Source organism: Urocitellus parryii, chromosome 8 (assembly GCF_045843805.1).
Source record: "Urocitellus parryii isolate mUroPar1 chromosome 8, mUroPar1.hap1, whole genome shotgun sequence".
Classification (NCBI taxonomy): Eukaryota; Metazoa; Chordata; class Mammalia; order Rodentia; family Sciuridae; genus Urocitellus; species Urocitellus parryii.
Window position 1 is genome coordinate 61,052,827 of NC_135538.1, and position 144,179 is coordinate 61,197,005.

The 144,179-nt window shown below is 36.0% G+C and overlaps 1 long non-coding RNA gene and 1 other non-coding gene across 4 annotated transcripts; one reads left to right on the plus strand and one right to left on the minus strand.

The window, feature by feature from the left end:
- Positions 1-38,618: 38,618 nt before the first annotated feature.
- On the minus strand, positions 38,619-98,050 carry LOC144256706 (uncharacterized). 3 transcript variants are annotated; one of them, XR_013344203.1, is made up of 4 exons: positions 97,941-98,050; positions 63,372-63,471; positions 43,085-43,253; positions 38,619-38,675 (listed from the first exon to the last, which is right to left on the minus strand). It is a non-coding gene; the product is annotated as an uncharacterized LOC144256706 (long non-coding RNA). The 3 variants fall into 3 exon arrangements; XR_013344204.1 differs by lacking the exon at positions 97,941-98,050 and adding an exon at positions 86,699-86,779; XR_013344202.1 differs by lacking the exon at positions 97,941-98,050 and adding an exon at positions 66,931-67,046.
- Positions 98,051-135,107: 37,057 nt separating this feature from the next.
- LOC113192393 (U6 spliceosomal RNA) lies at positions 135,108-135,214 on the plus strand. The gene has a single exon (XR_003302004.1). It is a non-coding gene; the product is annotated as a U6 spliceosomal RNA (small nuclear RNA).
- The last annotated feature ends 8,965 nt before the right edge of the window (positions 135,215-144,179 follow it).

The window sequence follows — 144,179 nt, forward strand, 5'->3', positions numbered from 1 at the left end:
AATAGAACTACCCATCTCCTCAGCCTAAGGCAAGACATTTCTGTGAGTAAAGAGTATGAGTCAGGACCAACCTGAGTACACTTATGGGGCAACTGACATATTTCTTGGGTATGATCCTCACCTCCTAGCAATTCTCCCTCATCCTTTTTTGCACTATCCAGTGACCTGGATATCAGCCTTCCTCTAAGACCATCTGTTTAAAAATATTAGTGTTTTAATCATCATCTTCTAGAGATTTTAAAAAACTGTTGAAATGAACATGCTGATCTTTTAAGTACTGCAGCATTTGGAGAAATGATAATTTGACCCAAGAACAGTTTCCATACATTCTTCAATTCAGATACTGTGAGCAACTATTTACTCCTATTTGTGTATATGCCTGACCAAAAAAAGGTGATAAAAATATTTAGAAGAACAGTTATAATATGAATACTACATATTTATTTAAAGACTATCTAACTTTGAAATGCCCAACAATGGTCATATTTTAAAATTAAAACCAGCTCTATCTTAGATTGTTATCCAATATGATAGCCCCTTACTTTTCTGAATTGTTGGAGATGAAATGGACAAATGAGGAAGTTATTTTCCAGGAATAAAATCAAGACAAACTTGGAAACTCCCTGGTTTCCACTTGCATGGTCCATTATGACAATTTATTTAGTAATAATTGCATGGAGGGGAGTATAGGCAGAAAATATATTATGCTTTGATTTCAGTCCAATGCAATTGAGTTTGTAGATTTCTAGTCTAGTCTGATTAAACACTAATTTTCCAGATTCTTTTTCTTCAAAATAAGTGAATTTTCAAGTGGAGAACACAGATATATGAGCAGATTTTTTTTTCATCCCTTTCTGTCTTCCCTCAACTCAATGAAGAAGAAAATAGGAGATTCCAAACCAAAGAGAAAAGGAATAGGAATAAGGTTGGCAGATTTAGAAAAGGAAAATATAGCACTCGCAGTTACACTTGAATTTCAGATGAGGAAATTGCACTAAAGAATTTTCTAAAGTGAAAGAAGATTCCATGAAATATTTGGGTGTCCTGGGTTTTATCCAGCTACTCTCCTTGGGAAGAATTCTCAGTTTGCTCCTGGTAGAAAAAGGAGTGTGGGCATTGTTCCAGCAACCTGTGGATCCTTGTGGAAATTGCCACCTCATTAGGGTAGTAGAACATCACTTCTGCCAATAGATCGTAGTATATGCAAGAGCAGTGGCACTGCTTCAGTGTGTTTCCTATTGTTTCAGGCTTCACTGGAGATATGGCCTTGGGTCTTCTCCATTTATGGGGCCAAATTAATGTCCAGAAAGTAAAGAAACATTCAGATGTGGGGTCTCTAAAGCAAATGTTATTCACTAATCCTTTTATACTACATTGATGGAAGTCACTCATATTTTAAGCATGCATTGATGACAATGTTCAAACTGCTGCATTGTAATTCAGTTGCATTAGTTGGATTATAATTAAAGTCTGCAGGTTTTATCTAATTTAGTGCATGGTTTGGTGACCTCAAAACTAAATTTTATTACAAAAAGACATTTGTTTTGGGAGTCTCCTGCACAGTCCCTAAAAGGAATTTATAATAATTTTAAATGTATGATGTGTGTGTGTGTATGTGTGTGTAGGGGGGGGACAACCCTCAAAGCATCACCCTTATTTGTTTTTTAAAACAAATCTGGTGAGTTATTATAGCCAAGTAAAAGAGATTAGTACAAATTGCGTTGAATACTCTAAAACCATAGAATGAAGAGACTGAAAAATCAATACAGTAAAATGCACATTAGGGCACTAAACAAAGGAGAACAGCTAAAGAACTATGTTGAAAGGAGTAGTTTTCAATGTAGCTGTTTTAAATTGCTAAGTGTTCATCGCTTGTAGCATATGAAGGGCACCTAGTGACCCCTAGCTGAGAAATCTATATAGCTCGGCACCCTCCCCCACCTAACAGAGAGCTGATGTCTTGGGCACCTCTGTCCTGAATGGTTCTCTATACAGCAAAGCACATTGCTGCATATTCTCTCTCTGTCAGTAGTCCATCTGCTTCTGTCTCTCTGTGTCCTCTCCCCTCCCTTCCCCTGCTTTCTCTCCAGTATTTATATCTACCTGAAAGTTGCCAAGAGTGATATTTAAAGAGGTTCACAGCCTCCAATGACGCAGTGATGTGGCAAGGAACATTCATCACTCCCTGGAAATCAACTGCATTGAGAGTTGAAGGCTGTAAGAATAGCCCAGGGTATAATAACTGTAGGTTTTCTCAGCAGTGGCTTTCCACTAGGCCACTTTTCTACTAAATCTATTTTGGAGATCATGGTGAGGTTCTTGCTTAGCATCTGGATGGCCATCTTAAGTGACAGCCACCATCTTAAGAAAAAGTTTCACTTTCCCACCCCAGGGCCTATTTGAGAAAGATTCCCCACTCCCTCCCACCAACACCACCTTCACTGCCCACATTAGGAACTGTCAGGCTCTAATCCCCGAGCCTGCCCCATAAAAGTCTCAGAACTCAATCCTGTGTTGCCTCTCTCTGTCTGTGGAAAAATGTGCCTTTATTTGTCCTTTCTGACAAATATACTCTTGTGTGTGTATCGCTGCCTGTTCTCTGTCTTTCTCAGTTGCCCGTCTCCCAGTTCCTCACTTTCCTTTCAGAAATTAAGAAAAATATAAATGAGAAAGGCTTTCTTTTAAATCTTGCAAGAAAATGCACCAATATGGATATAATTTGGGTGAAGATTATGGCTGATTTTAAAAAAAATGATGTTTGCTATAGTTTGAAAATGTCTAAAACATATATAACTTTGTAGGTAGAAAATTATCAGGTGAATGTATTAGTCAGATTTTTGTGACTATGACCAAAATACCTGACAAAAATAACTTAGAGGAGGCAAAGTTCATTTTGGCTCATGCCTTCAAAGATTTAGTCCACACAGTTGACTCCATTGCTTTGGACCCAAGGTGAGACAGAACATCACCACAGAAGGGCATGGCAGAGGGGTGCTGCTCCATTAATAATGAACAAGAAGTAGAGACATCAAGGGGAAGGAGCCCCAGAGAAGATGAACCCTTCCAGGGCATACCTGCAGTGAATTAGCTCTTCCAGCCACAACCGACCACCTAAGAGTTACAAGCCAGTTAATCCATTCAAGCTAGGACAGACTGATGGACAGTTCTCATAATCTAACCATTTTACCTCTGACTATTCCTGCATTAACACAGAATCCTTATGGGGACACCTCATATTCAAATGATAACATTCTTTCCTGGCCCTCAAACATTTATGTCTATTACACAATGCAGAATGCATTTGGTCAATTTCCAAGAATCCCTCATAGTCCTAACAGTTTTAGCATTGCTCAAAGGTCCAAGTCCGAAGTCTCATTTGAGATGCAGGGCAAACTCTTGACCATGAGCCCCAGCAAAACTCAAAAGCAAATTACATATATCCAATATACAATTGTACAGAGTAAACATTTCTATTCCAAATGGGAGGAACAGGGGCACACAAAGAAAAAATAGGACCAAAACAAGACAGACACCCAGCTGGGCCAACAGGACCCATAACTCTGAATACAGCATCTAGGTCACAAGGCAGTGAGATGCACATGCCAAAGGACCTAAGCAGTCCCTGTCCTTTGATTGCAGCCCACATGGCCTCTCTTTTAGCCTGGCTATCTCTGTAACCAGCAGATTTTCTTGGCAGGCAGTCCACATTACTAGAATCTCTTAATTCCTGGGGCCTCCTTTCTGGTTTTGGCTTCACTTTTATAGCTTTGTGTATCATCCTCTTCTCAGGGGCAATCTACAGAAATTCTGAACCTGCTACACTTTGCTTGGCCCAGAACTTCCTCTGAGATCTCAGTGGAAGTATCAGTGACCTCTTAACTCTAGCATCTTGCATTTCTGCAAAACCAGAACCATGTGGAAAACACCAAGTTCTGCTGCTGCTTACCCAGTAGCTGGGCCCCCTGAGATCATGGCTGCAGCAGACTCTGAGTGTTGTGTGGCTGAGCCTGGTGAAACCACTTTCTATTCCCCCGCCGCCTCCCGCCTCCGCCTGTGTGCAAACAGGGTGCCTTCTCAAAGGAGCGTTCCCTTCTACATCCTTGAACCTACTGCCTGAACACTGCCTTGAAATTTCATATGCCAGATTAATTAGTCCACCATCTTTAAATTCAGCCTCATACAGAATCAGGACATGAGGAAAATGTCGTCAACATGAGTGGCCTCCAGTTCAATTCCTAAAAGGATTCCTGTTCCCCTGAAACCTCGTGTGCATGGTCATTACAGTCTGTATTCTGGTCTTTGAGGTCCCATCAGGACCTCAAAGAACACTGCTTACAACATTCTAAAGTTTCTCTAGCCTGAATGTTTTAGTCGATTTTTTTCATTGCTGTAACCAAAAGACCTAACAAGAACAATTTTAGAGGAGGAAAAGTTTATTCGGTCCTCATAGTTTTCAGAAATCACTGCCTCAGTAAATTACAAGCACCTGAATTCTTACTTCAGATTTTGCTTCCAGAGACCTGACCTAAGGATACCCATCATTCAGAGATCACTTTCACATCTCTCCTGAGTTGGCTATCTTATTTTCTAGATTTGTGCTTTCTTCCTTCTTGGTCCATATTTTTAAATAAAAGATATTCTTTTGTAACTTGCTTAGAAAAGTTTCATGGGAGATAAATTTTTAGTTATTAATTTACTTAAATTTTTTTTTATTTTCACCTATGATCAGTACTTTGACTTGGTGTCAAATTTTATAAGGAAAATAATTTTCTACCAGCATTTTGGAGGCCAGAATCTATTACTTCTGGTTTCCAGTGCTGATGACTTTCTGATTCCAGACTTTCTTCTGTTACCTTTTTTCTTTCTTTTTTTTTTGTTCCCTCTCCTTGTGGATTCTTAGGACTTGTTCTTTTCTCTAGTATTCTACAGCTTCTCAGAGATATGAATTGTGTGGGTCTGTTTTGATATATTGTGTTGAACACATTATGGACTCTTTTAATACAGCAGCTTATATACTTCGCTTCTGAGAGATTTTCTTGACTTATTTTCTAGGAGGGTCGACACACACAGTTTTATCTATTCTTTCTGCAATCTTTATTATTTAGATGTTGGAATTCTCGGATCAAAAAAAAATTCTCTTAGTTATTATCTTTTTGCCTTTTATACTCTTCTTTCTGGGAGATATTTTTCAATTTTATCCTCCAACCCTCACTGGACTTTTTTTTTTTTTATTTCTGTGATTATATTTTTGATTTTTAATTTTTATTTTATTTTATAATATTTTTAATTTTTAAAGTCTATAATTATTTGTTTTATTTCTTAAGATATACTTCTCTTGTTCCAAGGATTCAGTAGTTTTATTTCATATATCTGAAGGTTTAATAAATTCTTGAATTTTTAAATAATTCAGAAACTTTTCAGTTTCTGTTTCTCCAAGTTGTTTTCTTGCTGTCATTATTGTTGCTGTTGACTTTATCTTTTTTGACCAAGTTGATCTCTCAACTTGACAAATGGTGCAGTACATGCTGTTTCATAAATTCATGTGCTTGGACAAGGTTCTTCAATTGTGTGCTTATCTGTGTGATTATCGGACAATACTGTTTTCCTTTGGGAAACATCTTAATTTTTATATTGATGAAAGTGTACATTTAGTTATATGTATTGGAATGTTGAAAGAAAAAGAGTTGAAACAAGGAAGATATTCATTTACATGAATGCAAATATGAGTTAGAATAGCGCTCTGGAGTTTTCCAGGACCTAGACACCATCTACCTTGCTATTCTAACATCTGTAGGATGTTGCACTTCCTGGCCTAAGAAGGCTCAGCACTGTGTCTACATTTTAGTCAATTAAAAAAGGGAAAAAGAAGAAAATATATATATATATATTTTAAAATTTTTTATTATTGTTTTTATTTATATATGACAGTAGAATGCGTTACAATTAATATTATACCTATAGAGCACAAATTTTCCATAGCTCTGGTTGTGTACAAAGTATATTCATACCAATTCATGTCTTCATATATGTACTTTGGATAATGATGTTCATCACATTCCAAACCATCATTTCTAACCCCATGCCCCCTCCCTTCCCCTCTCACCCCTCTGCCCTATCTAGACTTTGTCTATTCCTAAAATGCTCCCCCGCCCCACCCCACTATGAGTCAGACTCCTTATATCAGAGAAAACATTTGGCATTTGGTTTTTGGGGATTGGCTAACTTCACTTAGCATTATCTTCTCTAACTCCATCCATTTACCTGCAAATGCCATGATTTTATTCTCTTTTATTGCTGAGTAATATTCCATTGTGTATATATGCCACATTTTTTTTTATCCATTCATCTACTGAAGGGCATTTTGGTTGGTTCCACAGTTTAGCTATTGTGAATTGTGTTGCTATAAACATTAATGTGTCCCTGTAGTATGCTGTTTTTAAGTTCTTTGGGTATAGATCGAGAAGGGGGATAGCTGGGTGAAATGGAGGTTCCATTCCCAATTTTCCAAGGAATCTCCATACTGCTTTCCATATTGGCTGCAAAGATATATATTTGACAAAAACATTTGGCTCTATCCCATTGGCTGAGAATATCAGCCATATCTCATGGCAAGGGAAGTTGTGAAGAGTGAGTGAGAGAGAAAAAAAGAGAGTGCCAGAGAGAAAGTGTGTGTGTGTGTGTGTGTGTGTGTGTGTGTGTGTGTATTGTGTTCACCATACACATGTAGCAATCTGTTAGTAAAATATTATATTGCTGTGGGAGAAGAGAAGAGTGGGTATTGGGAGACACCTAGAAAACTCTGCAACAGTCAGTAACTATATACTAGTTCTCTTAGGCTGATCAGATATATCAAATCCCCCATTAAAAATTCTTACAAAATACTGGGCAGAATGCTATAAACCTGGTTCCTGAGCTCTGGAAATTGAATGGGGCAGAAAACCTGGGTAAGTGGTAGTGGTTGTAGTAGGAACTGGACTTCATGTTTTAGTTGGACACTTTTACTTTATTATGCCATGTTTTCACTAATCCAAAGACCCGCTCTCCAGAAATAAGCTTCCAGTCTTCTGTTAGGGGTTGAAGTTTAGGAATTGAGTTTCCTGTTGTGGGTGAAATGATTGGAATATTGAATAGTCAGTCACCTTTCTGGAGTGGAGAATAGGTCTGGGAAACTAATTTTCAACAAGTCTTCTTAATTTGGTCCCTTCTTCACTCTTAGTTCCCAAGGTATTTACTCCTAACTCCTGAGTACAGCAGAAATTGGATTGCTTTTCAAATTTCTCTGCTCTGGACTCAGAATTCAGCTTTCTCAAGTCTCTTAAGCCATTACCCATTCAGCTATCTGCCTTAGTGCTTCCAAGACTTTATTTTTGTTGGCTCTCCAACGATTCTAAATCCTCTTATTTTTGATTTAGTGAGAGGTAATGGAGATTGATGCTTAGGTTCTACCATCATCTTTAACTTAAACCCTGAATTGTTTTCTTTAAAGCCATTTGACTAAGTACCTCACTTCTTTTATTTTTGGAACACTTGTAAGCATTTCCCATGGAAAATACAACAGTGTACATGATGTGATGACCCTGATGACAATAATAATAAGAGCCAATGTATATTGAGTTCTTAATGAATTGTTATTTGTAGAACTGACATGAAAACCAGTTATACATGTGTTACTTCCCTTAGATGAAGGTTTCTGCACAGGGCCTCAAACTCAAGGATTCTTGCATTTTAGGAATTCCTTCTTTGACAATTTCTGTGACAATTACTTTTATGAGTTGTTATGGTTTGGATTTGAGCTGTCCCCTGAAAAGCTCATGTGGCAATGTAGAAATATGCAGAAGTAAAATGATTAGATTATGAGAACTGTAACCTAATTAATGGATTAATCCAAATTTGATGGGTTAATAATGGGAATAGATTATTGGGAGGTAACTGCAGGCAAGTGGGGCATGGTCAGAGGAAGTAGGTCACTGGGGGAGGAGTGTGCACTTGAGGATTATGTGTGTCTTGCTCTTACTCTCTACTTCTCAGCTGCCATGAGGTGTAAAACATTATTTTTAGGTATATTTGTGAGAGCATTTTGGAAGAGATTTGTTTGAATCACTAGACTGAATAGTGATTCAAATAAAGAAGATCAACTCTCATCAATGTGGACTGGCATCATCTAAGTCATTGAGAAGTCAGATTAAGAAAGGTGAAGGAAAGGCAGATTCATTTTCTCTTTTAGAGCTGGAGTATCTATCTTCACTTGCCTTCAGATATCAGAGCTCTCCTGGTTATTAAGTCTTTAGGTAAAGAATGAATTACACTTTCCTGGATATCCAGTTTGCATATGACACATTGTATATATATATAATCACATGAGCTGATTTCCATGATAAATCACTTTATCTATCTATCTATCTGTCTATCTATCTATCACATATTTTATTTCTCTGGAAAACCCTAATAAAATTCATTCATTCATTCATTCATTCATTCATTCATTCATTCCTACTGGGGACTTAACTCAGGGGCTCTTTACCACTGAACTACATCCCCAGCTCCTTTTTATTTATTTATTTATTTATTTATCCTTTTGAGATAACATCTCCATAAGTTGCTCAGGGGCCTTGATAAGTTGTTGAGGCTGGTCTCTGATTTTCAACCCTCCTGTTGAAATACAGGATACAGTGTACCTCTGCACCCAGCTATGACTAATACAATGTCTAAGGCCTCCTCTGAAGCTAGGCACCAATCAGGACTGACAATGCCAACTGAGTAGGGTATCCCAATCCCTCATTATGACCCCTATGAGCCCTGGTTCTTGTTTCTTCCATTCAGACCACTATCCAATCTGTGATATTGACCAGATGCCTTTAGGAGCTCTAGCACTCACATGGATCCTGTGCTTCATCCTGTGTGTAAGAGCCATCCCAAATGTCTTACCCAGAATACATGAGAAAATGTGATAATTCACTTAGTTGTTGTTCATACTACTCCGAGTTGTATAGTTTAAAAGCAGAATAACACATCTTTCCCATTGTCTCCTCTTTAACTCTTTAGGTTATTATCACTGCTTTGCTAGAATGTGATCCATCTATCTATCTCAGTATCAACAGTCCAGCTAATTCACACACTGCTACCACCTGAGAAGATAAGCAAAAGTTTCTATACACATACTGGGTCATACTGTGGTTTCAGCTGGTTCTGATCATTGGGTGCCCTGTTCTGTACCAGTCATTATATATTTTGGTATCAACCCATTACTTCATTTATTTTTTCTCTTGTATTAGTTTCACTGATAAAAGTGAAAGTAAAATAGATGTAGTGCTTTGTCTAAATTTGCATGCTAAAAAGTAAATGGCAGAGCAGGTGTTACCCCACAGCTGTCTGACACTAGAGCCTGTTTCCCAGGCTGTACTCTACCACCTCTAAGAATGTGAAAAACTGATGCAGGGGTTAGGCATTCTCTCACACCCAAGAATCCATTACATTTTTTGGTATTCTCCATCCTGATTAATTAGTAAGCTTATTTTATTATATTTGTATTATAAGTATCCTGATAATTTCATGTAACTCCAATCTCTGAAAGAGGGAATGAACTGGATGCATATGAAATGGTAAAAGTGTCAAAGTGTGGGTCAGTGAAAAAGTGCTTGGGCTTTTTTTTTGTGTGTGCAAACTTTTAAAATTTTTTTCTAATTAGTTATATATGATAGTAGATTGTGTTTTGACATATTATACATATATAGAGTATAACTTCCTATTCTTCTAGTTGTAATCATGTAGAATTACATTGGTCATGTAATCATATATGCCCATAGGATAGTAATGTCTGATTCATTAGTAGAATGATGTGTACTTGGGCTTTGATTCTAACTACTGAGCACAAATTCCAGAAAGCTACCTTCACTTTCCAATTGTCAGTTTCGTCATTTGTAAAAGGAGAATACTAATATCTGCCTCAGTAATTATGAGTCTTAAAAAAAGTGACTGTATTTAGTAGGCACTAAATGAATATATCTTATCTTTGCCAGCTCCCAACACTCACTGTTTTTGTTGTTGTTATTGTTGTTTTTGTTTGTTTGTTTGTTTGTACCAAGGATTGAACTGAGCTGCATCCCCAGTCCTATTTTGTATTTTATTTAGAGATAGGGCCTCATTGGTTTCCTTAGTGCCTTGCTGTTGCTGAAGCTGGCTTTGAACTCTTGATCCTTCTGCCTCAGTCTCCTGAGCCATTGGGATTACAGGCTGTGCCCCTGAGCCCAGCCCAACACTCACATTTGAGGTATGGATAATTTTGTTGTACAGATCTCATTAGAACAACCTGACAACACACTCTTAAATTCTACCAAAAAGATATAAAGAAAGAACTAGGGACACAATAAATGTATGTCGCAAATTCTCATCTTTGATGACTTAATTTTAAAAAATGATTAATCCCCAAATCTCAATGTTATAGGAAAACAAGTTAAGTAAAACCTGTGCTTAAGTCACTGTGTTTCGATCCTCAGGGCTTGGAACAAGCAAGAGAAATATCCCACAAAGTTTTTGTTAAAGGTAATCTCAAGACTTGAAGAAATAAAGAAAAAAAAGATGAGTTCTAAAAACACGTATAACGTTTTAGATACGCTTTGGGAGATATTTTGAACATGAAACACACAGAGGAGCAAAAGTTATTTTTATGGTAATTTAGCTTTTTGTGAGTTTACAAAAGCAAAGTTGGAGAGTTTTTTTTTTCCTGAAATTCAAGTGCCAAGATTTGTAGACAGCAGCTGGCTGGCATTATCCTCATATTTCCAAGCACCACAGACATATAGAAGGGAGCTGCCTTCTGAACACTGTTTGGGAGAAAAACCAATGAGAAACGCTCATGGCACTGGCATTGTCCTCCTTCCTTCCTGCCACAGTTCCTCCTTTGTAGGACTCACTATGTTGTACCCTTAGGGTAGGCTGGACAATGTCATGTCCCACTGCTTTCCACATTCTATGTGAGGGTCCTTCACAGGGTGTTCCGCCACCTGTGGGGAGAGGGACAGAGTGATGACGGTGTGACCCCAACTGGAAAAACACTTTTGTTTAATGTTTGCTTTATGAAAAATAGTGTCTTAGCGCTGATGGACAAAACTAGGGAAAGACCATTTTTTTGCTATTGTAAGAACAAAATTACATGAATCCTCAGCACAATTTTCTATGGAAAATTACCTGAATTTTTGCATTTGTTCTCATTTTTTTTTGTGTGTGTATGTGTATTGTGCTGGGGATTCAACTCAGAGACTCAAGCATGCTAAGCAAGTTGTACACACACCCAGCCCTGTGAGTTAACATCCTTAAAATGGAACCCTTTAGAGCAGTTGTGGCCACCCTATTACACCTCCAGAGGCAAAAGCATTTCCATATTTATATTCACAATGATTAAATTCAGGCTTAAATTCAACAAACCAAAAGATACCCTGAAGACAAAAACATAGCATTTTATAATGCCTCTGATGTAAGAGTTGCCAAAATAGAATTTTGTGTGACTTTGTGACTAACACGTGCTTTTCCTGTAGAGCAAACAAATCCGGCAGAGGCAGCTCAGTGACCTAAAAGTAGTACCATGTCTTTGATGTAAGTAGAATATTAGTAGACTAATGGGATTATATAAAAATGAAAAGTATCTGGGTGGAAAAGGAAACAATCAACAAAGTGAAGAGACAATTGTTGAATGGGAGAAAATATTTGTGAATTATCCATCTGATAAAGGATTAATATCCAAAGTCTATAAGGAACTAAAATAATCCAATATCAATAAACCAAAGAAATCTCATTTAGAAATGTGTGAGTGATCCAAGTAGACATTTCTTAAAAGATGTATAGTTGACCAACAGGTATATGCTAAAAATACTCAATGTCATCAATGATCATAGAAATGTAAAACAAAACCCAGAGATAATATCCCAGATTGGCTATCATTAAACAAGCAAAAAATAACATGCTCATAAGGACACAGAGAAAGGGGGAAATGTTTACACTGTTGCTGGGAATGTAAATTAGTATTATGTCATTATGGAAAACAGTATGGAGTTTCCTTAAAAAACTAAGCAGTATATGATCCAGAAATCTCACTATTCAGCATATATCCAAAGGAAATGAAATCAGTATGTTGAAGAGACATAAAACTTTGTGTTTATTGAAGCACTTATTCGCAATAGTCAAGATATAGAGTTAACCTAAATGTCCATCAATGAATCAACTAATGAATACAGAAAATGTCACACACACACACACACACACACACACGTATTAGAATATTATTCAGCCATAAAAATATTCTATCATTTGCAGCAACTGATGAACCTGAAAAATTAATTAAGTGAAATAACTCAGGAACAGAAAGACAAGCACTGCACAATTCTACTCATTTTTTAACAGAAGTTAAAAAAATTGATCTCACAAAAGTAGAGAACACCATAATAGTTACCAGAGGCTGGGAAAGGTAGGGGGAAGGAGAATAGAGAGAGGTTGGTTAATGGGTGAAAAATTAAAGTTAGATAGGTGCAATGAGTTCTAGTTTTCTATAGCACAGTACAATAATTATAGTGAACAGAAATTTATTGTACATTTCAAAATAGAAGAGAGGATTTGGGATGTTTTCATCACAAAGAAGTGATAAATGCTTGATGTGATAGATATGCTAATTACCCTGAGTTGAAGATTGCATATTATACACATGTATTAAAATATCACACTGTATCCCAAGAACACATACAAATATTAGATATCAATTTAAAATAACATAAAAAGATTATTAGTACCCAAAGATTAAAATATAATAATGTGGGAGGCTGAGGCAGGAGGATTGTGAGTTCAAAGCTAGCCTCAGCAAAAATGAGGCTCTAAGCAACACAGTGAGACCTGTCTCCAAATTTAAAAATATAAAAATAGGGCTGGAGATGTGGCTCAGTAGTCAAGTGCCCCTGAGTTCAATCCCCGGTAGCCCTCCCTCAAAATACATATGTATATATAATGGTTCTACATTTTCTCATTTATCTTTTCATAAGGGAAATATAGAATTGAATATTAGAATCTTACTAACAAGGTGTTGATTATTGATGTGTATCTTTTGAAAAAATAATATAAAAAATAAAATCAATTTTGAAAATTACACTGGAATTATGCTTGGATGAAATGTATGCACTGGTTTAATAAACTGCCAAAATCCTTATCTAGCAAAGACAAGAATCAAAGAAAAAACTGAAAATTGTTTACTGTGTGGAGTCACTGAACATGTATGTACTTCAAAACAGGACAAACAGATGTGGAACAACTACTCATTACCCATGTCAGAAAAAAGAGTCTGTCTTTGAAATTATAAATAACTTGCCTCGGGCTGGGGATGTGGCCCAGCGGTAGCGCGCTCGCCTGGCATGCGTGCGGCCCGGGTTCGATCCTCAGCACCACATACCAACAAAGATGTTGTGTCCGCCGAGAACTAAAAAATAAATATTAAAAATTCTCTCTCCTCTCTCTCTCTCTCTCCCCTCTCACTCTCTCTTTAAAAAATAAATAAATAAATAAATAAATAAATAACTTGCCTCATGATTAGTTCTAATATTTTTCTTTTGGGTAAACAAAACTAAGCATTCATGAATCTAATTATAAAATAAATGTTGATCTGCAACAACACACACATACACACACATATATATATATAATTGTCAAAATGCCTCACACTTCAATGCAAATTCATAGTGATATTCATGAATGTCATGTTCCCTGTACTAAACACCTACCCAATGCTTACTACAACCCAGGCATCCCTCTAAGTGTTTTAACTCATTTTATTTTTACAAATTCTTTAAGAAATGAGAAATAAATAAAGCATGCACAAGTTATTAACTTGCCTAATATCACACAGCTAGTAAGTGGTGTTACCAGGATTCAAACACCAGCCTTCTGACTCCAGGCTCCATACTTGAAAAAACCATCACATCATATACTATTGTTCATAAAATGAAATACAGACTTTTTCAGGTGTGTGCTGAAATTGTTACCTAGAAGAGAAACTTCCTGAGCAATGGTATTATTATTCAGGATAGACTTTACTAAACTGTGGAAATAAAATGGCACAAATAACATTACATGTCCAAGGTGGGTCAGCAGGGAGCACTGCTCTCTACAATTACTTAGGGACCTAGACTTCATTTTTCTCTGGCAGATGAAGAAAGGATGTGGAAGTGGCGCACCAGCCCTTAAAAAATGCCTCAGCACAGAACTCTCACATTTCACTTATATTCCATTTCATTGGGTGGAAATAGTTATTGGCCTCACCTAACCACAAGGCTGCTCAGAAATGTAAGCAAAGGGAAAAATATTAGGAAAAAAATAATGAAGAATGAAAATATTGCGAGGAAGCATACAGCTACTCCAAATGTATATGTGTATGTCACAAACTCTTAGATTATAGAAATTTGGTAGACAGAGTATGTTTAAACTTTAACAAAACATTTGATAGTAGTGTTGGGTGGACTTCACAGGGAGACAATGATTGGAAAGTAGTGATTGAAGAAAAAGATGACCATAGGTGATCAGCTAGATACTTGAAATCCCCTTCTAGGGATATCAGCCTGATCCTTAGTTCCTACATCCAGACACAATGGACACACATTTGAAAGTTCAGGTCTCTTAGAGAAAAACTAAATACAAACACATGGAGTGGTGTTTAGATGAGGTTGCCAAGTTATTAATTTATAATGAGAATGATAAAGGTAAAATACTCCTTCTCTGGCTCATATAGACATTCTGTTTTTGTAGGGGAAATCTATGGGACATCCAAGTATATGTTATAAGATTAAAACAACATGAGTTAGATGAGTTTAAGTACCAGGGGCTTGAAGCTAGGAGAGTTCTGAGCTTTACTGGGTTTGAGGTGTGGGAACTGGGGAGAATGACATGAACTCTGTCAAGTCTATTTGCGCATAACCTGCTATCACTACAGTTAGCAAGTAGAGCAAAGGACACACCAGAACAATGACTCATGTAGAGACAAGTAGATGTGGCTCTCCAGCAGAGGCACAGCAGATGTTCTCCTCAGTTAAGGAGTAAGAGAGAATGCTCCCAGGCTGGAGAAAGCCAGAGTTTGAGCTCTCTATCTTCATGTTGCTTGGGGCTGGAGAAAAGAGGTGGCAGACATGGGGGCAAGTCAACTGTGTCATCAGGACTTAGTATTAGTTCTCCAGGCTCACAATCCCCCTTTGCTTATAGTGGTGAAATATAAATTGAATAAACTTTATCATTTTAACTATAAATGGATCATTCTGAAGCATAGATACATTCACATTATTGTGCAACCATCAGTACTATCCATCTCTAAAGCTTTTCTATCATCCCAAACTGACGAGATCATAATTTGTTTTTTAAATTTAAATTTAAATGTTTAACTGATACATAAATTCATAAATTATGTAAATTTATGGGTTATCATGTGATGTTTTGATACATGTACACATTGCACAATGTTAAATGAAGGTAAATGTATCTATGTCTTCAAAAGTTTAACATTTCTTTACTATAAAAACATTCAAAAATCCTTTATTTTAGTTTTAAAATTATACAGTACATTAATTATACAGAACATTATTGTTTTCTTTAGTTGCCCTATGGTGCAATAACACCCCATAACATCTGTCTTTCTCCTACTTAACACCCATTAATCCACCTTTTCCCATCCTCCACCCCCGCTTCTACTCTCCCCAGCCTCTGGTAACCACCATTTTACATTCAATGCTATGAGATCAACTGTTCGTTTTTCAATATTCTGCATGAGTAAGATTTTGTGGAGACAATAATGTCTTGATGCATCATAGCTATAAAGACTCAGGAACCTCTGTGTTTTATTTATGGTCTGTCTGCTGTCTGCCATGGGGCTATACTCATTTGTATCAGGATAAGCCCAGAGAACTGAATGCTCAGGTCTACTGGTGAGGGCTGGAGACACACAGAACAAATTTCTATGTTCCTCTTCCTTTTTTCTACTCTATATGAATACCTTCTCCTCCTGTGTCCACAATGGTTCTTTTGGTGAAGTAATAACAAAAAATTTAGAAAGTAATTGCATTCATTCTTTATAGAGTCATACACCCTGATTATAGTAATTATAATTAAAGTTTTCCTCATGATACTTCAAGCATTTATTTTTAGGTTACTAGTACCGCAGAACAATCTTAATTCTTATATGTATATTATAATTCTTATAATTTTTTATAATTTTATTCTGAGAGAAATCTTAACTTGGATTTAGGGAACTACTCTATTTTTCCTTCCACTTACTATCTACAGATACTAGTTCAGTTAGGTGCTCTGTCACTTTTTGAACAGCACCAGAAGATGTTAGGCAGGTTGAAACCAGCATGGAGAACAACCTCAGAAGGACTGCTCCAGGTTTCTATTCTTGGCTTTGTTCACTGTAAAGGTTTTATCCTTTATTCAGATAGAGCTAGAAAATGAATGATCATCTCAATGAAAAACTTCAAGTTAGGAAGCAAGCCACAAGTTTCAGAATCAGGGTTAAAAAGGTCTTATGGGTTGAAATAATGGTTTTCCTCTAATGCTGTGAGTTCTAAGTTCAAGATCCTGTATGTGGGCTCTAAATTTCCCCTACCTAAAGGCAGGACAGGGTTATGTAAAGATTGTAAATGCTCATGAGTATGCCTTTGTTGGTTTTCATTTCCCAGCCTGTTTTGTGGTTGAGTTTTCCATTGATGGCTTCTGACAATGAGACATGAATGGAAGTGACATGCCACTCTGGGACAAGGTGTTCAAAAATCAAGTGTAACTTTCCCCCACATTCTCTTCCTCCTTTTTGACAATAGGAGGATGCCAGGGAAACTGAAATGACAAGATGGGGGGCTGGGGCTGCAGGATTAAATCAGTGTGGTTTTCAGTTGCCTCTTAGAAGTGAGCAGCCCAAATCTCATCAGACTGGAATACAAGCAAGAATAAACCTTGACTCTATTAATCAATCAAGATGTTGGAATTGTTTGTTTATGTATAAAAAACATTTAGGGATTTTAGTTGGTATTTGATCTCCAGCCAATAGAAGCTCTAACTGATAGAAGCTCATTTTCTTTGGCTTCTGTGGCCCAATATCCTCTAAGTTTTCCTCCCATCTTGCTAGTTCTTTCTTTGCGTCTTCTTTCCAAGGGCTACTAATTGTTGAGTTTCTCTGCATTTAGTCCTCTAGTCTTTCCTCTTTTCTTCTGATATTTTTCTACATTGTTTCAATCATTATATATATGTAGAAGACACAAATTTATATCACTACCTTTAAAATTTCCTCTGTGATCCAGACACATAATCAAACTTCCAATTTGATATACCTCATGGAATTTCAATGCCTCTTCATACAAAACTGCACTCATCATCTTTCCTCCCAAATCTGGCCCTCTTCTCAAGTTTTCTATGTCCGTAAAAGGTACACCATCCCTCCAGTTCCAGGCTCCTGCAATAGTCTTTTAAAATAATTTTCATCTGTTCTTTTTAGTCATACATGACAGGAGAATCCATTTTGCTATATTTGTACAAGCTTGGAATATATATTATTCTCATTAGGATCCTAGTCTTTTGGATATACATGATGCCTTCTCTTTCTTCCATTTATATTGGACTTCTTTCCATTCCTCCTACTTTCACTGGGTTTTCTCCTACCATCCTTGCTACACGGCTGTTCCCCATTCTTTAGACACTTCTCTTTCCTCTCTTTATCCTAATAACCCTACATCTCCTTGAGCCTTCTGCTGAAGAAAAGAGAAACATTTTTGATTTTCCTGATCAGTTCAAATCCTGCTATTACAAGTTCTCCTAAATCTCCCTGCCTGATATTAGGTCTTGACCCAGATGTAATTTTACATTTATTTGTGTGATTACTTGAATCCTTTTGGGGTCCTTCACTAGACTAGAAGTTCTGCGAAGTCAGTGCATCCTTGCTTCTGCTCACTTTTAACTCCAGCACCTAATACAGTGGCAGGCATAGCTAGACTCAATAACTCCCAATTAGTATCATTGACTAGAACAAAATAGAATATATATATATATATATCCCTTGATTTGTCAAGAATAAGTTATAACTGACTTTATCATTTTCTTTTGCATTATTTCAAGCCTTTCTCCTCTTAGGCTTCAGAATTCCATGAGGCTCACTATATACTTTTACCAGTTATGGGCCTTTGAACTGCATCAGAGTATTTCTGCTTGTTTGTTGAAGCAACAATAAAAATAGATAATTAGTAAAATTACTTGATTCTAAATGAGGGAAGGATACCATCAGATTCAAAGGAAGTAATTGTACTCTGCACCATTTAGCTCACTGCAGAACAATGTAAAACTGAATCTGCCCTGATAGGCAACCACAGGCTCAGTCAGTGGCCATGAACAAGAGCCAAGTTCCAGAGTAGGGGCTATTGGAGTCTTGCAGCTGTTGCTTTGGCAGGGGAGGAAAGATGCACTCAGTTTGGAAAGGAAGCCTGGATCAGGGCATGAGGACATGGTTGAGGAGTAATTCTAAGAAATTATATTGGATTGAGCTTCAGCTCCAGACTCCCAAATCCATAAAGGCCAAGGATAAGGCAAGTGGAAAAAAATTCACTGTTTTAGTGAGCGATTTTGCTGCTGTGACCAAAAGATCTCACAAGATCAATTTTAGAGAAGGACAAGTTTTTTTTTTTTTTCAGGGTTTCAGAAGTCTCAGTCCATAGAGAGCCAGCTCCATTACTCTGGGACCCAGATGAGGCAGAAGATTATGGTGGAAGAGTGTAGTAGAGAAAAGGGGCTTAGAACATGGCCACCAGGAAACAGAGTAAGACTTCTCTCACTAAGGACAAAATATATACCCCCAAACATGCCCTCAGATATGCACCTCCTCCAGTCACCCCCTGCCTGCTTATAGTTATCACTCAGTTAATCCTTATCAGGGGATTAATGTACTGATTAAGTTAAAACTCTCATAACTCAATCATTTCACATTTAAACTTTCTTGTATTGTCTCACACATGAGGTTTTGGGAGATACTTCATATCAAAACCATAATATAATCCTCAGTTGCTGTTGAAATCTCATGGAATTTTCATGGAACAGAGTCTAGACATGCTGCACTACAAAGGTGCTGAAAGAGAAGGAACTCACACCACAGAGTCAAGAACAAAATTATTCCACTGAGTAAATGGAAGGAATTCACAGAGTCTTTAGTTAGTGGACAGAGAAGAATCTAAGAAATTAAAACATCTGCAGTGATACCATGGAAGTCATATATGTATTCAGAAAATTAATAATGTTTTAAAAATGTTTTCACCTCAGTTGCACTAATGCATCTTATGAAAGTATTATGAAAAATGAATTTTGCAATAGAAAATTGTATAGCTAAATGTCTCAGGTTTTCTCTTCACTATTCTTGCATATATCTGATCACTGGCAGCATCTGTGCAGAACAAGGAATGAAGATCTCAGGTTGCCAAAATATACTTCTGAAATCCCTTGTGAGAAATATTTTTTAAATGCACTTGGCCATCTTATCTAAATAAATACATGTATAAATATTGTTACCAGGTAGCCAGAGGTGATCCTGTCCAGTGTTTGCAGAGATTTTACGGTTGGCAAATACAGTGTGAGCTTTGCAAAGATATTGGGCCATGAGTGTGTTTACACTGGGTAAGTGAACACACCAAGCTTACTCTGAGCTTCATTAATGTCAACAGTCAATTTTAATAATATAGGCCCCCAAATTTGCTCTTTCATATCAAAATTTGGGGGCCAAATCTATTGGGAAAATATGTCTTTTCACACCTCTCTTGGTTTTTCATGGAAGAGAGATCAAATTTATAAGACATTGACTATTTCTTACTTAACAAGATTAAGAGAAACTCCATTTGAAAATACTGACTGGCAATATACTTTATGATTTTTAAAGAATCTACAAATAAGTCTTTTTTTTAAAATAACCTTGAACCTTGCAGACTTAATGGTAACATTGTATTTGCAATAACTCTTAGGAAGTAGCAAATATAATTAAACACTGAATCTAAGTTTCCAATCACTTAGTTTTGACTTTTGTTTAGTGTGTTCTGCCAACAACATATTAATTAAATGTGATCCAGTGGTTCCAGGTCATTGCAAGAAAGCAAACAAACCTCCAGGCACTACATACTAAAACTCAACTATCTTCTTGGCCGTCTTTTAAAGCTAAAAAATAGGTGGATATACAACTATGAATATAGCCTGCTAAATAATAGAAATCAGTATAAAAAACATTGTGCACCACATGAGGAAAAGTCTTCCACCTAATGAGGAAATATCATGTCACCTTTCCCAATCATATCAGCATTTAGTTGAGAATGACTGATCCCCTAAAAGGTTGATAATAAAATAATCTTTCCCATCTTTATTATTACAATATGACAATAAAGTTTACTGGAGGAAAATCAGTACTCATCTACAACATTAATCTGAATCATTGAATTAAACTTATTATTACAATTTAAATTTTTTTTTGCATACACCAAAAATAAGTCTTACCAACAGATTGTATATAACTTTGATGCTAATGATTAAAAATTATCAGTGAAAAATTAATCATTATATCTCACTTTTGTTTTTTATTCTATAATTTGGGAGGAAAAGGGTTTGTGAATTTTCAACATTCCTGACAGAAACACTAATATCCTTCTATAATCAAGGCAGAGCAGGGATGTGGATGCTTTTGCTATTTCCTAGCATGTGGTACTGCCTTTGGAGTAAAACTTAAATGGATCCCAGATGTTTTTGCCCCTAGTCCTCCAGATTCTACCTCCAGGTCTGCAGTCTCTGGGTTTTCCTGGAGCTAACCGTGATTTATAATTCACTATCTTTTGGAGTTTCTCAAAAACAATCTTCCCTTTGAAAATCATTATTGAAATATATAGACATTATTGAGAATTTTGAGAGAAGAGAAAGGAAATTTGCTTTGCATACTTCACAGAAATCAATTTTAAAATTATATTTTATGTAAAATATTCCACAAAGAGGAAATGAAAAACAACAATGAAAATCAGCAAAGGGAGGAACTACACTAAAGGAAAAGCCAATCAAAGCAAAAACCAAGTCAAGTTTAAAAACAAAAATAAAACAAAATAACTGGGAATACAAATCATGTCTCAATAATAACCCTGAAAGTTAATGGCCTAAACTCATCAATCAAAACACATACACTGGCAGTTTGGATTAACAATGACAACAAAAAAGATCCAACAATATGCTGCTTTCAAGAGATTCATTTCATATAAGAAAATACATCCAAAAAGTAAAAAGTTTGGAAAAAACATGTCACTCACATGGACTGTGTAAACAGGCAGGGATTTCCATCCTCATATTAGATAAAGTGAGTTTCAAGCCAAATGTAGTCAGAAGGGATAAAGAAGGATATTTCATACTGTTTAAGGGAATCATATATCAACAAGACATAACAATTATAAATATATATGCCCCAAACAATGGAGCATCTATGTACATCAAACAAATTCTTCTCAGTTTCAAGAATCAAATAGACCACAACACAATAATACTGGGTGACTTAAACACACCTCTCTCACCACTGGATAGATCTTCCAAATAACTTAATAAAGAAACTATAGAACTCAATAATGCAATCAATAATTTAGACTTAATAGACATATATAGACTATTTCATCCATCAACGAGTAAATATACTTTATTTTCAGCAGCACATGAATCATTCTCTAAAATAGACCACATGTTATGCCACAAAGCAACCCTTAGCAAATATAAAATGTAGATATACTACCCTGCATTCTATCAGATCATAATGGAGCAAAATTAGAAATCAGTGATAAAAAGAAAATAGAAGCTATTTTAATACTTGGAGACTAAATAATATGTTATTAAATGAAAAATGGATAGCAGAAGACATCAGGGAGGAAATAAAAAATATTCTTAGAAGTAAATGAGAATACTGATACAACATATCAAAATCTCTGGGAACTATAAAGATAGTACTAAGAGGAAAGCTCATTGCATCAAGCTCATTCATAAAAGAAGAAAAAGCCAACAAATAAACAACCTGACATTACATTTCAAAGCCCTAGAAAAAGAACAAATCAACACCAAAAGTAGTAGAAGATAGGAAATAATTAAAATCAGAGCTAAAATCAATGAAAACTGAAACAAAAGAATTCAAAAAATTAACAAGATAAAAGTTGATTCTTTGAAAAAAATAAATAATATTGATAAACTCTTAGCCATGCTAATAAAGAGAAGAAGAGAGAAAACTCAAATTACTAAAATTCATGATGGAAAAGGAAATATCAAATACAGAATAAAATTAGAAACCATTTTGAAAATTTATACTCCAATAAAATAGAAAATCTTCAAGATAGTGACAAATTTCTAGATACATATGACTTACCCAAACTGAATCAGAAGAATATACACAATTTAAACAGATCCATTTTAAGCAATGAAATAGGAGATGCCATCAAAAGCCTGCCAACCCAAAAAGCCCAGGACTAGATGGATTCTCAGCTAAATCCTATAAGACCTTCAAAAAAGAACTAATACCAATACTCCTCAAATTATTTCATGAAACAGAAAAGGAAGGAACCCTTCTAAACTCATTCTATGAAGCTAGTATCACCCTGATACTAAAACCAGGCAAAGACACACCAAAGAAAGAAAACTCCATATCAATATCCCTGATGAACACAGATGCAAAAATTCTCAATAAAATTCTGGCAAAATATATCAAAAACATATTAAAAAGATAGTGCCCCATGATTAAGTGTGGTTCATACCAGGGATGCAAGGTTGGTTCAATATATGGAAATTAATAAATGTAATTCATCACATCAATAGACTTAAAATGATCATCTCACTAGACAAAATACAGCACTCCTTCATATTCAAAACACTTAAAAACACTAGAGATAAATAGGAACATACTTCAACATTGTAAAAGCTATCTATGCTAAGCCCAAGGACAACATCATTCTAATTGGAGAAAAATTGAAAGCATTCCCACTAAAACCTAGAACAAGACAGGGATGCCCTCTTTCACCACTTCTATTTAACCTAGTCCTTGAAATTCTAGCTAGAAAAATTATACAGATGAAAGAAATTAAAGGGATACAAAGAGGAAAAGAAATACTCAACTATCACTATTTGCTGATGACAGGATTCCATATATAGAAGATGTAAAAAATCTCACCAGAAAACTTCTAGGACTAATAAATGAATTCAGCTAAGTACCAACATATAAAATCAGCACCCATAAATCAAATGCATGTCTGTACATCAGTGATAAATACTCTGAACGAGAAATTAAGAAAACTACCCCATTCACAATACCCTCAAAAAACCTAAAATACTTGGGAATCAACCTAACAAAAGAGGTGAAAGACTCTACAATGAAAGCTACAGAACACTAAATAAAGAAATTAAACTATACTACAAATCTTTACTAACAAAAACAACATGGTACTGGCCCCAAAATAGACATGTAAACCAATGTTACAGAATGAAGAACACAGAGACTAACCCATACAAATATAGTTATCTCATTCTAGACAAAGGTGTCAAAAACAGACATTGGAGAAAAGAGAGCCTCTTCTACAAATGGTGCCAGGAAAACTGGAAATCCATAAGCAGCAAAATTAAATTAAACCCTTATCTCTCACCATGCACAAAACTCAACTCAAAGTGGATCAAGGACCTAAGAATTAGACCAGAGAGCCTGTGCCTAATAGAAGAAAAAGTAGGACCAAATATTCATCATGTCGGATTAGGACCCGACTTTCATAACAAGACTCCTAAAGTGCAAGAAATAAAATCAAGAATCAATAAATGGAATGGATTCAAACTAAAAAGCTTCTTCTCAGCAAAGGAAACAATAATGCGAAGAGAGAGCCTACAGAATGGGAGAAAAATCTTTACCATATGCACATCAGATACAGCACCAATCTCCAGGATATACAAAGAACCAAAAAAACTTAACACCCCCCCAAAAAATAATAACCCAATCAATAAATGGGCTAAGGAACTGAGAAGACTCTTCACAGAAGAAGATATACAATCTATCAACAAATATATGAAAGAATGTTCAACATCTCTAGCAATTAGAGAAATGCAAATCAAAACTACGTTAAGATTTAATCTCACTCCAGTCAGAATTGCAATGTCAAGAATACAACCAACACAAACTGTTTGCAAGGATGGTGGGGGGAATATATATTCATTCATTGTTGGTAGAACTGAAAATTGCAACAATTGTGGAAAGCAGTATGGAGATTTCTTAGAAAAATTGGAATGGAACCACCATTTGACCCAGCTATCACACTCCTTGGTCTACATCCAAAGGACTTAAAAACAGCATACTACAATGATGCAGCCACATCAATGTTTATAGCAGCTCAATTTACAATAGCTAAACTATGGAACCAACCTAGATCCCCTTCAATAGAAGAATGAATAAAAAAGTGTGGTATATATACACAATTAAATATAGCGCAGCATTAAAGAAAAATGAAATTATGGCATTTGCAGGTAAATGGATGGATGCCGCAGTCCGGCTGCAGCAAAATAACCGGGGGGTGACGAATAACTTGTGCACGTTGATACAGCAGGAATAGGAGCCGTTTATTGTAGGGCAACAGAGCTATTTATACATTTTGCACAGCTTATCTTAATTAGCATAAACTAGATACATCAATCAACCAATAAGGAATCTCCACACTTAATGGCTCACTTTTGTTACTTCTCAAACCACTCCCTCTGCCAGGCACCATCCAGACTTGTTTACGAACTCTAACATTTCTCTGGCAAAATACCAGGTGTTATTTTTGACTTATTTACAGACCTTAACAGATGGAGTTAGAGAATATCATGCTAAGTGAAGTAAGCCAATCCCCAAAAACCAAAAGCCAAAAGTTTTCTCTGATAAGTGTATTCTGATCCATAATGGGAGCAGGGGTAAAGAAAGAATGGAGGAACTTTGGATTGGGCAGAGGGGAGTGAAGGGAAAGGAGTGGGTATGAGGGTGGAAAAGATGGTGGAATGAGATGAACATTATTACCCTACATATGTGTATGATTGCATTCATGGTGTGACTCTGCATTGTGTACAACCAGAGAAATGAAGAGTTGTGCTCCATTTGTATATGATGAATTGAAATGCATTCTGCTGTCATGCATAACTAATTAGAACAAACTTTTAAAATTATATTTCATATATATGTACATATATATAAAATCTTCTTCCAAGCTCTGTTTGCAGACATTCCTCCCCCTATTCTTCTTTCTTTCTGATCATTATGACTAGATTTTCTGCTCTTCTTTTGTATCTCCCTTAGAAAATTTTAAACCACTCACCTATTTCTTGTTCAAAAACCATTCAACTTTGCTCATCTTCCTTGCCCAAGATGTCACACAAACCCAGCAAAGTGTTCTAAGGGCCCTCCTAGTAACAAGATCCACATGTTTTGTATGATAATTTACTATCCTTAGGGAGCTCACCTTTTATACCAGGAAGTTTATCTAAGGGTCTTTTTTTTTCTCAAAATACATGGTTTTCTACCTAAGAGACTCTCTTTTAATAAAACAGTCACTGTATAAGTTGACTTTGTATCACTGTGACCAAAATATATGATGAGAACAACTTAGAGGAGAAAAGTTCATTTTGGCTTATGGTTTCAGAGGTTCAGTCCATGGGGGGCCAACTCCATTGCTCTAGACCCAAGATAAGATAGCACATCATAGTAGAATAGAGTGATGGACGGAAGCTGATCAGCTTATGGTAGTTGAGACACACAGGAGAAGCTACTGCAGGAAGATTAATCCTTCCAGGGCACACCCCAAGTGACCTACCTCCTCCAGCCATGACCCACCTGCCTGAAGTTACCACTCAGTCCAGTTGACTGATTATTACAGCTCTCACAGTCTAATCACTTCACCTCTGAATATTCCTGTATTAACACAGGAACTTTGGGAGGACACCTTATATTTAAACCATAACAGTCCATTTCCTTGATTAAGCAATTTCAATAGCCCACACTATTACACAGAAAAAAATGTCAAGGAAGTGACAGTCTGCAAACATACCTAGAGGCTTCTCTCCTAGAATGAATTCCTGGAAATTCTAATCTCAAAGTATATACGTGGAGTTCTACAGACGAAGAGACGCCACATATAGCTTGGTCAGTCTAGAAGACCTGGTTTCATATGTATATATAAAACCATATATATATATATATATGTATGTATATATATCCTTCTTGGAGAATGACCTTTGATAACCTATCATCATTTCTCTACTCCATTTCCAAATATTATATTTTTAGACAAAAAAATCCTCAGAATGTTGTACATCTCATAGGCTCAGATCATCCATTTAAAGGAACAGAATTAGTCAATGAAGAACTTATAGTTGAGGAGAAATTCTCTTTTCTTATAATAGATCACACCAAAGAAATTTGGACTTGCAAATGTAGATATTAAAGGTATGCCAATAGGTTTAAGTAACTTGAGAAAAGCAAAGTGAGCACTGGTTAATGAATCTAAGAAGGGCTTTGGTGTCATGATGAGGAGTTGGAGTAAGGGTGGTATACAGTGAGTGGAACTTATGCCTGTTTGATTTTTCAGTTATGTGTTGTGGTACGTATTTATGAAAGGACTTGACCACTCATAATCACAGATCCCAGGTCTAGCTACACAGATTCATCTCTAACAATGTAGCATTAGTTAGTTATAAAATCATCTGAGTTACAATTTCTCATTTGTAAAAGAGGAATAACAAATCCTGTTTCAGAGCATTAATTATATGAGTGTTTTACACATGGAAAGACATCATCAAGATAGTACCTTTGGATTTTCACGGATACAGAACGCGCTCGGGGTGTTCATGCATTTTGTTTTTGTTTTGGTGAGCCTTTTTTCCCTTCTAGTTTCAACTCAGGGTATCTCCCTGTCAGTCCACCACTTCATCTCTGCTTGGCACTCATCAACCTTTCATGAATATTACTTTGATCTAATATGGAAATTGCATTGATCTAGCATTTCTCTAAATTTTGCGGATAGCTCCACAGCTACATTCTTTCATGTGCCCTAAGCAACTGGGCCCCTTTCTTCATAAAAACACTGAAGATTTTCTTTTACGAATGTGTTGGTAAAAAGACGAATATAATCTGGGCTTGATTCATTTTTATACATTCATTATTATTATATTCGTTTTATTTCTGAGTTTTTAAAAAAAAAAAAAAACAACACTTTTTGTGACTCCCTTACAGTATCTTGGGAACCGTGCAGAGTGCCTACTGTGCCTAATGGGAAGTGAACCTGGTTGGCAAATTCCTATTTGAGGCTCCAACTTTTAATTTCTGGTACTTTTTCTCAAGTATTTAGTGAAAATTCTCAATCCCCTCTCTTTTTCTCTTCGTCATACACATTAATTTTCTCTAATCTCTCTTCACAGACTCAATCCTCTTGCCCTTTTATCATCTTGGTTTTACTTTTTGGATGCCTTTGGATTGTAGCCAAGGTATTGATGTTTCTTTTTGGTGAGGAGAAAATTACACATAATACCCGAGGCCGCTTGATGGAGGCCATATTGAATAAAATGATTTATTTCCTCTTTGGACATGTGAAACTCTACTTTTTGAACTTTTTATAAGTGCATTTGTGCTTTTTAATTTTATTTGTCTTTAGTAGCTGTCAGGGCATATTTAATTTCTTCTGAACTCTTATCCCCAGGTTTTACTGCTTTCCAAATGTCATTGTTTCATTTGTCCCTTTTTTACTTCATACACAGAATATTCCCGAATCAATAATAAATCAAACACTTAGCCATGGAGATTGAACACACCATCACCTGTCTCCAAAATGTAGCCATTAGAAGAAAGGAACAACCCTAGGGACCCAAATTTTAAGAGGCTTACTACAGAGTGGCATAAGAAATATGACACAATTCACTGGTATTTGTGATCATTTAACCTAAAATGTTCACTTTACTCTATCTAAAGGTAATTTATATTAGTTATTGTTTTAGAAATATAGGTGTATAAAAACTTTTACTAATGCTTTTACTACAGTTTTCCTAATGAACATTGAAGTTTTAAAAAAATTAATGTAATAACTTTTTATTTATACTCTGTAATATTCTACAGAAAAGATTTTTTTAAATCCTATATAAAGGTATAAAATAAGGTAACAAAATTATTTTAAAATAAATTAAGAAAAAATAAAAAAAAACAAATAAGGTAGTAAATCAGAAAAAATTATTTATGATGGCACATGAGTTCACATATTCTTACTGTATGCAGGCTATGGGCTTGATTTTCAGCTCAAGTTTCAAATTCTAGGTAGGTCAAACAATGCATGCCTCCTTTCATTCACGTAAAAACTAGTGAAAAAAAAAACATGTTTACCAGATACTTACCTAAAATAAATAGAAATAATATATAAAATAATTTTTACATGGTTTTGACTTCCTTCAAGGGAATATAAAGGGTTATATTGTGAAAATTACTTCTGCCTTTCCAACCTTCCTGCCAGCCAACTGTATTTACTCAGAAACACACACACACACACACACACATACACACACACACAGTTATATACATCCACAAATTTTCATCTACATTATTAAAAATCATCAGGCCTATCAAGTGTGCAGTGGCAAACTATGGAGGATGCTATTCATAGATTATGTGTTAGAAAGTTTTAAAAGTTGGAAACCAGAAAACTGTAAAGACATATACAAGAGAATAAAATGGCATCTTAATTTTGCAGAGATAGTACTTATTAACATTGTTTCTTTCCACATTTTTTTAAGGACAAATTCCTAAAAGTAGAATTCTTGTGTCAAAAGATATGATTGTTTTTAAACCCTAAGACATTTTGCTAAATTACCTGTCAATCTGTAGTATATATAAATGGACATTTTAGTACATACTTCCTAGTTTTGTAGCTGAGTTTCCTTCTTTATGACATGAAGAAAATATTGTCTTATATTAACAATGTTAATGTTACCTCTCTTTTCTATTTCATGTGATGAAGTTTTTAAATAACTTTGTTGCTTTATAGGATTGCTGTTAAAGTTAGTCGCATGTAAAGTACTTAAAGAAATACCATGTAGGGCTGGGGTTGTTGCTCAGTAGAGAACTTGCCTTGCATGTGTGAGGCTCTGGGTTCGATCCTCATCACCACATAAAAATGAATAAATAAAATAAAGATGTTGTGTCCAAGTACAACTAAAAAATAAATATTTTTTAAAAACTTTAAAAAAAAGAAAGAAATACCATGTACATTTTTGCTATTATTATTTGGAAACTTCTTAAGTAAAAATAGTTCATTTTATTTCATATTTAATAATTAGAAATATAGAATTCATTTTATACATTTATTGGACATTTCTGTTTCATTAATTTATTGATAAATTTAATATAATTTTGTACTGACTTTTTGATAATTTTTATTTACTTTGTATACTTTATATACTAAGGACATTAACTGTGTTTGACATAAATGTTTCAAATATTTTTTTCTCAGTTTTGTTGTCTTTTAATTTTGGTTATGCTCCTTTTTTTATGTAGATGTTTAAGTATTTTATTAAACCAAATAACCAATCTTGTGTGTATGTGTGTGTTTCCTTCCCTTTTATATAGTAATCCCCTTTTTCCAGTTCCGGTTACTCATGGTCAATCATAGTCCAAAAATATTAAATGGAAAATTCCATATTTAGAGAGAGAAAATGAGAAACCTCATTCACCTGTAATTACAGCATACTGTTATAATTATCTATTTTATTATTAGTTATTGTCCATTTCTTATTGTGCTAATATACATTAAACTTTATCATAGGTATGCATACATAGAAAAAATATGATATATACAGCATTCAGTATTTTTATTTTAGGCATCTCTTAGGGGTATGGGAACATATCTTTAGTAAATAAGGGAGCACTACTGTATTTAGAGAGTGTAAGAAATTACCTCAGATGGGTGGCATAAAATAACAGAAATTATTGTCTTACTAGTGCAGAGGTAGAAGTCCACAATTATGGCTCTGGTAGGGTTGGTCCTTCTGGAAACTCTGAGGAAGAAGCCATTCTCTTACTTCTCTCCTAGATTCTGGTAGTTGCCAACAATCCTTGGTATTCCTTGGCTTGCAAATCTCTGCCTCCACATTTAATATGATCTTGTCCCTTGAATGTCTGTGTCTCTGTGTCCAAATTTCCCTCTACCATTATAAAGATACCACATATATGGGATTTAGGACCCATCTTCATCTACTATGACCACATCTTAACTTGATTACATGTGCAAAGTCCAAATAAGGTTACATTCACAGGTCTTGGGTAGACCTGAATTTTTGTGGAACACTACTCAACCCAGTACAAAAAGTAATTTCATGTTCCAAGATCACAAAAATACTTAGCTATATGTCCTATTACTTGTTTTTTAAATATTTAATTTATCAATCTATCTGGATTGCCAATGTTTTCTGAAATAGTTCACAACTAGTAATTTAGAGTGGATTATATTATCTTGAAATGTAACAGTCCTCTCATTTTTTTAAGTGTTGAAATATCAACTGCTGTATTTAAGTGAAAACAGCAGTTTCACATGCACAGCAAAAACAAGGAAAAAAATTAAGGACAAGTTGACCACTGAGAATTTGCCTATGAAATATCAGTCTTGTTTTCCATTATCTATTGCAAAATAAGTACTTTCCACTCTTGGAAATCTCAGTATTTATTAGATAATCCTTATCTCCTAACGTCTGTTAAGATTTACATAGTTCTAAGTGGATGAAATTATGCTATGATTTATCAGGTTGTACTTAGCTGAACAAAAGATATTGTGGTGTAAGAAGCCCTTCTGCATTGTTTCTGGCCCTTAGTTACCCCACTGTTTGCTTTCATATCACATTCCCCCTCTGATTCAGCTTTTAAATGAATGAACACCCCTCTCCCCAGCCCCACCTATAGCCAGTGTTCTTTTATTCATTTCCATATAGTCTTTCCTCATCCTGGGACAGTTATACTGTTTGTTTGCCACATTTGATTATTTTTGTTGTTGTTATTGTTGTTCCAGGGATTGAACTCAGGGGTGCTCAACCACTGAGCCACATCTCCAGCCCTATTTTGTATTTTATTTAAAGATAGGGTCTCACTGAGTTGCTTAGCTCTTTAATTTTGCTGAGGCTGGTTTTGAACTTTACTGATCTCCAATTATACCAGCTTTCAATGATTTGCATCCTTGGATTGCCACACCGACTGTGTGATGTTACAGTCCTCAATACCTTGTGCATTGACTCTCTGCCACATATATTTTAAATTCTAAGACTTTAAATTCTAAGACTTCTGTATCCTCTGTGAGATGTCTGTGCATAGATTGGTATTCTAGTTTATCATATGAAGCTCTCTCTTTTCAGGAGATTTGTGTACGTCTAAATATTTTAGATAGTCATATATCCTACTGAAAAATTATTATACTGAAGACAGTTCATCCACTACAATATGTTCTGGGTTGTATAGATGCTATTTAACATAAAGTTTAAGTTGTTCTTCAAATTGATACATCTCTATATATATCTATATGGCTCATCCAAAAGGAAAATTGGAAAATATTTTAATTTACTCAGCATTTTCATAACTACAACCAGAAGGCTTGACAAAACCAATGTAGAGGAGAAAAAGTTTATTTCAGCTCACAGTTTCAGAGGTCTCAGTCCATAAATGGCTGACTGTAACTCTGGCCTGAGGTGACACAGAACATTTGTGGCAGAAGGGCATGGTAGAAGAAAGCTGCTCAGGACATGGCAACCAGGAAGCAAAGAGAGATATAAAACCCAAAGGCACACAGTGACCTGCTTTTTCCAATCATACCCTACCTGCCTACAACTACCACCCAGTTAATCCATATCAGTGTATTAACCCATCGATTAGGTTAAATCTATCATAATGTGATATTTCTCCTCTGAACATTCTTACATTTCCTCATACCTAAACAATAACAGTTTCAACTAGTTGCTGAACATGCACCAATGAAAATATTCCTTCTGGGCCTGAACTTCTGAGAACTATGAATGTAAATCTATAATCTAATATTAAATGAAGTAAATGTGAAAGCAATATAATAAAACTATTTTTGCAGGATGAATCACCATTTCAGTAACTTTTATCTCTTACATAACTTACTTTAGAATGTAAGTGGCTAAGTAACATTAGGACATGGGTACTTTAGAACACCTTGGAACATTTTATATATGAATGTATATATAAACATTTATATCTTTAGACAAAGTATACATATATATTCTAGACCCCATTCTCAAGCATAGGTTTTCAAGATCTCCTACAAAGTTATCCCTAGGTAAAAATGTTATAAATTCTGACTCATCTAGATTTTTCTACTGACATCAGCATCAGGTACTGAAGCATTAAGATCTACTAGCTGTTTTCCTTTGAAACAAAATATTACTGAACCAAAACTATGGATGCCAATGGATAACTTTATTTCTATCAAGACAATAAGACCTAAATAAAGTATTTAATCTGGTGAAGTTAACAAATTTCGAAAGGTTTCCAACCTGCAATCCTGCTGCTATGAAGTCTTGCCCACCATCATCACCCATCTTTTAATTCATTTGACAAACAACTATTGGGTATCTACAGTGTGTGTTTCAGGTATTCTTAACAAACTAGAAAAGTATGTCCTGCTCTCATGGAATTTATTGTATAGTAGATCCTCTTTAATATGAATAATAAATTCTACAATTTCCTAAGACAAACAATGTTCCAATTAAGTGTTAGATAGCATAAATAAGATGATTTTTATTGAGATCTAGTAAGAATTACTTTTTTGATAAATTGAAAAATATGAGTTTGTAACCAATTACTCAAAGAAAGACTGTCTGAATATAGTTGTTTAATGGAGGAATTTAGAAGCAGCAGACTTGGTTTTAAAGAGAGAGCTCTGCTCATCAGGGACAAAATACAGAATCCAAAGGCACAAATTTGCTAGCCCTGGGTTGCATTTTCTTGAAATTCTTGAGTATGGGTAAGAACAATACCAAATCAAATACTGTGTCCATTTGGTCCTTTAATCTTTTTACCCAATAGAGGAATGCTAAATAACAGGAGAAAGCATCTTCATAAACAATAATAATTTTTGTCTGATGTCAGCTGCAAAATAATCTAGGGGAAAAAAAAATCCCACTCTACTGCCTTGCTCAGCTGAGCAGCTGCCATTTTCCTGGCCCAGCTTTTGCTGTTGCAGAGCTGGGCAATATAAACAATGGTTCTGCACCTGCTTTCAGGCCTGCCAGAGTGATGGTGGTGCCATCATTCAAGCCAAGAGGAATAGGGCCATGAAAACAGACGCACACCCTTGCTAGCTCAGCTGCTCCCCTCCCTGGTGCTAATCTCATGCCAGAGTGGTGGCCAGTCCAGTTTGCCTCAAAACTGTGGCCTGGACATGGCAAGAATTGCAAGAGACACATCTTTTGGGAGACACAAATAAATCTAGTCAATTCAGAGTCAGCTTCATTGACTTCCTAGGAGAGAAAAAGTGTAACCTGTGTGTTAGAAATGCCACATTTGGACTTCCTAGTGCCTGTTCTCTTTGTTCTTCTTTTATTCATGTTTATCATTTCCTGTTGCTACTAAAATGGTAGCAGGATATAGCCTATTCACCATGCCCAGAGAAGGAAGTGGAGAGTATCTCGACTTTGTATCTCCTTCTGGATTTTCTCCTACTTAGTGATTGAATATTCAACCACCACTTCTCATAGAATAGCTCTCCCCAAACCATATACTTCAATTCAGAATTTTGGAATTTTGGTGCTAAAAGTTTCCTATGTATATGAAATTTCTATGAAATTATCCTATGTAACCTCCAAATTTTAAAGATGAGAAAACAAGCTCTGTAATTTCAAGTGATCATCCAAGATTATATAAAGAATGGGCCATTAAAACCAGATTAGAACATGCCCCCTGACTCCTAATCTTGTGTTCTTTCCACACTGCCACATTCTCTCTAACACCTCTAACAATATCTCACCCCTCCCCTTATTTTTATTTCTAGAGTAAATCATGTATTCCAAGTGGTCAATAGTTTTCATGCACTTTATAATAGCTCCCTGGCTAATATCCCACCTGCATTCTCAAATCCATTCTAATATAAGCACTACAGATTACATAATTAAATATTTGAAAGAGCTCTCTTATGATTACTTTAACTTAATTTTTTTTATTTTCCCAAAGGAGATCAAAATTGAACCAACCCATGTTTTTGTTTTTGTTGTTTCATTTTCCTTTTTCCAAAAGGGTCTCTTATGCTCTCTTACAAACTGACAGCTCCCTATTCTTGGACTACAACCCATAATTTTTCATTTATTCTTCCTTATATTTGGCACGACTGCCCCAATTTTCTGCCTGCCATTGTCTTCTCCAGCCTTCAGAGTTCAGATCAGTGTCACCTCTTCCATGAAGCCAATTCCTTAGTCTCCAAACTGAATATAACTTCTTTCTTTTATGTTGTCCGATGACATGTTATTTTCTTTCTTATGGAACCAAAACAGTACAGTTAATAGTGTATATACATTACCCTTTAAGTAGATTTGAAAATTTCCCATCCCTGAGATTCTGTCATATACAATATTCTACCCTCCTTCACTTAACAATACCTAATATAGTGCCTTGAATAAGGTGAATGTGCAATGATAGTAAATGAACATCAAAATATTAGAGCAAAATCTGACAACATTATAACTTCTAACTTAGGAAGTTCATTTTGACTTTTCAATTTATATATATATAGCAACACAACATCTTATAATTAGAACACAAAGACAGGTTCTCTCTCCTTCCCTGCCCTCCCCCTTCATTTTTTGGCAAACAATGTAATTTTTAATTCTTTAAATTGTGGTAAAACACACACAACAGAAAATGTAGCCATCAAGTGTGCACTCCAGTGGGGTTAAGTGTAATGTTACACAATCTTCACCACACTCCATTTCCAGAACTCTTTTAAAAAATCTTAAAAACACTGAAACTAGCTGTGCATGGTAGTGTACACCTGTAATCCCAGTGAGTCTGGAGGCTAAAGCAGGAGATTACAAGGTCAAGACCAGCCTCAGCAACTTAATAAGATGCTGATACAAGTGATTCATACAGTATTTGCATTTTAGTGATGGCTAATTTCACTTAACAAAGTGTCCTCAAAAATCACTCATGTTGTAGCATGTTTTAGGATTTCTTTCTATTTAAAGGTTGAACAATTTTTTATTATACATATATTTACATTCACATTTTGTTTAACCATTTATTCACAGATCAATACATGGTTTGCTTCTACTTAGGCTATTATGAATAATGTTATGAGTATGGGTGTAAAGATATCTTGTTGAGACCCTGCTTTTAATTGTTGAGTATATAGCCCAAAGTGGAATTGCTAAATCTTGTGATAATTAATGGTATGCTTAATTTTTTAAGAAACCAACATACTTTTTTTCTACCATCTTACATTGAAAAGTTGGATTATTTTTAAAAGTATTCTAAAAGTCTTAAGATGTAACAAAGTATCAGAAATAATAGATAACAGAAACCACATCACTGCTAGCCAAGCTGTTTTGGTCAGATGAATCAGACCTGGTATTCAAAAGCTAATTTAATGTGAAGACTATGACACATAGCCCTGTGGTTCCTGAGCCTGATGGTGCATCATAATCCTCACACCAGATACCTAGAGCTAGAACCACTGAAAACTTACAATTACACAGAGCTCCCACAGCAATACATTTTCTGGTTAAGGTCATGACTCCTCTCTGGACTATAAGTATGTCCATAAATTTGTGTAGGTGCTGATGGTATTGGTGCAGTCAGCATTTGTGTTAGTCATATTTTCATCACTGTGACCAAAATACCTAACAAGAACAACCTAGAGGAGGAAATATTTATTTTGGCCCATGGTTCCAGAAGTTTCAGGCCATGTTTGACTGGATCCATTGCTTTGGGCCTTAGGTAAGGCAGAACATTATGGTGGCAGGAGTATATAGCAGAGGAGGCTGAAGAACTCATGGCAGCCAAGAAGCAGAGAGAGGGAGGAAGGGGCCAAGGAGAAGGTAAACCTTCCAGGGCACACCTCAGTGACCTACTCCCTTCAACTAGGTCTCATCTCCCAGTAGTCCATTCAGCTATTGATGAATAAATTCATCAAATGAAATAATCCACTAATAAAGCCAGAGCCCTCATGACCCAATCATTGCCTAAAAGCCCCACCTCTGTACACATGAGACTTTGGGGAACATTCCAGATCAAAACTGCTTTACTTTAAATTATCCAGTTGTTTAGGTAGAGTCACATTTAAGGACATACCTTGGGACAAAACACTATGCCCTTAGCGAACTCCAGAACAGTAGGTCTCAGTAACTAGAGACAAGTCAGATGCACTGTGGAGCCAGACACCAGAGGGAGAACGTGGATAAGACAGATGGATGCTCAGGAAATCAGTGCCTGTAGATTTGGTCCTTCACATGCTGCTCAGGGAGTACAACAGAGGTCCAAGTGTAGGTAGAATTAAGAAGCCAGATGGTTCGAAGGCAGTTAGCATCAGAGGATGCTATCCCTAGGGAGCAGACACAGGGCAAAACAACAGACAGGAAAAAAGAGCATAGTCCTGGAGGGAAGAAGATAGTTGGGCACAATTGAACAACTAGAGCATAAAATAAGAAAGAAACCAGCATCAAAGGTGACTTCTCTCCTCCTGTCATGTCTTCCTTTCACCATTCTTTAACCCAGACAGTGGTTAACTGCTGTGGGCCTGCTTGGTACTTAGCAATGTTGGTTCAGAGTGCTCTTCTGGAAATCCTCTAATCACTTTTGCTTAAGACAAGGAATGGTTCAAAGGCCCCACCACGGACTATTGTTACTGAAAACATAAAAATGTTTGATTTTTCTTACTTTCAATAGTGCACATGTGCATATTTTTCAAACAGCCTGTGTGTGTGAATAAAAGGCACTATTTTTCAATAGGTATTTTTAACAGTACCTTTAAAATTGTCTTTTCCATCTGTCAGGATAATTTTGAATTCCAATTTTGATTAATTTTGATTAATTCAGGAAATAATTATTCAGCCAACCAGCAGAGTTTTTTTTTCCCCTGATATATTTTTTTCCTTCTGTCTTTTGCACTCTACTTTATGGATTTTCATTGCTCATTAATGTGTAAGCAGGAGTAAAAAAAAAATAGTTAACCTAAAATTAGTCACCTTTCCTACCTTTTACCAATGCTGATAATCTTTACTAAAGGAAAAAAAATTGGAACTGTGAACAAAAATTAAGCCTTTAAATTGTCAGAATATTTCATTCATCCTTGTTATTCCTAATTCAGGGTATTCACCTAGAATGAGGAAATGTTTCATGCAAGAACACAGCCCAGTTTCAAATGCTTTTTGTTAATTCTGAACAAGCATAAGTTGTATTTATTTCTTGACTATTTAGGTTAGCAATCTTAATTTAAGATATGCTGTCCATACTTTCGTAATTTATGCATTTTTAATTAAATTAGGAATGTTATCAAAACAAATTGAGTTTCAATTTTATTTTGAAAATACATTTTTTACCACTAAAACATTTTTATAGCTAATATAGAACAGAGCATCCTTTGAATAGAAAATCATCATTACCCAAATAAAGCAAATGTTTTGAGTGTCCTTCAATTCCCTGATGGTATGTTATTTCTGACTATAACACACTGTTGACTTATCTACCCCTCAGTAAGTGACTTATTTTAATGTATCCATTATTTTTTTTGAAACTGTTCTATTTTTTTTTCTTGACTCATTTTATCTTCATGGCATCCTTGTTGTTAAATAGCTATTTAGGGTTATCACCATGAGTCTCTGTGAAGGCAATCCATACCCTAGGAGTAGAGGAACAATTAATCATTCTTCTATCATCATTTATTAAAAACTTAATGTGAACATTGAACATAAATGCTTTCTAATGACATAATTCAACAAAAGTAAGATGACTTGGAAACCTATTTCTACTCTTATTTTTTTCCACATTTTTTTCTAAATATCTGTACCCTATAGAATGCACCACAGGAAAATATGGTTCTGAGATAAGATGAGTTTGTTAAATTCAAAGTCCATTAGGATATTTTGTCCTGAGTACACTTACTATAATATAACCTATGTGACTTTAGTCAATTTTTCCCATTTATTTAGACAGAAAAAAAAACTTTCCCTCCTGTCCTGAAACTTCTGTTCCAAGAAACAAATTTCAAGAAACACTGATTCATTTTTTCATGCTTAAAACACATTTACTAGTAACCAATGTCATCAATTATATTAAACATATAGCATAAACAATTGCCATCTAACTATCCAGCTTTAAAATCAATCTTGATGTGGAGTGACATCAAGCAGGTCCAGAGTAAGAGTTTCAGCCCTCATCCTGCCCGAGAAATACCAAATTAACAATGATATATAAGCTGAAATATATTCATGAGATGTTCAGAATCCAGTTTATAAGTTGCATTAACCCAGACAAGCACAAAACCAAGAATAGACATTGATTTGGTTAAGATGAGCAATTTTACTTTACTCACATTTCTCCTCTAGCCAGCATAGATCAGCACCAAGAGAGATTGCCTTGACCGATGACTTCTCCCCTGAAGAGAAAGAGAGACAGCAATGTGCACCCAAAATTTATATCCCTCCAAGGCTCTGTCTGGTGGATCATTTTTTGTTCCACCTCATACCAAGTGATAAGGGAACTAGTACAATTTTAATAGCTGGATACAGCTAAGAACAAAATGAGTGAGAAGGTGGCTTAATGCAGCTAGAATGGTTCTGCAAAATTGAGAGAAGGCACACAACCTTGAGACTTCCCTCTTAGGAAATGAGGGTGAAAAGTGGAGCATGTGTTCAACATCCTGGTCTATCATTGCACTGCCTAGGGAAAAGGCGGGTACAGCTTACTGAAGCTAGCATAGCTCTTCAAGATTGAGAGAAGGTGCATAATCATGAAAAATCTCCTCCAGGAAGAAGAGAGAGGAGCAGAACATGCACATCCATAGAACATATTTGAGAGCCCCCTCCCCCAGAATCTCTAACAAGACTGGTAAAATCTTTCCTTATTGAAGCCAGACTGTAAAGACTGAGAGAAGTGGCTGTTTTTCCAAATATTTAGGCACCAACATATAGCTACAGGAACATGAAAAATCATGGAACTATTACACAACCAAAGGAAAAATTTTATTCTTTAGTAACTGCAAGGAAATAGAGACTTATGAATTGCCTGACAAAAATATATATATTTAAAATAATCATCTTACTCATGCTCAGTGAGTTAGGAGAGAAAACAGACAACTATTTCAAACCAGGAAAAATATATGTGAATAAAATAAAAACATCAAAAGAGAAATAAAACTATAAAAAGAACCAAACAGCAATTATAGAGCTGAAGAATACAATGGATGAATTGTAAATTTTAATGCCTTTAATTCTCAGACTTGATCAAGCAGAGGAAAGAATCAACAAAATCAAAGACAATTCATTTGTAATTATCTAGTTAGAGGAACAAAAATTTTTAAAAACAAAATATTGAAGAAAACCTAAGAAACCTATGGAACACCATCTAGTAAACTAGTAAAAATAATTCTAGAAGAAGAGGAGAAAGAAAAAGAGACAGAAACCTCATTTCAAGAAATAATGGTTGGAAAGTTTCCAAATCTTGGGAGATATACAAAATCAGATTCATGAAGTCCCAAACAGGATGAACCCAAAGAAAACTAATCAAATTGTTCTAAGTCAAAGATAAAGAATTTTAAAAGTAACAAGTGAAAAATGACTTATCACATGCAAGGGAACCTCTCTGTAAGACAGTTGGGTGAATTTCCCAACAGAAATCTTGCAGGAGTAGTTTTAGTCAGCTTATTCACTTCTTTGACTAAGGGATCCAACCAGCACAATTGTAGAATGTGTAAAGTTCATTTGAGGGTTCATGGTTTCAGAGGTCTAAATCCATAGAAGATTGGCTTCATTCCTCGGGGCTTGAGGTGAAGTAGAATATCATGGCAGAAGAGTGTGGCAGAGAGAAACAGCTCACATGATGATCAAGAAGCAGAGAAAGAGACGCTACTCACCATATACAAATATATACAACAAAGCCACGCTACCAATGTCCCATCTCCTTCAGCCACACCCCTACCTGCCTTTAATTAATCATCAGGTGATTAATTCACTGATTGGGTTAAGGCTCTTGTAACCCAATCATTTCTTCTCTGAACCTCTAGCATTGTCTCACATGTGAAATATTCAGGAACACTTCACATTCAAACCATAATATACTTAAGGGGCTAAAAAAAAACCCAAAAAACAAAGAATGCCAAACAAGAATACTAAACCCACCAAAACTGTCTTACAAAAATGAAGAAGAAATAAAGATTGTCCAAACAAAACCTGAGGGAGTTCATCATCACTAAACCTGCCTTGGAAGAAATCCTAAGAGAGTTCTTCAAGTTGAAATAAAAATATTCTAAACAGCTAGGTGTGATGATGATGGCCTGTAATCTCAGCAACTCAGGAGAATGGGGGTTAGGAAGATTGCAAGTTCAAGGCCAGCCTGAGCAACTTAGTGAGACACTGTCTCAAAATTTTAAAATAAATAAATGAAAAGGACTAGTGATGAAGCATCCCTGAGTTCAATAATGTATAAATTACTTTTAAACTTTTAGTTTTAAACTAAAACTAATTTTAGTTTAAAAGTTAACAGAAACATTAAGAATAACTACACCAAGATTTTTTAATAGGTATGCAATACAAAAGGTGTAAATTATGAAATCAATAAAATAAAGTATGGTGGGTAGAGAAGGTAGAATTTTCATATGTAATTGAAGTTAAGTTGTAATTAGTTTAAAATAAACTGTTACAACTATAAGATGTTTCATGTAGTTGCACAGAGTAACCATAAAGAAAATAACTATAGAAGACACAGAAAATAAGAAGAGAAAGAACCAGGGGCTAGGATTGTGGCTCAGCAGTAGAGTGCTCGCTTAGGACGTGCAAGGCCCTGGGTTCAATCCTCAGCACCACTTATATAAAAACAGATAAATAAAATAAAAGTATTGTGTCCAATTACAACTAAAAAATATTTTTTAAAAAATGAAACACAAAATAAAATACCAGGGAGGAAAATAGAAACAAAATAACTAAAAAATAGAAAATCATAAACAATATGACAATATTTAAGTTCATCTCCATCAATAATTACTTTAAATGTAAATGAATTAAATTCCCCAATCAAAAGTCAGAGTTCCTAAATAGATTGGAAAAAAAGATGTTAACATTAATGCATCAAAGAAAAGAACAATAATGAAATATTCCCTGGACCTTTAGTGTTATTAACAAATTACAAGTCATCATTATATACCCTTAAAATTACTATGGGTTTCCTATTGAAAGGCAAAGTAATTATAGGAATATGAAATAAATACTATGTTTTTCCACAGTAAGTGAACTATTTTACACTCTATTATTTATTCTTAAAGATGTTCATTCTTGTGGGTAAGTTGTCAGTACTTAGACCTGAAAGTAATAATTGTTCTTTCTCTGCTTACTTTTCCTTAAACCAACATGCTTCAGTGAAAATTTATTATTTTCCTCTTAATTAACTGAGTTCTTACTTTATATGAGACTTATATTTTCAGGTACCTTTGAGATGTTAGTCAATAACATGGAACAAGCATTGGTATCCACATATTTATGTCCCAACTCCGCTCTTGTGAATAAAGAAATTCATTTAGCATCTCATCAAGTTTTTACATTGTGTAAGGTAAAGAAATGAGGCTTCAAAACATTGGTTCCTAACGAGGGGGTGTGGAAAACAAATTAATGTAGAACATAAAAGCTAGATGACACCTCAGAAATAATCCATTTTGGGGGTACTCCATGCTGGCTGCAGAGTCAAATCACCTTGGTAGCTTTGAAACAAAAAAACAGCAAAGAAAAAAAGAGATGGTCATGTACAAGAGCTCATACACAAGCATTCATACTAATTACTCTGTGGTAGAATCTGGAGACTGAGATTTAGCATCTTTTTTTTTTTAATGATCTCTATTTGTTGAGGGGCAATATAGAGAGAATGATCTTCTCGAACTCCCTCCCTGTGAGTGAGGAATCTCTCAAACAGTTAAATGATTTGCTTGCTTGCTGTTGCAAAATTAATTAGCTCTTCTGAATTAGAAAATGGATTTTTTGATTCTTAACCAGATCACTTTCCACCAGATGGAGTTCCCTCACCTCACCACCTTCCTTGGCCATAGGACAAGGGTAAAGTATATAACCTCTCTGATTTCAGGTTTTTCCCTTATCTTGCCAATGGTACCTGACAAGGACAATTTTTGGATCAAATAAATGTAAAACATGCCTGTGCATATATAATTCATTAGAAATGACCTAAACCACATTGTTCATTGTGCTAACGAATAGAATGTTTCCATCAATTTTTACTCAAAAAGGTGCTTTCTTTAATTTTTATTTGAAATCTAAAGCAATCACTTGGCCTATTATTTACTCCCAAATTTATTCTCTTTTTATTGAATCTACTAAGTGTTTTTTTACCACTATCCAACCCACTTTGAGACACAATTCTTTCTTAATAGCTTTTCAAAAGAAAATAAAAATAGGAATCCTGAAATAAGTGCCAGACTCCACATCTTGGGTCATGATAGAGGGTCAATGCACCACAAAATAAGAAGTGAAAGCAAGTGAAGAGAAAGTACTTTCGCCACATTTCTCCAAAGGGACCTATTAGCCTTCCCCCTTTGGAATAGCCTGTTTCCTCTGCCTGTTGTGTCCCTATCACTCTGAGATCCCCATCTCACACAGAAGGTTCTCTACCTGGTCAACTGCTTCCTCCACTCAAGCCAAGTGTCCTTCTTCAGTGTTTTTTTTTGTTGTTGTTTGTTTGTTTGTTTGTTTGGTTGGTTGGTTTTTGTTTTGTTTTGTTTTTTCTTTTTTTGTTGTTGTTTACACACAAGGGAAGAATGCAGGAAGGGGAAGGAGATAAAGTACTCACAAGATTGGAGTCCAGGACTGCCAATGTCTCTACTGTGCAGGTGAGTAAGACAGCCTCAATGCTAGAATTCAAGGTGATTCTTGGAGAATTCTTCAGAGTTGTGGCATCATTTGAGGTCTATAAAAATAGATGAATTGTCCAGCTGGTGGTTACTGCTCTAAGCTCCCACCTAAGAAAAATGAAGAAAGTACCACTGACAAATGTCTAACTAGCCTCTGGCTACTGACCCAGGGGTTGCATTATTCCTAGGGTATCAGTATTTAACTCAATGCTCCACTGGGAATTGCAGAGCTATCTATCTGGTCTTCATTACCGTGTATAATCGAAAGTTGGAAACATGTCAAAGGGCATCTATGAACATTGCTTTTCACCTGCCATAAAGTGATGGCAGTTTGCAGAAAAATCATGTCATGGAAGGTCCATAGAACGTGCTGATCCAAGCAGCTAACATCAGCCTCTCTAAATCAATCATGCCATGGTTTCAGCCTAATTACTAGAATTGGTGTTCAAGCTAAAGAAGCCAGTAAATACCAGAAAGTATGTTTTATTGCTAAACAGATTGTAATTCCAAGTCAAGATTCTGTGTATGGACAGAACTATGTTGGTTACAGATGTTTTTCAGCCCCAATCCTAGGTAATATATGTATTACACAAAGGGGGAGGATGCCCACAAGTGGCAAGGACAGAGGCTCCCAGCAAGGCATCACAAATCAAAAGCAAACTTAAATTGTCCACAAGAAGTGTGCCATGACTGATAGAATGAAATCAGACAGGCTCAGTTTTTAAAACTGCTTTAAATGACTATCTTCTCCGGGAAAAAAAAAAAAAAAAAAAAAAAAAGGCTTCATTTCTAATTCAGTGTTTGCTTTGTATAAAGCATGCACCGATGATACCAGCTAAAAGAATCCTGTAGATAAGAGGAAAGTGCACATTTCAAAGAGCTGTCTATCAATTAGCCTTATCGCTATAAGTTCTCTGCTTCCAAAGTATGGGAGAGGAAGATCTGTGACCATCACGGGGAGTACATTGTGGTTTTACTATAGAAAATTGAGTCAGTTTCCCACAGTTCTGTCCAGAGCCTATGCTGATATCCTTTCCTTGGAGCCTGTTCTTTTCACCATTCATTGCCTAATTTAATTTCTAAGATGGGAGAAGTTAATGGTCTCTTTAAATCTGAGAACCTGTTAGGCCTTTTATTTTCAGGCTCTAAGCCTCTTTGAGGGATGTAACCATATCTCACACCAAGAATAACAGATGTTCAACACATAATTTCATATTCATGTTACATGCATGCTTATACAATGGACTTGACCATGTGGTCACTGTCAACCATTAGAATTTTCAATGCATATCTTTATATTCTGAGCAATTTCTTATTTAAACAATGGACTTCATTTATTTCTTAATTTATCCTTTTTTCTTCCCTCCTTGTCCCCTTCCTCTCCCTCCCCGGACCCCCTCCCCCAGCCACCATAGGATATGGTTTCAGGTGTGGTTGCTTTTAGGAAAATAATCTCCTATCTAATTAATATAATTTGAAAGCTACTGATGAAAACATATGTCACTAACTTTGAAAAATTTTTAAAAAATGTTTAAAAGTATAATCCTTGTAATTTCGTCCAGAATAATTTTATGTAAGAAAAATTTAATGAACTTCATGTGACAATTCAAACTGAATTTTTCCAAATTCCTAGCTCAAAACAAATCGTCATCATAGGTATATGCATAATGTTCTTTTAAACCACTTTAGTTATTAACATAATGAGCCCCTGCCTGACACAATACTAGAATGGTTCGAATAAATGGTAGAAATCAGACTCTGTGCACTAGCTTCTTTTCCTCTAATGCACAAGAGCCACTATCTCGAAGTTTGATTTTACTATCCCCATGCTTTTTAAAATGTGGTTTTCATCACTTATGTACCTAAATCATATGTCATTTATTTGAGTTGCTTTTTACCATTTTGGAAAGGATATCTTGGGTTCAATCCTCAGTACAACATAAAAATAAATAAATAAAATAAAGGGATTGTGTCCAACTACAACTAAAATGACTTATCACATGCAAGGGAACCTCTATGATCCTTTTGATGTGCTGTTTAATTTGTTTTCTAGTATTTCATTGAGGGTTTCTGCATTTATGTTCAACAGAAATATTAGTCTATAATTTTCTTTTCTTGTGGTGTTCTTGTTTGGTGTTCTTGTTAGATATCAGAGTGCTGCTAGTATTCCCTTTGCTTCAGTTTTTTGAAAGAGTTTTAGAAGAATTGGTATGAATTCTTCTTCAAATGTTTGATAGAATTCAGCCATAAATATAAAACTTTTCTTTGTGAGGAGGCTTTTAATTACTATCTCAATTAATAATCTCAATTTTCTTCCTAATCCAATCTCGATAGGTTGTATGATCCTAGGTGTGCTTCTGGGAATTTATCCACTTCTGTAGATATCTAATTTGTTACTATAAAATTGTTCATAATAATCCTTTATAAACAGTTTTTAAAACTTTTTTTTTTGTAGTTGTAGATGGACAGAATGTCTTTAATTATTTGTTAGGTGATCCTAAGGGTCAAACCCTTAGGCAAGTGCTAGACAAGTGCTAGGCAAGTGCTCTGCCACTGAGCCACAACCACAACCCCACAACCATTTTTTTTATAACTGAGTATATATTCTTCACTTGTATTCTTCACTTGCATTTCTGATTTTTTTTTGTTTGAAGCTTCTGTCTTAGTTACATTTGTCAATTTTGTTTGTTTTCTTAAAAAATCAGTTCTGTCAATTATTTTCTGTATTTTTGGACCCACTTTTATTTCTGCTCTGGTCTTCATTGGGTTTAACTTGTTCTTTTCCAACTTCCTAAAAATGTAATGGTAGACTATTTGACATTTTTTTTCTTTTTTAATGTGTTTAGCACTATATACTTCTCTCTTGCAACATATTTTTGTGGGTTTTAGTATGCTGTGCTTCCATTTTTGTTTGTCTTATAATATTTTAAATTTTCCCTCTTAATTTCTTCTTTGATTCATTAGTTCTTCAGGAGCATATTGATTAGATTACACATACATGTGAATTTTCTACTTTTTCTCTTGCTAATGATTTCTATTTTCATACCCTGGGGGTTGGCAAAGTTACTTGACAGGATTTCAGTTTTGTAGGATTTGTTTAGTCTTATTCATGGCTTAATATATGTATCCGGGATAGCATTCTATGCATGCTTGAGAAGACTGTATGTTCTGCTGCTGGCAGATACAATGCTCTGTATATGTCTATTTTATTTGTTTGATCTAAAATGTAGTTCAAGTCCAATGTTTCCTTGCTGATTTTCTGTCTGGATGATATATCCATTAGTGGAGTATGGAAAGCTGCTTTATTGTTTGGCTACTTCTCCTTTTAAATCTGTTAATATTTGTTTTATATACATAGGTACTCTGATGTTGGGTGAATATTTACTTATATAATTTTATATCCTCTTACACTACAGTTAAAAATTCCTTTACCCACTATTACAGTATTCTGAATTTTGATATATTTACTTTTACTAGTGAATTTTATACTTGTGTTTGTTTTCATATTAGTTATTAGTACTTTTTCATTTCTATTTAAAGTTTCTTATAGGATGGATCTAGTCATGATGAAATCCCTCATCTTCCCTGGGAAAATTTTTTTTTTCTCCCTTCATTTCCGATGGACAGGTTTGCTTAATAAAGTGTCCTGATTGGCAGGGTTTTTTTTTTTTTTTCAACACTTTGAATATATCCCATTCTCTCCTGGCCTATAACATTCTGCTGAGAAAACTGCTGATAGTCTAATGGACATTCACCCATATGTGATGTATTTCTTTTCTCTTGTTGTTGTCAAAAGTCAAAGAGAAAATTTTGACCATGTGATTATATATAGCAAGTCTTGGTGAATATCTCTGTACCGAACCTACGTGGGGACTTCTAAGCTGTGTGAATCTGGTTATCCATATCTCACTCAAGATTTGTGAAATTTGTAGCTATTATTTTTTTATATAAACTTTCTGCCCTTCCTTTCTTTTTCTTCCCTGCCATGGGACTCCCATAATACATACAAGTCTCATTCAATGCTCTCCTGTAAGTCCAGTAGTCCTTCTTTACTCTTGTCACTGTTTTTTTCCAAAAGACCTGTCTTCAACTTTTCAGATTCTTTCTTCTGCTTTCTTCTGTCTACTATTAAAGCTTTCCTTTGCATTTTTAAATTTCTTTCACTGTATTCTTCTGTTCTAGGATTTCTGTTTGATTCTCTCTTATAATTTTCTAGCTTGGTTAAAATTCTTGGTTTTTTCATACATTGTTTTCCTAATTCCAGTAAGTTGTCTGTGTTCTCGTGTAACCTCTTGTACTTCCTTAATATAAATTTTTAAAAATTATTTCAAATAACTTATAGATCTTCATTTCATTGCAGCCATTTACTAGAGATTTATTATATTCCTTTGAAAGCGTCATTTCTCCTTGCTTTTTAAAAATATTTCTTGTGGCTTTTTATTGATGTCTGTTAAGTTAATGGAAAAATCAGCTCTTTCTTACTTTGCAGACTGGCCTTAGTGAGTAAAGACATTGATCTGTGGCGTGAGGGCACAGTGGGGTACAGTGTAGCAGCTTTGACTCCAAGGGGTGCAGTGGTGTAGTCACAGTGCAACTCTATCCACTAAGTCAGCATCAGTGAAGGCTGGGGAGGCCCTGGCAGTCAAGGCTGGAAGTGTTTGTGACAGCAGTAACGTGGTATGGACTGATGGAGTCTTCAGGTTTGAAGTGTATGGCAGTCTTCCTTTTCTTCTTTTCCCCATAAGAGTGATTTCATGCCTAGGGGATACCTATTGGCCTAGGGTCTAGTGCAGTTCATGAGGCACAAGACTCAGAGCACCTACAGAGCTGGGGTTCTGTGCTCAGGGCTCTCAGAACTACTATGGCACCTGACTCATGAGTCATCAGTACAGTTGCTAAAGCATGGGCCTGTGAGGATCATTGTTGGTCATTCTTAATGCATTATGATTCAAGCTAGGCTCTCCTAGCATTCAACATCTCTTATCTTTTCTCCACTTACTCCAATAACAGAAAATGGCATTAAAAGTAGTCAGAGAGTCATGGCAGACTTGTTTCATTTACTCCATTCTGAGTACCGAGTTTTCTGGAGTGTGAAAAGACAAATGCAAGCAGCAGAAAAATCAATGTTCTAACCTTCCTAGAAACTATAGTCTGCTCCTGCATGGCTGCATGCCAACAAGATTTCAGGGAAACAACTTCTTTCTTAACTCATACAAATGGGTTTTGACTTTCAGTAACAAACAGATAATTTAGACAGACATCAGACACCAATTCAAGCCACCACTGAGTGAAGAGCCAACAGGCTTCAGAATTAGCAGCAACTTCTGAAGAAGGCTGGTTCTGGTGTTCCACCAGTTTGTTTTTCTGGTATGTTTTCTGCTTTTTTATTTGTCACACTCGCTAAGCAACCCACAGAAGATATTAAAGAGCTAAAAAATATTTCATTTAATGAACTTTTCACTAATACAGTACACAGGACTTCTCTACCTCTAAAAGACTTTGCAAAACTTGTAGGCTTGAAGGCACAGACCACGCAGCAGTTCTCTCCTCTCATTTTCACACCTCTCTTCTGGGATTTTTCAGTTAATATTTACAACCATTTTGAAAGCATGCAAGATAGAGCAGAGAACTCCCAAAAAGAACTATGAAAAACAGTAGATTCTGAGTTATGACATCAGGAAAAGAAGGAGGAAGAACTGTGAGTGAAATACTGCCCAGATGTATCTCTTGAACATGTATGTGGTACATTTATAAATTTTTTCATCCAGCTAGGTGTCACTCCTGGAATTCTATTTCTCTCTCTCTCTCTCTCTCTCTCTCTCTCTCTCTCTCTCTCTCTCTCTCTTTCTCTCTCTCTCTGCATATTTCCTATAACTACATGTTTGGAAGGGAAGAAAAATACCTTAGTATAAAGGAAATAGTACTGTTAGATTACAAGTCATACATACTGCAGGTACAGAGAATGGAGCAAAACTCCTTATATTTCCTCCTAAATTACCCATCCCTTAGTAAAGACTCTCTCTTTGATCCGTCAAGGATTCTCTATTTTTCCATATCCTTCCTGTTTATTTACCTCCCCAGAAATTCTAGACTATATTTTATCCTTCTACTCCCACCTAAAGATGTTGGATTTAATTACATTGTGCCATCTAGATTCCTTATCTATTTTCATAGAGTTGGAGAAGAGCATGCCAGAGGACTTGAAGTTTTTTAGATACTTTGTGGTAAAACATTTTTGAGGTAAACATACTCTGATCTCTTATAATGTAGATGGCTTCTTTCATCATAATTCCAGGATTAATTATCATGAGGCCTCTTTTCTTTGCTGTGTCAAATATCTACTTCTATTGCTTTAGTTTGGCCTGTTCAGTTTTCCTGGAGAGAGACCAGCCTGCTTATCTCCTCCACGACTATAAAGAGGGGGATGCAGAGCCCTTCCTCTCTGCCACAATCTTTGTAATCCAGCACAGTTGCTTTATTAAGGCTCACCAAACAGAATATAAATTCTCATACAAGTTAGAAAGTGAAACTCACAATTTTTTTCTGATTATTAATGCTGAGAAGATATGGAATTTTCTAGTTATGCAAAACAGACCATCTGGTCAATGTGGCAGAAGAACTGAATTGGAGTAGTGACTGAGAGTGTCAGTAGCCAATGACTTTTCAGGAAAGGCTGAAATTCCAACTACATGGGGTTGCCCATCACATAGAGTTTTCACATGAGCAACTTTCTCAGGGTTCCAGACTTTTCTGCTCAGAAATGTTCCTGCCTTTCACAGTGAACCACCTTTGCAGATCCTTGTGTAGTAACAGGTGGTTGATACCTGCTAACCTCTTCATCTGTACAATGGGAGCTTTAAACATGTGAAGTGTATTTATAATTGATGGTAGCTATGCCAGATGTGGTAATATATAAATGAACACAATTGAGCATAGAACAAACACTTTTAAAAAGGCTAGTTTCCTACTCTTTTAGGTTTTTTCCTAAGTCACATAATTACATTACTTTTTTCTTCAGGAGGAGGCTTTAGAAATAAATGTGCCTTATTATATGTGAAGCTTGAAATGCTAACCAAATCATCCTCTTTACCCCCTTTCTCCAGATCCCGGGAGGCTGAAGCAATATCAGTAATGGAAATACCAGGATGTGGGAAAGATACACACTGAATTCCTATGAGGGAAAGCTTCCTTGCTGTGTCACCATGCTCTTCAAACTCAACTGGGATGATGGCAAAGGGCAACTGACTAATAATGATTCCTTATTTTAGTGTAGAAAAAAAATATGCTCAGTGGTCAAAATTACTCATTTTGAGCAGGCAGTCTTCAAAATGTTTCTAAATATCACAATTCACTATTATAAATACTGTGTTATTAGAGAAAATAATATTTATTAAGATAGACTCAGAGTTCAGGCTGTCCTGTATTAAATATGTCATAACAATCTAAGAGATGCTTCAGGAATCTGACCTTCCTATTTCAAATGAAAATCAAATATAAGCTTTTTCTGTTACATTAACAATCATATAATCCTCTAAAGCTGGCTTTTAGAGCGTGAGAGGATTCAACATTTTGTAAGACATGTTAGAGACATTCTTCAATTGAATCTTCACTTTTATGAATAGAATGACATTTAGTCTTTCTGAAAGTGTTCCTTTGAGGAATAATAACTATATATTGGTTGGAAAATTGATATAAAGAAAACATTCAATTTGGTAAACATTTCTTCTTATTTTTTGGAAACAGAAACTAACATTTATTGAGCACATACTATTCTGAGAATGAAAATTTCTAAGAGAAAGTGCATGGAGATTTTGGCACTATTTTAAAGTTTTACTTCTTTAATATAACAATATTTATTTTTAATTGACATATAAAATTGCATGTATTTATGGTGTATCCTAAGAATGTTTTGATACATGCTTACAATGTGTAATGTTTGAATTACAGTAAGCATATCTATTGCCTCAAAAAGTTACCATTATCTTTTTCATAAAACCATTCAAAGAATTTTCTTCTAGCTTTCTAAAAATATATAGCACGTTTTTATTATCTACAGTCACCCTACTGTGCAATGGAACACCAGAACATATTTTTCCTCTCTGACTGTAACCTAGGACCCATTGCTCAACATTTTCCCAACCCTTGCTCTTTACTATTCTCCTCAGCGCCTAGAAAGCACTAATCTACTCTCAACTTCTATCAACACTTTTAGATTCCATATATAAGTGAGATCATGCAATGCTTATCTTTTTGTTCCTGGCTTATTTCACTCATCATATCTAGTTCCATCCATGATGTCACAAATGACAGGATTCCATTCTCTTTTATGAATAAGGAGTATTCCGTTCTGCATACATACCCATTGTCTTTATCCATCCGTCAGTTGATAAACAGGTTGTTTCCATTTCTTAGTTTTTGTGAATTGTGCTGGCATAAGCATTGGATGCCTTTTGAATGTACTGACTTCATTTCCTTTGAATACGTAGCCAGTAGGGATTGTTATAGATCTACTTTTATTCCTTTTATTCTCCGGAGGAACCTCCATACTCATCTCCAGAATGATTGTAATAATTTATATTCTCACCAACAGTGTCTGCAAGGGTTCCCTTTTCTCCAAACTCTCACCAGAACTTATCTTTTTCTTTTTGATGGTAGTCTTTCTTAACTGGAGTGAGGTAATATCTCATCATAGTTTTGATTTTCAGTCCCCCAGTGATCAGTGATGATGAGCAGTTATTCATACAGCTGTTGCACCTATTGGCAGTTTTCTTGTCTTCCTTTGAGAAGTGTCTATTTAGGTCTATTGTCCATATTTAAACAGATTTTTTTATGGGATTTTTTTGGCTATTAATTTTTTTAGTTCCTTATATATTCTAGATATTAATCTCTTGTCAGACATATAATTTGCAAATATTTTCTTCCATCCTATAGTTTGTCTCCTCATTTGGTTGCTTCCATTGATTTCAAGAGGATATTAGGAGACTAACTTTTTAAAGAGTGGTCTTGTTCTATTATCAGTTGCACTTATTTACATGTTGCAGAAGCTTTTTAGTCTGATAAAGTCTCATTTACTTATTTTTTGGTGTTTCTTGAATAAATACTTCTTGGCCGCCTACGGTGTGTAAAGTACCCATTGCTCAACATTTCACCATTGTTCCCTCTTTACTACTCTCCCCAGCTTCTGGTAAGAATATGTGCAATGTAGGTGGTCCAGAAGTATTTAATCAATTTAAATCGAGCTTTTACAGCATGAGGGGATTCAACATTTTCTAAGACAAAGGTAGAGACATTCTTAAATTGAATCTTCACTTTGTATGAATAGAATGACTTTTAGTCCTTCTGAAAGGTGTTCCTTTGGGGAACAATAACCATATGCCAAACACAGTGAGATAAAAATGAGTAAAAGATCCAGATTGTGTCTTTCAGAAGAATGTAATCTTGTTGGGAAGACAACAAAGATTAAAAATATTAGAAAATATTACCAGGTATAATGTGAAGTAGAAATAATAAATGCTGTGAGTGATATGGCAATGAAGAGAGGAGGGATGTCAGGACAACCCTGGTAAATGAGAAAAATCCCAGAGGACCAAAGAACAAGGCAGATAATGGGACACAGTGAAGAGACCTGAGATACAGTTATTCCCAGGAGGAGGGGTTAGATCAGACCAGAAGTTTTAACCCTAGAAAAAGAGAGTTTTGTAAACCATAGAGCCATGGTAGGTTTTTCAACTGGTGAAATGAATCATTGCAGGTGGGTGGCAGTGGCATGTAGAACAGAGTCAAAGGCAGAGCATCTGCAAACATGAAAACATAGGGGAGGGCTTTTGCAGTAATACACAATGAGTGATCAGAGTCTATTCTAGAGTCCATGAGACGAGAAAGGAAAAATAAAATTGGGAACATGAGGGAAAGAATGGTTTATGATAGGGCCTGAAGAAAAGTGAAGTGCTGAAGAGCAGGCCTCAGCACAGTGCCTGGCAGTTAACATTCATTGGAAGTTGTTTGAGTGGGTGGCTAATAGTAAATCTCAGGTGCTTAGCACAGGTAACTGAGACATTGATAAACAATAAATGATAGACAATAACATCATTAGCATCTATTTCTATACTGCACAAAATTGAAATTATGGTTGTTCAAGCTCAGATCATTTAATTCAGTAAGTTCAGTTTTAAAACCAACTGGCTGGTTTAGTGATGTATAAGAGATAGCTAGCTTTTGAGTATTTCCCTTTCTGCCCAATTGTTTTAATGTTGTGGGGACTGACACGCATGTATGCAGAAAGGTGAAGCTTGTTAGGGTGTATGAGCTATTTTGATCTTTCTAGTAATTTCTTCAACTACCAAAAAGATTGTTTGTAGAGGTGACTACAATTTCAGTGAGTAAATATTTTCCATAGGATCATTCACTAAAGCCAAAACTTAAAGAAGGCTTTTCATTTGAATGCCATATGACTTTTCCTAAATACAATAAGCCACTTTTGACAAGGAAGTTCTGCTTACCATTCACTGGTTTTCTGAAGGGCTATCACCCCCTCTTTTTCCTGTCCCTGGTTTTAAATCACTTCTTTATTGTTAGTGCCTTGGCTCAAAGCTCCCATAATAACTTCTTGCTTAAGCCTAGGGAAATGGAAATCCGAGCAATCATCATCACAGAACAACATGGCTGGGTATGAAGGGCTGGAAATGCCAGTAGGTGATGAGAAACAGGCAGACACGATGAACAACATCAGTGCCAAAGTCACAGACCAGAGCCCCATTCTCAGAACTCCCTACTCTTGTTTTATCTTTAAGCCTATAAACTTTCAACATTTCCTTGCAAGAGAGTATTTTCACATGAAAGTCAAAACAAGCAATATTTTGTCAGAGACTAGAAGAGATCATTTATACTTTAATATGTCTTTCATAGTTCCAGGTTGGTGGCATCATATAGGTGTCTATTCCCTGGGCCAATTGTTTCTAAGTAGTAACTGTATTCTTAGTTCTAATTAAACCACATTAGGGAGGATCTGAAAGCTATGGAAGTGCTGCCACCTGGAGGCTTTTTCCTGCCCATTTGGAGTTTTTACCTTGAAAGAGCAAGAGCAGACTAGTAGTGGTATTGTTTTATTCTATAAAGAAATAAAGCTAAATTCCAGTTCTCTAGTTTTGGGTCTCACAAAACATAAAGACAAGCAACCTCACACTTTCCAGCCAAAGGTTTTAGTGTCAGGTGCCACAGGCACCAGTCAGGGGTGACCTTCCACACTTTCCTCTCTAGTTCTGCTTGGACTCACATGAGCCCTTTACACAGGCCACCCCTGCCTCCCATGAGCCATATAAAATGACTGGAGAAAGAAGGAAGGTTTGCATTTTATTGAAATTGACATGGAATGAGCACAAGTAACTTTAAAACACAAATACTCAAAGGGAAAAAAAAAAAGAATGAAAAACCCTATCTTCTCCAACACTCCCAAATCCAATCAGTTCTTTTAGCATTAACTTTCTGCCTATAACAACTATGATCTAAAAACCTCACCGCTCAGAAAACACAGGAGTTAGAGATGGATGAGATCCCATACCTAAATTTATAACAAGAATGTACAAATGCATTGCCAAATTCATTATCGCCTACAAATGAAAAGACAACAAAATGTCCTACAGAAGGTGTACTTTATTGACTGGTCTCCATTTGCTAGAGCTTTAGTTCTATGTACATTAGATTGATGTGTTTTTTTTAAAATAAACTTAAGCAGTAGACAGTTAATTTAGGCTTTAAAAAAAAACTACTTATTATTCACCGGCTTTTAGAAAGCCTTCTCCAGTGGCCCTTGAGTGAGTTCTCCTGAATCCTTGGACATCAAGGTGCTTGCTGCCAGCGTTGCTGAGAAAGAGGATTTGAACTTCTATTGACCTGAGGTCTCAGCACTTCTACGGGGCAGGAATCGTTCCATTTGCCCATTAAAAAGCTTTCATTTGCAAGCACAGATGAAATTTCATCTGCTTTGCATCAGTCTAGTTTATAACTCTACAGAACTTGGCACCACCACCCTAAACCCCATTATTGGTATTTCCACTTCTGAGGGGGAAATAATACATTAACGGCTTGCTTTTTGTTTATTTTGTTTTTATTTAAAAAGTAAAACACAGTGGCGCCCTCAAATTTTTCACCCCTCACTCAAAGCTTTATTCTGGTCTGCCCTCTCAACGGAGCATCTCTGGAACGACAGCCATATGTTTTGTTTTGTTTTTTTCTTTATGTGCATTGCCAAGCAACCTGGAACTCTGTTGGCAGTTACAAAAGCTCTCTTGGACTGCTGAATCCACTCCATTGGAAACAATGTTTTATATATAGGAAAATAAAATGGCATGTTTTAAGTTTTCCCTTTAGAGAATGTAATCATGAGAAAAATATGCTCTCTCCTGCTGCAGATTCTTATACTACAAAGGTGCTCCCCAGGAGGTACTTGTTAGACCCATGAAATGCAGTTAAATTTGAGAGGTTCAAAATCATCTTGATTGGATATTTACAACAATGTGAAGGAGCTGATCAAGATCAAATCTATCAATGATAAACGTTTTGAGGACAGGCACTGGTCTCTCGAATTTAGGAAATTTATATTTGTTGATTAATGGATGAAATTAAAGAAGAAAACAAAGAGAGGTACATTCTGGGAAGTGGATGAGAGCTAATAATTATCAGTGGTCTTGATCAGAGAGCCCTAGGCTTCTGAGGAGGGGCCAGGAGGTGGATGCCATCAGCATCCCTTCACAGAGCAATATTTCCTAGAATTCGACATTTCCGTTTCTATGTGTTTGGATGCAAAAGTGATTGTGAAATGAATGCAAGATCAGCTGAAATAAACCCCATTGACAAGATTTTTTTTTTTTTTTTGCCTTCTTCTTTTGGCCTTGGTTTATTCTTACTGAGGCAAGCACTTGTAACTTGGCTATTGTGGCTTTTGATTCAGTTTGTTTTGCTAATACAATACAGAGAAATTGGCCACAAAGTACTTAGCTGAACTGAATATATTTTACTACATAAAAGCAAATCTCTGAAAAAGGATGTATAGACATTTGTCTATCAAATAACATTTTTAAAAGAAAAAAGGTTCAGCTTATTTTACAAAACTAAAAAAAGGTGGGGGCAGGGTAAAATACAATCTTTGAACTTTTTGACAAGTTGGGGTTTTTTTAGTTGTAGATGGACACAATAACTTTATTTTATTTATTTATTTTTATCTGGTGCTGAGAATCAAACCCAGTGCCTCAAATGTGCTAGGCAAGCACTCTACCACTGAGCCACAACCCCAGGCCCTCAAAAAGTTAAGTTTTAAGATATAAGAATTTTAAAAATATTGTTGTACATTTGTAGTTGGACACAATACCTTTATTTTATTTCTCAGTTTTTTTATGTGGTGCTGAGGATCAAACCCAGTGCCTTGCATGTGTTGGCGAGCGCTCTACCGCTGAGCCACAACCCCAGCCCTAAGATATAAGGATATTGAGATTCACATTCCAATTGTGAACTCTTGTCCCAATCTTAAAAGTGCTTCTAAAATATTAGGATATTTTAAAAACAATGACAAAATAAATTAGTATGTCACTCATTTTCACCTCTTCTTAATGTGAAAAGAAAAATATGTAACTATACCATAATTATTAATAAAATTTGCTAGCATTATAAGAATTTTGAAAATTTGTATGTCTAACCTAAAAATTAATAACATAATAATATAGCTATAGAAAAAGAACTGTGCTAGAACCTTTAGATACTTCATCTCTGTAGTCCTCCAGACTCTGTGAGGAAGTCCCCCATTACTATTTCTGCCCTGTGCAGAGATTAAGCAACTAGCCCTGAATCATAAAGCAGTAAATGGCAGATCAAAATTCAGACACCTGGGATCGAACACCAGAAATCACCTCATGAGCAGTCACCCAGTAAAGCTCATTTGTAATAAATTCATTTATTCTATCTTCATTTCGAGATTCTATTTACATTGACTGTTATCCTTAAGCACATATTGTCCTTTAAGTAGTGATTGTTGGTGTGCACAGTATCTTCATTCACTTTGGGAAATTCTAAAAGCTCTGCTGAGGTTCCCACCCTTGCCCAAGTTATGCTGAATGAAGAAAGAGTCATTTAAATGACTTAATCTCTCAAGAATTGTATTTTAGATAAACCAAGTTGGCGGTAGACTTTTTAGATCTAAAAGAGGATATTTGAGTTAGAGAGCTGGCAGATGAGAAATGCATTAATTCTGTCATAGCATTAAAAAACTTTCCCAGCCTCTTATTGCCATCCCCCCTCCCCCCCAAAAAAAAACACTTAAGAAAGAAACTAGTAAATTTGCTGAGAGTTTTATAATATTGGCAACAACTACCAGTCAGTCTTTTGGCTTTAGATCTATCTGCTCCTTGTACTAGGAAGAGATCCTAGAATTGTTTTATTGGTAATGTCAGCATGTCCCTTGTTATTTTCTCACAAGAAAAATAAGGACAGCTACAAACACCTGATGCCCTCAACTTACCCATATGGATCAACAGAGTCTCAATCTACGTTTATGCCCTGTGTTCTAATTAATGAGTGGTGTTGTAGTGCCTTTTACATGTATATCATTCATTGTAGATGTTAACTACCACAACGAGTAAAGAGAGAGGGTTGAAAGAGTTCCAAAAAGATTTTTCACGGTTCACATACCAGACAGGCATGTGCAAGATCAATTTACAAGAGAGGGCAGAGGTTACAATGAGAGTCTTTCCCCTAATTTTATTTTTAAAAAATAAGTACAGTAGAATTAGGAAGTCTTTTAAAAATGATCTTATTAAAATTTTACTTGCTAGGCAAATATAGCATGCAATAGCCTTTAGTTTTTCTGCAACTAAAATGAATAATAAACGAAACCTCTGGGGAATTGTGTGATAATACAATAAAAGCCAAATTTATGAGATTTTTTCCACCTAAAAATTATCCACTTAATGCTTCTTCCTTACTCTATAAGAATAAAGGGAAAGCTTAGGTTAGTGTAAATATGCAGCGAGTATGCATAAGTATATTTTACATCAGGAAAAATACAGGATACTGATGTTCTTCAAAAGTAAGATAATGCTTAAGTGCCTAATCCTCACCTCGATTTTCTTCCTGAAATCTGTATTTCATTTCCATTAAACAGTGATTCCCTTCCCACATTTCCTACAAAATCTGGGGAAACAGCAACTCTTCTGCCCTTTCTCAAGCTTTCTTGGCTTCAAGTAGCTTCCGATCCTTTTCATGCATCCCTTGAGCCTTGAGAAAATTTAGCCACGCTTTCGTAAACTAGGAATTACAATGCCAAATTTATGAAAACCATGATATTATTTACAGGCTATGTATAAAATGTTGGGTTTTCTGAAACATTTTCCGACCTTCAAAATCAGATGAATTCAGTCTAATTTTAAATTACATTTGGTCAAGGATACTTTTTGTTGCTTAGGGTTTTATTTATGTTCTAGTGATTATAGCCACAGCTTGAATAAGTTTCCTTGCTGGTGAAGAGCTTGGCCTGATGAAAGGGATAAATCACCTCTTATCCATGATGCTGCATACAATGTGACATAAGCCACCTTCCTGCTTATTCTGGGCACTTCATTATTCCCACTGCTGTCAGACTCCTGGGTAATCCTATTTTAGCAGCCTGAGCAAACTTGAAGAGTCACAGAGCATCCAGATACTCTTTCCTGAAAGGTAGTTGGATAAGCCACCTCTTCTTTCAGACAAGTTTAAGTAACTTGCCCTATTCAGACACTTAATTTGGCCATTCTTTGTTGGGAAAAACCACCTTACCTTCAGCTGGCTTTTAAGTGTGCATCTCCCCCGCAAATTTGCACTGATTCATTCCTCTATCCCTTCTCCTTCCTGACAAAATGCCATTGCTTTTCCTCATTTCCTTATCTATGTCCTATGTTCTTCATGGGGAATGGGTCCTGGGTCTTTAAGGAGGTTGTGTGTTTCACACATAATTACAAAGAACCTTTCTAATGGGAAAATATTTTTGAAATCCTCATTCTAAAAGAATTGTTTGCTTAGAAACTAACCAACAGTAACTTTATTATTAATAAGAAGTTCTACTAATAAGAAGTCTTCCAGCCTACATAATAAAAAGTGAAATAAGTCCCTCCCTACCAAAGACACACACTGAATGATATCCATGAGAGGCAGTGGCTAAGATAAAGACCACCACAGAGTAGGACACAGATCAACTCCTAGATGGGGTGACTTGCACAAGTGTTTGAATTAGCCTGGACCTCATTTTCCTCAACTTAAAAAAAAAATGAAGAATTATAATAGGGGACCACAAAAACTCTGCCTAGCCTAATAACAATATCACAACTTTATAAATACACAGGAGAACACAGCTTTGATATTTGGCCGTGTCTCTTGTACACACGTACCTGTTCTTATTTCGCACATTTAGTCTGTAACAACTCTTCTCCTTTACTTCTCTTCTGGTAACTAAATCATGCAGGTAAATCCAATTAAGGACAGGCCTTCTCTCTCTGAGCACCAGCAGAGCGGCCAGCTGCTGATCATTAGAGTCCCTCCAGATTCAGGTAATTCTTTTTCAAAAACTAATTAGAGCTCTTACATCAGGATTTTTGACAAAAAGATATTTTCTGAGAATAACTCCGAGGCAATATGGGCAAAATGATAACCAGCTTTATTAGACAGCTGAATAAAACATTGAACAAATTACAGTACCTGTAAGTGAGTAAGCAGTTGGCAGCTGTATTTTCTTTTCCTCATAAACTTCCCTATTAGAGTTAACTCATTTCAGCCCATTTCTTCTGTCTTCTCGGGCATCTTCTTCACGAGGCCCCTCCTGAGCTGTGCAGTAGCAGGGTCTCTAGGGCTGTCCACCTGAGCTGCTGCGAATGACGAAGACACAACCGACCCTGGCTCTGCAGGTGTTTCTCAGTTCCCAGCCTTCATGATTATCGAAGCTATTTGTGGGAAATGCTTATATAACTTCTTTGTTTCTCAGCTTCTTCCTTCCAGCCTGCTCTTAGGTCTTCTCTCCTGTCTCTCCCACTCCCCCAGTCACTTGAGTTTCTGAGACAGTGCCTTCTCCATGCTCTGTGCTGCCCTGTGCTTCCCTATGGCTATTTCAATTCCCTTCCTACCCTTTTCTCCAGCACTTGATATAGTTCTAATCTAGAAGACAGGCTATACTTTCAACATCAGGTACACAAAATGCAAAAGCCACATTTTATTTAGGGCCAAACCCATAAATGAGGGGCTGTGCTAGGCCATCAGATGAAGCTTTTTTTCAGTCCACTTGTGTAGGCAATCATCTGGGACTGCCTACCCAGATGTTTCCATCTTTGTTTTAGGATTTATTTTAGAGGAGCAGCTACTTAACCATTCAGATGATGTCTTGGTAGACCAGAACAAATTTAGAGGCCATGACACCATGAAGCAAATGTCTATAGAAAAGTCAAAGAAATGTGTCTATAGTTCACTCTTCTTTATTTGAAAGCATTTGCAGAACAGACTGGATCCCACTGACCCTTAACCCTTTGATGACCAGGACATTTAGATGAAAGTTATACCCAACACCTACTGAGAACCTATTATGTGCCAAGAACTATCCTGAGTGCTTTTATTCATTCTTACAACCATTCTTTAAGAAAGTTCCCATTATTATACCCATTTCAAAGAATGGGGAAATGTGGTTCAGAGAGGGTAAGTAATTTGTTCAAGGTAAAAAAATAGCAAATGACGGAGTTTGGCTTTGACCTTAGGCAGCCACATCATCAACACTTTGCATTGTCCTGTTTCCTAAGTTTCAGATACACAATTTGTTGGACTTATGGTAGGTACAAGTGTGGGAGGAGGGAAGGGCAGAGTTTAATTCCATTGAACAGCAAGTCTTCTTTCCCTTTTTCAAACCAAACAAATGGATGGCTAAGACCCATCCTTTGAGGGAAAGGTGCTGTTTTTGTTTCTTTGTTCTTAGAAAGCTAAAATTGGCATATCTACCCCCCCCCCCAACTACATCCTGATTTGGGTTGGGGAAAAAAACCACCATTTTTATTTGTTTTGTGGACAGGTACAGACAACTTCCAAGGTTGCCATTAGAATAAAGAGAAATATATTTAAAAATGGGGAATTAGAGGACGAAGGAACTTGATCATTTTATGGTAAAAAAGAAATGAGTCCCAGGGATTTGAGGAGAGTTGCCTGAGTATGCAAAGTTTGTTAGTGATAGGGTAGAATTAGAATCACTGATTTCTTTTTTAGAGCTCCTTCTAGAAATGGACAATCCCTCTTATCTGGTGGAAGTGTTCAAGTATTAAAAAAATGTTTTAGCCCTGCTACCATCAATGGGTATACATTTTTTAAAAAAAACTTTTCACTTTCCCTTCTTTTCTACCATCAATGTCAACCAGAAGGAAATGCTGAGGAATCAAAGGTAGGGACAACTGTGTTGCTTCTATCATCCCAACACTAGGGAACAGTTCCTTCTTTCTGATTCTGGGTCAGAAGGACGATGGAAAAAAAAAATGGATGAAGGAGAGCGTGGTAAAGAAGACAGAGCCAGATTAATCATCTGGGAGTTAGCAGTTAAAATTGCTTAATCCAGCCATATTCATGGTGCCTTTCATTTAGAAATTCTTTTGAAGTAGAATATCTTATCAGGCTTTTTAAATTATCTAACCTCCCTAGAATTGAATATGAGAGGAAGTCATCTTTAAACAAATATTCCCTCTGTCCCCAAATCCTTAGTCATAGACTCCTAAGGCAAATATGCAAATAACGAGGCCGTTCAATCATGAGATCCCTCCACTCCAAGTTCTCTTTGCAAAGATGGGCGTAAAACCGCTGAGGCCACCAAATCATGGCCAGATTCTTGCCTATGGAAAAATGCCTCCCTCCTTTCCCTTTTGTATTGAAAAGCAGCAAAATCCCATGAGGTAAAGTTTGGAGAGTTTCCGTAATACATTTCTTTACATAAAGCAATATTATAGTTTTAGTAGATTATCTGGTTTTATATATATTTGGATTGATCTTATTCCAGGATATGGGGGTTGGACTGTGTTACCAAGCATATTTTAGTACTACTCATGTTGTTTTTTTTTTTATTTCAGTTTGATGACTTAATATGTTTTGTTGAACTATATTGAACTGATTATCATTTTAAGAGTCTCGTGGTGACTACATAACAGACAGCCTCACTGCTCCTCCAGTCCCCTTGGCTCTTGGACCAAGAATAGGCCACCATTCCAAGGCCTATCATTCCATTGATTGGTCAGATTTTCTCTCTAACAGGAAATTGACCACAGAGATGTGAACTACAACAATTGAGGGATTGAACTGAAAGTTCAGAATGAAGCAGAGACAAAATTAGAGACATGGCAAGTGAAAGCCACTAACAAGCCAAACATTATAAGAAAGCCAACTTGGAGCCAATGAGAAAGACTGAGAAAAAACAGTTGGGAGACTATGGATTCTGAGGAATAGAGATAGCAATTCCCTGGTTTCCAGAGGAATGTTGATTCCTGGCTTCTGTCTTGGAAAATGCACTTTTTTCCTTTATGTTCCTTAAGCCGTTCCTATGGCCTTTAAATTACTCCCTGTGTGCCGTAGCCAGTTTATATTGGTTTGTGGGTTTTTCCTTTTTAGCCAAGTTCTAACTAGAAAGTCCACATTATCACACAGATAAAGCAATCTTATTTGTTTAACCATACTTTCATGTAAAGGATGAAATCTCAATTGGAAAGAATTAAACACTTCCAGATTTTTGAAAGCTTTTTTATTTGTCATGTTTCCACACAAAATCTATGTGTGAAACGAGACTAATTGGCAATATGGTTAGTTGAGCTCTGCTACCATCATGGCTAGAAATATATGCAGTTTCAGGCTTGAGGTAATTATTCATCTGTTGATAAATCTGAATCTCCACTGTCATTCTCAGAAAGCCCAGATTCATAATATAGAATTGATATGATTCTAAGATAGAATGCAGGCTAGACTTTCAACACCAGGTGTACTAAATGTAAAAATCTCTCTCTCTCTCTCTCTCTCTCTCTCTCTCTCTCTCTCTCTCTCTCTCTCTCTCTCTCTCTCTCTCACACACACACACACACACACACACACACACACAACCTCCCTCCCTCTCCTCCCTCCCTACCTCTTTCTTTCTCTCTCTCCACGCATACTCACAATTTAAAGGAAACAGCACCACACAGTGGTAGCACAGGAAATACCTACTGTCTGACCAAAACACCAGGCATTTGTTCCTTTGAAAACAGGACTAGTTGGTTCTTTGTTTCTTCCCAGAGTTTAGATGTGACCAATGTGATGTTATTTTCTGTGAAAAAGAAAACATTTTTATGTTTTCACTTCTTAACCTCTTGACAAGAACAATTCTTGACTGGATTTTAAACTTATTAACAGACGAAAATGCTAACAATGAAAAAAAATAGTTGTCATATTTTACCACGTGTGGTTGTGTTTATTATAACCAAATGCATTCCAGGAAAATAAAATGATTGAAAAAACACTATTGCCGGAGGTCTTTCCTTTTATTCTTTGGCCAAGAGAACATTTTATTACTAAATTTAATCTGCTGAAAGTCAAATTTCATAACTGAAAATTTTGGCACAAATAAAACCATTTGCTGTATTCATTTAATGTGATTATAGTGATTGCATTAAATAAATGAAAGCAAAATATACCTCTGATATTATACATTTAATTACAGTTTGGCTCATAATTTATTCTGCATATGAAATACCTTTAAAAATGGTCTGAAAATCTTTCTACCTAGTTTAGTCTAAAGATATTACTTCTCCATTTCTTTGGAGTATGAAGACCCTAATTTCTAGAATGTATTCAGTATGTGTCACAATGGGATGTTCATCATTCTGCAATAATGCTTGATCTCTTAATACCTTCCCTGACACCCTCAGTGGACAGCTTCCTGGGCATTTCTCCATAAGTGAAGAGTTTTCAAGAGAACTTCAGCAGAACCACTGGTGTCTAAAGAGTCATTTTCTCATTATTTAACTTTTTAAGCCTTCTTGCTATTGAAGAAAACCAGATTAGCAATAGAGCTGAAAAATAACCTGCAGTTAAGAAGAATGCAGGGCCAGGATGAGCAAAGCTCAGAAAGCACCTCTGAATGGTTAATGCAGCATCAGTCTGAAGATGGCCCGGTCCCAGCTGAGGTGATGCACAGTGTGATGCCAGCCCTGGTACTTTCTGAGCTTTGATATTCTGCACATCACCAGAACACAGAGAAGTCCTGTATTACTATATTTCCTTATTCTGGGGCCTCATGTGCAGAGGGATATTGCTCCTCCCAGAACTAGTCAATCCCTAAAGGACTTGCTTGCCTGCTTGGTTTTCACATGCAAACCAGCCAATCCAGAACCCACACCCACAAATACCTCCTTTACTGAACTGAACACACACTCAGGCCACCATCTTCTGCCCTAATCACCCCATGTCAAGCTGCCGACCATTAGAACAGCCCCTGCACCTGCTGAAGGTATTCTGCCTGTCAATCTTAAAGCTCCTTATCCTTCTTGTCCCATTCCTTCTCAAGAACCACAATAAAGGATCTTGCCGACACTTTCCTCTCCTTGTCCTTCTACATCCTGACTGAGCCTGGTGTTTCCACATCTAGCCCTGCTCAGGGTGTCTGCATCCTAAAAAGTCTATGTTATCCCCCAGGGTCTGCAAGTATAAAAACTTCCTTCTTCATGACAGCCATTTCCTTGTCTGTGTATCCTGTCCCACTAGGTTAAAACAAATGCTGCATATGTACAGTCTAAAACAGGTCCCTAATAATGTAATTAGTTCCAACCTTTTTTTTTTTTTAATCACACTCGCTTTTAACTGATTTTAAAGCACTAGAAACAAATATAGAACTGATTAAATAACCAAGGCATTCATTTGTGGTAATCAATAGTCGGCACATTTACATATTTACCTCACATGGCTTGATGTGTTTGGCATATTATGACGTGCTATATTTTGACTAAATAATTAACTTCCAGTCAGCCTGATAAATTGCTTCTCTCTTCTCATAGCTTGTGCCCAATTGACTCTGCTGTTCAGTTTCCTCTATTGGAGTCAGAGTGCCCCAAGGCTCAGCCCATTTCATTCGTGCAACTAAACACTGTTCTCCTAGGGTTATATTTAATTAAAACACAGCAGTATTTAAGAGAAATATTTCACTTCTGAGGTCTAAACCAGGCTTTGCTACTATAATTACTTTGCAAAACTCACACTGTGGCAAGATAGGAAAAAAGCAAAACAGATGCAATTTTGGAGTCACTATCTGAAAGCCAAGAACAAAACCGTCAGGAAGCAGCAAGTAGTCTTTTTTTTTTTCTCGCCTTTTGCTTTGTTTCTATCTAATAAACCCCACACACTAAATATACAAAATGTCAGCAAAGTGTCATCCACAGTAGATGCTCAGGTCTACTGCATTTGAATGTTGTTGAGTTAAAAAAAAAAAAAAACAGCCTCTGAATCTTATATCTGAGTGTGCTAGGTGTATGTAGTTCTATACATGTGTGAGTAAATGGGAGTGTGTATGTATGGGGGCACTATCTTAATTAAGTACCAACTATGTACAAGGCACTTTGCTTGATCACTGTACATTCATTCTTTTTTAAAAAAATTTTTATTTGTTGTAATTAGTTATACATGACAGTAGAATGCATACTTATTTAAATCTTATAATTCTACAATATATAATTATGGATGATTCTTATAATTACAGCCCTATATAATTAACTTATCCGCTTTAAATGTTCTCAGTAACATAAAGACTAAAGTGAGTGAATAGTAAAGTTTCATGTATTAGTAGAAAACTGCTAAAATGCCAAGTGCTTTAGAAATTCTACTTAGATGATATGGAATTAACATTCTGTGCCAGACACTGTGTTGAGACGTTTACTTGTTTTTATCCATAAGCCTTACAACAATCCAGGGCATGGAGCTTATTCTCTCTCCTACTGAGGAAAATAAGGCTTCCTATAGGTAACACGACTCGAATTTGTAGCTCTTTCTACTCCACAGTATTTTTTTGTCAAGGGAAATCTCAGATGAGGTAGATAATAATTTGGGATATTAACTTGGGTTTCTTTTCACACATTTTCTTGATTTTCCTGTGAATTCCTCTGCACTGAGTCAGAGGCAATACTTCCTTGTGAGTGGACAGATGCAAATCCCCACATGAAAAATGGGGACAACACAAGCCTTGCAGAGAAACCCCAGTTAAGTCCAACCTTGGTACCTGAGCAGGAGAAAGCAACTGTCTAGGCCAGTGCTTTTCAAACTTACTGTGGTGAAGGAGCCATTATCTTTTAAATAAAAATAAAATAAAATACTAAAAATGAGTGACCAGATACATGAAATTTTAAAACCCAAAGTAATAAAAACACAACTCCCAAGCTTGAGTTATTAAATTCTTACTCTCAATTGCTATACTCAGTCTCACTGAAAACCAGTTTTATGGTCTACATGTTTGCATCCCCCACAAATTCATATGTTGAAATCCTTACCCCCAATATGATGGTTAGGAGGTATGGCTTTTGGGGAAGTAATTAGGTCACTAATCATCAGCCATCCTGAAATGATGAATACCAACATATGGCTTTCCATTTTAGAAATCAATTAATATTTCATATATGATTATTTAAGGATTTACAGTCATACACAGGCAAATATCTGAGTGGTAAATAATCCACCTAGATGATGAACTGAGATGTTTTGTTAACACAGAGACTATGACATCTATGTGCTGAGACCTTACCTCTAGCCACAGTTGATGCTGTATGTCCTCCAGTTATGAGTATTCAACTATAGTACATGGAAGGGATTGTCAAAACTCTTGGTGCAGGAGATTTTTCTTTTTCAAATAAATCTGTGTGCAGACTGTCAACATATAAAATCTCAATTTAGAAAACATCTAAAAGAGTTAAAGAACTGGGATCCTCTCCACTAGTAACTTCTTCATCACTCAGTCCCTGAGGCAATACAATAAATATCCTAGTTATATAAAGAACAAACTTGGAAACTACATTGGGGACTTCACAAACACTGATTCTTCTTGGAAGAAAACTAAACTCTGGCCTATACATAAGAGTGTACCTTCCTCATATTTTCAGTGGTCAATTGTAACAGATAACACTGCAATAGGGGAAAGTATTCAGGGGTGGTTGGAAAAGAACAGATGAGGCAGAGTAGGTCTCATCTCTGAAGACATGGCCTGTGGGATGGGGTTTAACATGAAACCACTTCTATGTGGCCATATCATTGTAGTGAACTAAAAGATATGGTTGGCTTTATTCATTGTGTGCTAATAAGACAATACCTTATAGCAAAAACCTGAAAAATCTCAGGTTCCCATCTTTATTTGTGGACACTGACTCAACTAAATGACACCATCAACATGTATTTAGCACCAACTTTCAATAAATATATACAGGTTTATTGTTCGGACTTCTTGTGATGACATCTGAAACAAATTTTGAAAAGTAATGACATGACGTTTTATGCTGTTTTCTACTTTCTTATTCTTCATTCTACATTGAGAGCATAGGTTCTTTCAAGAGTCGGCCTTCTAGCTTTCCATTCAGTTGGAGCTGTAATGATACATGGTACCTATTATCACAATCAATACCAAATACAACAACAAAAGATGCTTCATTTTGAACATGACCACTTTCTTAAACCATAGCTTTAGGAATACATTTTCAAACCAACATATTTATGTTCTATTTCAATTATACCTTTATTAAATTCATACTGTTACTTTTCATTAATTTATCTTTAAAAATATATTTACTGAACACCTACTTGTGTGAAGCCCTATGTTGAGATTACCAAAGTGAATAAGCAGTGATGGAAGTAATAGCCTATCTACAATTCAGTAGGATTGTCAGTTTTAGAAAGAGGTGCAAAACTTCCTAACAAAACTTTGAGTCTCTCAGGCATGAATTTTGGTTGAATTCACCCCAGTTTACTCCAATGACAACTGTGTGTCTTAAAGCATTCAACATAATCCCATTCTCCTGTCTTTGCCCAAGAATGAAACACATGATGGAATTTGTCCAATCAGGGTGAAGCCCTGCTTGGAACTTTGTTCAGGGGGAAAGAAAGAGGAGCTTTCTTTTCCTTAGTAGGAAGCAGTGACAGCTGTGATACATTGACTGCATTGTCACCGTAAGGGATCCTGGCCAAAGGGCAAAACCTACAGGAAAGAGAGCAGAGCTGAAAGAACTCAGAGAAACAGAGCCAAAGTCATGATCAAACCAACCCTTTGAGTTTGTTTTGTTTTAATTATATGGACAATAATGTGCAAGAATTTTGTATCTCTTGCTACAAAAGCACTCAAACTGAAACACTATCTGAAGTATCAACCACAAGGAAGTGGGCAGTTACCAAAACACCAGTTAACAGTTTCTCAAACAATCTCACTGCTTTTAAAGATACCTAAACGTGAGGTCAGAGTTCCAACTAAGCAGCAGGGGAGAATAATCTAGTATCTCTTTCAAAAGCTTAGAATTTGATTTATTAATTTTTTCCTAGTTCACTGTAGGAAACATATAATACATACCATCCTACTTTCAGGTGCATGCTTTATGTAATCCTCTCCTGTTTAACTTTAGGTCCCAAACAATCTAATGTTATACCTCAAGGCCTAGAAAAGCAGGAACATACTAATTCCAAAACCAGTAAAGACAGGAAAAAATTAAAATCATAGCTGAAATTAATGAAATAGAGATTAACTTTTGGAATAGTTAAATGTGGTTCTGGAGTTTGAAATCCTGTGAACCAATAAGGAAACTGGCGAAAAGAAAAAAAATTGTGGCATACGTGTCATGATCCCCAGTTTTCACCTCTGCCCCTCATCTTCAGCCAGTTGGCCAGATCATACCAGCTCCAGCAGTCTATGACTTTAGGTATCTGCTAAGAAGCTACTTGGATTTGATGCTCCACGAGGCACCATGAATACCAAACTTCTCAGTGAAGTCTGTAGAAGACTAATCATCTCCAAGACATAGAATAATTGGCTAGTTTTCTTTAAAATTAGAATTTTAGTTTCACTTAATAATACATAAATTTTCATGAAAACTTTAAGAAAGGATACTGCTTTTCTGCTTTTTTTTACTTATTAAATATTTGCTCACGTAACAAATGACTTTTTCATTTCATTTCTTAGAGAGGGTGGTCCAGATAAATCACATAAACACTAGGTGGCACTACAGTTTGAAATAACATTCAGTCAAACACTAAAACAGCTAAGGTTTACATGAGATGGTAAAACAAACAACAAAACCAAAAAACAAAAAAGAGCATAATATATCCATATTTATTTTAAAATTTTAGTACATACTAGGAAAGGGTAATTAACTTTATGTAGTTAATAAATTGACTTAATGAATTAACTTATATGATCTGGTAGGTTTTTTCTCTTTTTATTAGAGCAGTATACATATACATAGTGGTTGGATTCATTTTAACAAAATCATACATGCATGGAATTTGATTTCAATTCCTATCTTCATGTCCCCTGCTTTCTCTCCCCTCTTCTCTTCCCCCCATTCTCCTTCCTCTACTCTATTAATCTTCCTTTTGCTGGTTTATGTATATAATTTTGGTTAGTGCATTCTAAATATACATAAAGGTGAAATTCCCTGGAGTATATTCGTATATGCATGTAATGTGATTTTGTTAATGGAATGAACCTGATAGATATTTTGAAAAGATAATATTCTTATCCCTTCATTGAAATCGGATTCCTATTTGCTGGAAGGCAGCAACTGATTAAATCAGTTATAAGTATTCAAAAATTTCTTCATTTTTGCAGATGAAGCCTAAGTTTAGATTTTTAACCTGTCCAGTACATTTGGGAATTGGAATAATGTTTTTCCTCAGAAAATGAAAGCAAAATATATACTATTATATATTAATAAAATAGATTATGTGGGAAACTTAGAATTAGTTTTATTAATTTTTTCCTAGTTAAGTCATGGATATATAAGTAATTTATGTCCAATAACCTCATTAAGTGATGTATTCTGCTTATAAATTTTGAATATTTTCCCCAAATAGATTTTCTATATTAAAATGTAGCATTTTCTTGATTTGTTGTGGTCTTTGTTAACAAGCTTCAAGAAAGAGCACATGGATAGAAGCTATAGAAGATATAATGGATGGAGCCACTGGACCCCACCCTACTGGGAACCCTGAGCCATCCAGAGATCAATCAGTTTCCAAGTCTTCTGTCCTTTGAAGCTGTCTACATATATTATCTCAGGCAATAGATCTTGAAAGGCTTCCTCTCGAAGTTACAAAGTAAAACCTTATTGTGAAAATAAAATCAATTTTTTAAAAAACATTATCTGCATATTTGATTTTATCTGAATATTTGACTAAAGACTATGTAGAGGAAAAACTTATTTTTGTACTATGTCAGAGGGGAAAAAAAGTGTCCTCTCTTCTGAGGGTTCAATTTATTCTTCCTAATGTTTTCTACCAGGCCCCATTTCCTCCTATGGAATCTAGTCTGATCCAGTGACTGAGAAGAGAGATTTCCAAAGTAATTAGATGTTTTGTTAGAGACTTCATCAAGACTGTCTTTTTTCATTAAACATTGCCACTGTGGCTGTTTCAGCTTTGAATATAATCACGGAAGTAGGGATAACAGTCTCATAATATAAATAGGCTAAGAGAATGAAGAATTGAGGTTACTAAATTCTGGACTAATGACGTGTTATTTAGTTTCTGCTATTGTTTTAAAAAATAAAAATATTATATTTTGGAGAAAGAAATTCTAAATGAATTTTAAGCAACTATTAAAATACATAAGAGCTCTAAAGAAGCCAAAATTCATAATTATATAATGAACTTATTTGTTTCTAAAGAACATTATTAAGAATCATGCAACATAAAAACACATGAGATGATTATAGTCCTTTAAGGAGCATACAATTTTGGAGAGAAAAGCTACAAACATCCAGAGAGTAATTAACAACAAAAATCTAAATAACTGTTCAAAACAGATTTAGATGAAAAATAATACCTAAGTAATACCTAAGATTTCCTGAACGACTATGGCAAATATGAAAGCATAAAATTATTTGGAAAAAATATATGTATTAGTTGGTGTACATGCTAAATTATTACTCTAAAAGAAAGAAAGACAGAGACAGAGAAGGAAATAGAGACCTAAAAACAGGAAGCCTCAAAAATGTAGACATTTGGAGGAAAGGTAGCCCAGGAAATGTAGGTAACTTGGAAACTTGACTCTACAGGGTCATCCAGGACCCAAAGCCTGAGCTCCCAGGGTATTACATTGGTTAAGATGATACCAGCATCTAGAATAAATAGGACAAACTTCTCAGTGGCTCAACATAGTGGGTTCTCACTCACATGAGCTCTAAAGAGTGGTCTGGCCTAGAGTTGCAAAGCTCTTTGGAGAAGTACCCTATCCCTGATTCAGACTGACTCAGAGGGCAAGAGCCAAATATTGGTTTTCTTGGCCCTTTAATTTAACTTTAATTTTAAAACTTAATCTTAAACATCTAGCAAATAAGTTTTAACAGCCTTATACTAAGTACTGGGCTTTAGTACCTATCTCTCTATCCTGTAGGTGATAACTCCTTATCTTAAGTTAACCCAGGTTGTGAGTTCTTAAAGCAGTACCTCTTTAAAACATTAACAGGCAATCCTTAGACCATCTAAAAGCAAACTACAAAAAAAAACTAACTAGGATAAAAACATTTTTAGTTTATGTAATAGCTACCTTGAATTCTGGCAGAGTTATACATTATAATCCCCTGTTTGAGGTCCTGGCAATCGTGACAAAAACCAACTTTTGGACACAACCTTAAATGCACTGAAATCTAGTCTACTTCTTTCATAGTCACTTTCACATGAAATGGGACATAGAGCATTATCTCAAGTAAGGCAGGGCTCATCATAAGTCTTAAATGCTATAGCTCTGAAGCTGATCTTTGCTTTTTGGACATCATTTTACAAAGCCTACATAAATTGTTGTGAACTTGAGCAAACACAACATAATATCACATCTAAAACAAGAATTAAAGAAAGGCTGGAAGCTTTTAACCCTTTGTAGAAAAGTAGCAAAGTACTTTTGTGTTTTGCAATAAAACTTTTACATAGATTAGGCTCTCACTAACTTAAAAATACATTTAAATTGTATCTCAGTGTAAAAAGTAACATGGAACTTTACATAACTTATTGATAACAAGTTCAGTTATAGAACACAAATGATATAAATAAACTTCCAACACGTTTTTTTTTTAAGCCTAAAATTACCATACAATTTTAGAACACCAGTTTGATATAATGCTCTTTCTAAAGCTTCTACCTTACAGACTTGTATACCTGGAAGATATGAACACAAAAATGGCACCAATTACATTGATGTTTTTATATTAACCAAGTTTAGCTTTTAAAGAAATAACATAGCACAATTCTCTAAAACAACAGCACTTGTTTAACCAGCTGTTTAATTTCTTTAAGATTACTTTGCTCAAAAACTTGCACTTATAACCAACTTGCACAGACCTTCTTTATCACTTACTTAAACCCTCTTAATTGCTTAATCATATAGACTCTTATCCAGAAACACACTTTCCCTCTATTTAATCCATACCTAGAACCTTCTAGTTTCTCTTTTTATCTATTAACCTCCTTCTGTTCAGTTTTGAAACAATACCTGTAAACTTTTGAATCTAAGCAGATTACTTCATAGACATCAACATTTTATTAGGGTCTTTCTGAACACCTAGGAGATTAATGAGACCAGTGGAGGACAGAAAGCCAATCAGTGCATTTGCTGTGAAGAGGAGGGTCATCAGAGAGGGAGACATCCCTGATGCTTCTGAGGGAAGCCACATGGTCAAGCAAGGCCTGGACCCATCCTAGCGCAAATGGCACTAGCAGAACTGAGAAGCTGCTGTGAAGTTCCCGAGGACTCCCAGGAGAGATTCAGCTGACTGTTAAATAGGTAGTAACAAAAGTCAGTTTGACTTATTTCATCTTAAACACTTAGCAAAGACAGTTAAAGAGCCAAAACACAGCTATTCCTGCACATTTTAAATGATAATAATAGTTAACTAACTTCCAAAAATAAGTAGACTGGAGGCTACAAAAAACTCTTAGACAAAAATGCCTAATAACTGTCAAAGGAACTGTTAGAGTAGTTTTACTTTAAGGCCCACAGATATTCCTAACCTACACAGGCAGGCTTGGTGTTTGCTAGTATGGTTATCCAGCCCTAAGTAACAGAATTAAAGATTTCTCTATTAGACACAGAGATCAAACTAGTAAAAGGATTTTGCAAGATCAGATGATATTAAATTATTAAACTATACCTTAAGGAAAAGGACAACTGTAACCCTAAAAGTTAAATGTTGTGTTTATATCCCTGACATTTCTGACAATGTGACAAATATCCTTAAGGATTTACATACTCAGATAAAAGCCATGTCCTCAGCAACTTTGTCATGGAATCAATATCTTAGCTTCTGGTTCTTGGTACTTCCTGGTGAAAAACATTGTTAGTCTCTGTCCTTGGTATCATACTTATTGGCATATTCCTGTGCTGTGATATTTATTACTACATTAATATGGTTCCAATATTAATGAATTCTTGTTTCTTTTATAGACCACCCATCACTCACATGGCCCTCCAGCCTATCATGGACCACTCGATAGACCCGATTTTTAAAAGGGGACTCCAAACTGCTTGCCCCAACATCGCCCCTTTTGTCAGCCTGAAGAAGCCAGAAAGATCTTCGCCCCCATTCCTTACAGCAGTAAGGAGCTTCCCAAATTAGAGGGGGGAATGAAGCCAGATTTAAAGTTAGGTAGTCAGTGTAGTTAGGTAAATCGGGTCTAATATCGAGTGAAATCTAAAATGGAGGCCATGCTGGGAATGACTCAGGGAAAACAGGACAACTCATGGAATGTTAATAAAGTTCCGAAAAGGCCCTAGGCCAAAGTCCACCTGGAAGAAATGTTAATGAACATCCCCCAATGGACAGCCCATCCCAAAGAAATGTTAATGAAGCCCAGGATACAGCCCCCAACAGATTTGGAGATAGCTCATCCCAAAGAAGTGCTAATGAACAGCAAACTTGACTCGGAAATAACCAGATTACTCCTTTGTCCCAAACCCTTCCTGCCTACATTCCATCACCAAACCTATAAAAAGGGGAACACATTGCCCGCTAACTGGATTCCACCTTTTGGGTCCCCTTCTTCCTCCGGGAGAAGTCTTTTCTTCTGTCCTTTAATAAATTTCCAATTTCTACTCTGAAAAAAAAAAAAAAAAAAAAAAAAAAAAGAGTGGTCTGAGGGACAATGGGAAAGGTTGGACACACCTGCTGCTCGCAGAAATCTGGTGATCTAGTTTGACTGAGGCTCTGCCATCTTCTATGTGGTCCTGGGCAAAGTCCTCAACATTTATTGCTTACGAAAATGAGGAGACTCAAAAAAGTTACTTTTAAATTTCTATCTTATTTTGGTTGTTCCATGGTTTCTTTGACAATAAAATTCCCTCAAATCCTGAAAAACTTCTAACGTAGTTGTCCTTGCTACCTCCTGTGGTAGTCAGAATTCGTTTTTTATTTCTTTTCTTTTCTTTCTTTCTTTTTTTTTTTTTTTGGTACTGGGAATTGAACCCGGGGGCCCTCGGCCACTGAGCCACATCTTCAGCCCTATTTTGTATTTTATTTAGAGATAGCGTCTCACTGAGTTGCTTAGTGCCTCACCATTGCTGAGGCTAGCTTTGAACTCATGATCCTCCTGTCTCAGCCACCCAAGCTTCTGGGATTCTATTAAGGCCTCCAAGATTACCACTCCATGATATATATACCTGTATAATATGGCCCCCTTGAGTTTGGACAGACCTGGAGACATGATAGGATATTATTTCTATGATCCTGTCACTAACCAACTAAGTTGAAAAGGGAAATGACAAGGGTGAGCAAGACCTAATCAGGTGATCCCTTAAAAAGAACTGGATCCTGTCTGAAGAAAGAAATTCCACAGGGGACAATCTACACTCCCCATGATTGGCTTTGATGATCAAGAGCAGCCTCCAGGAGCTGAAAGCACCCCAACTGACATGCAGTGAGGAAATGGGTGCCTTCGCTCTACAGCCTCAAGGAAGTGAATTCTGCCAACCACCAGAGATTTAGAATTAGATCTTGAGCTTCAGATGAGACCACAACCCCAACCCATACCTTAACTTCAGCCATGTGAGACTCCCCAGAGGACCCAGCTATACTGTGCCCAGACCTGTGACCTAGGAACTGTAAGGCAATAAACATGGTTTAAATGCTAAATTTGTAGCAATTTGTTATGCAGCAACAGAAAGTTAATTGTATTTCAAAGTTCCTAGACATCATAATTCTTAAGCCCACATTCTTTTTCATTCTCCCTCGTATGTATATATATATATATATATATTTTTTTTTCTTTCAACCTAAAGTATCTCCCTCAAGGGCTTAGGCTTAGGAGGAAAGCCACAACCTTAATGTGATGCTTTCCATAAGATTAAGTATTAATGGGATTTTCTTACTTAAAAGCTTTTAAAATCTTACTTCTTCCCACTTAGGGCCTATATGCAGTTGCCATTTCCAATCCCTCAAAATCCCGATTTTCTGCCCTGACTGTATTCCCTATCCTTTCCCTTGCAAACTTGCTGATACTTGCTTGTGTTTTTCTCTTACATAATCTTGCTAAATAAAACCAATTATAACTACATACCTTGCTAATATTCTATTTGCTAATCACATTTGAAAATCTGAGCAAAAGGATATTTTTTAAACAACAATATAACCTATAAAAGTTCTTCATAAAAAAAAACACAACAGTGTGTACAACCAAACAATAGAACAAAGTTGACAGTTTTGAAAGAACAATCTTGAAATTACAGCATTCAACTCAGAAGGTTTTTGGTCACATTTATTAAAATCCACAAGGTACAATTATTCTTGTGTTATTTATACATTTCCAGGGTAGAGAGATGAAGAAAACTCATTTTAAAAAGAATTACAACCTTGATTCCAAATTCTGAATAAACATAAAGAATATAGATATAGGCCAATATTATTTTGTTTGTTTTGTTTTTGTGGTGCTGGGGACACAACTCAGGGCCTCATATGTCCTAGGCAAGCACTCCACCCCTGAGGCACATCCCCAGACCTAGACCAATCTCATTTTCTAGCATGATGAGTAATCCAAAATATTGACCAAAAAAAAAAAAAAAACAGATTTTGAACATAGATGCAAAAATCTTAAAATATTAGGAAAAAAATCCTGAAATAGAACAAAAAAAAATTAAGCCCTAACAGGAGTTGTACTGTGAACATTGTTTAATGTTAGCATTGTTTATCATGATAAAAAATAATCTTATTCTACAAATAGGCCAAAATAGAAAACCACAGCTTGATAAATTTTAAAAATATGTGTGATGACATTTAACATTTATTTCTGGTTAAAGTTCTCAACATAAATAGGATATGGCATATTTCCTTCATGTGGGAAAGAGGTGAAAAATCTATTTCCAGCCAACAGAAACGTCATTCTTGATGATAGGAGAGCATGAAGAATATTTATTACCACTACGATTATTTAACAACTATTGGAAGTTTGATTCAAAGTAATTTTAGACAGCAATTGCAAATGTGATTGTAATTTGCAAGTAATATGATTCAAACTAATTGAAAAAATGTTAAAACTAATTTATAAAAGTATATAGATACAGCAAGGCAACAGATGGAAAATAAATACACAAAACATTTTAAATATTAATAATCAAAACATAATGGTAAAAATTCTTATTCAAAATAATACAAAAAACAAATACTTAAATGGACTTAATAAATCTGAAGAACACACAAAACAAAGCCTCTAATTTGTTTTGAAAATCATTCAAGAAAAGTTTAAGTCCTATTAGCAACAAAAACATTTGGAACACTTTGCTAATCAATTGGGAACCTCACAATTATTATAATGTATTCCATCTGAATTAGAGATTAACCATAAAAAATAGGATTTTGAATATGGAATAAAGTATTGGTGAGTATTTTTAATTTTGTTTGAGTGTGGACTTCCTAAACCTGACTTAAGATGAGATTCCTTCAAGAAAAAGAAAAAAACTTTTCAGAAAGTTATTTTCAACAGAAAGGAGGTAGTAGCTGTCAAAGGATTGCTTCTCTTTCCCAAAGATGGAAGAATAGCCATGTTATCAATGTATATGTGTGCGTGTATGTGTGTGTGTGTGTGTGTGTGTGTGTGTGTATACACATGATAGAAAAGAATTCTAAAATTACTATTGCTTTATGTAATTTTAATTTTTTTGTTTAATTATTACTCATTAAGTGCTTAGTATCTGCCAAGCAATGATTGTTTGAGTTCAGCTTCATTATTTTTATTTTATAGATGAAGACTGAAACTTAAATTATTATCACCCTTATTACCAGTGCCAACGTAACATTATTAGCAGCTTGTATATATTCCACATATTGTGCTAAGTACTTTTCAAGCATTCTCACTTAATTCTCACAATGATTCTGTGAGTAGAAACCATTACTACTCTAATATTCAGATAAGAAATCTCAGGCTCAGAGATTAATATGACTGATTTGTATGGGGCAACTTGGAATTGAGCCCACATCTGCTTTCACTCACTATTCTCTGATCAGCCAGGGCTCTGAAGCATTAGTTATATTGTTTAAATTGTGTTGAAATTCTCAAATAATCATAAAAGTAGACATGTGTAGACATGAGATTTTTGTATTTTTCAGAAGCAAGTATTTATTTGAAGATGTTGAAAAATATAGGCTTAAAACCTCTGTAAATATCAATTAACAATGTGAAAATGTAATGTAAAAACTGGAGAAAATTATCATATGTTTAATAATTATTATTAACTGAATGCCTGCTATACTTGGACACTGTTTTGGGCCCTGAATATGCAGAGAAAGAACAGACCTCTACCTTTGTGGAACTCACATTCCAAACATAGGCTTAACATTTTTTAAAATCACTTTTTAAAATGAGCAGCAAGCCAATATATAAAGGGAATGAGAATGCAAATAGAAAAGGATGAAATGAAGTCTCAGGAAAATATGCTTATACTCTTATTAGTAATGAAAGAAATGGAATTTAAGCAACAATAAGATATTATTTTTGAGCTACCAGAAAAGCAAAGATTAAAAGGAATGATTACATTCAGAGCTGGAGTTGGAATGCATAAGATTATAAATATTCTTCTGGAGGGAACATAAATTGGCTCAGAAACTGATGCAAAGCTGTGGGTACATGGACCTAAACAATCAAAACCAAGGAATTGAATAATAAAATGTCATTTACATAGAATAGAACATTATTACAACATCACACATGATGATTAGATTTCTACTTACCAAAAAGAAATGTTAAAGAAGTGAATATTATCATTATGTGAATAAGAGGCTACAGAGAAAAAGACTGAATGAACTAAACTCATTTTTATGAAAATTAATGGATCTAAATCTGAGGGAAATATTGAAAGATTGGGATTTTTCTTATTTTGTATATCTAGGTTTTAATAATAATGGATAACTTCTATACTTTTTAGGCTGCACCTTGTTGCACCTTAAAATTGTATAAATCTAATAAGTTCAGGGGAATAAGTCAAAGAATTCACTGGGCTGTTGGGGTTGTAAAACAAAAAGGCTGTAGATGAACTCACTGCCCCTGTTCTACTCTGCCTCTGCTCCCTGGCTAAATTTTATCAAACCTGTTCTGTGCAGAGACATACAAAACATTGCACAAAAATTAAAGGGTATATTTCAAATCACCTTCCTCTAGAAGATAATGCAAAAACACAAAAATTTAGCATTTGTTAGCCTCTAAAAATAGAGTATTACTACCAATGTCTCCACTAGTCATTAAAGGTGGGGAAACTTTGAGTCATGGTTGGCAGGTCACATATCTTATTTGCTCCTGAAACTTGGATTATGTCTTCACATTTCATCAGGTGAGCCAAATATGGCATCAAGGGAACAGCTAATTCCCTTTGGTCTTCTGGCTGGTGCTATTAAATGACACTTTTCATCACTACCCAAATGCTAAGGAATTGAGTGAAGCAGCTACAACTTTGTTTACATTGGAGGTGAAATCATTTGATAAGTTCAGGACTTGCCTAATTGAAGCTACTTGTCTAATAGTTTATTCAATTGGCAAATCAAATTTGCATTTTCCCTCCAATAGATTGATTTAAAAAAAAAGTAGAATGGCCTATGGTATTAGTATTACACAGATGTAGTCTCATGTGATTTATTATCAAAAGATCCTTTGAACCTAAAAAAAGAGCATTTCTATTGGAGAAATGATATATTGCCTATATCCAAATTTTAGCTGGAGATTGTCATCTAATCTAAGGAAAGACAAATTGGGCTTATGAAACCCACTTGTCAGAAAGGATAGATTTTTCATTTATAATTCCCAATTCTGCAAAAAGAGGTCTAAGTTGAAGAACCATGTATGCTCAAGGCTAAGATACTCTTGACAAGCTAAATTTTCAAAAAACACCCACATTTTAAATGTTATGACCATATTTAAATTAACATCCCACATGATTATCTAAAGCTTTTACTTAGATGGTGTTTTATAGTTTACAAAGATCTTTATGTAGCTCTCATTGAGATAATTCACAAAACAACTATAGCAGCTCAGGAGGCCCAGTGCTATCCCCTGAGAGACTTGGGTACTATATGGGTCCCATTCAAATCTAGTTCTTCCGAGTCTATATTTAGAAACATTTTCAGTATAGTCAGTTCTCTTCTTGTGTACTATGTTTTCCTTGGATTACCTTCAACGTGAGCTCAGCTTTGAGTAAAATGATCCATAAATTTTTCATGTTGATCATAAATCTAGGCATTAAAGCGAACGGTGGGGATGGCAAATTGTCCACATTTATGCTGGCACTCCCCATTCTGACACTGCACTCTTTCCTGCTATTCCTGTGTGTGGCCTCAGAATCCTTCACAACTCAACCCTACATGCATCTAAATTAATTGGATTTAGAATACCAGAGGAAACCTATGTTATCAATCCTGGAATAATGTTCTGCCATCTTCCATTTTCTTAACTCTTAATAGTTACAAAAAATAGTTAAATGCCTCTGGAATAAATATTTCTATAATTTTAATTGTAGATGTTTATAACTCAGCCTTCAGATTTTTTCCTTCCTCACAATGTTATTTTCCCCAAATCCATTTTTACTAGGCTACTTTTCTTTTTCAATGTCTTCATTGGTTCTCCAGTGACTGCTTACTTAAGTTCAAACTCTTTGCCATGGAATCCAAGACCCAGGATCATCTGGCCCAGCCTGTCTTCTTAGTCTCACTTCCCTCAAGAAGAACAGCATTCCCAGATGGGAGCCACTGTTCCCTAAGATGTTGTTCTTAACATCACTTTCTTTTGATGAGCTCTGTCAGAAACTCCCTTTCCTTTCTTATCTTACCCAAATTTATTCATCATATTCTTTGCCTACTATGTAAGTTGGCCAATTGACTTCTGATTCTCCCATTCATCAGCTATATGAGCCTGGACAAGTTACTCAACTTTCCTGTGCCCTCAGATTAATTAGTTTTAAAACAGGAACAGTAACCATATCATGGGATGAATGAAGATTATGAGTTACTCTACATAAAGGTCTTAAAGCAGCAACAGAACAGAAAGCACTTGCTACTAGTATCATCATTGTCATTTAAGAAATGATTGTCTTTCATTATTCTCTAATGTCAACAGGCAATGTCTTATGATAAGACCCCTCATATGCTGTCTTGATTCATTAATATTCATATAGATGCCCTATGTTCTCTCAAAAATTTTGTTTTCTATAGGGAAGTAACCATATGTTTAACAGATTTTTAACCTCACAAAATTAATAATATAGTGCTTTGCCATTATAGGTGATCAATAGATATTTATTGAGTTTAGTGTTTGGACAAAAGAATGCTATCTATAGACATAACTTTATATGTATTGCATTTTCAAAATTTACTGCCTTTCTTCATCTTACATAAAATAAGAAGCAAATTATTTGCTAGATTCTTGGAGTAGGTGATGAATTTAAGATGCAATTCACCTTCTGACTTCTAGTTTAGGACTACTTAAGCTCTTCCAAATGAATACTACTTCTCTACATGTAATTGATCTCAAAGACAAAAATACTTCAACTATACATTTTTGGCCTATTCTAATATTTATTTAGCTTAGTGTTTTTCCTCAATTCTAGCCAAATGAATAACTCCCAAATATATTATCATCTCCATCTTTAATCCAAGTAAAGCAAGATTATTAACTTCTTCTCAAAGGATCTATTTTTCTTATCTTTAAATCAACTTGAATCCTCTCTCAAGATTCATCCTCATTCCTGTGCTAAAAAGAGAATATAGAGTCCAGTGCCAAAAAATCAAAGATGAATGAGTTTCTGAACATGTTGAAATATTATCTTGTATTTTTCATAAAAGCTGCATTCTTGCCTTGTGCTCACTGTGATTGATAAGGCCCTCGGAATCTGACTGCATATGTGTGGATTTTCTCCATCCCACTGTCTTCTGACTTTGTTTGAGACCCCAAGTGAACTGTTTTGTAATGGGCTCTACAAGCCATTCTCAAATATATCAAGGAAATTCTAGGAGGTGTTATGTGCACCAGCTAATTTACTGTCATGAGCAGATGTGAGGAAATCTCAATTTCTTTCTCCAGGTCAGAGTTATCAAATAAAATCAGACTTTGAAGGGCTCCTGAGGAGCAATTCTTAATGGGTGATTGTTCAGTTTGTTATGTACCCACTACTAGTGGTTAGGTCTAGATTTAATTTTTTTAGTTTGTAGACAAGGCTGCCAAGGAGTGAAGGAGAATCTAAGGCCTTATTAACATTAGTCAGGGTATGCTTATTGCTTTTCCTTGGTCTAAATGTAGCTTACCTCTCAGCATGAATGCAATATTTCATAATATGACTCATTGCACGAAGAACCATGGCACTCACATCTGGTACTTTCTGTTTATCTGCATCAGCAGAGTTCATCACTGAATCATTTTTAATAATTCAAGAGCCTTTTCTATTAGTTTTTAGGTTGTCCAGGCCTAGAAAGCTATATTGAGAATGCACCAATACACTGCAGTGAAGAATTAAAAGTTTACAAAATAGTGGGTGAATTTGTGGTTGAAAGCCTAAAGTGATAAATGATAACCACAAAAATCCCACATGTGAAGAAATATTTTGTTTTTTTTAGGAAAAGGAAAGGCACTAAGGGAAGATTAGATCTAAAGTTTTCCCAACGGCTTATGCATTGAAAATTGGAAAAAGACCAGACTCTGGAAACTGTTAAGATTTTTTTTTTTAAGGGATTAGGACTGAAAGCAGCTGAGGGATAACTACTCTAAACTGAGAGATGGATTGTGCCCAATTGATATCAGATGTCTGAAGTTAAACACCAAGTAATCTTTCCATTTTACTTTTCATGATACTGACAGGCAAATCAGAATCTATTTCTGATGCACTTTCACGGCAGATACTGAAGAATCTGTCTTCCCTTTGTACATTTGGTGTTTATGACAGGTCATATTTTCTTTGAAAGCTATAGGAATTGAAGCATATACCAACCCAGGAAGTGGCATAAATGGCCCAATAGAGATGTTACCAGTCCCCAAAATTCTATCAATAGCTTTGAAAATCTGAGAGAGGGAGTTAAAAAAAAAATCCTTCAACACAACTGCATTTTCACTTGGTGAAAATAGTATGTTATTTTTTCTCACTGTAAAAATTACAGGTTATTCACTGTTCAATGAAAAGACAAAAATGCATAAAATTACAAAAAAGTAAAAGTCACTTGACATTATTTCACTCAGATAACTACTTTTGTAAGTATCTTCCATCTCTATGTATACACATAAAATTACATATCCAAGTTTACATATGAAGGACTATATTTTGCAATGTATTTTATAAATATTTTCTTGTCAATAAATACAATTTTAAATGGTCATGTAGAATTACATTGGACATATATACTTTTAGGCTGAAGGATATTGTTTTCATTTTTTTTTTTGCTCTTCTAGATAAAATTTCATGAACAATCTCCAGCATATAAATTGTCAAATTGGTACAATTGTTTCTTTAAGGTAAATATTTAGATGTGAAGTTTCTTGGACATAAAGGCTGTTCATTTAAATTTCTGATACATATTGCCTAACTGCCCCTGAGAAGAACTTTATTGGTTTTCTACCAAAACTATGCATTATAAAGTTAATTTACTTGCTAATATTAAGTGTACTGTTAGAAATATTCAGTTCCATAAACTTTTTTATTGTTGCCAGTCTGATGAATGACAATGATACTTAATTGTTGAATTTCTATTAATTTATTTCAATAATAGTGAAGCTTAAAATATTAATGAGAATTGTTAATCTTTTGGGAAATGTAAGTTTATTATGTCCCTAGTCATCTCTTTTTCTACTACTAATTTTAAAAAGTATATTTTCTTGTAATGTAAAAAGGATGATCAATTTCATCTGTCATGTTGAGTTCAAATATTTTTCCTACATTATGATTTGTCTTTCAACTATGTGTGTAGTATTTTTATTTACATATGACAATGGAATGCATTACAATTCTTATTACACATATAGAGCATAATTTTTCATATCTTTGGTTGTATAAATAGTATATTCACACCAATTCATGTCTTTATACATGTAACTTTGGATAATAATATCCACCACAGAGGAATGGGGAGGGAAGGGAGTGGGTATAGGGTTAGAAATGATGCTGGAATGTATATATAGTGGTTTTTAATTGTGTTAAATTTATAATCAATATCATCAAATTTTTATGTAATAAATTTTACACTTCTAGTTTTTATATCATAGCATGTCTATAAGAATAATATATACCACCATAATAATTTCATGTTTTTACATTTTGCATTTAAATTTTGTGATTCTTGAGTGATTGACTTCTTTATGAGGATAACCACTCTTCTGCTTAGTATTTTAAAACACTCTTCTCATCTACAAAATTGAAATGTACACACAACTATCTTTTTGCAGTCTTCAGTTTAACTAGCCTGTCTCTCCCTACACCAGCAACATCTGCTCTAGTTACTATAGACGTTTCATGTCATAGTAGCTAGTGAAAAAAGATGAAACTTTTAGTCAAGTTTTAAAAAGATTCCCTAAACTCTAAGTGAGCAGGTAAATGAATTAATTTTTGCCCTTTGGTAGTTTGTGATGTGTCAACACAGGTGGGCTGAACTACATTTCCCAGAACTATATCCCCTTTCCTGCGTATTTCCACTGAGAGTGGGTCACAGAGTCTTGGATGAAGATAAAGATCTGGGTGGGTGTGGAGCCATTTTGCAGCTTACACACTTTACCATGAATCTGCTAACTCTCTTCATTGATGTGAGGAGACAACTGACCCTGCAACTGTCCCACCATCTCTTTAGATCTTCCTCTGGGTCTCTTGACTCCTCAGCCAAATGAATGTGGCTCCTGAGCCATGATGAAAGTCCTAGCTTCTGAAGGCTACAACAGCATCAAGATCTGAAACAGGGCCAGGACTAGGGGGAGAAATCAAAGTACATAGGACATAAAAGTTAGGGGTACCCACTTTTGGATTCATATAAGAACCACCCTATTCTTGCACAAACCTGGGGGTGTGAGCCAACTTCAATTTGCACTGCGGGAGCCTCGCCTACATCATCAATTTCAAGTACTACATGATGTAAGGGGACTGACCCAGGTTTTTGTTAAACCTGATGGATTCCAGATTTTACTTGTGGATCCCAACTTGTTATTACTCTGTTCTCACCCTCTAGTCATCTTTCTTTCTCAACTCTCTGCCTGGTGGATTTTAAGCTCCAGCATCAGACAGAAAGACAAAACCTTTATAAACACTGCTTAGCTTCCACAATTGCATGAGGCTAAATCCTTACAACAAATCCTCCATACACACCTGTCTGCACACACACACACACACACACACACACACACATACACACAATCAAGACACAATCAAGAATTCAATCAAGAAAATTATGGCATATCAAGTTGAAAATCACTACTATGTGTAAAAATGCTTTCAAGAATCAGGAAGAACAAATAAGCAACAATATAATAAATCAAAATTCACGAAAGATTAAAAATTCAAATTAATATTTTAAGCTTCACAATTAAGTAAATAAATATAAACACAATTGACTATTATTTTTTACCCATCATATTGGCATGATAGTTAAGTATTCTCCCAGCTTCATTATTTTCCCTCTTCCCTTAATATCCACAAATTCTATGACATACATTATATAAATCATTACAATTTACTATTTTATCTTATTAAACTCATCTAAAAAAGTTTCAATGATTCCTTTTTTCAACTCTCTGAAGGGTTTCTTTAGCTAATGCTACCATTAGTCTCCATGTTGTCTCACAAAATACCTATTCGGCACTCTGGGCTCTCAGTGCCTTGATATCTTCACTCTCAAGCATCCTGCTATCTTATGTCCACCACCTTTATTACAGTTACATATTGTAATATGTGTCATGTAAGAATCTTGATATCCAAGCACCCTATTGACTTGGAAGATGTGGTCAGTTGAACATATAAGAATTACAGGAGACAGGTGCGGTGGTGCACACCTGTAATCCCAGAGGCTTGGGAGGCTGAGGCAGGAAGATCCAAGTTCAAAGCCAGTCTCAGCAAAAGCGAGTCACTAAGCAACTCAGTGAGACCCTATATCTAAATAAAATAAAAAATATGGCTGGGGATGTGGCTCAGTGGTTGAATGCCCCTGAGTTCAATCCCCAGTACCCCCCACCCCCCAAAAAAATAATTACAGAAACACCTAAAACTCAACTCAAAGTGGATCAAAGATTTAGGTGCTAGAACAGAGACCCTGCAACTAACAGAATAAAAACTGTCCCGAATCTTCACCATGTTGGCTTAGGAACTGACTTCCTTAACAAGACTCCTAAAGCACAAGAAGTAAAATCAAGAATCAAAAAATGGGATGGATTCTAAAAGAAACTAAAAAGCTTCTTCTCAGCAAAGGAAACCTCAATAATGTAATTCTCCTGCCTTCACCTTCTGAGTTGTTGGGATTACAGGCATGTCTCACTGCACCCAGCTTCCTTTTAAACTTAATTTTGGTATATTTGTGGCCTTTGTCTATGTGGATACATTTTTTTCTCTACTTATATATCTGTCAATGAGATGTGTTATTAAAACCTGAAATTGCCACCATTTGGCCATTTGGACTTACAAAAATGGCAATTTCATATGTCTTATCCAATAAATACGCATTTGTCAGAAATAAAGGGGGTAGAAAGGTAACCACAAAACCCACAAACACTAGAAACTATACAAAGAACTCTAAGAAATGATTTGCTCTAGAAATCACCTAGAGCAACCAGTTAGAAAGCAAAGCAAAGAGAGACCAAATCATGGATTAGCCAAAAATCTTGACAGAAGTACTCACTGCACAAAACTGTCCCCTCATCCTTTGGATGGCTCTGCTATTTATAATAAAAATGTGACCATGCCCAACAAAGTAAACTTTGAACGAGAAGGAATATCTGCAAATCACTGTGAATGAGGATGAAATACTTGATGGGATGAAGGGAGAAGCATCACTCAATGTGAAGAAAATATCTGGTTTAGAGTGTCACATGCAAGTAGCAACTGAACATTGAGTATAACAGGTTTAAATTTGGAGTAACACCTGGTCCTGGTAGGAGAATGGCTCTGCAATACTTGGTGACCTTGCATCTTTCCAATTAGGTCACGTAAGCAAGGCTTAACTGCAGCCTGCCTGTCTTGGCAGAACATCCTGCAGTTCTTCATAGAGCAACAGGAAATAAGTGTGGTAAGGAATAATCAGGAGAGATTCGTATCCCTTGCTTGTGAGAGGTGGTTTCAAGGCTATTTCTTCTCATCTCCCTAGTCCAGTTGAGAACAAGACTTTCATCTTGACCCTCCCTGAGAGTACACCTGCAGAATTTTGTGCAAGTCTATAATACTGCCTAAAGAGTTGGCTCTTCTCCAACAGAGCAGCCCACCACTCATATATTATCTGGCCTCTCTGATTTGGTGCCATCTTACAGTACTCAGGATAAAGGAAGCTGACACTAACTATGCTACTTTCTTTTGCTGTCGGAATCCATTTGGGCTCATTATGTTTTGTTTTGTTTTTAACCAAATGAAGCTATGTTAGTCCATGACAAGTCAAGACAACAGGTGCATTAGTAGTATTCGTGGCCCTGGTTAACTACTGTGCAGCCACTTTGGGAATGATTGACAGCTTGACAGCTCTCTAGCCTAATGTTGTGGTTGAGGCTAGTCTTGAACTTGTGATTCTCCTTCCTCAGCCTCCCGAATCACTGGGATTACAGGCATGGGCCACTGTGTTGGCTCTCTATCCTAATTTGGAATCAACTGTTCTCTATCTCAGAAATGAACATTTTAGCCTGTTATGATTTAGATATAAGGTGTCAACCCAAAAGCTCATGTGTGAGCCAATGCAAGAAATTTTAGAGATGAAATGTTTGAGTTAATCATCAGTGCATTAATCCCCTGATAGGAATTAACTGGATGATAAATGTAGGCAAATAGAGTGTGGCTGAAGTAGGTGGGTCATTGGGGCATGCCTTTGGGAAATATATTTGTCCTTGGTAAGAGGAGAGGTTTCTCTCTACTTCCTGGTGGCCATGTCTTGAGCTACTACTTTCTTCTACCACACTTCAGCCATGATATTCTGCCTCACCTCATGCACAGAGGAATGGAGTTGACCATGTATGGACTGAGACCTCTGAAACTGTGTCCCCAAATAAATTTTCCTCCTCTAAAATTGTTCTCATCAGGTCTTTCAGTCACAGCAACAAATAAAACTGACTAAAACACAGGCTATCTGAATCATTATCCTTTTTATTTTAGGTATGGCATGATTAACAATGTCTTGAAGAGATAGAAAAATATGTAATAATAGATTTTGGGACTAGGGTTGTGGCTTAGCAGTAGAGTGCTCACCTAGCATATGTGAGGCCGTGGGTTTGATCCTCAGCATCACATATACATAAATAAAATAAAGGTATTGTGTCCACCTACAACTAAAAAACAAAACAAAAAAACTGAGTTTTTAAAAAAATAATAGATTTTTAAAAACACATAATTCTATTACTTTGAAACAGCTTAAATGAAATAATAAATGTTTATCACTGTTAATAAGTTGTGTGTATGTTTAAGGTAGCAGAAACACTTAGAAACTAACACATTAAATCAATCATGTTGTTTTCCTAATATTTAGGAGATGCATTTGAAATCCATATCTAAATGTTTAACAATTTTATTCATAAATTTTTGACTCATTAGTGATTTGTTAGTTATAAAAGTATTTAATTTAAATGTTTAAATTTTTAAAATGTAACACATTTATGTTATTAAACTAAAAATTCAAATACTTAAAATTAATATTGAGTTTTCTTTTCCTCATTAAAAAAAATTCTAGCCATTTAAGATCCAGCTATGTAGGCTGGGTACAGTGGCACACACCTGTAATCCCAGAGGCTCAGGGGGCTGAGTCAGGAGGATCATGAGTCCAAAGCCCACCTCAGCAACAGTGAAGCACTAAGCAACTCAATGAGACCTGATCTCTAAATAAAAAACAAAATAGGACTGGGACTGTGGCTTTGAGGTTGAGTGCCCCTGAGTTCAATCCCTGATACCTCCCCACCCACCTCCACCCTCCAAAAAATAGGTCCAGCTCTTCACTCTCTCCTCTCTACCTCCTCACTTTAGCACACACTCAACAGAATTTGGAATCCATTGATCTTACTAATTTATACTGCCCATCATCTCCTTTCTGGCTCAGAGTCCATATTCCATCCACATAACTGCACCTTTGCAAGCTCACCTCATTTCCTTATTTTTTTTCTACACCAACTCAATTGGCAAAACACAGGTCCAGGAACCTTATTTCTTGCCTCCTCCGTAGCCTGCCCACAACTAGATGACTAGTCATACTCTACACTTACGACCAAAATTCCAAACTGGGTCTTAGTACTGCTCATCGATCCTAGAAAATTTATACTCTCTACTAGATGACAACTTTATACTTTCTTCTCCAATTCAGATCTTCAATATTTTCTCCAATCTCTGTTTTAACCAAAGACCTTGCTTTTCATTTCACTGGGAAATTAGAAGGAATCTGGAAAAAAAAAAAAAAACTAAGTCATCTTTCCACCAGCAAATGTACAACTTATCCATTTATGTAGCCATAAGCTCTGCCTTTCTCCTGTTGTTAGGGAAGGCCGCTACCTCCATTTATAAACTGAACTGCATTCTCTCTTGCCTATGCAAAGACTTCTCCTGCAATTATCTGAATTTTATCTCCCACACTTACCTGATGCTCTTTCTTCAGCAATATAAAAATGAACCAGTTTTCACATTTAAAAAAATACCCTTATTGACTCCAAATCCTCCTCCAAGCTCCATTTTTTTTTCTGCTCTCTTTTTTCAGCCACACTCCCATGAAGGCTTTATATACTAGCTGCATTTCCCATTGAACTTTCATTTTTCCCCCCATTTACTTACTCCAAATCACTTCATTAGAAGAGTTCCTGTCAGGGTTTCCTGGAACTTTCAGGAAATTTCTTTCCTCTGATGGGAGGGCTTTTGGAATAGCCCCATTTCTCTTCCCTTCAGTATTACTGGTGAGGAACTTCAACTGCTGGATCTGTCTTGCCACACTTTGAGGACAAATTCATCACAAAGAGAAACTGGGGAGAAGGGAACTCAGGAAATATGGCCTTGTCATAGCTTAAATAAGCTTGAACCCCTTTCTGACTCTGGGCCTTGTTTGTTTGTTTGTTTGTTTATTTATTTATTTATTTTTAATTTCATTGGGTCTTTTTAGTTATACATGACAGTAGAGTCCATTTTGATATAATTATACAAGCATGGAATATATCTTATTCTAATTAGGATCCCAGTCTTGTGGATGTACACGATGGTGAGGTTCATTGGGTATACTCATATATGTACATAGGAGAGTTATGTCAGATTCATTCCACTGTCTTTCTTTTTCCTACCCCCTCCATTTCCTTCTTTCCCCTTTGTTTAATCCACTGAGCTTCCATTATTCCCCGTTATTGTGGGTTAGCTTCCATATATTAGAGAAAACATTTGATCTTTTGTTTTGGGGGGATTGACTTATTTCACTTAGCAGGATAGTCTCCAGATCCAAACATTTACCAGCAAGTGTCATAAAGTCATTCTTCTTTATGGCTAAGTAATATTCCATTGTGCATATATAACAAATTTCCTTTATCTGTTCATCTGTTGAAGGGCACAAAGCTTGACTCAACATCTTAGCTATTGTGAATCGTGCTGATATAAACATTGATGTATGCCACTGTAGTAGTATGCTGATTCTAAATCCTCTGGATATATACTGAGGAGTGGGATAACTAGGTAAAATGGTGGTTCCATTCCTAGTTTTTGAGGAATCTCCATACTGCTTTCCAGAGTGGTTGCACCAATTTGCAGTCCCACCAAAAATGTATGAGTATACCCTTTTCCCCACATCCTTGCCAACTTTTATTATTACTTTTAATCTTGATAATTGCCATTCTGGCTGAAGTGAAATGAAATCTCAGTGTAGTTTTAATTTGCATTTCTCTAATTGCTAGAGATGTTGAACATTTTTTTCATATATTTATTGATTATTTATATTTTTTCTTTTGAGAAGTACCTGTTTAGTTCCTTTGCCCATTTATTGATTTGGTTGTTTGGGTTTTGTTTGTTTGCTTGTTTTTGTGTTAAGTCTTTTGAGTTCTTTGTATATCCTAGAAATTAATGTCCGATCTAAGGTACAGGTGGCAAAGATTTCTTTCATTCTGTAGGCTCTCTCTTCACATTCTTGCTTCCTTTGCTTATGAAGAAGCTTTTTACTTTGATGCCATCCCATTTATTGATTTTTTTGTTTTACTCTTTTGCTTTAGGAGTCTTCTTAAGAAAGTCTGTTCCTGAGCCAATATTGGACCTACATTCTTTTCTAGTAGGTGCAGGGTTCCTGATCTAATTCCTAGGGCTTTGTTCATTTTTTATATTCAGCAATATTTACTGAGTATCTACTATGGGAAAGCACTACTCAAGGTACTTAGATAGCTGCAAACAAAAGATAAAATATTTGTTTTCATGAAGCTTTTATTTCAGTGGAATTGAAACATCATTTTAAAAAAGTAATTAATGTAATATCATTGAGTTAGGTCTAAGAAAAAAATTAAGACAATTAAAACGGGAAAAGCAACAATGACATTCATGGGGTACAGCATTTTTCATTACAGTAAACCTCTCTTCACCTCAGTGCCCTGCATAGTATCCAACCCATTCCTGAACCAGAAATTGACAATAAAGATGGGGCTTGTCTTTACTTAATTGGGATCATTACTGGTGCGAGTTGATTTCATTGGGAAACATTGGCAGTATAACTGAAAAGGGGTAGTTATCTGAAAAATATATTTTTCCAGGAATGTAGAAGGCAACTGGAGTGTGGATAGACAACAAGAAATGGTTCTTGCAAGATCTACCATTAAATACCACCCTATGAAGGCTTTTCTTGGCTTCTCAGTTTAAGTTGGGTCTTCTTACAATACTATCTGTCATAGTATGCTAAACATTTTCTTTATATTCTTATTTCAATTTGCAATTAACTTTTATTTGTGTAATTATTTTATTTCTGTTTCCTCTACAACAAGTCATAAACTTTATAAAAGCAGGGCAGATAACATGTCTATTTTATCTGCTCATCACTGTATGCCCCATACTTATCACATTGCCCAGAACACAAAAGCCATTATAGGTAGTTACTGAAAGCGTGAATTTGGAGAACTTGGTTATCTTCCTCACTGCTCCCTCTTGCCTGCAAATAAATGACCTTTAAGCTTGTTCGTCTAATTAGAAAAAAGTGGTAGGAAAGGGACAGTTGGCTTCACACTTGCTCCTGCAGACTGGACTCCACTGTTGACCTGTGATGTGATGACAGTGACCTTTTCTCTGTTTTCATGTGACTCACCCAGGGCTTTGGTCCTGGCCTCAAGATGGGGAACATGATGAGTCCTTCAGAATCCACACTGCAGACTGTCTCATCACTCTACATCAGCAGAAGCTTTGCTTTAGCTCCTGACACGTTCTTTACCCTGGGTCTAACGATAATGCACGTGAACAAAACTTCAGAGACATTGATGCAGTTGCCAGAAGGCATTTTCTAAATTAGCTTAGGTGAACTCTTCTCATGAATTTCTGGTTCTTCCTGTTTAGTCATGTAAGTGTCAGATATTGGGGTTTCACACAAAGATGATCTTTACCTTGCCCCATCTTTCCTAGATGTCTTCAAAAACATTTGAAGTGATAGAGGATGGGAGGGACAGAAATCTTATCTGAAATTTTTTTACAACCTAGTTTAAAATTGCTTTTGGAGGGATTTAAGTATTAAGTATAAGTTCATTGTTTCGGTAGGAAAAGCCACCGAACAAAGGATGAGTATCCAAAATATCTTTTACTCCCACAGAATTGTCTCTGAGCAGTGCCCTTGTTTATCTTCTGACTGCAAGATAAAATGTAGCTACATTCTAATAAAATTCTATATCAGTGTTTGCACTATTTGAAATAACCTCCTACATTGGTCTCATTGCCAACATTCTTGCTGGACTTAGACTCAATTTCTAAATGGCAGATGAAGCCGCCTTTCTAAAGGGCAAACATGTCCACATTCCCTGCTATTTACTTGCCTTTAGTGATTTTCCATTGCTTACAGAAAAGAGTCTGAAGCCATAGCAAGACATACTAAGCCTTCACAATCCAGTTTATATCTACTCTTTCTGCCTTATTCATTCAGTGGCTCATATATGTAATAAATATTCATCGAATACCTATTTAGTTTAACTGTTCCAGGACTAGACATATAACAATGAACAAAACAGCCAAAATCTCTACTCTAATGAAGCTAACATGCCAGTTAGCAGAGCAGATAATTGTTATGGACTAAATTGTGGCCCTCAAAGTTTACATGTTGCAGTCCTAACTCATAATGTGACTATATTTGGAAACAGGGCCATTAAGGAGGACATTAAAATTAAATGAGGTCATAAGAGTAGAGCCCTAATCTCAAGGACTGGTGCCCTTATAAGGAAAAGAAGAGACACCCAAAACATGCAAATACAGACTAAAGGCTATGTGAGGACACACTGAGAAGATGGGCATCTGCAAGCCAAGGAAAGAATTCTCACCAGATATCAACTTTGCTAGCTCCTTAATCTTAAAATTCTGGTCTTTAGAACCCTGAGAAAATAAATGCCTGTTGTTTTAACCATTGAGTCTGTATTATTCTGCTATGCTAGCCCTAAAGACTAACACAAAGAAAAACAAAACAAAGCATTTAAAAGTATATCAAAGAATCACAAGTTCTTTGAAAGAAAATAAAGTAGGGAGGGGGTATAAAGTGTGTGGAGAGAAGTGCAAGTTTAAATTGAGCAGTCAAGAAAAGCCATGATTGCTAGTCAGGCATGGTGGCACATGCCCATTGGCCCAGCTACTCAAGAGGCTGAGAAAGAAGAAATGCTGGAGCCCAGTAGTTGGAGAGCAGTCTGGACAATATAGCAAGACCTGTATCTTTAAAAAAAAACCCAAACAAACACAGAATACAACAGTTACTAATATGGCATTATGTAAAAATGTGGATGTGTAACCGATGTGATTCTGCAATCTGTATTTGGGGTAAAAATGGGAGTTCATAACCCACTTGAATCTAATGTATGAAATATGATACGTCAAGAGCTTTGTAATGTTTTGAACAACCAATAAAAAGGGGGGTGGTGCTCACTGAAAAGGTGACATTTTAGTTGATACCTGAGGGAGCTGTGGGAGTAACCAAGTAGCTATATGGGCAAAAAGCATTTCTAACATAGAGAACATCAAGTACAAGGTCCTAAGGTGTGTTTGAGCTCAATGTAACTGCAACGGGGAATATGGCAAAGTAGGACATCAGACAGGAGACAAGGGGCCAAATTGTACATTCTTTCAGGCTATTGAAAGGACTTTGATTTTTACTCTGAGTGAAAGAAGAAACCTAATAAGAACTTTGGACAGAGTGACATAATCTGAAAATATATTTGTGACAGGATAGTTCTTGTCTTGTGCTGAGATTAGATCTAAGGGACAAGGTATACAGCACAGAGATATATTAGATAGTTTTTCAAGGAATCCTGTTAAAGGTCTATCAGGGCTTTGACGAAGGCAGAAGCAATGAAAATAGTAAGAAGTGGCTGGATCCTCAATATATTTTGAAAGTATGGCCTACATGGCTTCTGATCAGATCAGAAGCAAAATATGGTAGAAAGGATAAATTCAAGAATGATTTCATGGTTTTCAGACTGAGCCAAAGAGATATGATCAGCCAAATAAAAGAAGGTGCCCAGTTTAATTTAGAACATTTAAACTTGAAATGCATATTAGATAGCCAAATAGATATGTTGAATAACAAGTTTGGCATTGAGTATGGAGTTCAGAGGAGAGGCCTGGGCTAGGAATAAATATTTGGATTTTTTAATAGATCATAATTAAAGCCTTGAAACTAGGAACTAGGGATTGAACTCAGTGATAGATCTCTTGCCCAAGCAAGTGCAAGGATCTGGGTTCAATTCTCAGCATTGCCAAATGAAATAAAAGCCTTAAATCTAGATGCAACCATACACCTGGTGTGCATGGGTGTGGAATGTATGTATCCGGTGTATAATATGATACAGATAGAGAAAAGAAGAGGTTCAAGTTCTCTGCTCTGAACTAATCCAGCATTACAAGTTCAAGATGAGAGGAAAAAGAGATGGAGAAAGAGCAGCAAGAAAAAAACTTCATCAGATATTCCAGAAGAAAAGTAAAGGAAGTGTTTTAAGGAGGAGGAAAATTGGGTCAAATGATTTGGCAATTAGGTTTATCAGCATGTCATTCATTAGTGACCTCACATGTACAAGCTTGGTGGGGCAGAGAGGAAAAATCTTTCAGATGTTCAAGAGATTACAGGAGAAAAGGAAGTGGGGTCAGTAAGCACAGGCAACCATTTCAAGAATTTTGTTATAAAAAGAAGTAGATACATAAGCTTATGGGTAGACAGGAAGTAGGGCCAAGAAAGAGTTTAATTTTTTTTTAAGGGGCATTCGAACATTCATTGGAGAGAAACTACTGTTTCAGAAAAGAGAAAAAGGGAGAATTTTAGAGTTGGTGACCAAGGATAGAGTCTAGTGCTCAAATGGAAGAGCTATTCTTGAGAAGGAGTGTAGCTCATGGCAGCATATCTATAGTGATGATATAGAGAGGACCAAGAGTATGGGCACAGGTGATCTTTCTCTGTATGAGTCCTGTATAATTCCCCAGTTGTTCTGAACTCAAACAGACAGGTCATTTGGGGACCCCCTCAAACACTGACATCTGATATGTTGACCAGAAATCCTGAAATATTTCAAGAACAAGGAATGGACTTTGGAAAGCACCACACAGCATCTGAGGTTTTTGGTGCATCTTAGAAGGTGAATTTAGGTCTTTGTCTTAACTAAACCTGAAATAAGGACTTTTTTTTCTATTGTAAATAAAAAGTTCATAGTGACTTTTCCAGACAAATGACCATTTTTAAATCTTTGGATTGAAATCTCCCTATGAGTTTACATTTAAATTTAAGATAGAATATATTAATTAAGCTCATTTTAGTGCTTTCTGTGAACAAAAACTGTACTGTGGCTTGATGGTCCTATTAGGACACCCATTTATCTGTAAAGTGGCTTCACATAATGAGTTGAACTACCCTGATCAACTGCTCATCTTCTCTGGGGGAATGGATTAAAGTTAACAGGGGCTTGATAATTAAGCCATAAGTGTTAAGAGAAACAAATCTGGGAAACATTGTTTGGCAGGATGTATTTGTCTTCCCTTTTCTTGACATTTGCTTCCATGTAAGAGGCATAGTACTCTTGACCCCTCTCTATCACTTTTTCTTCACATAGATGGATGGAATGTCTTATCTGATTGATGAGTTTGTAGGGGGGGAAATGGACATGCAAAACTCAATTCCTTCTTCAATTTCTTCATCAAACCAGACTGCTTTAGATCCCATTTGATCTAGGTGGCTACCCTAATTACAAATAAAGTCCCACACTCTGGTAGTCTGGTGCTTCCTGTGATTAGGAGCACACAACTCTACTGAATTCTGGGATTTGCATTTGGAAAGCTCAGTATCCCACAAACTCAGTATCCCTACTCCAGTATCAACTTCTTCTGTAAAAAGGATTATATTTTGACCCCTCATATTCTCCATCCATCTTTTACATAGTTTTTACATAGTTTATCTTTTACATAGTTTCAAATTTAGAAGAGAAGAGGGGCACCATATTTAGGACCTGCTTAAATTTCTAACACCAATAATTCCATTCATATAAAGGACATGAGTCCAAAAGCTATGACTACTCTAATTTAGATAGATTTAGGTACAAATGCATTTGAAAGTATGCCATTTTTATTACTTTTACAGTTACAATTAAATTTTGCACATGTATATCTATTTGACTCTCCTTGCTAAGTCTTTAAAATTCATCCACAAAAAAGTGAACTATGGGCAGAGCAAAATTAACCTAGGTTGCAGAGCTACACAAAGAGCCTCAGGTTATTTTATTGCTAGTATTAAAAGTGAACATAATTCCTTCTGAGTATTTTAAATTATATTTAACACCATCACTCTCTACGATCTATTTACCTGGATGATTATACATTAAAATTATGCCTGCAATATAAACCAGATAGAACAATTCTAATCTTCTAGGCAAAGAATGGAGTTGTTTGGCATCTCACACAAGTCAACAAAAAATAGAAAAGCAGCTGTTTGATGAGGATTTGCTAATTTTTTTCAATAATTACATGCCAAACAGGTCCCTCCTCACACACACAGCAGAAAGCTCAGCCCCTCCATAAGGGGATATCAAATGCCAGCCAACATCAATGGGAGTATCATAAATATTGCTTCTTTCTATCAGCCCTTCTCATTAGTCACAATTTAGTGGTTTCAGTAATGGAAAATCATGCTTGAGCAAAAAGAGCTATTTACAAATGCAAACGAGCTTCCACAACAGCTTTACTGAAAAAAAAAATCCTACAACTTCTTTGAGAGAAGTCATATTAAGTATTTGATTTGTGTTCACTATAAGAGCAAAATGTAAGCTTCACTTGGCCTACCTTGTGTTCAGTTTTAATAACATTTTTCTTTGTTCACCACACACCAATTGCTCATACTTTACCAGATACTAACATTTTCATACCATTTTTAACATCAGTCATTATGTATTTAAGTATTTTTTAACAGGTGTCACATCAACAACAACAACAAACAGTGGAATGGTATAAAAATATAAACATAGTATTTTCCCCAACTAATCTAGGCAGTCACAAAAGTGAATATATTTGACACCAGATTCAGAGACTATATAATTTAAACAGATGTGAAATATGAGAATATGAATTCAGCATTTGGAAAGTCTAAATAATTAAACTTCACTGCTAACCAATCAAAAAAAAATCCATTCTTTTCAGTAGCGAGGATCTCTGGCTGAGTCCAATCTGATAACAATATTCTAATCTCAGAATTAAAAATGAAGTCACACTTGGCAGTAGTAAGTAGCCACACTTACTGTCAAAAATGATGATCACTGTTGACATGGGTATAGACAGGCACGTACCAGGTAATCAACCTGTTATTTCAGGTATCTTAATCCACTCAGTATTGAAGTAGATAGCTTTACACATGTGAAAACTGAGACTCAGGGAGGGTAAGTAATTAACTAAGATCATAGAGCTTGTAGGCAGCAGAGCTCAGATTTAAATTCAGGGCTGTCTTCCTGCAAGGCTGTCCTTTTTTTCTACGCTATGAACTATTTCAGATACTGATTCACTTGTGCCAGTCATCATTTGCAACTTATCCAACAATCATGGGGCAGTCCTTGGCAGTAGTTTAGAGAAAGGCCAACCATTCAGTCTCAGGGAAAATTTTAAGATATTTTCCTTCATTAATATCATAAGCTAAGTAGTTGGACTAACTTGTCAAAGATATACCTAATGTCAAAGTGAATTTGATATGGAGCCACAAACTCAAGTTAGTTTTCTACAAATATTATAAATAACATTTATGGCCATTTATAAATGTACCAAGTTATCCACACAAGCTGTACCATTTGCTGGTCTTGCATCAATATTGTTCAAGACCAACGGTTTATGCATACTAAGGAAATTAAATGGCAACAAGTAAATCAGGACATTCAACCAAAAGTGATTTCACATAGAATATCTCAAAGTGAATAAAGATTATGATTTTTCTGCCATCTTATCCTTCCCTCCCCCTAGGTTTTCATTTTACTTTTACAAACAATGCTACAATAACTGTCCTTGTATATATAGCTGAATAGTAAGTAACACTGTGGGATAGTTACTAGAAGTGGAACTAAAGGGTCAAAGGATACACACATGTTCAAGTTTAAGGGATTCTGAGAAATTGGCTACAACTTTTGGATACATGTACTTCCCAATTTACCCATGACTCTAATTTGAGGCTCCAAGTAATTAAGAATCACAAATAAATGTGTTTATAATAGAAATACTTTATTAAACATAAAGTAATAATAATGAGAATAATAAGCCTGATTGTTAAAGAAAAAACAAATACTTGAAAATGACTCAACAGTGAAACTGAGAACTGACAGAAAGTTTCAGAAAGAAACTAGAGTTTGAGGCAGTGAATAGCACTATTTGTCATGTAATCTTAACAACACTGTGCTTTCATCTGGGTGTCCACCTGTCCTACGAGTTGAGTGGTAAAGGATTCGGGTTACAAATCCCTGAGTTCTAAAGATACTAAGCATGCTAAACTTTCATCACAGACTCATATAATCCATCTCCATTAGGGAGAGTAATGCACACTGATAGCAGTAGCAACTGTCAACAATCTGCACTCAAGGACTCCTCAGGAGGTTTCCACATAGCCAATTTCTCAGAATCCTTCAAACTCACACATGTGGATATTCTTTGACTCCGCAGTTCCATGTCTAAGAAACTCTCCCACACTGCTACTCACTACTGGGCTGTATGGACAAGGACAGTCACTGTAGCATTGTTCATAAAAGTGGTACACCATTTGGAAGGAAAGCCAAACTTCTAGCCATAAAGGAGGGATTAAATTATCACGGTGAAGTCAGTTATCAAAGAGGATAAAGTAAAACTTTTTGGAGCAATGTGAAAAGCTCTCCAAGATAAATTTTAGAGCAAAATTAAGCAAGGTGAATGATAAAATTATAGTATGATAGAATTTTTTAAATGCATGTATTAGTGTATGTATATATAAATGTTTAGAAAATGAACTGGGAAAGGGTGTATAAATTTTTGGCACTAGTTACCCCTTGGAAAGCGGAAAACACTGGGAAGAATAGTAAATGCAGGAAAGTGTTCCCATTTTCTGAATATTTTATGTTATTTAGATATCTTATAATGAAGATCAGTTCCTGTGCTATTTGTGTAAAAAAAAACAACAATTCAGTTATTACATAGAACATTCCTTTTTATTATCCTAGAGTCATTAAAGCATTAAAGGATATGTATGTTTGTGGAATGTAAGTGTATGTTTGGATAGCTATTTTTAATTAACTTGATTATCTTCTCTAAGATATATTTATAATCACAAGTGGAACTCTATCTTTAAATCTAAGTTAATTGGAAAATTCTTTTTTGTTGAAATCGTGTGTAAATAAAAAACTATGTTTAATCTGTATAATAAAACAAGCTAATCCAGACACTGATATCAGAACACAAACACATTAAGTATATGTCTCAGAACAAAACTATTCTTTATTAATTTAAAAAACTTTGAAGTGATAAACAAAAACATAAAAATAGAACATAATGTGATGTTTCAATATATGTATGCAATGAATAATGTTTAAATCATGTTAAACATCTCTCTCTGTTCCAACACCTATCCATTCTTTATGGTGAAAACATTCAAAATTCTTTTATCCAGGTTTCTTAGATAGAAGTACACAATTGTTTTAAAAATCATCCCGTTGTGTAATACCATAGCAGAGCTTCTTTTTCCTAATTGTAACATGGTACCCATTGATCATCCTTTCCTATTCCTCTAACCCTGAACTCTCAGCCCCTGGTAATCACTTCTCTCCTCTTCTAAAGGGTTAAATTTTATAGATTTCACACATGAACCATGAGGTACTTGTCTTTCTGTACCTGGCTTATTCATTCAACATTAATGATATCCAATTCCATCTATGTTGTCACAAATAACTGGCTTTCATTTTTTTTGTGGCCAAATAGTACTTCATTTTGTTTATGTGCCACATTGTGTTCATCCATTCACCAGATGATGGACACTTAGGTTGATTCCATATTTTAGCCAACCATAATAAACAAAGGAGTATAGATGTCTTTTTAACACACTGATTTCATTTCTACACACCCAGGAGTGGGATTGCTTGATCATATACTAACTTTTTTTTTTTTGAGGAATTTTCATACTGTTTTCCATAATGGTTGTACTAATTTACATTCTCACTACTGGTGTGCAAGGGTTCTCTTTTTTCCACATCCTCACCCACCTTGCTACTGTTTGCCTTTCTGATAAATTAAAACTCTAATTAGTGAGGTGATATCTCACTGTGGTTTTGATTTGAAATTCCCTGATGATTAGTGGTGTTGAACATTATTCATGTAGTTGTTAGTCATCTGTATGTCTTTTTGGGTGGTAAAGATTATTTAAGTCTTTTGCCCATTTTTAAATCAGTTTATTTGGGGTTTTGCTGTTGAATTGTTTGAGTTCCTTACAAAATCTGGATGTTAACCCCTTGTCAATTGTGTAGTTTGTAAATATTTTCTCTCATTTGCAGGTTGTTTCTTCTTTCTGGTTTCTTTGTCCAGAAATTTATCCACACCTAGGTTTTTCAACCTGTTGTCAAATATTTGTCCATAATAGTCTTTATGATCCTTTGCATTTATGTGGAATCAGTTGGGATGTCTATTTTTCATGTATAAGTTTATTTATTTGGGTCTTCTCTCTTTTTTTTTCTTAGTATGGCTAAAGATTTTGCCAATTTTGTTTATTTTTTCATAAAACTGTTTCAATTGATCTTTTATATTGCATTTTTGTCCCTATTTCTTTTTTTTCTTTCTTTTTTCCTCTGACCTTTATTTGTTTTCTTCTACTAATTTTAGGATTGGTTTAATTTTTTTTCTTGACTTTCTAGGTCTTAAAATATTAGGTTGTTTCATTGAAATCCTTTTCCTTCTCCTCCTTTTTTTCTTTTTTTAGTTGTAGTTGCACACGATACCTTTATTTATATGTGGTGCTCAGGATCGAACCCAGGGCCTCGCACATGCTAGGCAAGCGCTCTACCACTGAGCCACAGCCCCAGCCTCCTCCTTCATTTTCATATAAGCATTTCTTGCTAAAACTTCTCTATTGCCACTACTTTTGTTGTATCCCATACATTTTGGTATTTTTTTCCATTTTCATTGACTTCAAAAAATTATTTTAAAAATATCTCTTTTTATTGTTTTGATAATCCACTGTCAGATCACTAGCATATTGGTAAGTCTCCATGAGTTTGTATAGTTTCTGAAATATCTTTTGTTGTTTATTTCTAGTTTTATTCCCTTATGGTCAGAAAAGGTACAGGTTATATTTTCAATTTTCTTCAAATCCTTTGAAACTTGTTTTGTGGTCAAATATATGGCCTAGTCTACAGAATGTACCATGGGCTAGAGAAAAGAATGGGCATTCTGAGCAGTAGAATGAATTGTTTTATAAATGTATGAAGTGCATTTATAGTGTGGTTTAACTCTGATGTTTCTTTGTTGATGCTTTTTCATGGGTGAGGGCTTCTGGATGATCTGTCCATTGATGAAAGTCAGGTGTTGAAGAAGTCTCTCACTGTTGTTGTTTTGGATAATCCCTGTCCCTTTAGACCTAATAACATTGTTTTATAAAATCAGGCTTTCTGGAATTAGGTGATATATAACCTTAAAATTATTATACTTTCCTATTAAATTGATTACTTAATCATTTTATAGTTATCTTTTTGTCTTTTACAGTTTCTGTATTAAAGGATATTTTGTTGCACATAAGAATAGCCACTTCTTGCTTTATATTTCTGCTTCCATGGAACAACTTTTTCCACCCTTTCACTTTCCTCTATGTGTGTCTTTATTGGTAAAATGAGTTTTTTGTAGGCATCATGTTGTTGTCTTGTTTATGTATCCACTCAGCCAGTTTGTATCTTTTAATTGGAGAATTTAGCCTATTGTATATAAGGTTTTAATATATAAAGACTCACTCTTTTTATTTTGTTAAATTTCTTCTGTTTGCTTGGTGTAGTAGTCAGAGTTATCTAGAGAAATAGAACCAATAGGATATTATCTCTATATCTCTATGTATGAACCAACAAGAGATAATCTATAGTTCTATGTGACTATGTATACATACACATACATATACATACATGTGTACCCATGCATAGATATGTGTATGTATACATAGATATATAGATATATAGTTATGTTGTATTGCCTGTTGGTTCATATATGTGTGTGTATATATATATGAGATAAATATATATGATTATATTTGATTACATATATTATTTATTATTATCATATATTATTATTATTATATATATTATTGTACAAGGGGGATTTATTAGATTGCCTTACACAATAAGAAGCTGAATAGTCCCACAATGGTTGACTGTATTCTAGTCTAAGAAGTTGGAGCCTCAGAATAAGAGGGACCAGTAGGGTAGCCCCAGTTCAAGACTGAAAGCCTGAAAACTCCCTGGAGAATCACTGATTAGAGTCCCCTTTGGAAGAGTGAAGGAACTGATGTTCAGTGTCCTCAGGCAATTACAGCAGCAATAGAAGCGTCTGGTCAAGACAACTCAAGCTTACATCTGTGTTGGCTTCCTCCTTCTTTCATCTTTTTTTCCATCCAGACCTCCAGCCTACTGGACTGTGATGCTCACCTTCAGAGTAGGTTTCTCCATTCAGTTTCCTGTCCCTAATGTCAATCATCTCTGGAAACACTCATGGATACACATAGAAGTCTCTTAATCCTAGGCATATCCTGTTAAAAAATATTTATTTTTAGTTCTAGGTGGACACAATATCTTTATTCTATTTTATTTTTTATGTGGTGTGGAGGATGGAACCCATTGCCTCATGCATGGTATACGAGTGCTCTACCTCTGAGCCACAACCCCAGCCCCCGAGGCATATATTAATCTACTCAAGTTGACAATCCAGATTGATCATCATACTCGAAATATCAGCTCTATTCTTCATCTCTTATTGTTCATCGTTGTGGTTTGGTGGTTTATTGTATTGCTAAGTTTTGATTATTATCTATTTCTCTTTTATGCATCTATTTTACCAGTGGGTTTTATATTATCATGTTTTTTTTCATGATGATTGATGTATTTCTGTATGTAGGATTCCCTTAAGCATATTTTGTAAAGACAGTGTAGGATGGTGGTGATAAATTTCCTTAGTTTTTTCTTGCCTGGAAAAGTCTTTATAACTCCTTTATTTCTGAAGAATAGCCTTTTTGGATATATTATTTTTGGTTGACAATTATTTTCTTTCAGAACTTGGAATATGTCATTCCATTCTCTCCTGACATGAAAGGTTTTAGCTGAAAAATCTATTACTCTAATGGGGTTCCCTTAAATGTGATGTGGTGCCTTTCTCTTGCACTTTTTAGAATTTTCTTTGTCTTGCACTTTTTGACAGTTTGACTATAAAGGTGGGCTCCTATGGCCCTTCTTTACCTGGATCTCCACCTTTTGAGCTGTTATTCTATTGAGCAGGTTTTTCATGTATTTCCTCTTTTCTCCTCCTGTGGCTATCCTCAAAATGCAAATATCTTTATCATTTAGTGATAATACATATATTATGTGTATATATATATATATAACCTAAAGACCCAAAGATCTCAAAGTCTGTCTTTTTTTTCCTATCTTTTTTCTTCCTTTTTTTCTTTTATTTAATTTTTGTCTGGGATATTTTAAAAGACTTGTATTCATTAAACTGTTTAGTCTGTCATTGAAGTTTTCAACTGTTTCTTTTTTTTTTTTAACTTGACTCTGGTTTCTTCATCTCTAAGAATTCTGTTTGATTCTTTTTCAAGATTTCTCTCCCCCCACCCCGCCCCTCTCATTTCTCATTCATAGTCTGCATTGTTTTCCTTATTTTGTTTAACTGTCTGTTATGGTTTAGATATGAGATGTCTCCCAAAAGATCAAGTGTGACACAATGAAAGGAAGTTTTAGAGGTGAAACTACTGGGTTATGAGGGTTTTAACACAATCAGTGCATTAATCCCCTGAAAAGGACTAACTAGATGGTAACTGTAGGCAGGTAGGGTATGGCGGAGGAGATGGGTCATTGGGGGCATGCCTTTGGGGTTTCTATTTTGCCCTTGGTAAGCAAGAGTTCTCTTTCTCTGCTTCCTGATTGCCATATCCTGAGCTGTTCTCCTTTTCTACACCCTTCCACCATTATGTTCTGCTTCACCTCAAGCTCAGATCAATGAAGTTGGCCACCTATGAACTGAGACCTCTGAAACCATGAGCCAAATAAATTTTTGCTCCTCTAACGTTGTTCTCATCAGGTCTTTTGGTCACAGTGACAAAGAAAGCTGATTGAAATATGGTCTGTCTGTATTCTCTTCAATCTCATTGAACTTCTTTATAACTCTTTGTTCTTGTAGGTTCTTTATTGGGCATTTCTTCAGTATAATTTTCTTTGGGATATATTTCTAAAGAGTTTTTTTGTTCTTTTGGAGGCATTGTGTTACCTTTTTTTCATATTTCTTATGTTGAGATTTGTACATCTAGTGCATGAATTGCATTTCCAATTTTTATAGGGTAATTTTCAAAGTAAGCAACTTTCTCCTGAATACGTTCACATGTCTTGGTGGTGTTATGGAATTCAACAATGGCTTTGGTTCCAGGAAGGCGCCCTACTGTTACTTAACTGTTGCCTAGTAATGTATAATGCCTTTGGCTATAATTAATGGCTTTGGGCACAGTGCATGCTGCAGCAGGGTCAAAGAGACCCAATACCTCAGGGGCCCACAGAGGCAAAGGGACACTCCAGAAGCCCAGGCAGGTAGATGTGGCCACTTCAACAATGGAAGTGGAGGCACCAGTCAGATGGTGAGCATTTCCTCAGGCACTGCTGATGTGAGCTCTGCTCCGGGAAAGGGCCTCTAGCACTGGCAGCCTCAGAAGTGCGTTTTGAGGTTTGGGAGGCTGAAGCCCTTGCCTAGATAGTGGCAGTGGGTCTCTGTTAAGGTCTGTAAACAAGTCAAAATAACACCTGGTATTTTGCCAGGGGAATGTTAGAGTTCGTAAACAAGTCTGGATGGTGCCTGGCAAAATGCCAGAGGGAGTGGTTTGAAAAGTAACAAAAGTGAGCCATTAAGTGTGGAGATTCCTTATTGGTTGACTGATGTATCTAGTTTATGCTAATTAAGATAAGCTGTGCAAAATGTATAAATAGCTCTGTTGTCCTACAATAAACCGCTCCCATTCCTGCTGTATCAATGTACACAAGTTATTCGTCACCCCCAGCTATTCTGCTGCAGCCGGACCCAGGCAGGTCTCCACACTGCATGAGGGGAAGAAGCGGTGCAAACAGCAACACCTTCTCTTTTGGCTTCTGCTCTGAGTTTGGCAGTGCAGCATTCGCTCTGAATGATAACAGTGGCATCTACCCAGACATGGTTCAGAGGTAGGGCAGGGGTGCTGCTTTCAATTCCACACACAGCTGGCCACACTTTAGAGCCCAGATGACAAGCACCCTGGTCAGTCAGTTCTCTAGTGCAGTATTTACTCTTTCACTCTGTGCTGAAATACCTGTGTCCTACCTTGTAGGACACCAAGCAGTCTTGGGTTCTAGGGTCACAGTTGACCTTCTGGTTTAAGTTGGGTTCACAAGGCTGCAGCCCCCTTGCTACTATAATAGAATGTCTCTGGAGTCCCAGGGGTGGGGATATGCTCTAACCCCCCAAAACAGTAGAAATTTGAATACTATCTGCCTTCTCAAGATGATTCCAAGCTACAGCACCCTAGGTTCTGGGGTTTAATGGAAGGACTATATGAGTTCCTTCTCTAAAGAGAGGATATGGTGCAGACTCCAGGTTGCTCTTCTTACTGGGGGGGGGGGTTCAAGCCTATGATGACTGAGAAACTTTCCAGTAGCAGGGACTGCCAGCATCAACGCTGATGGAATTTGCCGTGAATCTCTAGTTTATTACTTCCCCTGTGAAGAAGAACCCTCTCCCTAGCTGAGAAACTGAGGTGGCAATTGCTAGGGTGATTTGTTCCTCTTTCTATGCTGGTATTCCAAATCTTGTAAGGTTCCAGTCTCTTTACTATTGAGTTCTAGCATTTTGCCATGGTTACTCACTTCAAAAATCAGTTACTTATCTGTTGCTTTGTTTCTTCTTTGTGGAGGATGAGGTAAGTGTTGGCTATAGCCATCTTGGATGTATATATATAATCTCCTCACAATTGGATCTTGATTTAAAATACCAGATATATAATTTCAGCATTTCTGAATTGTTGAATAAAGGAAAAGTTTACCTATAATGAGCAAAACCATAAGAAGAGGAAGTACAACACAGTATGATTTGTGTTTTAAAATTAAGCACAAAGATTGCTTTGCAAAGAGTGGCACTCTCTCCAGACTAAGCCATGAGACAATTCATCATTTGTACATGGTGTTGCACAGCATGACACTGAATTCATCATTTGAACGTCAATGATGTTAAGGAGCAGATTAAAATTTCCCTTTAATTTATCTTGTGTTAAAACACCTAATTCAAATAAGAACTCTGCACCTACATTTCACAGTTTCTCAATGATCAATGCACAATATAATAATAAAAAAGAACACTGTTGGCTATGAACATACTAAGAAACTAATTAACCTTTAAATATTGTGATCATGGACATCAATGGTCATTAGGCAGTCATAAAAATGCAATGAAATTTTCATAAGTCTAGATGGTATCATAAGACTATATACCTTGAAGTACCTAGAGCTCTCTGTCCTCTAACTTCTGAAGGTCCAACATGACATGATTCCTTTTCTTGTTCATTCACTGACTTTTTTCATTATTTCCATTCATAATCTTCTCTACATAAAATTCCATTTCCTTCTATAATTTTCCTTCTATCTGCATCAGTTTCTTTCTCCTAAACAACTTGGTTTCTTTCTTCTAAAATCTCAAGTGTTTTACTAACAGATCATAGATATATAGAGAGAGATAGAGAGATAGATAATAATTTTTTGAACTAAGAACAGAGCAGGGAGGAAGAGCATGAGAAAAAGATTAACATTAAACAGGGATGAGAGGTGGGAGGGAAAGGGAGAGAGAAGGGAAATTGCATGGAAATGGAAGGAGACCCTCATTGTTATACAAAATTACATATAAGGAGATGTGAGGGGAAAGGGAAAAAAAACAAGGGAGAGAAGTGAATTACAGTAGATGGGTAGAGAGAGAAGATGGGAGGGGAGGGGAGGGGGAATAGTAGAGGATAGGAAAGGTAGCAGAATACAACAGTCACTAGTATGGCAATATGTAAAAAACGTAGATGTGTAACTGATGTGATTCTGCAATCTGTATGCAGGGTAAAAATGGGAGTTCATAATCCACTTGAATCAAATGTATGAAATATGGTATGTCAAGAGCTTTGTAATGTTTTGAACAACCAATAAAAAAAACTAAAAAAAAAGAATAATTTTTTGGGAACTGGGGATTGAAACCAGGGGCACTTCACCACTGAGCCACAATCCTAGCCCTTCTTATTTTTTTAATTTTAGACAAGGTCTCACTAAGTTGCTGAAGCTGGCTTTGAACTTGCAATCCCCTTGCCTCAGCCTCCCAATTCACTGGGATTACAACAGCATGAATGATATTTTCTCCTCATGATACCTGAGTTTCACTAGAATGAAGCTGGTATGATCTTATCATGACATACATTTCCTTAGAATAATAACCTTGGAGGCTATTCACTTTTGTTCTAAAACATTTGTAGCAAGCACGGAAGGCTCAGATGTGTTGAATTTTTCCATCCTTATGCCTCACATGAAGATTAAGCGTCCTAATTGTATAGATTTGGGGAGGGGGAGGAAAGAAGGAAATAATGAATATATCGGATGCCTCCTATATGCTAAGCTTTGTGCTACATGTTTTCACAATTGCTGCTATTTAATTCTTCCAACTAACTACTAAAATGGATATTATTTTCTTCACTGTGAAAGTGAAGAAACAAGGACTTAGGAAGTAGCATAAGTTATTGAATATCATAGTCATTAAAATGCAGAGTCTTAATGCCATAGGTCTACAACACCAATGCACTCCAATTTTTGGAATATGAAATTTCAGATGCAGCTAATGTTCACTACAAAACTCTTGCTCAATCCTCCTTCAACTTTTTCTCATTACATACCTCTCTACACCCATAAACCCCTAAACATCCCTCAAATTAGAGGAAAATTGCTCCACTAAATGGGAATATTGAGACAAAGAATATTTGTGGTTTTGTTAATATAAATATTCAAAGAAAAACAACATTGAAGCTCAACATAGAAATGACTCATACAAATATTTCACTGTACACTACATTTACAATTTAGAGGCATTTTAAGACAGTGACACAGTCGAATGAAATTCCATTTAAAAAGCTAATATTCAAATCAAGTGTGAACAATACAACCAATAGACAAGACTTTTAGGAAAAGGTTGCTCTTTGTAGAAAGAGTGTTTAATAAGTATGGGTGTTTGATGCTAACCTTAACACTTCATAGCTTTAATAGAAACTTTTGCATTATTCTGGTTCTACCTTATTAGGTTGTATAAAATAGTATTTAGTTTCTCAACCTGGGAGGTGGTTAAAGAAAAGTTTTCAGGAGTAAGGGGAAGAGTATTGACAGGATAAAATAGAATGGAAAGGATGAATTTGGCCAAGGGTATGCAGTGGACAAAGGGAAATACTAAGTCTATGTATAAGTCTAATACTAAGTCTAATTGATGTTAGTGATGCTCTGAATTATTTGAGAAACAAAGCAAAGAATGAAGGAGTGACTTAATTCATTTCTGAAGGCAGTATATAGTGATATGATGTCTTAACATTTACTCAGAGAAAGTGATTCAACTTCAGAGATTTTGATTCAAAGAAACAATGGTGAAAAAAAGGGAGAGGACATTTGGGCTGAAACCTTTTAACATAAACTATAGTCTGTGGCTCTGGATAAAAATAATTTTTATCCATTTTCTAGGCAGTTTCTGAAGAGATGATGCAATTTCACCAGTACTATAAGAATTAACAATAATTACATGTTTCAAGAATTGATATTAGCTGACAAATTTTGAATTTCAGATATTAAAAGGTAATACCAAGAGTTTCTGTAAGGGTTTTCTGTTTTAAATTTTAAAGTGATACATGTTTATCCTAAGAAATTTAAGCAATATAAAAACACATAGTATTCAAGGTACTCCTTCCCAGGACCCCCATCTTCAGTCTGGAGAGGTAACCACTAGTAACTCTTGATAAGTATTTTTCCATACCACTAAAACATAGTTTCGCAACTAGAATTTTTTTACTTGATATTTTTCTTCCATATGACTACACAAATTCTCATTCTGTTTAATAGCCCTGTAACATTCCATAACATGCACCATCAGTAAATTATAGTTATGCACGCACCAATTATATACCAAATATGTTTTACCCACTTGATGAAATTTTAGGTTGTGTTCAATTTGGGGCACTTTAATTGCTACTGTGATAATCAATTGTGTGTGTGTGTGTATATACATATATATGTAATCTTAATTTTTGTCATTAAGTAAAAATAAATCATAAGGTATCATTTTGACATTTTTCTTTAATGCTATTATCAGGATTAAATTCTTTTGTTTGAAGCTCCATTTAATAAACTTAACATCTATGTAATAATAATTTAGGAAATGTAGTTAAGAAGAAAGCAAGGGAGGCTTTCAATGTTTGTAACTATAAATATGAATATAAATTTTCACTTAAGAAATACTAGAGAATGAGTCAGGGAGATCTGTGACTATGAATTAAGGGCTGTGTCTGAGAGTTGTTAGTCATCCACATTAAAGTCTGTAGCCTATATTTCTTACTAGGAGTAGCAGAAGAAATTATTGGTGCTATTTCCTTAATGTGTTTGCAGGGATGGGGAGGAAGCATAGACACAGATTTTAGTGTCTGTCTCCTTATATCACAAAAGTTAGTTTATCGAATTGTATATTTATCAATAAAGTACACTAATAGAATAATGCTTTAGACTAATACTTTCAGATACTTTGTTTTTTAGTAGAAAGGATTTGATGCTTTTTAAAAAATGAAATGGTATGAACAAATTTACTCATGTAACACAGATTGTGTAAGTACCGTTTTAAAATCTTAGCACCTAGAACTGGAAATACACTGTTCTGATCATCTAATGCATACAGAAATAAAAATGAAGCCCAGAGAGGCCCCCAAGTTTACACAGCAAAGAGAACACCAGAATCCAGGCACAGGTACCCTGTTTAGTATCTTTTTCATTATCCCATTTTCATATAAAGAATAATCTAAAAAAAATATATCAGTTAAACGTTGTTAGTTTCATTACACTCATAGAGTTATACAAAAAGGGGAAAGTTAGCAAGTCTGTGGTTTGAGTGAATAATGGTGAGACTTGGAGTGGCATGTGAGGCCTGGATTTCCTGACTCCTAACTGCCTGGAGAGGCTGCCCTACCTGCCCTGCACTCTGCAGCTGCACCCCACCATGGGCAAAACACAGCTGGAAAATGCCAATGCCTCTTAGCCATTGGGCGGGGTTCGAGCAAAATGAGCAGCTGTCTAAATCATAATTAACTATGTGTTAACAAGCAGGAGGTATGGAAGGTGACTTGAGGAGAAATAAACAACACCTGAGCCATTTGTGACCCTTGTTGTTTTCAAGGTGGTTTGGCTATACCAGATGTTCTCTCCATAACATAAGATATAGGATCTGGCAATACCAAGGAATCCAAAGGAACTTTACCTTAAAATGGTGAAATAGAGTGTTAAACAATGCAAATAATCCTACAGGCCACTGTGATTTCCCTGGAGTCCTTGTTTAATTTCTAGACCTGCTTCTTTCACTTGAAGTGAAAGATTGTCACATAACTACAGTGTCTACTCTAATACACAAATGACAATTAAAAGCAGGGCCCAGCGTATTCAGAGTGGGGTTTCTTAACCCACACCAAACTCTATCTTGTACTGTATAATGTATCAACTGTTCAAAATCTTATTCCTTCATCAACATGGAATTAAAACATTACCTTCTCGGTGACTAATCTTCAACTCTCTAGGGATATCAATTATCCTTACATTATGATTGTCTTTATTTTTGCATAATAACTATATGAATCTCTATCTCCTATAATTGTGGATTTTTTGAGGAGATAAGATTGTATTCATCATGGTTTTCTCAGAGACTATTACACAGCCGGTAATCAGAAAATGTGTATTGAATTTATACAATAACCTTTATGCCATCTGATTTGGTTAGAAAGTAGAGTTAACTATTCTTATTAAGAGAAAAATGTATATATGTTCTATATAAATGGTCAATTTTAATAAAGCGGTATGTAAGAAAATGTGCTTACAAACATGATTTTCACAAACATTTTTTCATGTTTCTTCGATAACTCACAAAGCAATTATTGTGTCTCAAGGTGATTATAAATGTCAGCCAATGCTCTGTAGAATGTGTGCAGACATGCCAGTTCATGCAAATCTCTAGTTGACAGGATGTCAGATAAACCACCTGTCTATTTATTCTGTTTTCACAGACATCATTTAAGCATCCACTTTGACATCTGCTAGAGCTACTTATGAGCTGGAATCAGGATTGGAGGTCTACAGTCTTCACTCTGGGTGCCCCAGTCTACAGAACACACACACTCACATATTCCTCATCACATTTTAATATTCACATTTAGCTCTGTAGTCATTTATCATGTAGAAATTAAAGTTAAATGAGCCAAGTAAGGCTTTCCCAAGAGCACTCACCGTATGTAGTTTTTTTTAAATTAACATTTTCTTCAAGCACTGGTAATTCTCAAAAAATATTAAAATATATTGTAACAGGGCCCATCTATACAAACAATGGAGCAATAATCTGATTTTGGACAAAGTAGAGCAATCTTACAAGATTCAAAATTTCAGGTATCTGTAATTCTTGACTTCAAAAAGGGACTAACTATAATACAAAATTATAAGACCAAAAAAATTGGAAAGCTCTCCTGACTTTGAAAAGAGAGAGATAGCATTAAAAGAGAATAAGATTATGGCATTTTCAGGTAAAGGGACGGAGTTGGAGAATATCACACTAAGCGAACTAAGCCAATCCCAGAAAACCAAAGGCCAAATGCTCTGTCTGATAAGTGGATGCTCATCCATAATGGGTAGAGGGGACATGGGAAGCATGGAGGAAATTTGGATTGGGCAAAGGGGAAGGAAGAGAGGGGAGCGGGCACAGGGGCAGGAAAGATGGTGGACTGAGAAGGACATAATTACCCTAGGTACAGGTATGACTGCACAGAATGGTGCGACTCTACAGTGAGTACAAACAGAGAAATGAAAAGTTGTGCTCCATTTGTGTGCAGTGATACAAACTGCATTCTGCTGTCGTGTATAACTAATTAGAAAAAAAATTTTAAAAGTTAATTTGAGAGAGAGAGAGAGAGAGAGAGAGAGAGAGAGAGAGAGAGAGAAGGGAGGAAGGGAATCATCCAAACACTACCTTGCTAATTATTTGGAAAGGACAAACAATGTAGCCCCGAGGTCCCTTTTTACAAACATATCAGGTTTCTTGTTGTCATTCCCAAGTATCAGTAATTATAGGTTATAGGTTATCAGAGAACCAAGAACTATCTGAATTTAGTCAACAATACATTGACACTTGGTGATAAAGGTTCTGTCTATATTTAATTGGTATTTTTTTTTTCAGAATGGGCACTGTTCAGCATAGGACTTTCCTAATATTTTTGAGGCCCTCAGAAGAGGCTCAACCTCTCCTGATCACATCTGAATGGCTCATCCACTAACCAAACTGGCCGGTATGTAGGTAAGTAATTTTCCTACATTGTTCTTCTCATGAACAATACTGGGAAGGAGCTGTTATCCTCCACAGGATGGCTCTGCAGAGTTCCCACCCTAATGTCAGTTATGGGGACTTGCAGTCACAAGCTCTTCAAGTCCTTCAATCAGGGCATGGAGCTGGGTTTAGAAAAGTTGAGTCTAGTGATCCATCACAGATCATGAATTCAAGCTCATCAACTGTGTTACATGAAGATAGAAAATGATGCCAGTCAACTATGACACAATGCTTTCCTAAAACTTAGGATTTTCGTGTTATTGAAAAATGTTTTACATACTTCTGCAGACACAGGTTTTTTAAATTAGCTATTATTCTTATGCATGCACAAGAAGAAAAATAAGCAAAATAGTTTCATTAAGGTGTTCCTAAAATATTTTTATATTAGAGTTCAACTGCTCTGAACAAATCCATGGATAACGTTGGTAGTGCCCAAGAAAAACCACAAATGGAGACCCACATGCCATATTTCTAAATAACTGGACATTATTTAGGTTATCAGCCAGAGATTTGCTAAACTAGAATAGGGAAGAAGCTATATCTAGACTTCTGGGTCAAGCTCCCCAGGAAATAAGAAGAGCAAGTACCCCTTCCCCAGCCTTGCTTTTCTGACTCAAAATTTCTAGGCATTTTTCAGTACCTTTCAAACTACTACCCAACTATTCAGAAGAGAGAGTGCCTGTAACCCCAAGACTCTGCTCTGCCTAGACACTCACTCTGTGCACTCTGAATGAGTCAACTTGAATTAAAGCAGCCACTTTATCTGGTTTTCCAGAGCAGAATCCACAATACTCTCCTGACCTTCAGACCAACTTCCTCTAAGAACTGAGTGGCCCCAGCCATTATTTCCAAGCTTTCCAAAACTGTTATTATGAATTGTAAAAGAAATAAGACATGTTTGTGTTGCATTGTGCATAAAGCATGAAGCCCTCTAAGGGACAGGACCTAGAGCAGAGCCCCTGCTTTCACATCACGCTCCCACCTTGAGTCAGAGAAGTGCTTGCATCCAGCAAATGACATTTGCTGGGCCACCAAGTGCACTAATGATGGGCACGTCTTTAAAAGTGCTCCGTTATTTTCTCCAGGGTTTTATCTAAGTCCCTAATTAGGAATATTTTTAGATGATAGGGCAAAAGACAAAATATGGGAACATTATTTTTAGTATATTTGTCCATTTTCAAGTTGGTAGATAAATATAACATGTGATTTCATCTTAATATTTCTGCTAATATTCATGAATAAATGTCTAAAAAATTTCTATGATGAAAACATATTTGTTAATGCTTAAGCATATATATGTATATCTGTGTATATGTGTGTTTGTGTGTATATATATATATATATATATATATATATATATATTCTTTTTATAATACTCTTTGAATGAAGAAATCAAGAAAACATTTTCAGCCTATAATTTTTCAGTCCTAACTTGTACAGTTTTAATGCTTTGGAATAGAAATTACTAGGAGCAAAAAAAAAAAAGGCTTCAAGGAGGGAGGAAAGTATCTAAGACTAAAAGAAGTTAGAAATAGCTCACTGCTTATCAATAGGTGAGGTTGCTAGATGGTGAAGCCTAGCAGATTTACTTTTCAAAGTCTTCTTCTGTTTTTTCTTCTGTATTTCCTAATTGTTGGATACAGAGAAACAATTTCTTCAAAATAGAGATTGCTTGCTTCCAGTATCATTTTTGTTTTTATTACAAAGTTATTGCTAGAGATATAATTATCTGTTTAAAGTACTAGATTCAGATGAGTTTCCCCAGGGGCTTAACAGTCCATAAAGTCACAATTATTTTAAAGTAACAATAAAAGATCATGAAAACTGCAAAGAATTTTGGTAGACTGATATCAGGAGATAGCATATATCCATTTAAATGGGATATTTAGATAGCATATGTTTATTAAAAAGAAAATATTGGGAAATTGGGAATGCTTTTATAATTGAAACAGAAATCATTGAAGGGTTATTAATTCAACATAAAATTCTACATATTTGGAACTGATGTCCCTTTATGAAAAAAAAAAAGGGTACTCTAGGATCTCATTAACTGTTAAGATTGCCAGATTTGGATGATAAGATTAGATGCCAAGTTAGCTTTTAATTATAATAAATTGCTGTAAGTGTAACCCAAATATTGCATGGGACACATTTATACTTTAAAATTATTCAATTCTTTATGTGAAAATCAAATTTACCTGGATATCCTGTATTCTAGCTGGCAACCCTGGGTCCTCCTCATATCCTTCTCAAATGCTGTAAAGGTCAGTATTATATCACGCCCATTTTCACGTATGCAAGTTGAGTCTTAGAGAATTTAAGTAGATCAAGGTCACATAGCTGGGAAGCAGCAGAACTCAAGTTAGCCTCTAAAGCCGTTTTTTCAATCCTACATTCTGTCTGTGCACTAACTGAAAATTTCTGTAATATATTTAACAACATGCAGGCAGTATTCTGTGTGCTTTATTTAAAAGTAGCTTAATTAATAGTTCCTATGAAGTAGGTACTTAATTATCTTTCTATGGATGGGGAAAATGAGGTGTGGTGAATTTAAACGACTCTCTGAGCTCACATAGGTAATAAGTGCTGAGATCAGGTCTCAAAACCAGGCCATCAGGCTTCAAATCCTGCCTTCTGCTCTCCATCCATCACTACGCAGTTTTGTCTTAATAACACTGTTTCATTTCTAACTTTTAACAAAAGATGCCCAAAAATGGACACTGAGACCAACCTTAGAATGTGGATTGTAATTTACAACAGAGAAGACTAGTTACAAGAAAAGCAGGATGTTGCAGGTCATAGAAGACATCAATGACATGAACAGCATAGAAATATTAAAAAATAATGCTCTTGAAATTTAGAAAGAGCAAGGAATATTAGGGGCTTAAAATAAGTTATTAATGAATTGAATATTAAGACACTGTGCCATTCAGAAAGTTCCTTTCATAGATTTTGAAGTTGATTAAGCTTCATGTAATTTCTAAAGCAAAACTTCAAAGAAAATATTTTCCGTTAACTCACGTTTCCTAATTGTGAAGTAAGTGAACATATCTGCAATGCCCAGTGACTTTCCTTCTTCAACCCAGACACAGCCTCAGTTGCCTGAGGGATCATTACTATTTCTGCTCACCACCATCACACTCAGATCTCCATCATTAGGCTCTCATCAAGCCATTGACTTAGCTTATCCTTTATGAAGCATTTGTACCTGCTAGAAACACTTCGAAATCATGTTGTAACCCCCCAAACAACGTAATCATAATGCTGAGAATTTTAGGCACAAGGACACATTGTTAGGGAGAAAGTTTTGGATTAATCCACTTTGGGGTTTCATTTACATATCCCTGATGTGATACATCAACTAAACTTAGATTCAGCTGCATAGTAAGAGAAAGAAAAATAGCTAGTTTAAATAAGAATGAAGTTTATTTCACTCTCATCTGAATGAAATCCAAAGAGGTCAGAGCAGAACTGGCAGATCAACTATGTCATCAGGAGCCCACCGCCCACAATTTTTTGGCTTTATCATCTCCAGTACACAGTTTTTACATTCACAATTACTTCAAGGACCAAGGGAGTTGCTAGAGCTCCAGCCTTTATGTATATATCCCAGGCTAGTATCTGCCCTGTCAAAGGTTCTTCCTGGAAATTCCACTTGCTTCCACTTTGATCTCATAGTCTGGAATTTAGTCATAACACCACATGAAGCAAAAGAGAGTTGAGAACTATAACCTTTTAGTCACATTTTTCAAGATTATGTTACAAAGGAAAAGGGGAAAATGTCTTCAAGTGGCAACTACTTGTCCATGGAGAGAAGGACCAGCTATTTCACTTGGCAGTGACAATCTAAGGTCTAAGGTCGAATGGATATTTCAGATGTTGCTCCAACCCAGATGGCTCCTGGACTTTGAAGTCCTAAAATCCTCAGCTGTAGAACAACCGTGAAACAACACCACAAAGTGACCAATGAACAAAAGCATGCCCTTTAGATTTTCTTTGGAAGTGTGTGTAAAGGATGCTCCCAACTTTCACTAGATACAGAAATATTACTTGACAGTGACCATAGCTAAACACTGAAACAGACTTTTTCAGAGAATCTCTATGAGGCCATTCTTGAGAGACAGTGGAATACAGCACAGGCATTCATCATGCTGAGAAGAATCAGGAGAGGAGTATGGACTGGTTAGAGCACAGAAATGATTTGGCCAGGTTCTCCTGAGACTTAGTGTTGTACATGTAGATGCCAATGAATGATTGACATGACGTATTCTTAAAATAAGCTCTCTAAAATATTGATTATTTATGTTCAAAGTCTGGCATCAAGACATTAACTATAACTAATAATGGTATCTTAAAACCAGGATCCTTGGTTTAGGTTTGTCAAAACTTGGGCAACCTCTGTTCTCACTGTCATATTCTAGGATCTTGATATAACTCTGCATGCTTAATATGTTTAATGTAAAATAAACATAGTTTAAAGGCTTTAAATAATTATATTTCAATCTGAGTTTTAGTTCTCTATTAACACCTCCTTTCTCCAAGCATATTCTGATAGTGATTGACATCTCAAAGGTCTAGACCACCTGTGAACACAGTTTTAAATATCACCTTCTTGAATTAATTATGTATTAAGCTCAAAATAGGTTCCAGATTTTGTATAGCAGGAAATTTATCAGATTTTATTACCAGCAACAAATTGAGAATTGTGCAATTAAATTTACTTATTTTGTTCTATATATATCGGTTCATGAAATGTTAATGTATGACTGTCAAGCCAACTGTATGTACAAAAATGACACTTTTCATTCTTAAGAACAGAGTTGTTAGGTACCCTGACTTCCTTTTTCCTGCCAACACATTATTCTACTTGATCCTCATTCTGCAACCTCTGACAAACTGCAAATTAAATAAAAGTAATGAAACTTCCCTTTGAAAAATCTTCAGCGTGTTGATATAGAAACCACAGATAATAAGAAAATGCAAACATACAAATTCTAGCAATTAATGTAGATCCCACTCATTTCTGTTTTAAGGAAAACCAGATACATAAAGTAAAATTTTTGAAAAATATCTTCATTGGGATGCTCCTTTTATATCATTTTTCATAAAGTCAATATGAATTAATTTATTCATTAAGTTCTATCTTGGCTTGATATTATTTGTTGAATTTTATCTTAGCTTTAAGATATACCTCTCTTAGTTGAAATCATACTGCTTTTAAATAGTTTGTAGTTACACTTTAAATGTCCGTAGGCAGGATCTTATCACTTACAGACATTCATATTCGTTCAAAGTATATGTATTGAGCTTCCTGTGTGCAAGATGCTATTCAAGAATAAAGATTAATCAGGTTTTGTTTCATGCCTTGCCCTACATGTAGGGACATGTCCAATTGTTAAATCACTGATGAATCATCTTCAAGCCCTAACAAGTTTTTAAGTCATTTATCTACTTAATTCTTTCTATCCCTTACTCTTTCCTAGGACCTCCAACTCTGCCTTTTAGAAAAATGTTTGTCAAACTCTTGAGTTTGTACATATACTGAAGTCTAGTTGTTGAGGTCAAAAAAAGAGTTGAACAGGATAGTCTAGAATAAGAGGCTTTACCATTTTAAATATTCAAGTGGTCCTCACTAAAAAGGGAATATTTAAGGAGTTAATCCAGCACATACCTAGTGAAAGAGCTTAAAAAGAAGAGAGAAGAGCTTATAAAGATTCATGTTCTGGGTCAGGTGTGTTGGTGCATGCCTGTAATCCCTGCGGCTCAGGAGGCTGAGGCAGGAGGATCATGTGTTTAAAGCCAGCCTCAGCAACAGCTAGGCGCTAAGCAACTCAGTGAGAACCTATGTTAAGTAAAATACAAAATAGAACTAAGGATGTGTCTCAGTGGCCCAGTGCCCCTGAGTTCAACCCCCAATACCACTGCCCCCCTTTAAGACTGAAGATCACTCCAATTGAGGATATATCATGAGAGTGAGGTGGGGTGAAGGACAGGTGGTGAGGGTAGGTAGTAAATGATGAGATGAGGGTTGATCCGCCAATTATCAAAGAAAAGGAAATAGGTTGCTAACACTTCAGGAATCCCTCCTCTCAATACAAGGAGTTGCTAAATATGACCACCACCACCCCTTGGCTGCTCTTTTACTGCCCTTAGGGAGGTAGGCAGGTAGGGAGGGAGAGGAAACCTGGGATCTGTAAAAAGACAAGACACACCCACTCCAGCCCATACCCAGCTCTGAGTCCCCTTCTCACTGGAGAATCTCTGTCTCAATCTCTTAAAGGAAATTTGCTTTCTACACTTGCCTCTGTGTTTTTTTGGGTGTTTAATCTCCAACACCCGGGAAACAAGGACCCAATCCTAATTTCCAAGACCTTTATCAAGAGGGGATGGATAAAAGGAGGAAGATTAGTGAGGAACTTACTGAAAAAATTTCAGGACACAATGGTGGAGCACCAAGGTGTAACAGGGAAGATTTTATAGGGTGAAGAAGGTAGAAATGACTGTCCTTCAGGGAGACTCCAGAGGCTGAGCTCTTAACCACTAAGTCTATCTACTGCCTCCCACTGAGACCATCTTAACTGAAAAACAAACAACAAACAAGCAAACTATGGAATTTCAGGTATAGATTGCCTTAAAAACAGTTGATTGTATTATGAAATGAGGCTTCAAATTATTAAAGAAAAAATGCTTTTATACTCAAATTTTATAGTCAAATTTCCTCAAAGCCAATACCAAATTTAAATCCTATTACATTATATTTGATGCTGCATGGTTTCTCTCACATCCTTGTGTAGGTTTTTTAATGATTTCCCATAGCTGTATTGTGAGTCATTTAGGGCAGGAAACAAGCTTATTCTCAACATGACCTGGAGTAAAATGGAGATGAGGAAATTTCGAAATACTGATTGATTGATTGATTAAATCTCAGTGGTATCACACTTGAAAGGAGAACTTCAAGTAATGCAAATGTGAAATTGCCTTAAAATTCTGATATAGAAAGGAGAGAAAATAAAATGTCTGTGGTTACACATATAAGTCTTAACAACAATAATATGCAATGCTTAGATATATTTATGAAAGCAAAATTCTTCATATTTTTGTAACCCAATACTGTTTTCTTAGTCCTTTCACTCCAACAATTTAATTTAGTCATTGGCATGCCCCATGATTTTATTCTCCTGGTGATACTTTTTTTAAAAAGACCCAAATGATCGAGTAATGTTTGATTAAAGATGTATAATACATCAGGGGAAAAATCAATCCAAAGTCAAATATACATGCTATACACTATACCTTTAAGATTTATAATTTATAAGAAGAACAGAAAAGGATAATTAACCAAGAGTATATTCTGCTAACCTAAAAGTAGCATTAGTTCTATTGTAAATATTTTTTACTTTCTTCCACCGGGAGATCCACACACACTACTTCTCACAAGTGAATGAAACCCATCCTTAAAGCTGATCCCGCTGTCCTATTCCTGCACTTCACTATCTGATGTGGACTTTTAATGTCATCTACTAACATATCCTGCTCAGCCACACCCAAGACCTTTAATCACGTTCATCTAGATGCAATATTGCACAGAATCAGGAACTTCTATGCGTGCCTGTAGCTCCCAGCACTCTTGATAGAATTACCACATCTAGGTTCCCAACCCTTCTACCGATTTTTGCCATGCTTTCTTCAAACTCTAAAACTCCTTAATATGACTCCCTCTCCATTATCTATGCTAATGACATAGAGGGGTGACAGCCACAGAAAACTTGTAACCTCAATTTAACCTTTGATCTTCCCACTTACTGCCCTTTACGTGAGTTGATAATGAGCAGTGAAGTTGACAGATTGAAATGTCACCTCCTTCTGCCCTCAGATATAAGTGTTAATGAACATGAATATGACAAGGGGCTGACAGGACCTTAGGAAAAGGAAAGTAAGGGCCTGGCTGACTTATATGACGGCCAGCTCTCCTGCATAATTGAGTTTATTTTAGTTATTTCTTTTATACATTATCCTATGATTTGGGGTTGAATATTGTGCTCTTCTGATTTCTGACTTTGTGACCAAGTAAGTCATTGAGTACTTTCAAATCACAGATTTTCCATCTATTTAGACAACTGAACTAAAATATTCATGGCAATTTCATAGCTCAACAGTTAAGATATAGCTTTCCATTTCAGTTTTGGTCTCTTCTAAATTCTCAATAACAAATCCATATAAACACAGAAAATTGCATTCTTCAGAGAAAATTATGTCTCAAAGCCATCTTACTGCCAATAAATGAGAGGATTTTTCTATTGACATGATCAATGGAGTTGACTTCAGAATCCTACCTGGCAACGTGTGTATTTTGCCACTATGAATAGAACTTACCTAACAGACTAAAACCAAATAGGAAAAAGTGGTACCTTCATAACTTCCTAAATACCCCCATTGAGACCCAGAGGCTGTATCAACAGAAATTTAGCAGCTATCCTCCAGATTTGGATACTTTGGGGAACAAACCCCCTGTCCAATGCCTCCTTTCTATTTCTCTTCAGAGATTATAAATTCTGGGAACCAACACAACAGGAAATGAGAGGTGAAGGGCTAACAATGATACACCACCACTTTAGAAAATCTGCATTTCAATTATTAGAATCACAATAATAGGGCTGGGGATGTAGCTCTGTTTGTAGAGTGCTTGCCTAGCATGCACAAAGACCTGGGTTCAATCCCCAGCACCACACACACACACACACACACACACACACACACACACAAATCACAATAACAACAAAATACAGAAATAAAGCCTAGAGATGACTTACACTGAGATGGAGAGTCACCTTGAAGGATGGCACAGATCTCTACCCAAAAGACCCTTGCCATATTAAGCTTCTCCTCTTGTCAGATTAGCAGGATGCCTGCAGAGGTCTTTGTGGTTGGTAGCTTCCTTTTTCTTGTAAATGCCAGGTTTACACATAAAAGGTATGATACAATTAGAGTCTGTAAGCTGGTTGTACAAAAGATATTGTTTCTGTTTTCTTGGTAAAGACTTATGAGACTCCTGTCTGGCCTAAAAAAAAAAAAAAAAGCACTTTCTGAGAACTCAAAGAAAAAAAATTATTTTTATGTAAAACCTCCAAGCCCTTCTTCCCACTGTATACAAAGGTCAAAGAATTTCCAAAATCTTTGTTTTGGAGGAGGAATTCTTAGGTGAGAGCTACCTCAGAATCCTGCAGTCAATAAGCCTGCTTCCTGAAAATTCCTCGGGTGTCCAGCATTTTCCGTCCTACTTCATCCTATTGTCCACTGGCAGTTAAACCTCCAAAATATTTCTCGTTGTTCAGCTTTTCATAATACATGGGGATTTCACCCAAATTCCCCATTGCAGTTGTAACACATTTAGAAGTGAGACCAGAACACAAAATTTGGGGGAATAATAATTTATGCAGGTCACTGAACCCTAGAGGATAGAAGTCAGTGTTCTGTGACATTTGATGAATCGTGTAGTTAATGTTAATAATACAATGTTTCACTTTTCACCTGGTTATTGGTGTCCTGCAGAAACTGAGAAAATTTTTACAATTCTAGTTAAATCTAATATCTAAAATAGCACAGGCTAATTAAAGCTTGACAAGTTTCAAAGTCTCCAAAGACATCTATCTGTGCATTGCAAGAAATGACCAGAACAACATTGTGTATGGTTAAGTCTGTAATTAGGCCAAAGGTTAATTTGTAGTTATTAAATATAGCATTTTTTGCAAGTAACATGGAGAACATATTTTTTAAGATATTAATATCTTCTACCACAATTTCAGCATTTAATTATCTGGCATTTCCAGACTCTAGTGAGTATATTAACCAATTATTACAGCATTATCCATTCATCTTGTTTTTTTACAGTACTATTTTTCCATTCAGCAGAATTAATATTCTGTTATTTCAATCTAGTTAGGATAAAACAATTCCAATTTAAATTGATCTATCTGAATCCTACATACAATGCCGTTGATTTCTTATCAAATTTTTTATTGCGTTGCATAACCACTCATGTGTCTTGGTTCTCAAAGACACCTATGGCATAGTACACAGCTTCCTCTACCCTCTTACCCTTTAGATTATAAATGGTTCATAAGTAGAGCTAAGATTACTTCAGGTCAGCTTGGCTTGGAGTTTCATGCTAAAGTGCACCTGCTAACAGTGCCATGCATCTTTATGTGTTCAAGAATTGTCTGCTGATTAAATTAAAAGGAGATTAAAAATTTTCTTTGATGAAGTAATAAGAAGAATTAGGTCATATATAAAATTTCATCAAAGTAACATGTAAAACTATGTAATTTGAGTAATGTGCTCATATTTTAAGAATACTAGATATTGCTACCTTATTATTTAATGGAGGGAAGTAGATAATCTTGAGAACATAATTTATATTATGATGATGCATAAATTCAAGACCTTTGCTAGGAAACTATATGGAAAAGCACTTATCACTATTGAGCCTTTTGAATACTTTCATATTGTTGGTAGAGCTGTAAATTATACAACCATTGTGGAAATCAGAATGGAAGCTCCTCAAAAGAATAGGTATGGAACCACCATATGACCCAGCTATATAATTCCTCAGTATTTATCCTTAAGAATTAAAGTCATCATACTATAGTGATACATGCATTTCCATGTTTACAGCAGCAAAATTCACAATAGCCACACTATGGTGAACCAGTCTAAGTGTCTATCAATGGATGTATGGGTGAAGAAAATGTCATATATGTATACACAATGGAGTTTTATTCAGCCATAAAGAAAAATGAAATTATGGCATTTGCAGGAAAATAGATGAAACTAGAGACCATCATGTTAAGCAAAATAAGTCAAACTCAGAAGGTAAATGGTCATATGATTATTCTTGTATGTGGAAGCTAGAGAGAAAAAAGAAAAACAAAGGTGGGGTTGGTTCTCATGGAAATCAGTAGAGGAAAGGGATCAAGGAGGGGGGGGGGAAATTCTGGGGAGTGATACTGGCCAAATTATATTGTTATATTGTGTGCATATGCAAATATGTAACAGTGAATCCCATCAATATGCATAACTATAATGTACTAATGAAAAATGTGAAAAAATTTGAGTCTTTTACTATGAATGCTGTGATTCATTTATAAAGTATTATTCTGTGAATATAAAATTTTATGTTTTTAGCATATATAAAGGGCTTGTATCAAACTCTACTCAAATGGTTTATATACTATAATATTTTTATATAGCTCTTGTTCTGCCTAAATAATTTTTATCTTATCTTAAAAATTTCAGTAAAAATAACTTAATAATTGTAATTTATATTAATAACCTCTGTTATAAATAATTAACTTATATTATTAAAGATAAAACCACAGATATGATTATTTCAGGTTATCCTGGTGGAATTTCATCATGAGCTAGAGTAAAATAGGTGGCCAATAACTTAGCACAATCCCAGCAGACCACTGGCAGACAGTGTGATCAGCAATGGCTGAGGCCATGGGATCACCACTCCAATATTCAGAGCTAATATTTGAGATGCTTTTCTCCTCCTTTGGACCTTTGTTCTTCTGCCAGAGATGTCCTTTGGCCTCCTGTCCATCACTTGGAGTCCTAAGTACTCAGGATATTTTTAATCAACTTTTGTTATACTCTATTATTTGCTTTTTTTTCCCCACAACAAAGTGAAGTATGAATCGAATTTTTCTGAAGAGTAATTAAAGTGTATAGGATGATATTACCATAGCATTAAAAATCCTACTAATAAGTCCTTAAACAATCTCACAATATCTTATAGTATCTAGATCCAATTTAGATATGTTAGTATGATGTGACCCTGAAACAACACTGGACTGGAACCAGATATTTATAAAAATCATAAAGGTTGTTTTCTAAGTCTATTTGTTCAAAAATACACAAGTACCCTCTTTAGCCTACCTAGGGGGAGGGGGAGAGGGGCAGTGCTGACACAACTTTCTACATACCTGTGGAAAGTTAACATATTAGAAATGTATGGATCTAAGAGATTCCTAAATTTTTTTCTTACCTACCACAGTCACCAAACCCCAAGCTCATCACAGAAATATACAATGAAAACTCAAAGGATGCACCTGACTTCTAAAACTCCAGCATTGCCTTACTGTGGACTCCAAGGAAGGAAGAGATTCAACCTAAATATACATTCTCATTTGACTTTTTGTGTAGAGAATAAGCAGACCAACGTGGGCACCATACATTATTTCTGAATTTACTCCCCAATATTTATGATCACAGGAACAGCTGAAAGTGTTCTTGGCAAGTTTGTTTCATTGATATGTAAAGCAAGGCTCAGAGGAACAAGGCTTTGGTGGTCTCCTCACCCCAGAAGTCGAAGACAGAAACCCTAGCCAACACTCTTTAAAGATGGTCATGTCCTTTTCCAACCAAATGGAGAGAGGTTTACAGTAATGATACTTTTTTATCAGCTTGATCCTCAAACTTTGGTCAACCTAAAACATGGTACTAAAGTCTCACATGTAAAGAATTTCTTTTCTGTTATTCCAGAAATCAAAATAAATTGCAAGGATATTTAAAAAGAAAGGACCAGACAAAAAGACATTCATCAGTTCTATTATCAAAGATAATATCTGAGTGTTTGAAAATTTAAATTATAAATCATTCCATTTTCTTTTGCACAGTGCTACTTTTTTTTTTAATGACCTCCTGTCATCTAACAATTATAAGATCCCCTAGTTTTCTTATAAATATGCTATGGTATCTGAGACAGTACATTCTGAACTGAGAGATTCTCCACTATTCACCGTCATTCATCTCTGGTCAGCCTCAACTTCACATGAGTGCCAGAAAAGAGAAAGGCAGGTCTGAGGCTGAATGGGAAATAGAGGTGAACCATGGTTATTTGTTTTCACTTTGTGTCAGTTGATTAACAGAAAATATAGCTATTCTTTCTTGTATTAGCCTATTTTCACAATTGATATTTTCCTTCACTGCATAATTTACTTTCCTATACTGACTGTTGTTTGTTTTTTATCTCTTCTTTTACCTTTGATGACAATTTACCCCAGAGGAAAAGAAAAACATTTCATGACTATTCCAGAGGAAAATGGTTGAGAGCTTCCCAGAGTTTACGTGGGATCATCTACAGTCATTCTAGCTTCTGCATAATAAGCTAGGGGAAAAAAAAAAAGGAAAGTATCCAAAAAGATGCCTGAGTCAAGGGCAGTAAGGGAGTGCAGGATGTTCTTGTGTGTATTACGCATGGTGGGCCGAATGAGTGGCATGTTCTGAATTGCTCTAGGCAGGATTCTATCCAAGGGCTGCTCATCTAATGGGTTAAACAAAGCAGCAGGAGCCTCAAGCCAGTAGCTATACTAAGACAATCTGGTAGCAGTCTCATAACTCCTAACGGTCCAAAGATTTGGCAGTTTGGAACCATTTAGGCCAGTGGCTACCATGAAAAAAAAATGTCTAGCCTAAGGATCAGTGCTGACCAATTAGTAGTCAGGACCAGACTTAACCTGGGCCTTGAGAAACTACAAGGACACCATTCAAATTATACTATATGTGGGGTTCTCAAGATGGCAGATTAGTATGACACAATATTTCTAGAACTCAAACAGCAGGAATAGCATGTTCCCTGAGGTCTGGAGTGAAAATTCCTGATTCTGGAGGGGTAGTTTGCCCTTGCTGAATCAGAGACTGTTTGATTCATTAATCATTATTCGGAAATGTTAAAAAAAAAAAGGTGGGGCGGGAGACCTCTCCTCCAGGAGCCGTTTTGGGCTGCAGGGTAGTGGAGTGCAGGGAAACTGGAAACTCAGATTTGTGAGTTTGCAGCTAGGTCTTCCTGGGCCTGTCTGAGACTAGCACGCCTGTGGAAGGTCAGAAACTGGGTGCATTTCACTAGGGAACACAAGTTAGTGAGAGGCAGGAGAGAACTTGGTTCTCCCCAGCTCTGTGAGCCCAAAGGCTCCTGTAGACTGCTGTGACTAGTTACAGTAGGTTAGAGTAGGAAGACTGGAAGAGGATATGAAGACATTTTGCCCTCATCTCAACCGAGCCAGCCAGTCCAGCAGCAGACCCGTTCTCAACTGTCTCCCTCTCCAGTCCAGCATCACCAGTCTCTGAGTTCTTCCAAGACTGGCATTAGTCTGGCACCGAGTAGGGCCCTCCAGCCCCCCAGTTCCCAGTCTCCCATCCCCTTCCTGGACCCCAACCTGGTCCATCTCACTCAGCTTCTCCACCCGGCCCACAGGTCACAGCACCCCGCCTTGATCCCAAATTACCCCACAAGCAGCATAGCCACAAGACCTGCCCAGTCCAGCACACAGCTTCCTAGCTGCCCACAGGTACTGGCACCCAGCCTTGATCTGCGCCTCACAGAACAGCTGAAAACCCCACATAACTGCTGAGAAAGGAAGCTGAGAAACTTGTGAACTCCAACAGAAACAATTGTTCAATTGTTCACAGAGAGGACTGGGGATGTGGCTCAAGCAGTAGCGCGCTCGCCTGGCATGCGTGTGGCCCAGGTTCGATCCTCAGCACCACATGCCAACAAGGATGTTGTGTCTGCAGAGAACTAAAAAAAAAAAAAAAAAAAAAAGAATAAATAAATATTAAAAATTCTCTCTCTAAAAAAAAAAAATTTCACAGAGATCTTTTTTTTCTTTGTCTAATATAAGATAATTGTAATTTTGTGGGTTAGTCTCTGTGTCCTCTATTTTGTACCATTGGCCTAGTGGCCTGTGGCAATACCATGCTGTTTTTGTTACTATTGCTCTGTAGTATAGTTGAAGGTCTGGTATAGTGATGTCACCTGCTTCACTCTTCTTGCTAAGGATTGCTTTAGCTATTCTGGGTCTCTTATTTTTCCAGATGAATTTCATGATTGCTTTTTCTATTTCTATGAGGAATACCATTGGGATTTTGATTGGAATTGCAGTAAGTCTGTATAGTGCTTTTGGTAGTATGATCATTTAGATAATATTAATTCTGCCTATCCAAGAGCAAGGTAGATCTTTCCATCTTCTAAGGTCTTCTTTGATTTCTTTCTTTGGGGTTCTGTAGTTTTCATTGTATAGATTTTTCACCACTTTTGTTAAGTTGATTCCAAGTATCCTTTTTTTTTTTTTTGAGGTTATTGTAAATTGGGTAGTTTTCCTCATTTCCTTCTCAGAGAATTTGTCACTGATATACAGAAATGCCTTTGATTTATGGATGTTGATTTTATATCCTGGTACTTTGATGAATTAATTCATTTACTAGTTCTAGAAGTTTTCTGGTGGAGCTTTTTGGGTCTTCTAGGTATAGAATCATATCGTCAGCAAATAGTGCTAATTTAAGTTCTTCTTTTCCTATTCATATCCCTTGAATTTCTTTCATCTGTCTAATTGTTCTGACCAGTGTTTAAAGAACTGTGGTGAAAGAGGGCATCCCTGTCTTGTTCCAGTTTTTAGAGGGAATACCTTTAATTTTTCTTCTTTTAGAATGATGTTGGCCTGAGGCTTAGTATAAATAGCCTTTATGATGTTGAGACATGTTCCTGTTATCCCTAGTTTTTCTAGTGTTTTGAACATGTAAAGGTGCTGTATTTTGTCAAATGCTTTTTCTGCATCAATTGAGATGTTGAGATGATCATATGATTCTTATTTTTGAGTCTATTGATGTGATAAATTAATTTATTGATTTCTGTATGTTGAACCAACCTTGCATCCATGGGATGAATGGCATTCTTTTATTTATACCTTTTTCTTTCTATTGTTAATTTTTTAAATTTTTTTATTTTATACGATTTTTTTCTCTACCTTAGCTGTTCCAATTGATTCTCTTTCTCTCTTTTCTCTGCATTAACAATCAATCCTGACTGTTCACTATTTCACTCTTTCTATAATTTTTTACTTCTCTCTTCTCCCCTCCTTCTTAATAAACATCACATGCTACACCAGTCTTGTTCACTTTGTCCACTGTCTGAAATTATAAATCCTTTCTGCAAACTTATTGTTTTGATTATAGGCAATAACTGAACACATAATTTCTGTTTATTGTGATGAAACTGTAGATGTAATAGGGGTGATTTGCTTTAAGACTATATATTGTTTGCTGTTACTATTTGTCTCCTCATTAAAGGTAATGTATTGAAAACTTTTAGGTACACTATAAGTCTACAGGGTAGAAACTGTTCTGCCTCAGATCCACACTGTTAGATGGGCAGAAAAACAAGATGAAAATAAGGGAACAAAGCACCTCAAACAAACCCAAATGCACCAACAATAGAATCAAATGATGTCACAGTGGGACAAATGTCAGAGAAGGAGTTTAGAATGTATGTAGTTAAACTGATCTGTGAGGTAAAGGACGATGTAAGGAGTGAAAGCAGAGATAAAATGAAGGAGGTGAAAGATCACTCCAATAAAAAGATAAAAATTCTGAAAAGAAATGAAGCAGAAATCCTCAAAATGAAGAGCTCAATAAACCAAATTAAAAATTCAATTGAAAGCATCACCAGCAGACTAGACGTCTTAGAAGACAGAACATCAGGCAAACAAGACAAAATATGTAATCTTGAATGCTGCAGTCTGGCTGGGCACAACATCACGAGCCACTCACAGCCTTGTAGATTCAAACAGTAATTCTTTATTCCCAAACTCACACCGGCATTCTACACGCAGGTTCTGGGCACAATCCACACCTCCACTGGGCTCTGTATCCCAAAAAACTCTCTGAATCCCACGAGAACTCAATGGGAACTCAAGGATCAGGCGCGCCTGAGGCAGCAGGATATGCCCTATTCCCAGCAGGATACACCTTAAACCTGGAACTGCCCTAAACCCAAGGAGCACCCTAAACCCTGATCCGCCCTAAACCCGGATCCGCCCTGGTCCTTGAGCAAGGTCACCTTTCAATACAATGTCACTGCAAATGACCTGAGTCTAAGACAAGCCCATTTCCACAATGGAGAGTCCTTCCTCTAAGCAACATGGGGTAGGCTGAAATTGCCATGTGTCATTACTACTTGGCAATGGCTCTCAGCACTTGAAAATAAAGTTGACCACACAGAGACGATGGTAAGAAACCATGAACAGAATTTCCAAGAAGTATGGGACATAAACAGACCACATTTAATATTTATCAGGATAGATAAAGGCATGGAGATACAAACCAAAGTAATGTAGAATCTTTTCAAAGAAATAGTATCAGAAAATTTCCCAAACCTAAAGAATGAAATGGAAAATCAAATACAAGAGGCTTACAGACCCCAAATGTACAAAATTACCACAGTCACACAGCAAGGCACATTATAATGAAAATGCCTAACATACAGAATATGGATAGAATTTTTAAAGGCTTCCAGAGAAAAACAATAGGTAACATTTAGGGAAAAACCAACTCATATCTCAGCTGATTTCTCAACCCACACACTCAAAGATAACAGATATTGGAATAATATATGTCAAGCTCTAAAAGAAAATGGATGCCAGCCAAGAATACTATACCAGCAAAATTAAGCTTCAGATTTGAAGATGAAATAAATCCTCCCATGACAAACAAAATTTAAAATAATTCACAACTACAGAGTCTGCACTACAGAACATTCTTAACAAACTATTCCATGAAGATGGAATGAAAAACAAAAAAAGTGAAAGCCAGAAAAGGAAGAAACTGTATAGTAATAGTCAATTAAAGGAGAAACTAATTCAAATTGAAAACCAGAAATAAACCAAAATGACAAAGAATACAAATCATATCTCAATAATAACCTTGAATGGTAATGGCCTTACCTCATCAATCAAAAATCGTAGACTGGCAGATTGGATTAAAAAACAAGATCCAGCAACATGCTGTCTCTGAAAGACTCACCTCATAGACAAACACATCCACAGCCTGAAGGTGGAAGGATGGGAAAAAAAACATATCACTCACATGAATCACGTAAACAAGCAGGGATTTTTAGCTTCACATCAGATAATGTGGCCTTCAAGACAAAGTTAATCAGTCAGGACAAAAAAAAAAAAAAGGACATTTCATACTGCTTAAGAGATCATACATCAACAAGACATAACAACTATAAATATATATGCCTTAAACAATGGAGAAGCTATGTACATCAAACAAACCCTTCTAAGTTTTAAGAAGCAAATAGACCACAACACAATAACTTGATGACTTTAACACACCTCTCTCACTACTGGATAGATCCTCCAAACAAAAAATAAACAAAGAAACTATAGAACTAAAAAACAATAATTTAGACTTAACAGACATATGTAGAATATTTTATCCATCAATGAGTGAATACACTTTCTTCTCAGCAAAACTCAGACCCTTCTATAAAATAGACCATATCTTACACCACAAAGCAACTATTAGTGATACAAAATATATATATATATATAATACACTGCATTCTGTCATCACATTATAATGGAATGAAATTAGAAATCAAAGATAAAATAAAAAATAGAAGCTATTTCAACACCTGGAGACAAAATAACATGGTATTGAATGGACAATGGATAGCAGAAGGGGAGGTTAAAAAAATTCTTAAAGGTAAATGAGGACACCAATACGACTATAAAAATCTCTGGGTCAATATGAAGGCAGTATTAAGAGGAAAGTTCATTGCATTGAACTCATCCATTAAAAGAACAAAAAGTCAACAAATAAATGACTTAACATTACATCTTAAAGCCCTAGAAAAAGAAGAACAAATTAACACCCCAAAGGAGTAGAAGACAGGAAATAATATCAGAGCTGAAATCAATGAAATTGAAACAAAAGAAGCAATAGGAAAAAATGGCAAAACAAAAAGTTGTTTCTTTAAAAAAAAATTAAAATTGATAAACCCTTAGCCATGCTAATGAAGAGAAGAAACTAAAATTTCTAAAATTAATAATTAAAAAGGAAATATCACAATGCACACTAATGAAATACAGAAGATAATTAGAAACTACTTTGAAAATTTATACTCCAATAAAATAAAAAAATTTCAAAAACATTGACAAATTTCTAGAGACATATGATCTACCCAAACTGAATCAGGAGGACATACACTATTTAAACAGATCAGTTTCAAGCAAGAAAATAGAAGATGCCATCAAAAGCCTACCAACCAAGAAAAACTTGGGACCTGACAGATTCACAGCTGAGTTCTACAGGACCTACAAGGAAAAATTGACACCTATACTCCTCAAAATATTTCATGAAATAGAAAAGGATGGAGCCCTTCCAAACTTATTCTATGAGGCTAGTATCATCCTGATACCAAAATCAGACAAAGATGCATCAAGGAAAGAAAACTTTAGACCAATATCCTTGATAAACATAGATGTAAAAATTCTCAATAAAATTTGGCAAATAGTGTACAAAAACATATTAAAAAGATAGTGAACCATGATCAAGTAGGGTTCATCCCAAGGATGCAAGGTTGGTTGGTTTGACATATGAAAATCAATAAACATAATTCATCACATCAATACACTTAAAGACAAGAATCACATGATCATCTCAATAGACACAGAAAAAGCATTTGACAAAAGTAGGTCCCAATCTTTACTACGTCAGCTTAGGAACTGACTTCCTTGACAAGACCCCTAAAGCACAAGAGGTAAAATCAAGAATCAACCACTTTATGTTCAAAACACAAGAAAAAAAATTAGGGATAGTAGGAAAATATCTCAACATTTTAAAAATTACATTTACTAAACCCAAGGCCAAAATCATTCTAAATGGATAAAAATTGATAGCATTCCCTCTAAGAAGTGGAAGAAGAAAGGATGCCTTCTTTCAACACTGTTGAAGCTCAAAATGTCCTTTTATTCAACATTGTCCTTAAAACTCTAGTCAGAGCAATTAGAAGAAAAAATAGGGATATGAACAGGAAAAGAAGGACTCAAACTATCATTATTTACTGATGAAATGATTCTATAATTACATGATATGAAAAATTCCACCAGAAAACTTCTAGTACTAAAAAATGAATTCAGCAAAGGAGCAGGATATAAAATCAACCCTCATAAATCAAATGCACTTCTAGTCATCAGTGCCAAATCTACTGAAAGAAATATTAGGAAAACTACCCCATTCAAAATAGCCTCAAGAAAAATAAAACATTTGGGACTCAATCTAACAAAAGAATTGAAAGATCTCTACAATTAAAACTACAGAACACTAAAGAATATAATAATAAATAAAAAGACCTGTGAAGATCTTAGAAAGATCTCCCATGCTCTTGGCCAGGTAGAATTAACATTGTCAAAATAGCCATACTACCAAAAGTGTTATACAGATTTACTGCAATCCTTATTAAAATTCCAATGACATTCCTCATAGAAATATAAAAGCAATCATGAGATTTATTTGGTAAAATAAGAGACCCAGATTAGCCAGAGCAATCCTTACCAAGAAAAGTGAAACAGGAGGCATCACAACACCCAGAACTTAAATTATATTACAGAGCCATAGTAACAAAAATGCCTTTGTATTGCACCAAAACAGACAAGTAGACCAATGGTACAGAATAGAAGACACAGAGACAAACTCACATAAATACAGTTATCTCATACTAGACCAAGGCACCAAAAACATACATTGGAGAAAAGATAGCCTCTTCAACAAATGGTGCTGGGAAAACTGGAAAATTATGTAGCAAAATGAAATTAAATCCATATCTCTCACCCTGAACAAAACTCAACTCAAAGAGGATCAAGAACTTAGACACTGGGACAGAGACCCTGTGCCTAATAAAAGAAAAAGTAGGTCCCAATCTTTACTATGTCAGTTTAGAAACTGACTTCCTTGATAAGATCCCTAAAGCACAAGAGGTAAAATCAAGAATCAATAAATGGGATGGAATCAAACTAAAACTTCTTCTCAGCAAAGGAAATAAAAACATGAAGAGAGAGCCTACAGAATGAGAGAAAATCTTTACCACATGTACCTCAGAGCATTAATCTCCAGACATATAAAGAACTCAAAAAATTTAACATCAAAAAAACAAATAGCCCAATCAATAATGGGCTAAGGAACTGAAAAGACACTTCACAGAAGAAGTACAATTGATCAACAAATATATGAAAGAATGTTCAACATCTCTAACAATTAGAGAAATGCAAATTAAAACTACACTGAGATTCCATCTCACTCCAGTCAGAATATCAAGAATACAAGCAACAATACATGCTGGAAAGGATATGGGAGGAAGCACACTCATAAATTACTTATGGAGCTGAAATTTGGTGCAATTATTCTGGAAAGCAGTATGGATATTCCTCAGAAAACTTGGAATGGAACCACCATTTGACCCAGTCATCTCACTCCTAGGTTTATACCCAAAGGACTTAAAATCAGCACACTACAGTGACACAACCACATCAATGTTTATAGCAGCTCAATTCACAATAGCCAAACTATTAAATAAACCTAGATGCCCTTCAACAGACAAATGGATAAAGAGAATGTGGTATATATCTACAATGGAATATTACTCAGCATTAAAGAATGAAATTATGGCATTTACAAGTAATTTGATGAAACTGGAGAGAATCATGCTAAGCAAAATAAGCCAATTCAAAAAATAAAAATAAGTGCTCGCTTCGGCAGCACATATACTAAAATTGGAACGATACAGAGAAGATTAGCATGGCCCCTGCGCAAGGATGACACGCAAATTCGTGAAGCGTTCCATATTTTTTTATATAAGGGGAGTAAACAAGGACAGGGTAGGGACGAAGAGCTTGAGAAGAAGATTTACATTAAACAGGGATGAGAGGTGGGAGGGAAAGGGAGTGAGAAGGGAAATCGCATGGAAATGGAAGGCGATCCTCAGGGTTATACAAAAATGACATATAAGAGGAAAGGAGGGGTAAGACAAGATAATACAAATGGAAGAAATGATTTACAGTAGAAGGGGTAGAGAGAGAAAAGGGGAGGGGAGGGGAGGGGAGGGGGGATAGTAGAGAATAGGACTGACAGCAGAATACATCAGACACGAGAAAGGCAATATGTCAATCAATGGAAGGGTAACTGATGTGATACAGCAATCTGTATACGGGGTAAAAGTGGGAGTTCATAACCCACTTGAATCAAACTGTGAAATATGATGTATTAAGAACTATGTAATATTTTGAACGACCAACAATAAAAAAAATAAAATAAATAAAATAAAAATAAAAATATATTACCTTGTATTTAAAAAAAATAAAATAAAATAAAATGTAAAATAAATAAATAAATAACATGCAAAAAATAAAAAATAAAAATAAAAATAAAAGCCAAATATTTTCTCTGATATGCAGATGCTAATTCACAATGGTAGGGGATAGGGAAAAATAGAGGTACTTTGGATTAGGCAGAGGGGAGTGAAAGGAGGGGAGGGGGTTTGGGGTAGGAAGAAAAGTAGAATGAATCAAACATTATTACCCTATGTGCATATATGATTACATGACCAGTATAATTCCACACTATGTACAACCAAAAGAATGACAAGTAATACTCCATTTATGTGTGATGTGTCAAAATGGATTCTACTGTCATGTATAACTAATTGGAGAAAATTTTAAAAAACAAAAACAAATTATACTATATTCAACTGAGGTCACAGCAGCCAAATTGAGGTTGAATCCTAATGAAGAAAAGAAAACCAAGGGACTGAACAGACATAAAGAGATAGGTCCCTGGTGTTCTCTCACTCAGACATACAGGATCCCAGACGTAGTACTATTTACAGAGACTTTCGAGTCCCTATTTGATCTAGAAATTTGGATTTAATATAATAATCAATCAAAAGTTAATAAAAACAAATAAGATATTTATATAGTAAGGTATTTTGGAGATATAAAAAACATATTAACCTATACTTTTTGACTTTCATTAATTCAACAACTACTTATTTAACATCAACTATGGTTCTGGGGACTGTTATAAACAATGGAATACAGCATGGCTATGACAACTGTGTCACTGACCACTTGAAGCCTACTTTCAGTAGGGAGACACTAAAAAGGGAAACAAGATGATTTCAGATACCAGTAAGTGCTATGAACAAAACTAAGCAAGTTAACATAATAGAGGTTAACATTTTGTTTTGGGCACAATGAGACGAACGGTTAGGGAAGACACCTTAGAGGAAGCAGCATTTGAGTTGAGACCTGAATGATAGTGTCAACCCTGAAGATCTGAGGGAAGATATTCCAGGCAAAGCGAACCAAAAGTGCAAATTTGAGGTTGGAGTGAACTTGGTGGATTTAAAGGACAGGAAGAATTCTAGGGGGAGGAGAGACACTGTGAGAGAGAGGACAAGTGGTAGCCAATTGGGTCAGAGAAGTGACTGTCTCACCCTATGGGGTCATATCCAATTTAGTTAGGAATCTGTACTTTACATCCTTAATGGAAAAATTTGAACAAGGGTATGGCATGGTCTAATTTGTGTCTTGAAAACATCAGTCTGTCTACAGTGTGAAGAAAGCAGTCACGGGAATCTTTGTATTAACTCAAAAATGAGGGGATTTACTGGTCCATGTTGCTGAAGAGTTCAGGATTAAAAAGTTTTCAGGCTTAAGGTTGATTCACTTCATCTCTCTGAGTTCTGACAGTTTTGCCTCCTACTGTGATGGTTTCACTGTGGGGCTGGCTGTGCAAAATGGCCCACCAGACTATCCTACCTCATGCTCTCTCCTTCACATCCAGGAAAGAATAGACCAGCTTCCTTTGACAATTTACAAAGGCGCCAAGTTTTGCGTTACCTAGAACCAATTGTTTGGCCAGATAAATGTCAGGAGCTGATTGGGTTGGCCCTATGTTGTCTGAACTGATGACTGTTCCCACAGGTCATTCTACACAAACCACACATCTGCCACAATGCAAAGAGGTAACTGGTGGTTGACAAGATAATCACCATGCTTGCTACGGGGAGGAAGAGAGAAAAGGGCAGAATTCAATAGAATACTTTAGACACAGTTATTCACTTGAGAATTAAAAGTGGCTTGACTTGGGATGGTGGCAGGAAGGTAGAAGGTGGATAGACAGTACATTTTTGAAGACAGAGACAAGAGGACTTATAGCTAGATTGGGACTGAGAGAGTTGGCATTTAATTTAAGTATGAAAAACAAGTTAAAAAACACTGCATCTCTTCCACTTCTACTTCAGGTCCTCCTTCAGGCCAAATACAGACTAGGACAAAAGTATGAATGTTAAATTCAGGTCCCAGCCAACCGCTACCAGAGAGGAGGCTTCTGGGCTTTTCAATTCAAACTCCTTCTAAGCACCAATGACAAGTCATATATAAACATATGTAATGACTGGACTTTTGGGCACTTTTAAACCAGGGAGAACCAAAATTTGAATTGCATGCAGAACTTGTTCATGCAGCCTCAATCTAACTGTGTTAGACAACGATCAGATCATTTTCCTCTTGGCCTGGGTCTCCCTCTGAGGCATAGACTCTTCCCATTTTCTTTCCCAGATCCTTCTCCATGTGTTACCATCACAAGATTGGAGCCTGAGGAAATTAAGTATGTTCCACATTCTCTGTGCTGGGGTTTACCTATATTGCCTCATTAACCTGAATAGCATCTCTATAAGGTAAGTTTTCTTTCCATTCCAAGAATGAAGAAATTCAGACTGTGTGGGCTGAAGATTTGCAATAAAGGAAATTACAATTTTGGAAAGCCCACCATGTGCTGCTTCGCACATTCCATATTGCACAACTGACTGAGCAATTGTTACAGGAATAAGATAAACAAGACTTTGGATTAGTATTGTGTACAAGGTCCCACACCAAAGTAAGAGCAGAGAGTCAGGATTCCTGTTTTGTTTGGTTTCTGTACTCACTTGGTAAGGCCCACCACAGACCCAGATGGGGAAAGGCTGAGCTCTGTTTTGGTGGATGTCGAGAATATGAGAAATCTCCTCTAGGAAACCAACAGAGAAGCCATCTGTCTCCTGACTTTACAGTATCCCAGACTTTTCTTGGGATAATTTCTTCCATCTTTTATCACCGCTCACCCTAACTTTCCATGGTAGTGCCTACTTGACTATGGACACTCACAAAGACCACACTCTAGCCATGTGTGTGGGTCATATACATATGTGTGGGCAGGAGGGCGCTTCATAGCAGTAGCAATACGTTTTGCAGCATTTTCATACATGTCAGTCATTTGATCTTTGAACAAGCCTGAGAGGTAAACATAGTGGATATTTTTATTCTCTCTTCACTTATGAGGGATCTAAATCTCAGAGAGGTAAAGGGACTGATCCAATATTGTTTGATGCCAGAAGGAATACATTTGATCTAAATGTATGCAAATATATGCTACAGAATGGGACTTCTATGCAAACAAAGATATTGAGTAATTTTAATCTTTTTCCTCCTCTAAAAACAGCATAATGGGTTAGGTAGTTACTTTATGAGCTACGTTTTAGAAAAGAAAGAGCACATAAGCAGCATTATAATTATCATAAAAACTATCTAAAGATCCCCAGATTTCCCATTTGCAGACATCGGAGGAGGCAGTGCTTTGATGTAGATGGCTCTGAATGCTAATGCAGTTATTGTTTTCCACTCCTGTGAACATCCTGAGATCCACAACCCCAGTGTGGAGGTGCTGGGGAGACTGTGTGAGACACACTCCTGCTGTCTTTCAAGGGCAGCCTTAAGGTCACATTATTTTCTACCCAGCTGGCATGGCTTCTCTTCTCACTCTGCAGGGCCCCATGCTGTCATCTGTCAAGAGCTTCCTTCAAATTTCAATGCAGATGAAATTCACCCAGACCATGTGTGACAGCAATATGAAAATAGCAATATGCATAGAACACATTTGAGTTCATTTGTGCAAAAGGCATTTATTGAGCACCTACCATTTTCTGTGCAAGATGCTGAAAGATGATTGATTTAAAGGCATGTATAATAAAACACCTAAAATAAAATTTAATATACTCAACAGTTTGTATAGGTAGGCAGAGAGTAAAATATTGAAAAGCAAAAAAAAAAATCAGGATATTTCTATTATTTGTACTACCAAAAAAATCTTCCAAAGTAGGAACTATTCCTACAATATTTTCTTCATCTTTTCTTAGCATTTTGTATAATAAAACCAGATAAATGCTATTCACTGATTCAATACAATAAATCAGTCTGTTTGAGTGAAAAGAGAATAGATTTGGATTGATGCCTGTGTCCGCTTTATTTACTGCCAAAAAAAAAAAAACCCACACAGTTAATTTCCTATCAAGAATGAGAAATAAGATGTTATTGTGTAAGAAAATTGAATAAAATTAAAAACACCTCTTTTCAACTTATTTGGCTATTTATTAATACAAATAATAATTAGTGTGCCATTTTATTCCAAATGTGTCACAATAATGTTTGTTGAAAAACTAACTAAAATCATCCTTTAAAAGTGTAAGATATTTCTTTTCAAATGTAGTTATTGTGGTTTAGAAATTACTAGATGGAAATTTTACCTAATGTTTTTGAAAAGTAGAAATGATTAATAAATGATTATTTCTTCATTGAAATAACTGAGTTGTTTTTTTTTTCCTTTTTGCCATATGGAATGTATCCCCTCTGTCTTGTATGTTGGATGAAATTCATACTCTTTTTCTATGATTGACATTTTCATCAAAAATCCTAGGTCCATAAAACATCCTAGTCTAATAAAAGGGACTCTGACCACATGTTCTTAATTCACTTTATAAAATTTTAAAAACTAAAGAGTAGACAAATCCAGAATGTACAGAATTATGCTGCAAGTCTCTTTCAAAAAGCCAATGATGTAAAAAGTGATTGAAAAAAGCAATGGGCTGTTCTAGATTAAATGGTTTTTTTAAAAAAGACAAAGATGATGCAATGTATGAGATTCAGGATTTCAAAAATGGCTGTAAAATAACACATTTGGAGAATAACTGGGAAAGTTTAAGTTCGTTTTTGCCAATATGGAAGTATTAATTGTATTACATATTTTATGAATTTATTCATTTTCTAAAATAAAAGAAACATAGATATTAATTTCATTCTTTCAACTTTTTTTGCAGATTCAAAATTCATTAAAAGAAAAAAATTGAAGAGATAGTAACTCAAAGAGAAAGGAGTAACTGAGAGTTAAGGCACTGAGCTCTGCATCCAGGTCCCCACCAGGAAACACCTGGACATGGCTGACCTGAGTGTCAAATGTCCTTATACTGCAAACAGAGAAAGTATTATATTAAGCTTTGCTACTGCTTACATTTTATCAGTGACAGTACCACTGACTATATCACAGACAGGGTGTGCATGTATTCATTTGTCCCTGTAACAAATACATGCTGAATACCTCCATGCTAGAAGCTGGAGATGCTCAAGGAGACCAATGTGTTGAGTGACAATAGAATCTATCCACATGATGGCATGTTTGAGAGTGAAAGAGAATGTGTGATAATACTTTAAATTATGTAATTTAAAAAAATATTTCTTGAGCAAAAATTTGTCTTTACTAAACTGGTATTTCTGTTTTAAGTATTTCTATTCAAAACTTGGGCAGAAACACATCAGTATTTCTATTCAAAAGACCACTGGGCAGTGTGAAGGTCCAACTAGAGGACAAATGCCTATATGCCGTGGACATAATCAATTAGGTATTATTTCTCTCAGGAAATATGGGGAAATTATAAAGTTGGGTAGATCTAAGGATGAGGTTCCTCCAAGTAGTTTCTATATTAGTTGAGGTAAATGCTTTTGCTTCTATGACAAAAAGAAATACAATGGCTTACTTTTTAAAAAAAAGTTTCATATAGTAGTTGCAAGATGAAAAGTCCAGGTTAACCAAAAGGCTTGTATCTTTGAGCTTATTCTGGAGAACCCTGACTAATATATATACACCTTTCTTGGAACTGTACCATCCAAGTTATTGGAGGTCTTCACCCACTGCCCTTGATGGGTCATAGTCTGTGCTCTTGTCAGAGCCTCCTTCACATCTGGAAGATGACAGACCCTAGAGAAAGGCTTCAATCCTCCTAAGTTCTCACATCACATATTTCTGTCCTAGAAAACAAGAATCACAACTCACTTTTCAGCAGACTCGTTGGTAGGGATGGGAAGCCTTTTGAATCTACTCCTGTCTCAATGCTGTGTCCCCTCAAAAATTCATATATTGAAACCTAATCACCAATGTATTGGTATTGAGAGGTGGTGGCTTTGGGAAGTGAGGAAATCATGAGGGAAGAGCCCTTGTGAAGAAGATTAAATTCCTTATAAAAGAGGACTCACAGAGACCCCTCACTCCTTCCACCATGTAAGGATACATTGAGAAGATATTGTTAATTAACCAGAGAGCAAACCCTCGCTGGACACTGAGTCTGCTATCACTTTTATCTTGGATTCCTAAGCCTCCAGAACTACAAAAAATAAATTTTTGCTGTTTTTGGGAAAAAAAAGAGAGCCAGACATGGTGGCACACGGCTGTAATCCCAGCATCTTGGGATGCTGAAGCAGGAGGATCATAAATCCAAAGCCAGTCTCAGCAACTTAGTGAGACATCTCAAAATAAAGATAAAAAGGCTAGTGATGTGGCTCAGTGGTTCAGTGTCCCTGGATTCAATCTCCAGTACCAGGAGAGAGAGAGAGAGAGAGAGAGAGAGAGAGAGAGAGAGAGAGAGAGAGAGATGCCCTCACCAACAAGAAGGGGCATCATCCAGTCCACTGAGAACTTGAATGGAAAAATCGGGAAAAGGTGAATCCATTCCTCCTGTGTAATCTGGGACAACCATCTCCTCCAAACTCTCAGACATCAGAGCTCCTAAATCTTGGACCTTTAGGATTGGACTGGAATGAAACCACTGGCTTTCATGATTTTTCAGCTTGGGAGAGATGACAAAGATTAGTGCCACCATCAAAGACTTGGAAGATGAAGAGCCATGTGACCAAGCAGATTCGATTGTCTTGATGTGTCAGCAGCAGATAGGGATTCTGTTCAAATCCTTTTTGTAAGCCCCTTGAAGAAAATCCTAGAACTTTGGATTTTATATCAAAGTCCTGCCATCATCCCCCAGATAGTTACTCTCCTTTGGGGAGATAGCTTTGGACTACTACTCTGCTTTAGCAAAGAGTGAACATTTGGCCATGGGTCACTAAATTGCCATGTCACCTGAGCTGCCGGTCATAAACGGGGTGTTAGCTGACACACTGAGTAATAAAGTTGGGCATGCAGAGCAAGATTCCATCACATGGAAGTGGTATATTTGTGATCAGGCCACAGAGACCCTGAAGGCACAAATAAGTTATACGAAGAAGTGACTGAAATGCCCATAGTCCTCAGTCAGCTGCACTGCCTTCTTCCTACCAGCCAGCATTTATGGACTCCAGGGAAGCCCCAAAGATCAGTTGAAAGAAGAATAAAAATCTAGGGTCTGAATTACAGATGGTTCTGTATTATATGTAGGTACCACATGAAAGTGGACAGCTGTAGCACCACAGGCCTTTTCAAGGACATCCCTGATGAACAGTAGTGAAGGACAATCCTCCCAGCAGGCAGAACTTCAGACAGTGAATCTGTGTGTTTTGCCTGAAAGAAGAAACGGCCAGACTCACAATTATATACCCACTCATGGGTTGTAGCCAGTGGTTTTACAGGATAGCTGGGGACTTTGAAGAAATGTTTTTTTAAAGGTTTATTTATTTCTGCTATCAATGAACAGAATTATGACAGTGTAATTTAACAATCCTAATTGGCTTCATTTTAAATTTTAAAATCAAGTAACACTTCATTCCATAAAACAGAATCAGTTTTCCTATGAGCCAAGCACTCATCAAAAATAATTTGATGACTAACATCAGATTATTTATTTTGCTTACACAAAATAAGGACAAGGAAACTTCATTATTTCGCCAGTTGAGAATGGCTGTTCTCCTTCCAGTCCAGATTTCTCTTGGAGGACCAGATATGTCAGCTTGGTTTGATTGACTCCATGTTTTGTTTTGTTTTTCCCCCTGGAATATTGTCTCTGTTGAAAACTGGCTTCACAAAGAAGGTGGCAGCAGGAAAATTTCAGAATCCAAAGCTTAAAAATAAGTCTTGGGCAGTGTGGGGTTATTTTCTGTCTCTGGGGGGGATCATCCGGTGTCCGAGGCCTGGGGACAGAGGCAAAGTCCCCAGCCACCCATCTAGGAGATGTCACTCTCAGAAGCATCTGGTGTCCTGACCTGTGCTCACCCAGGATGATGGTGGGTAAGGAGCAGCAAGTCACAGGGGCCCCCTGACCCTCTGGGAGACAGAGCTCTCCCTAGGCAGACCCCGGGGCTGAGGGTCAGCGGCCAGGGGAGAATCAATGGCTGTCCCCACCTATGGTCCCTGAGGTCCTGGAGCAGGGATGCAGGAGGCAGCCAGTGTCACAAGATGTCCCCGTTCCTAGCCAGTCTGGGCGCCTGGCTAAGCGAAGAGAAAGATGGTGTCCCTCCTCAGGGCCTGGCCCCTGCGCCTGGTCTCACTTCCTCCCCGGCACTGCCTGGAAGGGGAGGAAGTGACACTCAGGGGAAGGCCGGGAAGTGAGGCCACCGCCACCGTCAGTTTCAAGTTCAGGGTGTGACAGCTCAGTCTGCCTCCCAACAGACCCCATACTCAGCTCCCCTTCATGGGCCATGTCCCTTCTGAGAGTCACACCCTGCCTTTTATAGACACAAGGACCC